General features: G+C 29.5%; 11 protein-coding genes and 3 long non-coding RNA genes across 17 annotated transcripts; 9 read left to right on the top strand and 5 right to left on the bottom strand.

Annotated features, from left to right (window-relative positions):
- The first annotated feature begins 5,230 nt into the window (after nucleotides 1–5,230).
- Nucleotides 5,231–10,138, top strand: LOC101247658 (dolichyl pyrophosphate Glc1Man9GlcNAc2 alpha-1,3-glucosyltransferase). Of its 2 annotated transcripts, XM_004229666.5 has the most exons (5): nucleotides 5,657–6,063; nucleotides 6,152–6,512; nucleotides 7,263–7,469; nucleotides 7,696–7,933; nucleotides 9,492–10,138. In XM_004229666.5, exons 1-5 carry the CDS (start codon nucleotides 5,966–5,968, stop codon nucleotides 9,854–9,856), a joined length of 1,269 nt encoding a protein of 422 aa, XP_004229714.1. In that variant the 5' UTR covers nucleotides 5,657–5,965; the 3' UTR covers nucleotides 9,857–10,138. The 2 variants fall into 2 exon arrangements, with proteins under 2 accessions (XP_004229713.1, XP_004229714.1); XM_004229665.5 differs by having other exon boundaries at nucleotides 5,231–6,512.
- Nucleotides 10,139–12,312: 2,174 nt separating this feature from the next.
- On the top strand, nucleotides 12,313–18,936 carry LOC101247366 (E3 ubiquitin ligase BIG BROTHER-related). 2 transcript variants are annotated; one of them, XM_004229664.5, is made up of 7 exons: nucleotides 12,313–12,607; nucleotides 13,805–14,038; nucleotides 14,117–14,725; nucleotides 15,512–15,685; nucleotides 17,013–17,158; nucleotides 18,431–18,541; nucleotides 18,628–18,936. In XM_004229664.5, exons 1-7 carry the CDS (start codon nucleotides 12,479–12,481, stop codon nucleotides 18,701–18,703), a joined length of 1,479 nt encoding a protein of 492 aa, XP_004229712.1. In that variant the 5' UTR covers nucleotides 12,313–12,478; the 3' UTR covers nucleotides 18,704–18,936. The 2 variants fall into 2 exon arrangements, with proteins under 2 accessions (XP_004229712.1, XP_010325043.1); XM_010326741.4 differs by lacking the exon at nucleotides 13,805–14,038 and having other exon boundaries at nucleotides 12,322–12,607.
- Nucleotides 18,937–21,058: 2,122 nt separating this feature from the next.
- Nucleotides 21,059–21,962, bottom strand: LOC138340873 (uncharacterized). Its single transcript, XR_011213716.1, has 2 exons — nucleotides 21,826–21,962; nucleotides 21,059–21,393 (listed from the first exon to the last, which is right to left on the bottom strand). It is a non-coding gene; the product is annotated as an uncharacterized lncRNA (long non-coding RNA).
- A 14,634-nt stretch (nucleotides 21,963–36,596) lies between these two features.
- Nucleotides 36,597–37,703, top strand: LOC101245506 (E3 ubiquitin-protein ligase ATL4). The gene has a single exon (XM_004231087.5). It carries the CDS (start codon nucleotides 36,597–36,599, stop codon nucleotides 37,701–37,703), a length of 1,107 nt encoding a protein of 368 aa, XP_004231135.3.
- Nucleotides 37,704–44,680: 6,977 nt separating this feature from the next.
- Nucleotides 44,681–48,040, bottom strand: LOC101247064 (uncharacterized). Its single transcript, XM_004229663.5, has 2 exons — nucleotides 47,570–48,040; nucleotides 44,681–45,386 (listed from the first exon to the last, which is right to left on the bottom strand). Exons 1-2 carry the CDS (start codon nucleotides 47,655–47,657, stop codon nucleotides 44,776–44,778), a joined length of 699 nt encoding a protein of 232 aa, XP_004229711.1. The 5' UTR covers nucleotides 47,658–48,040; the 3' UTR covers nucleotides 44,681–44,775.
- Nucleotides 48,041–48,159: 119 nt separating this feature from the next.
- On the top strand, nucleotides 48,160–51,450 carry LOC101246758 (10 kDa chaperonin 1, chloroplastic). Its single transcript, XM_004229662.5, has 7 exons — nucleotides 48,160–48,320; nucleotides 48,406–48,464; nucleotides 48,541–48,591; nucleotides 49,500–49,565; nucleotides 49,684–49,731; nucleotides 49,981–50,010; nucleotides 51,207–51,450. Exons 1-7 carry the CDS (start codon nucleotides 48,236–48,238, stop codon nucleotides 51,273–51,275), a joined length of 408 nt encoding a protein of 135 aa, XP_004229710.1. The 5' UTR covers nucleotides 48,160–48,235; the 3' UTR covers nucleotides 51,276–51,450.
- Nucleotides 51,451–52,006: 556 nt separating this feature from the next.
- LOC101246470 (protein TRIGALACTOSYLDIACYLGLYCEROL 4, chloroplastic) lies at nucleotides 52,007–57,748 on the bottom strand. The gene is made up of 5 exons (XM_004229661.4): nucleotides 57,345–57,748; nucleotides 55,419–55,668; nucleotides 54,044–54,425; nucleotides 53,031–53,314; nucleotides 52,007–52,341 (listed from the first exon to the last, which is right to left on the bottom strand). Exons 1-5 carry the CDS (start codon nucleotides 57,614–57,616, stop codon nucleotides 52,153–52,155), a joined length of 1,377 nt encoding a protein of 458 aa, XP_004229709.1. The 5' UTR covers nucleotides 57,617–57,748; the 3' UTR covers nucleotides 52,007–52,152.
- An 8,037-nt stretch (nucleotides 57,749–65,785) lies between these two features.
- On the top strand, nucleotides 65,786–66,434 carry LOC101246179 (putative invertase inhibitor). The gene has a single exon (XM_004229660.5). It carries the CDS (start codon nucleotides 65,864–65,866, stop codon nucleotides 66,422–66,424), a length of 561 nt encoding a protein of 186 aa, XP_004229708.1. The 5' UTR covers nucleotides 65,786–65,863; the 3' UTR covers nucleotides 66,425–66,434.
- Nucleotides 66,435–69,809: 3,375 nt separating this feature from the next.
- On the bottom strand, nucleotides 69,810–72,569 carry LOC101245211 (putative invertase inhibitor). Its single transcript, XM_019212729.2, has 2 exons — nucleotides 72,547–72,569; nucleotides 69,810–70,532 (listed from the first exon to the last, which is right to left on the bottom strand). Exons 1-2 carry the CDS (start codon nucleotides 72,567–72,569, stop codon nucleotides 70,004–70,006), a joined length of 552 nt encoding a protein of 183 aa, XP_019068274.1. The 3' UTR covers nucleotides 69,810–70,003.
- A 182-nt stretch (nucleotides 72,570–72,751) lies between these two features.
- Nucleotides 72,752–76,344, bottom strand: LOC101245883 (acyl carrier protein 1, mitochondrial). Its single transcript, XM_004229659.4, has 2 exons — nucleotides 75,916–76,344; nucleotides 72,752–73,190 (listed from the first exon to the last, which is right to left on the bottom strand). The coding sequence occupies exons 1-2, from the start codon at nucleotides 76,105–76,107 to the stop codon at nucleotides 73,014–73,016; spliced, it is 369 nt and encodes a 122-aa protein (XP_004229707.1). The 5' UTR covers nucleotides 76,108–76,344; the 3' UTR covers nucleotides 72,752–73,013.
- A 1,548-nt stretch (nucleotides 76,345–77,892) lies between these two features.
- LOC138340872 (uncharacterized) lies at nucleotides 77,893–80,676 on the top strand. The gene is made up of 3 exons (XR_011213715.1): nucleotides 77,893–78,705; nucleotides 78,794–78,897; nucleotides 79,171–80,676. It is a non-coding gene; the product is annotated as an uncharacterized lncRNA (long non-coding RNA).
- Nucleotides 80,677–81,924: 1,248 nt separating this feature from the next.
- On the top strand, nucleotides 81,925–87,603 carry LOC101245584 (ras-related protein RABH1b). Its single transcript, XM_004229658.5, has 6 exons — nucleotides 81,925–82,394; nucleotides 83,535–83,605; nucleotides 84,231–84,319; nucleotides 84,473–84,584; nucleotides 86,856–86,946; nucleotides 87,123–87,603. Exons 1-6 carry the CDS (start codon nucleotides 82,278–82,280, stop codon nucleotides 87,267–87,269), a joined length of 627 nt encoding a protein of 208 aa, XP_004229706.1. The 5' UTR covers nucleotides 81,925–82,277; the 3' UTR covers nucleotides 87,270–87,603.
- Nucleotides 87,604–88,879: 1,276 nt separating this feature from the next.
- Nucleotides 88,880–92,076, top strand: LOC101245097 (probable purine permease 11). 2 transcript variants are annotated; one of them, XM_004229657.5, is made up of 2 exons: nucleotides 88,880–89,137; nucleotides 90,771–92,076. In XM_004229657.5, exons 1-2 carry the CDS (start codon nucleotides 89,131–89,133, stop codon nucleotides 91,856–91,858), a joined length of 1,095 nt encoding a protein of 364 aa, XP_004229705.1. In that variant the 5' UTR covers nucleotides 88,880–89,130; the 3' UTR covers nucleotides 91,859–92,076. The 2 variants fall into 2 exon arrangements, with proteins under 2 accessions (XP_004229705.1, XP_025887245.1); XM_026031460.2 differs by having other exon boundaries at nucleotides 89,023–89,133.
- Nucleotides 92,077–100,423: 8,347 nt separating this feature from the next.
- On the top strand, nucleotides 100,424–101,025 carry LOC138337228 (uncharacterized). Its single transcript, XR_011210752.1, has 2 exons — nucleotides 100,424–100,522; nucleotides 100,633–101,025. It is a non-coding gene; the product is annotated as an uncharacterized lncRNA (long non-coding RNA).
- Nucleotides 101,026–116,975: the final 15,950 nt, after the last annotated feature.

The following is a 116,975-nucleotide window of genomic DNA, read 5'->3' as shown; positions in this document are numbered from 1 at the left end:
CGGAGTAAAAAAATATTTTATTTTAGAAAGAACAAAGATTTAGGAGATTAACCAAAAGAAACAAAGTGGAGAGTCAATCGCTCATCGTCACAATTTATCGTTTGAATCTAATTTTATAAAATATTCGTAACTTGATAAATAAGATATATAAAAAAATTAATGTAAAATAGATCTCACTCCTATTTTAAGACGATAGATGGGCTAGCTAATTCTATGTCTATTGTAGTATTCTTTTTGTTCGGTATTATTTTTTCATAATTTTTATTTTTAGAGTTAAACTATAAAAATTTTGACTAATATTTTAAGATGTATTTTTTTACCATATTAATATGCAAAAAAATTGTAATTTATAGTACTTTTCATATAATTTTAGAATATTTAATTTTTTTTATTTAATATATCAAATTAATGTGATCTAATTTATCTTTAAAAATTATTCAAATTAATTTTCGATAAACATAACATGACAAATAATTCTGAACGAAGAAAGTATGTTCCACTTTAATGGTTTGCTTTATATATTAGTAATCTCTTTTTGCAAACTAAGTTAATAGTGTATGATAAGTAGAGATACTAATTAAAGGGAATCTCTGACACTTGATTGGTTACTTGAATGTGTAATCTACAAATTAGACACGTAATTAGAAGTTAACAACTCCGATGAAATAAATAAATGAGGAATGATTTTTTTTTATGTTCCCTAGAAATTTTCTAATTTAAAAAGTCTAAGTACGTAATGACAGAGAGATTTCATTTGCTTAATTTATAAATTATAAAATATAATAATTGGCTAAAAAAAAAAAAAACGTCTGCAAGTTTGATCAGATTTTGATCTTTATTAAAAAAGAATTGTGTTGTAATGAATAGGTGGAAATGAGTCAGAAGCAATAATATGATGCATGTGACGGAATCAATTAACACTAAAATAATTAGATATTATGGACCTTAATACATTATATCAGCATTAATTTAACAACTTGTAATAGATTTAATTTTTATTGTTTGGTATTATTGTTAGGTCATACCCTAAATGTGGCTTTCTTTTTCAGCTAACTAATGAGGTCATTAAAAGTACGTGGTTTTTTTTTCACGATTTAACTATTGATAGTTTTAAAAATATTTTTTGTTTAATTAATTAGATTTAAATATATTTTTGATCTTTTCATATAAGTGAAGTACATTCTTAAATTTTAGTTAAATTTATAGGTGTTTTCAACACTCTCTTAATTTTTTATTCAGAGTGATAATTTTTGTATGCAATTTAAAATGGAAACACATTTACATCGAGGATAATTCATCTAGTTGATAAAATAAAATATCTGATGATATCACTAATTATAATATTATAACAAAAATTATTAATGTGATATGAGGAAGGGATTAGGATGAGCATTAATCTCGTATTAGGTATTTGAATTAGGGAAGGTTGTAAATTCTTTCACAATTGATTTTTAATACATTATGGAGTAATAACTAATAAGTAAAGAACTCAAGTGTGGCTCTTTAATTCGTTCTTTTTAATTTATTTATTATATAACAATAATAATAAATTAAAGTTAATTAATTACACTTTACAATTATTCTCTTATTACTAAGTAATAGTTTCTGAACTTTTTGAATCACTATAGTCAAAATTAAATTTCAAATAGATATAATTACTAGAGATGATTTAATTAGTAAAATAAACACTAAATCAATATTTTTCTAATAAATAAGTGAATTGAAGAAAGTATAGATTATAGAAGACCTACACTCAAATACAATTTAGTCTTTTTGATATCAAATTCATCTCAATTAAATATTTTTATATTGTAAATAAATCATTTGTATGCTAAACATACTAAAAGTGCAATAAATTGTAGGGAGATTTAGATTGAAATGCTAAGTGTTGCATTCCTAAAGTGCAACATCGGAGTGATTCAAAAATTAATTAATTAATTCATCTTTTAAAAGAATTTAAAGAAAAAGAGAATTATTTTTTGAGTTATCAGAATGTTGCGTTTTTAGAATGTCAACAGAATGATAACTCTGCTTGTAATATAGAACTTCTAATCATTATGAGTGTATTTTTTCAAATTGATGAAGTTTTTCTTTTATCATGTCATATATTGTGTCTTGTATATTATGTTGAATATTCAAATATTTTACTTATTATTTATTCAATTTTGTCATTTAGAGCTTATATACCCTTGTTATGAAAGTGACTCATATATGCCAAGAACAATAATCGAAAAATTATTTTTATTTTTAATTTAGTTAACAAAAGAAAAAATAATTAAAAATAATTTTTTTTTTTTTTAATTTCAGACACGGCGCTAACATGACATTAATGTGGCAACGGGTGTAATACACCACAAATTGTGAGAGTGGTGTTACACGTCTCAGGTAGCGCTGTTCATGGTTATGGTTAACAATCAAATCAAACGGAATAAAAAAATGATATTTGGTCTAGTTTGGTTAGGTTTGGTTTTTAAATTTTGAAAATCGATACTATTTGGTTTGAGTTTGGTTTTACTAAAAAACAACTGCAAAACTAACCAAACTGAACAGTAAATTAGATATATAAATTTTATTATTATTCATATATTATTCATAAATAAATTAAAAAATATTTTGTTAAATTTTAATTAACTTAAGTCTTCAACTTTATCATTTTCTTAATCCCAACACTTTAGCCCAAGCATCACAATCTCAAATCCAAGTCAATCCGTTTTAGTCTTTACCTAATGTACTTCACATAAAATAGTTACACTTTCGCTTAAATGAATCACTTTGTTTTCGTGTAATGATAACTCTAATATTGTTTAACTGCTTGATTGAATTGACATTAGCTTTTCTGTAAATTGTTTACGTACTTGGTGTTTGTTTCTATAGAGATATGTACGTCCTTAAAAAAATTATTACTTTTAAACCGAATAATGCATAAAAACTGAACCAAATCGAGGATTATTTTTTTCTGTTTTGGTTTGGTTTGATTTTAAAATTTTAAAAATCGACTAGATTGGTTTGGTTATGATGTTAATCAATAACCGAACCACGAACACCCCTAGTCTCAGGAGTAAATAAATTCAGTTTTAAATAGTAAATGTGTGTAATAGATCATTAGATTTTCATAATAGTTTAAGTATCTAACTAACTTTTCGAAACAAGTTAAAGGGAGGAATCTCTATGTCTTTCCTTTATTCGGCCAAAGAGTATTTTTTTGTCCCAATTTACAATTTTTTAAAAAATAATTATAATTTAAATCAACTTTTAGATAGTTATATGACTATAAATTATTATTTTTATCAAAGATAAAATAAAAATTTAAAAATAATTTCATTTATGAATTTATAAAACTTAATAGTATTTTTGATCCTAACTAAAATAAAAATATGCCACGAGATAGCGAGAATAACGGATTTTAAACACGAATACATATAATGTCATTTTCGAAGTAATAATAGCTGTCTTGAAGTAAAATTATTTACCCCACATCTATATATGTGTCGTTGTATTTTATGCTATTTTTCTCCTATCGAATGTGACATAAAAAAAGTTGATTAATAACAACAAAAAAGGAGATAACATATACAGTAAAAGAAATTAAAGTCATATCATCAAGGTCAAGCTTAATTCCTATATTTATGTTCTTATCCAAAATAGTTCAATAATTAGGGTCCAATACATAATATGTGAACTTGTATACCGAGATAATTAAATAGAATAAATAAATATAGATTCGTGAGACGGAGACGTAAGACGTTTAAAACCTGAAAGCTAAGTTGTTGATAGTTGACAATATCATCGAAAAAACTTAATTTTGAAACCTTCTATACAAAAAGTGATTTCTTAACATCATTTAGATTTTTGATCAACCTGATATTCGATTCATGTTTTCGGAATCAAACAAACTCAATCATCATGCTCTGAAATCAATCCTCAATTATCTTTTTCTTTGAGTTATACTCTACCTATTCTTCTTATCACCCTTTGCTTCTTGACTCACCCACATATCATGTCCATATTTTACCCCATACATCATGCACATATTATTCGTAAGAGGTATTGACCCTACAAAGTATTTTTTTTACCTTTATTACAAAGAGAAAAAAAAGTACTTTATCATATATTTTTTTTTAAAAATATTTTTTTTAAAATATATACTATTTATCCTACAAGGATGTATATGATATGGATCCAAACATTATAATTAATTCCATTTTGGATTTTAGTATTGATTATGAAGAAATGTCTACATTCACTATTTTGGCTTGCTCCCCACCCCCCAAAAAAAAAAAAAATTAATTATGCCTTGGAAATACTTTCAACCATAGAATGTGGATATAATTAACATTTCTAAATTGAAAAATTAGTTTTTGTAATTAGTAGAGCGTTTTAAGGTACTTTACTAAAATACAGTGAAAACGAGACATGAATTAATTTCGACCTTATTTTTCTTTAGATAAGTCTCGAGCTAGCTTTGGACTTATATATGCACTTTTTCAAATCAAGAGAAGATGTTAACCATAATATACAAGAATCATACACCAACCAAAAATAGAAAAAAGTGCATTTTAATAATTTGTGGTTAAAGATAAAAAAAAAATGAGAATATTTTAATAGTAGTATAAATTCGTACCTTCACAAGATAAAAGATAAAATTTATATCGATAATATTATTATTTTCGAATTTCACTCAGTGGCGGATGCACGTTCAAGGGCATGGGTGCTCGAGTACCTATTGTATTTGGAGACAACACTAGCATAATTTGTATGAATATGTAAATTGAGTATCCATTTTGGTACCGCATTCATAACTAAGAAACTCTGAATTCGCTGCTGATTTCACTTATAAAATTATGCTAATATAATATATTAAAGGAGGAAGAAGAAGTTTTCTTTATAGAGCAATATTCACTTAATTATTATTTTTCATGATGGAAAATATGTTGGATGGTAAAGAAGATATGTTTTGTAGTATTGATGACTCAAATATGTTGACATCAAATGCCACTCATATGAGATAAGGATTCCAGATTAAAAATTAGTGATTTAGTTTATTTTATAATAATATGTGTGAAATTAACATAAATATTGATTAAAAATGTATCTAACCCAATAAACTGTGACAAATTGTCACTTTCATCCAGCTGCTTTTCATTACACAAAAGCAACCAATCCCCCAAGAGTTAGGATAGTGCTGGCTGATGTAGATGACTTCAATGCATGAATTTCAAATAGGTAGATTAAGATGAATTTAGACGAGTCAAAATAGAGTGAAAAATAAATTAGTGATCATGCTATAAACAAACATTCAAGTTATGTCATTAATATTGAAAAACAACAAATAACTTTTTATTGTGATATAAGTTATATGTTCAATTCTAGTCTCATGATGATAGAGTAAAATGTGTTTGTTTCATTTTTTTAAAAAAATTCCTCATGGCAACAAATTTGAGGATAAAAATTAAAGATTATCCCAAAAAGAGTCAATTTTTACAAAAGTTTGATTTAAAGATGGGCAAAAATCAGTCCAAAAAGAGGTAATACGGCTGAAATTAGAGAGTTAATGGATTGGACCCAAAATTATGCATCGATGAATTGGGCCTACATATAACCCGACCCGACAAAGCCAGCTAGATGATGACATGGACAATCCATGACGTGTTATTGCTGACATGTCACCTTCTTCTTCAAGCTCCCCTCCGCTCAAATCTTCAACCCCAAACACCACTCGCCGTCGGCCCAAAGCCATGAAACCCCCAAAGAACCACCACAAACACCACTCGGATCAGACGCCGATCCCAAAACCCAAACCCAACAGACTCATCACAGAGATCTTATGGGTTTCCCTTGTAGCCACATGCATTAAGTTCCTTCTAATCCCAGCTTATCACAGCACAGATTTCGAAGTCCACCGTAATTGGCTTGCTATAACTCACTCCCTTCCTCTTTCTCAGTGGTACTCAGACGAAACAAGTCCATGGACCCTCGATTATCCTCCGTTCTTTGCTCATTTCGAGCATTTTCTTTCTTTCTTTGCCTCCCTTGTGGACCCCATTATGGTCCATCTTCAGCAAGGTCTCAATTACAAATCACAACCCACAATTCTTTTTCAAAGACTTACTGTTATAGTATCTGATTTTGTGTTGGTTTTTGGTATTTATAGATTGACACGGAATTCGGGGTATAAAGAGAGAGTATTGATTTGGGTTTTGGTTATTTTTTCGCCTGGGTTGATGATTGTGGACCATTTGCATTTTCAGTATAATGGGTTTCTTTTGGGGATTCTTTTGATATCTCTTTCAGCTTTGGAGGAAGGGAAGGATTTGTTAGGTGGTTTTGTTTTTGCAGTTTTGTTGTGTTTTAAGCATTTGTTTGCTGTTGCTGCTCCTGTTTATTTTGTTTATTTGTTGAGGCATTATTGCAGGGGTGGGTTGATTAGGGGGTTTGGGAAATTGGTTATTATAGGGAGTGCAGTTGTGGCTGTTTTTGCTGCTGCTTATGGGCCTTTTCTGTATCATGGACAGGTAAATGTTGCTCTTTTCTGCATTTGAAAGTACTGATCTTTAGTTCTCTGTCTCAGTTGATTCTCTAGTTAGTTTCCTATTTGGATCACATGCAGAATTAGATGTTATTTACTCATGTTCTATTGTCTTGTTTTCACTGGCAGAAAGATTTAGTTCATCAAGAATGTGTCGATATTTTATCTTCACTAACTTTGTGCATGGATATTTTTACCAATATGTCTAGAATTAAGATGACATATTTAGTCTTAGAACAACAACAAACAATCCCTCAATCTCAATGTGGTTGGATTCCTTGGGAGTATACCTAAAACAGTAGTCTCTTGTTTTGCTGTTTGCAGTACCTTCTCTATTAATGAAATGTCTTTCATCGTGAAAAAGAAAAAAGGATAGTTGGATTCATGTGTATGAATCCTCACAAACCATGTAGCTCCATTAAGACTTTGAAGCTCGTAGAATATTAATAAAAATTGCTCCAATGTTATGAGTTGCATCTAGCTAGTAACAAAATTGTAGAAACATTGTGTTTATGGCTGTAATGTACTTTTATAAGTTTTATTATCTTGTTCTTTTCATTCTTTTGTTTGCTGATGATGCTTAAATCTCCGGCAATTAGATAACCTTTGTTTCAAATTTAACCTTGGCTGATCAAAGTGGTTGTTTCCGTTTATTGAATGGTATGATAAAGTATGAAATTCGTTGCTCTACCATCAAGTCCTGACAATTTGCCACCTGCTTTCAATCCTGTCGTAGATACAACAAGTGTTCCATCGAATGTTTCCATTTGGTCGAGGACTCTGTCATGCTTACTGGGCTCCGAACTTCTGGGTGTTCTATATAATTCTTGATAAAGTGTTAGCATTTTCGCTTGTGAAAATGGGTTTCAGCGTCCAGACACCGACAGCTTCATTCACTGGTGGACTAGTTGGGGACTCCTCTCCTTTTGCTGTATTACCTAGAGTAAGCATACCCATTCATCTGGTCATCTAACATATGTTGCGTGTCTTGCTTTTTGACAATAACTTCGTTAAGCTCACTGATTAGGAATCTTCAAATTCAAATGCATGATAAAAGAGTTACCTTATTTTGAGATAAAACATGATAAAAGGAGTTACCTTTCAGCAAATAATATTAGTTAGAGAACTTGTGAACAGCCCATGCTTACACGGGCCTCTATATATTGCAGGTCACCCCCATGGTTACCTTCAGTATTGTTTTACTTGCAATAGCTCCATGTCTTATAAAGGCTTGGAAAGATCCCCAACCAAGGATGATTACTAGATGGATAGCCTATGCTTACACATGCGGCTTTATGTTTGGCTGGCATGTCCATGAGAAAGCTTCACTTCACTTTGTGATTCCCCTTGCCATCATTTCGTTGAAAAGTGTGGAAGATGCAAAACACTATTTCTATTTGTCCATAGGTAATTCACTTTTTACTCACTTTTTAGTGGTGATTGAGATTGACCTCTCAAAGTCATCTGGAAGGCCTGAATTTGTATCACAACATGATTTATGTGATAAGTCTTTTACCATCTAAATTTGCAGAAAATTCATATTTATATCTTTCTGTATAGTTCAGTCACTCTTCTGTTTGCTATCATCTTCTAGAAGTTGTTCCGTAATTTTTGTTTCTTATGTTCTTGTATTTTATTTTTGCTGTGAATGGCTCATTTTACATGACCATACAAAAATCAGAGCTCTTTCAGTTGGAAATAAGTGTTGCTTTCAAGCACCATTCTATTATTAATGTCATTATTTCATCTCATAAAGCATTACGATACCGCAATTAGTCAAAACATATTGTCCAAAAATGCTGTTATCATTACCATGATGAATCAGTTATATCTTGCATAATTACTAGGCTTCACAATCAAATACTACTGGAAAATGTACAAGAGTTTGGTTTATCTAGAAAACAACAAGAAGAATTTGGTATTAAACCAGGTTGTGGCATACATAATTTGTATGTCTACTTAAATCCCCATTTTTGGTTTTAATGCAAAAATATCTACGACCTTTCTAACGTCCTTGATGTTTAAGATTGATTTTGCGCAGAAAGCTTTTCCTATTTTCTGGTGTAACTGCTCTTTTGTGAGAAGTTATTGACAGACCTATAACTATTAGGATAAAATAAAGGTTTATTAAAGCGAAAGTTAACATGAGAGTTTGTTAGTTAATCTACTTGGACTAGAACTCCGGAGAGGATTCAACAGATTCTTCTATTCTGCAGTACAATTTAATCGGCCACTGCAGATACGTAGCCATTTTTGGCATGTGTGGATAAAACACTATAGTCAAATGGTCTTCAACCATGAATCCTTGAGCTAGTAGAATCACATTAAACGATCCTAAGACCAGGTTGACACCAGTTTCTTTATCTTCATCAAAAGATTCATGATTCTATCCTATCATTACCAACATTTTGATCCTCCATTTTGATGTCACTATTATGTTGCAGGAATTATACCTGTGAGTTTTAATTGCACGAGGTTACCCGAAATAACCAGCTTTAAGTTTCATCATTTCCTTTTCCTTTTCCCTAGATAGAAGATATAGGTGAGCTATCGATTTGCTAGGAGTCCTTTGATTCTTCAGAAAATCGAAACTGAATCACCACTGTAATATGGAAAAACACATTAGTTTTAGTATTGTTCCATCAGTTACTGTATTAATGGAAGTGTTCAGTAAGTAAAACTCATACGTTCAATACTTAGTGTATGTTTGTTATAGTGTGTTTTGAGCTATCCATTTTTACACCGTTGCCTCAGGTTTATCATGTCCGACCTCAAAATTATCCTTATTTAGTTGGGGGCTCTTGAAATTTTTGCAGATTACACTACTGAATTTCTTCCTTTGCTATTTTTGTTACTACTATCGTTGTGATGTTGCTTCTCCTCCTCCTTCCTCTTTATCTGTTCACATACCATCTGTAACTTTTATTTCCAGAGACTTAACATGTAAACCCTTCTGTGCATGCAGTGTCCTGCTATTCTCTATTCCCGTTGTTATTTGAAGCCCAAGAGTATCCAATTAAGGTTCTCTTACTGCTTTTACATGCTACACTGATGTGGATTGGGTTCTCCTCTCATTTTACAACAACTAATAGAAAAGCAGCTGAAAGTGAACAGACAAGATATAACAAAACGAGTTTCATCGTGGGATGGTTTGGGAAGTTATACTTGCTAGGTCTCGTGGCGGTTGAGATATATGGACAATTTGTTCATCCTATTATCTTTGCTGAGAGGCTTCCTTTCTTGCCTCTTATGATGATCAGCATATATTGTGCATTCGGAATGATGTACTCTTGGATCTGGCAGTTGAGGCAGATTGTCAAGTGTCATTAACACAGGTGCTACTTATATATACAAGAGATAGAACTCAATACATGTAGCTACCAACAACAACAACATACCCAGTACAGCCCTTACCCCCCTCGGCTCAAAAAGAGAAGTTATCAAAGCAGGGTTTTGCACTGGATTCATGTAATAGCTAAAATGCTAATTCTAGATTGGCTTTTGTAGTATCTTGTGTAAACAGTTCTGAGAAACTTTTAATCTGAATACCAAAACTTGTATCATAGTTGTTAATCTACTTATATGAGGAAGTTTCAAACTAATTTTTATTTACTATGTTTTTAAAGTTATTATTTATTTTTTTGAAAAAATTTAATTTTAACGCTTGCTATGTTTAAGACCATGATATTTTGATATGTTTATAATCCAAGACCATAAAAAATTAATTTTTTTATCTATTTCCTTAAACTACACTCCAAAGCAAAACAAAACAAATAAATTATATATATATATATATATATATATATACTTACCATTAGTAGGGCTTATCCACAAGCCAAGGTCCTATTCTACAAATGAATATTTTTTAAATAAACAAAAGAAATTCTTAATTTTAATATTCAATTTTAAAGGAATATACTTGGATAATCTGGCAATAAGTTCCTTGATAATGACCAAATTTATCAAACTAAAACATATAAAATATTAGGTTCTTTGTTGGATAGTCAATTTGGAACAAGTATGAAACATTTTAATTAATTATACCCTTTCTCATCCATACTATTTTACAAAAAAAAAATATTAAAATAAAAACAGAAGTTCTCATAAGTCATGCTGCTATATCGCATTGACCCCATAAAAACATATCTCTGATCTTTATCAGTTTTTTTTTTTTAAAAAAAATATTTTCATTTGAGCTTCAGTTAAGATGATATCAACCTTAGGCCTAGTTTTTTTTTTAAAAAATAAATATATAAATAATTTAAAGTTATTCGTATATTTTTTAAAAGATCATAATTTATTTTGATTGAAGTAATATTATGCTTTTGCAAGTTATTTCTTAGTTAAATTTGAGAAAATTTATACACATTGAAATAATGCAATGTAAGTGTATTAAAATAATATAATGTTATGTTAGACATGTGATCCACGAAACAATATTTTTATTGAATAAAACATCCAAAATTGTTTCTATGTAACATTTGCTCAATTCCATAGCAAACCTAACTTAGAAGTGACATTCTATTAATTTGTACTCCAATACATAATTCACTAATTGAAAATTTTGGCTCTTTCAAGCCAATACATACACCATGTTTTCCATAACAAAACTTATACCTAATATAATCTTATAAAATGTAATTAATTATCTGAATTTTATATAACATAATTAAAAAACTATCAAACATTATATTAATTACCCAACGATCGAACAACCCCTAAGTTTCTCATTCGAAAACTGCCAACACCTATTCATCACACATAATTTCCTTTTTATTAACTTAATAATCAACATATCTTTCATTTTTAGCTTTTGTTGAATATGGCTAAATAAATCCATTTCTTCATTTGGTTAGCAATCCTCGAAAAAAGAAAAAACTATCCCTCAAGTCACGTAAAACAGAGAAAAAGAAAAAAAACATCAAAATAAATATTTATAATTTAAGAAATCAATGGGATCTTTTCTTCTTTTTTCTTCTTCAAAATAAACAATTTAGCCTCTGATGAGTGAAACAACTAACCAAGCTAAATAAATATAATATTGGTTCAATTTTACTTATTCGATTTTGAGATTATATATATATATTGAATTGGAAGTGTGTATTAGTCGGTTCAATTTGATTTTTTTTATATATATATATATATATCAGTTGGTTTATTATTTTTTGATTTTTAAATATGCTAATCCAATAATAAACTAATAAGATATTTTGATTTTTGGTTTATCGATTTATCAGTTTTTAATTAGTTTTTCGATTTATCCAATAAAAAAATATCTGCAAAATGTTAAATGTCTTATCACTTCTCTAAATGCATTTATATAGTTAAACAAGAAAGATAATGAGGAATTGCATCAATAAGAGAAATATATCACGAATGTTATGATTACATATTACCATCAAAATATAGCATGAAATTTTTATGTTAATCAAATTACAAATCTTTACAAACTTGCAAATGCTACAACCTACAATTACAAACTAAAATTAAAATAAAGTAGTTCAACAAGACTAAAACTAAAACTAAAATCAAATAGCTACAATTGTGAACCCTCTACTTTAATCTTTGCATTTTGACTAAGCTGTAAAAACTAGTAAAACGGTGTAGTGTGAAGTTGGTAGAGTACTAATAATTTGATATAATTATCGTGTCTAATTAAAAGTTAAATTATTAAATAATTAGAAAAGATAAAATAATAAATTATTACATCTTATTAAATTATTAATTTATCCAATAAAACCGATACCAAACCAATACAACAATAAAACTCATTAAAAGCTCAATAATTTTTTTTATTTGATCCTCTGTATTGAAAAAAGAGAGCAGCAAACAGCCGAAATAGAGAATTTTGGTGATTTATTTATAAGCTATATATATTTTTGGAGTTATCATCTTCAATTTCATTAGTATTTCAACTTCTCAACAAAAAAAATATTACTCTCCACAACAATTATGGGTTCCAGTAGCAGTCGTATAAGATCATCATCCGGGTCAGGGTCAGGGTCAAGACCTAAACGGAGCAAGCTCAAACTTTCCTCTTTCTTCTGTGGTGGTGCATCCACTTCTCAGTTGGACCATGAGGTACTTTTCTTGATCTTTATCCACCTTTCTATAGTTTTGTGTATTTCAGAAAGAAAAAAAAAAGGTAATCTTTTTTGTTGTTTTTGGGCTTTGGGGTGCCCTATTTGAGTTGTTGTATGATTTATCTGTGTTGTATTCTTGATAATTTTGATTCTAGTAACAAGGTGTTGATCATGGTCAAAAGGGGTTGCTTCAATTTGTTTCTTTTCTTTTTCCCCTTTACTTTCTTGGGTATTTTTGTTACTTCCTTAAAGTATCGTCTTTATTTGATTTACCAATAGTGAAGTCTCAGGTCCAGAGTTTGACTTTTGTGTTTCTGTGGTCACTATGCATCTCATTTGTTTTTTCAGTTGAGAATGGTGTAATGAACCTAAATGGGCTCTGTTTCTTTCTTTCTTGTGGTGAATAATTGGTGATAATGGGCTTGTTTTTGGTTTTTGCATTTTGGTAATTCATTTGTGATGGATGGAGATTTTACTAGGATATCTAACAAAGGGTATTTTTTTGTTGAACTTAAGTAAATGGGATAAAGCGCGCTTGCACTGTTTCATGCTTGTAAGATGCTTATTGAATGGTATACATTGTTGCTCTCTAGCTAGAAAGTTCCTTTGAGCTTTGACATGTGTTTTACAGTTCCTACAAGAAACTAGAACTCTTAATCCAGTTCAACGTATTTCATCTCTTATATTACCAAAGTTGTAGTGAGCAGGCTTTAACAAGTGGTGGTGCAGCTATAGTATCATGCATTTTGTATTTGTTCGGTCCTTCTGTACTATGCTGTTATGAGTTTTTTCTTTTGTTGTTATAACTTCTACATACTTTTTAAGGTCGTAAATTTTTTATGGTGCATCGTTAACATTCGCGTAAGGAGCTTGTAAGTATCTGCTCACTTCTCTGATTAAAAGAGGCAGCTAATATGTTTTAAAAGGCTGTATTGCTCAAGGAAGAGTTGAATTAGAGAAAAAAGTATCGCCTCGGTTGAACAAATTTGCACTCACTTTACTGCTTTTGAACTGCGTGCTGGCAATTCAAGTTTAGTGCTATGTGTAATAATATATTTCCCTTTATTAGGGTCCAGTAGAACATCATATGTTATATTACATGTTCCTCATGCTGACTTAATCTTAATATCAAGTTCAACCTACCCTATAATCTTCATCCTTAAATTTGAAGTCGAGATATGATGATGTTGTACAGCTTGAAGATTATCCCCAACCTCTGGTTGGTGATTTTTCTCGGAATTCTATAGCAGAATCTTCTTCAACATTTAGTTCAGAAGTTGGTCATGCTACTCAACCTGAGACAGAATCCTCATCAGAAAGCACTAGTAATCTTAGTCATGATGCTTTTGTTGAATATAATTTGACAAATGCTGAAGTGAACATCAATAATACATGCATTTCAAATGAAAAACATTCAATATCTGACCAGGTTAATTCTTATTTATTCATAACTTTCACTCAATACTGTAAATGGAAACAACCATCTCAAGAATCGGTCTCTTCACAGGCTAGAGACAGCTTGGCTGCAGCTGTTAGTACTGAATCTTTGACGCGCTTGAATACTGAAGACTCTCACACTGTTCCAGAAGAGTGCAGAAGCTCATGTTCACAAGGGGATTCAATGGAGAATCACGGAGATGTGCATATTGAGTCAAGTTCTGATTCTGGATCCATTTCTGTTACTTCTGATTCTATACCAAGGCATCAATTTCTCGAGGGTGATACCTCTGAAGAAGCAACAACTTCAGGTTCAGGATTTCTTTTGCTGGATAGTGAACTTGGAGTACACTCCTCTCAAGATGTGCTACATGTTGATGTGGTGAGTATCTCTTCCAACATGTTATCTAGTAACATTGCTGATATAGGTAGTCAAGAAACAAGAAGAAACAGTAGGAGGCTCTTTTGGGATGCTATATCAAGACGCAGTTTAAGAAGGCATAGTGATTCTCCAACCATTGTTTTCGCAACTGGTCATGCTGATGATGTAGGATCTCGTGACAGATGGCTAATTGATTTGAATGGTGATCTCCATTATGATGGGGTTGGATTTGATTCTGGTTATGGGGCTGGTAGGAATTATCGCAGAAGTGAACAAAGACAAACAACAAGATCTGAGGTAATATATCAAGATCTCTTCTTCTACTAATATTTTTGACTGTTTGAGGTGGATATAGGCAATCCCTGCATTTTTTTTAATTTTTATATATAGAGAGAGCATGTTTAACTTAAAAGCACATTTTTCGATCATAATGAGTGTGAATTATATCAGGAGAAGGTAAATGCACTAGTCTTCTTTGTAGGAGGTTTTGGTCTGTTATGATGGCTAATTATTCTCTGCCCTCTCATGTTATACTTACTAGTTTACTCACACTAACCAAAGCTTGACTATCTAGGCATATCATCCATATTTATGTTTCACGCACTATATTATATCAGATGTTAACTTGCATTTTGTCTCGTTTAATATCGTTTTTTTAAATATATTTTCCACTAGTCGCTGTAGAAAATCTTAAGAAAACATTGGTCTCAGCTAAGTCTCCCTTTCTTTTTCCATGTACATCTTTCTTTATTAAGGACATGCTGTCTTACATGAGAAAACCAAAGGTGCTTATGATGGCAACAATTCAAAAAAGTCTCTCTTTTGTTAAAAAAATAAAATAAAATTGTGTTTGCATAAATGTGTAAGTATAATTCTTCAACTTTCTATGAGCACAAAATGCATCTTAACTTTATGTTTAGTCATTGTAGCATCGTGAGGCTACTTTCAAATACGGACTACTTGGCACTTATATCACTTCTCTTTTGAGGCGTTTAATATCATGTTTCCCTATGTTCTTTTTATTTTTCATGCCTATGATTCATTAATGATAATCCCAATAACCTATCTGTATTACATATACAGATATCTGAAAGAGTTCTTGAAGGCCTTGGTAACCGAGTTCCACAACAAAATCTTTGCTCATCAGGCCTTCATCCTGATGGTACATGTTCGTGTGAACCATTACTTACAACTGAAGAGTTCAGTACCCTTGCAAGTATTTCACGAATAATTATACTAGCTGAGGCCTTATTTGAGGTAAGTCTCCAGCATCTAATGTCCTTAAGTTTCAAATTCTAGTGGGTATCTTTTGTTAGGAATGACAACTTAAGAATATTCTCTATGCATATTATGCATCCTTCCTTTTCCCTATTCAAGTCACATTCAGGAGATATATTACAATGAACTCTCATGTTGTTTGTGGATTTTGAGGATGTCAAGTTTACTGTTATTTCCATACAAACACTTGGAAGGAAACAAGAAAGGAACAAGACAAGTTGCTGTATATTTTATCTATCAGCTCGTGCTTTTTGACAATGGAGTATGTCTAACTCTAGATTGAGGGATGTAAGACCCCTCCTTTTTGGACTGCAAGTTGGGAATTGGCTTGTCTTTGAACTAGAATAAAATAGATCTAATTAGGCGTTTACCAATCTTTGGTTTAGATATAAGCGTTCGTCCCTTTTGTGAATCAACCTGTTAGGTTTGGCCGTGCTCCATTATCTAATTATTTTGAAAATAGGAAGTTGTGTTGTGTAGTATATTTTTTTCTTGACTACTGATTGGAGGTATCGGACACTGGTAGAAACCAGTAAAAAAAGAATGGAGTTGAGATATTTTTTTTCTTAATTGATCTGTGTTGCTGGATGTTTGTTAATCCGTCCTAAAGAAACTTTGCATCTGCATTATTCTTGGTGAATAGATTGCCAAGGGTAAACAAAACTCTAGGAGCATAGTAGAAATGCTTGACATCAGTTTATCCAGTATTAAGAACCCTATATAATAATTCCAGCTGAAAGCGTGAATATATCCAACTTGCATAGTTTGCTATTCCGAAGGCACTTGTTGTTGCCAATTTCCTTAATCGCAGAGACCAAAGTTTGGATTCAGTGCAAGCTTGAATGTTAGTTAATTTTTACAGTCTTCAGCACCTTCTCCGAGAAGAATCTTTTTTACATTGTTCAACACTAATAGCATAGTGCCTGCTTAAAAGACTAATTATTCTGTAAGTTGTAAAACTTTTGAACGGGAACTACACTTTTATTGTAGTATACCTATGGATATATAGACTAAAGTTACCAGTTGCAAAAAAAAAAGTGTACTATAGACAGAGAGATTGAGAGGGATATTTTTTTTTTTTGAGAATGGAGATTGAAAGATTTTTTTTTTTTTGAGAATGGAGATTGAGAGGGATATACTGGATACAGAATGAATGTACTTTCAAGATTGAAGGCTAAGGGAATGAGGTGTTCACGGTTACTGATTTTTTTCATTCAATAATTTGTGACCTGTTAATGCTTTCTGGTATCTACCCTTGCCTTATTATGTGATTGCAATAGTTTGAGGTGATGGTTTCTTTTCTTAGGTCCTCGATGAGATCCATCAACAATCTTTCACACTTTCGCTATCTACGCTCTCACTTCCAGCTCCAGATTCTGTTGTGGACTCATTTCCTGTCAAGTCTCACAAGAAGTTAGGAGCTGTAGACAATGCTCCCACTGATATCCAACAGTATGTCTTCTTAACTACTTGAATAGTTGATATGCATGTTTGAGTTGTGTTGCCTCCTAAGGTATATACGTTAGCAGTTAGTAATTTGCACTGCCTCCTCCCATCTAAATAATAGTCTTCCGCTTTGGTAGCTGAACGCTGAAGAGAAAGAAAACAAAGAGATTAAAAGAAGTCGGGGAAAGCAAAAGATAAAGAACAGAAAGTTGTTCATGTATATATTGTCAGTTCTACGGTTCTCCAGTCTCCTACTGCAGTAGTTTGTTATTAATTTGGATTTGTTAGGAAAATCAAATTCAAAGTATCATCATGCATGAATTATGGCTTTAGCTAGCATGCTTGTGAAATACTTAATAAAAATAAAAATGGTCTCTCTATAATTGTTCTTAAACATTTGACTCATAAATTTCCCTCTTTGGATTCATATGACTCGTTTAGATGTAATGGGATCTAATAAAGCTATCTTTTACCCAGCTGTTAGACACAAGCATAGCTGGATTTTTGATCCTTAGGCAATCTTCAGTCTTTACTACGAACATCATGAAGATTCTTGGCTTGAGGGTTTCGAGCTATCCTCCCAGTTTGTTTTGACGAGTATCCATTACTCTATCATCTATCAAAGGCTCTATCTGGTTCTTTATAACTGAAGAATCTCTCTTGATCAGTTATTTGCAAGTTTCAACTATATGTAGACCTTGCCCTTATGATCACTAGATTGGGGTAGCCATATTTCAAAGCTAAAATTTCAGTCCCCACCAAATTTTCCATTTCCAGAAGTTTCTGCAGATTCAAAGATGTAATTTAAGCATCAAGTAATGTTACAACAACAACATACCCAGCGTAGTCCCCACAAGGTGGAGTTTTAGGAGGGTAGACTGTACGCAGACCTTACCCCTACCATCGGAGGTAGAGAGACTGTTTTCGATGGACCCTCAGCTTAGAGAAGAAAATCCAAAGTAGTCCCTGGATTAGAAGTAAAGGAAGTACGAGAAACAACTGATAATCACAAAAACAAACAGATAGTGACAGAGCAGAAACTACAACAAAAACAATGCAATAATTGAGATACAAGGAAACAATAAATAGTAACAGATACTTAAAACATTAAGTAGTGTTGATGGGAGTATTTTCCGTTCTGTAGTCTTTAACCTTTTCTATTTGAACTTCAAGGGGCAAAAACATAAACAGCTTGACAGCCTCAAAATTCAGCCATGACAATGAATTTCGGTGAAGATTATATACTCTGTATTAATAAGCTGTACTATGTTTTTGTAGGTGCCACATTTGTTTGGCTGAGTATGAGGAGGGAGACAAACTGAGGGTGCTCCCTTGCCGCCATGAATATCACATGCATTGTATCGATAAATGGCTTAAGGAAGTAAACCGGTATGATATGTACAGAGAATTTAGCTTATTACTATGTACTTTGAGATGTAGCTTGTGCCTCATTTTCCTACTTTCTGGTTTTCCAGGGTCTGCCCCGTTTGCAGGTGTAATGTTTGTGAGAATCCCGCGATTGGTTCTGTATCGAACTCAGAAGCTTCTTAACAATGGTGTACTAAACTGTGTAAATATAGAACAGATTTAGGTGAAAATGTTGTACTGAATTGTGTTAATATAATAGCTGCAAGAATTGTAAATATATGATACATATAGGTGAAATTGGGTTGAAGAGTTTTCTTATTTATTTTTTCATTTTGATATAGAGCAACAACAATATCACGAATCTCATATACAAAAATTATTAAATAACATAGTACAATATTTAAACTGGGGATAAATTTGAATCTACGTTTGTAGTTGTAGTAGGATGATCATTATCTATATAACATTCACAAACTTCTCCAAAGTCACAATAAGGTTTACAGTTACGACCTTGAACCACCCAGGCACAATCTTCATTTGTAGAACATACTATTTGAGCTTCAACTTTAATATATAAAACATCTGTGAAATAATATATCATTAGTCATTTTTCTGTAAGAAAATTGTTTATATATATACAGAGAGAGTGTGTGTGTGTCTCACAAACCTATTGCAACAAACAAAAGTGCCATAATATAAACAAACTTCAAGGCTGTCTTCTCCATATCTAGAATATTTATATGTGTATATGTTTGTCTATTTTATTTTACTATATATATTGTATAAAATTAAGACACGTTTATTTATAGTTTAGAGAATAGTCATATTTATGAGAAATTGACGTTATGTTTTCATAAATGTGGTTTACTATTCAAAATTAAATTCATGCAAAGTTGTAACTCCCCTTCAAATGCCTCGTAATGGAGTAACGTTTTAATTATATTTTATGAACTTATTTTTTCTCAAGCAACGCTAGATAAATATGCACAGTTCATCAATGTCACTATAATAACTAACAATAGGGCTGTACAAAAATTGAAATTGCAAACCGAGTCAAATCGGAAAAAAAATTGACTAGTGATTTGGCTTGGCTAGATTGGGTATCGGACAAGAAAACCCGATTATATTTGGGTTGGGTTGATTTTAACTAAAAAAAAACAATCCTAAATCAAATCAATCTGACATTATATATGCATGTAATTTTAAAGTTTTATTTTATACATACAAATATTTACTTTTGATATAATTTTAAAATGTTTCTTATATATTTCATAGTTATTATCTTTTAATATATCATTTCAAGTTTAAAACTTAGAATTTGAAATGATCCACTATATAGAGATTATAGTTAATAGATGTTGATAATTATAATAAAACTTAAATTAAAAGTAAATTAATACTACTGCAAAAAGAAAATCAATTCAACACTAAGAATAACAATCATATTGAATATTTGTTCTTTAGTTTACATTGGTCTAGATAATTAAAATATATAATCTAATTTTAATTTTTCTTAAATATTTAGTAATGTAACTAATATTTATTAAACTTATTTTAGTATGATTTAGTACTTTTAAGTTATGATTATTTTCGTTATGACTTTACAATATTTATTTTATATGATGATTTCATTATTATTTTTTATTGAACATTTTTGTGTTATTAGTACTCATCTCATATTTTGTGTTTTTTTTAAGAAATACCTTCAATAATTGTATTTTGATTGGACTAAAGAAATATTTGGAGCACGAGTTAATTATATGTTTGTATGCAAACTTTGACGAAAAAATCCAAAAATCTTGAAAAAAACCCGAGGTTTATTAATTTTGTTTGATTTATAAATTTAAAAATTTGACACAATAGAATGGTTTGGTATTTAAAAAACCCAAAACTAACCCGAGGTTGAAAAACTCAAAAAACTCCGAATTTTATTAATTTAATTTGATTTATAATTTTTTTTTTAAATCACAAATAATTTAGTTTGATATTTGAACAATCCATACCAAAACGATCATGTATGCACCCATAAGATAGAGTTGACAAAATTAAAAAACAAACATAACTTTTGTATAAAAAAGTATAGATTTAATGTAGGTCAAAATATGTTGCTCTTGATAAATCTTGGACGTATAATAAATACGAAATCAAACAATATGAAAAGGTCTCTAATCTACTTGAGTGAGATTAAAAAAATAATAAGAAGTAATTGGGAATAAAAAGTTAGTTAATAATGACTCATCTAAAAAGTTCAAAGAAAATAAGTTTCACACAAAAATTTATATGAATTTTATTCTTTTAAATATTTTATTAAATTTTGACTTTACATCACCATCCTTATTAAGTCGTTTCATTTATTAATACTTAATTATGATCAAATAATTTATATTGCCATTTTAATTTATACGTGTTAGAATGAAATTGTTTAATTATTGTGAACTTAAAATTTATGCTAAGTATATTTTTATAAAAATAATTAAAAATACCTTCCTTTCTTTTGAGTATTTATATCCTCAATTCACGAATCAATTATCCATTTCATATTGAAAATAATAACATATATATTCATAAATTTCTTTTACAAAATTCATCAAACATAGTACAATATGATTAATCTCTATTTAGAAAAAATAAGTTTAAATGAAGGATAAATTTATATCTTCATTTGTATTTATATTAGCATTATCAAGATTCAGATTCTACCGGTGAAATTGTATCTGTCGTAACATAATCTTCGTGTCTATTATATGGAATACACTCACAAATTTCTCCCCAATCACAATAAGGTCTACAATGGCGACCTTTAACTACGTGGGCACAATCTTCATCTGTATAACATACTATTCCATCACCTTCAACTTTAATAAATACATTATCTGTAAATAAATATCATTAGTCATTTTTGTCATAATATGCATATAATTAGTTTACTTGTAACACGTCAACTAGGTGAAAAAAAAATAAAGAAAATGCACAAGTACCTCTTAGATTATGGTCGAAATCTGAGAGACACACACATCTTAACTAAACTAAGGTGCTATTATCCCCTTAACTTATTCTATTTGTAATTTTATACACCTTTTGTCTTACGTGCACACTACGTGACTCCGCGCAATTGAGGCGCTTGAGAGATATTTGAATGCCACATAAGTCAAAAAGGTGCACAAAATTACAAAAAACAATAAGTTCAAGAATAATAAAATTTTAATTTAATTAAAGTATGTCTCTGAAATTTCGATCATAGTCTAGAGATACTTACGCGTTTTCCCAAAAAATTATATTTTTGTTAGAGAGAGATAGTCACAAACCTATTACAACAATAAAAAGTGCCATAATATAAACCAACTTCAACAATGTCTTCTCCATAGCTAGAATATTTATTTGTAGTTATGTTTTGCTTCTTTTCTTTTCTCTTTTACTTGTTGTATAAAAACTTTAGACACTTTTATATATAGTTTAGAATTTGACATATTTATGATAAATTGTCGTTATATTTCGATAAACGTTCTCTTTAATGCTCTTTTCTACTATTTCAAATTAAATTAACGTAACTCCCTTTTAAATGCCTCCAGTTTTCTTACGTAATAGAGTAGTGTTTTTATGTCAAATGAATTGTATTTTATGAATATCTATTTTCCATTTCTTTTTGTTTGGTAGAGGAAAAAGCTTTTAAAATGGCCTTTTTGAAGAGAATAGAACAATGATAAACTATTCCATCTATCATATACTCCTTCCGTCAATAATTGTTTAGCTCATATATTAAAAATAGTTATTCAAAATTAATTATTAATTTAAACAATTAAAAAATAATTACTTATTTTTTTCAATTATAACTACTTCATTTTGTTCAATTAAAAAGTTATGTAGACTTTTGATATTCTTGATATACTAGAATTATATTAATCAAATTACACCTTGTATTAAATTTTCCTTCAGAACAGTGGCAAATTTAGAGCCAAAAAGTAAGGAATCAGCATCTGTGGTTTTTTAGTAAAATTTTATATATATATATATATATTAAAATTTGTATAGTATTATATTTTGACACTCGTAATACAAGAAGTCTAAATGGTCTACATAGTTAATTATGTTGAGCTTTCCACATTGAGGATCAAGGATCAATTCACATTTCAATACATTTTACTTGGTGCACGCATGTTCAAAAAATTCTAAATTCATGTTTATTTGAGGGAAATGCATTATCTTACTCTGACAAACAATTATAGACGGAAAAAGTATATATTAATTGATCACTTTTAATTTTGTATTGTGCTTAAAAATCATAAATAAGAAGACAATTTTATTGATTTACTCTTTGAAAAAGAACTTTTTGAATATTTTAGAAATAAACATACACATTCAAATATATTTAATTGCGAGAATGATATAAAAAATTAAACAGTATTTTTTTAATTTAATAAAATAGACGATCAGTATAAGACAGATATAATAAATAAATAAAAAAAAGTGTACATGTGAGTTTCAGTACATGTAGCAATATATTAGCATGCTCAATAGGCACAGATATCGAGCAGAAACTGCCATCAGAATACTGCTTATTAATTACTCATATTAATTTAAGGCTTAATTTATGAAATAGAGCTATAGTAATAGTTACGTTTTCATCTTTCTCTATTTTTTTAATTTTATTTTTGTCTCATTTAAACTAAAATGATACTGTGATAAATAAATAATACATATATGCCTGAAGAATAGGCGAATAAATTGAAATACGTTATTTTGGGGGCTCTATATGAGTGTGATCCGTATAACTCTACAAATATTAATTCTAGCAACAATTTTTTATAATATTCACTATTCTGTTGGAATGGTTGTTATATATTGTATTATAATATTGAATAATAATGTTTTAATGAATCTATAATATTTGGTTTGTATTATAATGTTCGCTAATTTTATATAATCACACATAAATAGTTTAAATGATGTATTCTAATGAAAAAGTAGGATATGCGTAGAATACTACGAGAAGGTAGAGCAAGAGATAATATAAAATTATTTAATAATAAGTAAAGACAAAATGAGAAGAAAATATAAAATAATTATGTGATCATCACACCAAATTAATAGTTATTACATAAAATAAATTTTTTTATCATTATCTAATGATGAATTTAAACGATATAATACAATAAAATTTAAATTAAAATCAAAGCAAATATATATTGCATTTAAACTAACAACATACAACGGTCAACGCCACCCAAACAAGGTGGAAGATATCGCAGGAATAACAGACATATTCTATTTTAATCTTAAGATTATGAATTTGAGTTATCACAAATCAAAAGAAAAAAATATCTCGCGAATAAGTTAAAACTAAATCGAAATACTGTCCCAATTATGCATTTCAAAACTATAATTAATGAGTAGTTATTAATTTGAGCTAATTAAACAATAATCATTTCTGAAAATTGCTCTTAAATATGGAAGTTCGAATTTTATTTGACTAGAGTCAAAATGGTCCAAGGTCTGACAAATGCTTCCACACAATTGCAGATATAAAAGTAACGACACTTTTATAATTATCATATACTAAAATTTGATTAAAATTATTCCTGCAGCAAAAACATATGTACGATGAGTAGTCAGATTGTGTTTTTTTTTCTACCATTGAAGAGTTATTTCTGATCTTATATTAGCCTGATTAATTTCCTTTAATGGAATATTAATTAGGCTATCTACCATGAGTATAGACCTCCCTAAATTAACTCTTTTTCTTAACTTTCTTTTGGTTAATTTATAAATTTCTTGTTTCGGAGGAATTAAGAAAAACAACTCTTTGAGTGAATAATTCTTTTAAGTGTTTGATTTTTAAAATATAAGAACTTATGCGTAACATTTGAGTCAAAATATGATTTTCATCTTAGATATAAATTATATCATATAATATAATAATTATGCGAGTAATTTTTCTAGATAGTCACTCATGTTTGAAAAATTATCTAGTAATATCACTTATGTTTGTTTTAAGACTACAATATCACCCAACTTTGTCTATTTTTCTCAAAATATATTTGACACAAAAATATACATTATTTCTCTTCTACTGGGGCGTCATGTCACAATTTTTAACTTATTATTAATATTTTTCTAATTCTTTTAAAGAATCGGAGGAGCCCACATATTTTCTTGAAGAATCGGAGGAGCTCATATTACAATTTTTAATGTAATTTATTTTACTGGATATAATATGTAGGTTTGTCTAATTTTTTCTAAAAAAATCTATCTATATATAATAGGAGAAGTAAAAAGTGTCACATGCACCACAAATATTCAAGAATTTTAATTTTTCAAAAATCATTTTAAATATGCTATAAAAATACAATTAAAAAAGCAGGAATTTTAATATAGCTATTTTAAATAGAAAATAAAGTTTCTTTTGTTAAAAAAAAAGCAACGACAAAAATGGATGATTTTTAAATGCTTCTAATTTCAATTTTAAAGGGAAAAAAATGAAATTGAACTTTTTTTTTATTATATAAAAATAGTAATGACAGAAAAAAAATGAAAGATCTTTAAATGCTTCAAATTTTAATTTTTAAGGTTAAAAAATGAAAACTGAAAATTGAATTATTTTATAAAAAAAAAATAGTAATGTCTATTTATATTTATCACAATTTCAGTGATTTTAGGGAATGCTCCAACGAAAGGGGATGTAGAATTATCTATCTAAATAGGAGAAGAAAAAGTATACCATAAAAAATCTATAATTATTATTTAAAAATTAATTAAAAAACTTATATTAAAAAATAATAATTATCATTAAAAAATTAAAAAACTTATTTCTCAAAAATAGTTAAACCAGTCAATTACTAGTTAGTTATAGAAATGGGATACTTTTTTTTCATTTATTTTTAAAATTTATCTTTATATATTTAAAAAACAAAATATTTTCAGAAAACATAAATAGAAAACAATATTTTAAAAAAATATTTCCTACAACATAACGTTAAATAGGTTTAAAGCATATTTTTTTAATAATAAAAAAATAATAATGTACATGGCATCCATCACATTATAAGTTTTGTTTAGAGTTTAATCTTAAAATTATTGGAGAGCTAGCTGAGTTGACATTTTGACAATTATTTGAATTTTGATGAACGAGATTGTTTAGTAATTTTTTCTAATAAAAATAATAAATAGGCAGAAAAAGAATATTGTAAATGCACAGAAGTCGCTGGCTAAAACACTATTATTTGTCGGTAAAAAACTGAGCCAAGTCCATGAGAGAGTGCTTTTATCGTGACCACAAAAGTTTGTGTAAAGGGGAAAAACAATTTAATTCCAAATAAAATAAATTAGCGACGAACATACTTTTAAAGTTAAACAATATAATTTATTGATAATCTTATTTAAAATTAAATAAAAATTTGTGTAAATTATTTTGAGATCTGAGTTAGTTGGGCTCTAACGATTATTGAGCATAGATGAAAAAAATGGTCATATAATCAAAAGCATAGTTAAAATTTCAAATTTATGCGGGACACAAAGTATTTCATCTAGTATAAACTTAGAAAAATTGATCTAATATTAATTGTTGGTCGGAATAATCCTACATTCCTACTTCTAGTATCATGCTTACATATTTTAGATTTAAATAGTACACTTCGATTAATATTAAGTTGATGATTTGAACAAGAATAAATTACCATTTATTAAATTTTTTCCCTTTCTTTTGTATTGGCTTTATATGCTAAAATTTTCATGTTTGATTTTGTATTTATGAATTATGAATAAATTAAACTAGGTGAGTTAAATATCTTCTTTTAATACAAATAGTAAATGTAAATTAAAAATATTAAATTCCATAGTACTGATAACTATCACCCATTCATGGTCATGGTTAGAGGCGTTAAAAATGAATTCAATCGTAGATAATTTGCTCAGAAGTTTAAGGATTTGATTCAATATGATTTGAATTGAGCTTAATATTAACTTATTCAAAACTTAGAGTCCGTTTAAATTGACTTTAAAAAAATAATTTTTAAGTAAAAAATAAGAAGTTTAAACTTAAATGATTTTTAAGTTGAAAAAAAAAGTAGGGGAGACCTACTTTTAGTTTTTGACTTATTTTAAGTCATTTTAACTTATTTTAAATCATTTTTTACCTTGTTAAATACTTCCTAACATATTTTAAGTTATTTTTTATATTTATCAAATGCCTTCAAAAGTAAAAAACTGACTTAAAAGTAGGTTTGATCAAATTTTATATCAATTCAAACACTCTCTTAATCCATTTCAAGAAAATCCTCAATTGACTCTAATAAATCTCTAATTTTAATCCGTTTTAAAATCTCTTTATTTGCATTAACGTAATGTGCGTTCACATATTAAATGTACGAATTACCATCTGTTTTAGAGTATCTGTTAGCATTTATCTATTCATTTATAAAAAATTTTATTTAATATTTTCTTGAGTGAAATTCAGAATTATGGTTATAAAAGATATATGTTACTATGTAAAATTATTGAGATTAAGCGAATTAAATTAAACGAATCATGATTCAACCTGATTTTTCGCATTTAAATCTAATTTATTTGAATCTAAAGTAAAATTTGATGAATCAAAATGCAACTCAATTTTTTATTTGACTCATTCTAAAGTTTTCAATTTCAACTCATTCCACTCATTTAACGCACTGATCATAGTAATGATGAAGCTCGAAGCATGAGGCAGTGGTTTCTGATTTAAAAAAAAAACAGACAACAGAAAAAAGAAATGTTGTACTTTCCCACGTCAAAACAATAATACAAAAATAAAATCGTGTTACCACAGAAAACAAGGGAATGTAAGCAACTCTCATGTTTATAGTACTTAATAATTAAGTTGAGTAGAATATATTAATCCAATTCTTGTAATGCAAATTGTATCTAATTAATAATTAATAATGTGTATAAACAATTATGATAAGTAAACTGTCTCCTGCAAAATGTACAATGTAGTGGATCATACATGACTATTTTCTTTTTCATTTGAAAGCATGCCAAGAGTGTCTATAAAGCAATCTCATTATTCTATTTATGATTGTCTATATGCCAAGACTACTGTATTTTAATCGGAGCAGAGCTATGTGAGATTCATAAGTTCGGATAAATTCAACAGCTTTTTTTACATAGATCTTATATTTATATTAGAAAGTTAAATACATAGAATCCTCAAATTGCTAATTTTGACCGTGCGTCTAATTTTTATCTGTTATAACAAATGTAGAGATAAAATATTCTCCGGCTATATATATACACGAGCAAGTATTCAAATTAATTTGTTTTTTTTTTACTACTAAATTCAAGTTTATTTATTACTTTTGGATTATTTGATGAATTAATTTTGATATTGTAATGTGCAATTAGTATGAACCAACTGAAATGACCTACAAATAAATTAATGATTCTATGAAAATGGTTTTCCCACAATATCTAGTAATCTTTTTTCTTAATAAAATTTAACAATGATGATTTGCTTTTGTAGGTCTTTTAAGTACTACTCCTACATTTAATTTTTAATTTGCATAGACTACAAAAATAAATTAACAACTAAAGAGTCATGTATTACGTCTAGTTTTGTACTAAATGGTTTCTTAGGAATAAAGGCCACAGCTGTACTTTAATCAAACATTAATGAACATCCAAGTTAAGGTAATCTCAATCTTTAATTAACTCTCCTTTAATCGTCTACATCTTTTATAAACTGTTTGCTTTGTACATGGATTAAGTACAATTAATATTAGAAGATAAATTAGTACTAACTAACTATCTACATGCATAAATAATTGCCCTTCTCTTTTTATTCAAACTTTATGCCAGAGCTAGAAGCAAAGAGGATCTCATTAATGTTATATTAACATGTATTTATAAGGTTAACCAATAAACAGAAACAGAAATAAGATGAAGCAGAAAATACATAAAATACAAGAAGTAATTCGAGTCCACAAAAATTATTGTGTGTCCTTAAGAAATTTAATCCCCTCACTGTACCTAATGCTATGGATTAATTTCTCACAAGATAAAACGGATTAAACATGTTAAAGAAATAGCGGTACCTCAATTTTTTTTAACTTCGGCGAACTTCAGAACAACAACAAGTCACACAGACTCAGTCAATCGACACTTTGATTTATTTGAGAGAAAAATATATGCAGAGAAGGATAATTTCAGTATTTGAAAAATCAAAAATTGACTTCCTTTTATAGCCATTTTCAGCAAGAAACGTGTATGTTCAGAGAAATCTGTTCAGACCCGTTTTGTCCAGAAAGTTGTGTCTTTTGAAAAAAAATATCAAATTTTTGGAAAATTGTGTCTATTAGAAAAATAACGATTTTTCAGAAAGAGTAACAACTTTTCAAAATGTTACCGTTACCTGCAAATTTATAAGAGAAAAATATTAACAAAATTTATTTGATTTAACAAAAACTGATTAAAGAAATTTTGTCCAAAAAATTATCAATCAAATCCGAAGCCGAACGACAAGGGCGCGAGGGGGCATCTTCTTCTTAGCTCTTTAAGAAGTAATGGAAGTGTTTCCTTATATAAGGACAACAATTTCCCTTTCTTTTGCCGATATGGGAGAAATGACTTTTTATTGCACTTTGCAAATGACTTTTCATTTTTCCTCCAAACTAGTTCCCTCACTTTTCATATTCTCTCTTTTCTTTTCCCATTCACACTTGCTAAATCCAACAATTAATATATCTGAAATTGGATAAGTATATAGCTTTTATATATATAAAACTTCAAATAAAATAATGAACTCAGTTGAATACACGTAATAAGAAAATGATCATATTATGATAGATATACAAAAATATAAATAGATTCTTTTTATTTATTTAAGTTTTAATGTGTGATATATTCGATATTTATATTTTTTTAAAAATTATTGTAAGATAAATTAAATTATAAATAAATTGATTGAAACACTACAATTATTAAAAAAATAAAATACTAAGGTGGAGTAGTAGTGAAGTAGTCGATGATAAATAGGTTTGAAAAGTGAGTCGTATATCCTAAAATACAAAAGGATTTGATGATCCAGATCACCTATATAATCTATTAGTAGACATACTTTTCTTGGGAATTATAGACAATATGGACCTCGCTAGAAAAAAAAAGTGAAAATTGTTATTCTCTCGTTTCACTATTATTTGTCATAATAAACTTTATTTTTAAAGTTAAATTATAAGAATTTTAATTAACATTAAAAAAAAAATTTCATCATATTGATATGCGAAATACTACAATTTATAGTATTTTTCATGTAATATTTTGATATTTATATATTTGTTTAAAATATCGAATTAATGTAATTAAATTTAACTTTGAAAATTAGTTAATTTGACTTTCTAAAAGTGCAACATGACAAATTAAGGTGGACGGAGGGAGTAAGATCATAAATTCATAATTAATAATAGAATTATTAATCATTTACAATTTATAGTACTTTTCATGTAGTTTTTGGATATCTAAATATTTTGTTTAAAATATCGAATTAGTGTAATCAAATTTAACTTTAAAAATTAGTCAATTTAACTTTCTAAAAGTGTAATACGACAAATAAAAATATACGAATTGATTAAGATCATAAATTCATAATTAATTAATAGAATTATTAATCATAATAAATAGAAGTAGCTTTCAATAATATTCATGATAATGATATCCCCTTCGTTCAATTTCATGTGACGTTGGATAACTTGGTATGTAGGTTAAAAAAACTTCTTATTTTTTTTGAAATTTGTTGTGTAAAATAAGTTATAGATATTTTGGCTAAAAATGGTAAACTAACATATTTTATATTATGTTATTTTATTATTTTAAATATTTTTACTTTTTTAACTTTACTATCTTTTAATTAAAAATAAAAAAGAATCAGTTTATTTCAAAATAAATGGAGTATTATAAATTTTTTAATTTTCTGATCAAATTCTCTAGTCATTTAGCATTATCCTAAGATTAAAATAAAGTTTTAAAAATTAAGTTGTCATAGAATATAAAATTATGTTCTATTTTTTTTTTAACTAGCTATAAAGAAAAAAAAGGTCAAATAAATTAAGACAACATACATGTAAGAACTCCTCAACAAAAAAATAAATTCAAAATTTCAATCAAATTTAACTTTTAAATTATATTCATTAAATTATAAGTTCATATCTACTCTTGGTTACAATATTAGACTATTAGTCAATTTTCGTACATAAATTTGGCATAGTTTAAAATCGAATTAGAATTGATAATCAGAATTGAATTGGTTATGAATTATTGATTTACTGATCTTGATAATAATTTTAATTTTTTTATTATCAGAATATCAATTTCTTAATGGCTTGAGATTTTTCTTTAATGAGTTAATTGATAATTCAATAATAGATTAATAGATTATTTGTAAATTATAAATTCATATCTCCTCTTCGTTATAATATTAGACTATTAGTGAATTTTCATACATAATTTTTAAATAATTTAAAATCTAACCAAAATCGATAATCAGAATCAAATTAGTTGTGAGTCATTCATTTAGTGGTCTCAATAATGATTTTGATTATTTTTTTTAGTTATCAGATTATCAGTTACTTAATGGTTTGACATTTTTCTTTAATGAGTTAATCGTTAACCCGATAGTAGATTAGTAGATTAATTTTATATCATTTCAGTATATTAAGTCATGTTCATACTTTTATTTTTGGCTTTTTCAAACTTTTGGCTATTTTATAATTGTTTTTTAGTAAGACGATGTCTGGCACTCATATGCATAGTTCTTTTGATTTATAATTTTATTTTTAAGTAATTTTTTATAATTTTTTTTATATCAATATATTCAATAATTAAATTGATAATCCAAAAATTAATAATTAATATCTTAATCATTTAATATATCTATAAATTAAAATTTATTAAATAAAATCAATAAATTTTAAAATCGAACCAGATCATGCATCCACCTCCTACTGGGCATTAACTAGAGCCGCATACAATTTCTCCAACTTTAGGCAAAGCATCAAAGGCTTCTCTTATTTATTTACTGTCGGCGCTTTTTATTCTACAATTAATACTTACTAACTTCATTTATTTACTTTCCAAAAGTTAAAGTCTATAATAACAAGTCAATATTCTTTATTTATTTTTTTATATATATGTTTCCTCCGTTCTTATATATTTTTATCTTTTCATTTTTCTTTATTCATTTTATTAAAAATATATTTTTGCTTTTACATATTTCTTTTAGCATATTAAGAATATTATTTTTTTACTTTCAACGTTAATCATTTATTACTAAAAAAAAAAAGAATTGCAAGAAAAATTAAAACTAAACAGTAGCTATTGTAATAAATTATTTATGTTAATTAGTGTTTTTTTTAAGATTAAGAGGTGTGTAAGTAAACGTGAAGGGAATGCAATTAAAAGACAAGAATTTATTTTCTTTGAAGTTAAATTGAATCAGATCAACTCAATACAAAAAATATTATAAATTATAATTTATTTATGTTATTATTATTATTGCAAATATATATTTTAAATATTAATCAAAATTCTTATCAGCAAAATTTAAATAAATAATTTTTCGCCCCAAGCTATGTGGAAGAGAGATGATAAAGTAAGAGAAAATAAAAACACACTGAAAACTTAATACATAAGTCAAATGGATAATTATTTGATATTGGAATAGCACATCAAAGTTAGAATATAAAGTTGTAAAAGCATAGGAGAGCGTTGAAAAGAAACAAAAGGAAAGAATAGAACATAAAGCTGTAGTAATATATTGTTGTAAGACGACAAGCATAAATAACAAGTTACAGACGAGTAACAGTTTAAGAAGGTACCATATAGGCGTTTGGCCATGTGATATCATATCATGATATGGTATCGTGAGATGTAATCACTATTTGAATATGTGATTTTACATACCGCTGATTCCATCTCATGATTTTATATTCTTCAAAAATCATGATATGAAATCATATGGAAATACCATATCATGATTTGAGTTATTTGATAAAAAAAATTGATCTACGAATTTATATTTTGTTAAAATAACTGCACAGTTATATTTACTAACTATTTATTTCACATGTAAATAAAATTTATAACAACATCATTACCGACATAAAATTTATTATTTTCACCAATATATGGTCACTTTAACTCACACTAACAATTGTTGAGTAATATTATCTTCAAGAGCCCGTGAAAAGTGCATTTTTACTCAAATATATTGATGAGAACTAAAAGTTAGATTGAAACAATTACTTAAGTGGAGAACAAACAACTTTGTAATAATTTATTATGCGATTTTATAATTTGGGGAAAATGCACAATTACCCCCTCAAGTTATGTCTGAAATCACAGAAACATTTTTAGACTTCTAAGGTCTATTACCCCCTGAACTTATTTTGTAAGTAATTTTCTACCCCTTTTCGGTCTACGTGGCACTAGCTTGAAAGAAAAAGTCAACTAGCGTTGAGCCCACAAGATAGTGCCACATGGGTCGAAAAGAGGTAGAAAATTATTAATAAAATTAGTTCAGGGGTAATAGGACATTAGTATAGTATAAGTGTGTCTCTTAGATTTCGGGCATAGGTTGAGGGGGTACTTGTGCATTATCCTTATAATTTTTTATTTATTTGATAAGATTGAATAAACAACTTGGACTATTTCTATAATTTTAGAACTTATAGAATTTTTATGTTTATGAGAAAATATAAAACACCAAAATTTCATATCGCATGTCCAAACAAAACTTCAATTCATGATACCATATCGCATGACCAAACGGGACCTTAAAAATATTGTGACGCATTCAAATATTGTGATATCATATCGAATTTTGAATATAATAATATAAAATGTTTTTTTCTAAACAAACTTTGTATAAAGAAATTTAAACTAATTGAACTTATAAAGATATCGAATATCAAATAAAAATTAAAAAGAAAAACAATTTATGAAGCTTAGATATATTATATATCCTTAATTATTCTTTTCATCTCTTTTTTATCTTCTCTGTTGACTTCTTAGTATCAATTTTAAAATTTATAGGATTCTCACATTTGAATTTTTTGTTGGCTTGTTCTTTGGTTCTTGATCAGATTCGATTGGATTTTCTCTATTTTTTTATTTTTTTTTTTTTAAAAAATTCTATTGGCTTCTCTTTACTCTTTAACATTTTTTTTTAACTAAAGCAGATTATTAAAAATTTTAAAAAAATGTTTTTAATATAACAGAGAAGTAAAAATAAAAAGAGTTGTAAACTCACTTATAGCCTATAGGTGTCGCTAATGATTAATGAAATTATAAAATTCACTACCTACTTCAAGAATTAAACGCACGAATCAACAAAATTAAGATGTTTAATTAAATTCTTAAAAAATACAACGTATCATAACATGAATTGTTTTTTTAGAAAATGATAAAAATATGTTTTTTTCTAGAAGCGCATTTAGAATTTTAATGAACCATAAATTGTACTCTAATATTAAAAAAATAATACTTCAGATTTGGTTAGTTAAATAAAATTGTTAATCCATAAAAATATATTTTTTGAATAGAACTTATAAGAAATATTTTTAAAATAAATAAATAAATTTTGGAAGTTTGACCTAAACCAGGACTAATGGTAGGTTAAATTTCTTAGTATGTTTGCCTAGCAAATTTCATAGAAGCTACATAACAACAATTAAAAAATAATAATTAAAATACATGATCCCCCATGCATTAATCATCAATTAAGCTTTAATTTTCTTTCAATATTTTGGTGTTACATACATACTCCATAAAATCTTAGTTGTGCTTGTCAAATATTTTGGATAATTGGCTATCAAGTTCGGTAATAGGGCTAGAATTTTCACAAAAGGTGTTCAAGTGTTAAAGTGAATATGTTCTTCTTAAAAAGTGAAAAAAAATTGCTATTACTGAAATTCGAACACATAAATACTCTAAATTTATGTATCTTTACTCTTTTAAGGTATCTAAAATTATTAGATTACATTATATTATTGTATTAAAGACGTCTAAAATATATTATTTAATTACTTAATTTATGATTTTATTTGTATACATGACGAAAAATGTCTAGCGAACGCCCTAACACAAATATAGCTATGCCACTGATCAAGTCCTTATCCTAGCTATTCATCTTTCCTCTTTATTTTATTATATATATCTCATACAGTATTTATTATTAAAGGTTGAATAATATCCACCTTAATGTAAAGTTGTAAACACGTTAGTCGTTACTCCATTCTACAACCACCTAAATTGGCTGCCAAATATTTAGCACTCATCTAACGACGAAATTCCTCCGTCAAAATTAAAATTATTTCTAGGTTTAAATTTAAAACTTCTTCATTCGAATAGATATTTATTATTAATACAACAAAGATATATATTTTATTAAAAGTTTTTAATAGTTATTTTCTTTCATTATTTTCATCATGTTTCATTATATCATATTAATTTGCGTGTTCTTAAGCCACGCAAACAAATTAAGTTGTACCAATATTTAAATGTAAACACTATGCATGTACTACTCCTACTTTCTAATAACTGTTCAACTATACGTCAAACCAAAAAAAAAAAAAGAAAAAGGAAAAAGAGAATTAGTTGAACTATAATACTAATGTGTTATCATATGAGTAAAATTAGCAAAAAAAAAAAAAAAGCAACTTATTTAGAAGAGAACGAAACGTAGCAAAAGGCTCATAAGGCTAAAGACGCAGGCCTACTCCACGTCTGTTTTATTATATGTGGGCACCCTATTTAATTCGCTTACCTACTCAACTCCACTCCTATTTCTTTTCAACAAACTAAAATCGGAATTTCCGTACATTCCTATCCATTCCATCTTTCCACTATCCTTCTTTGACTTCGATTAATTTAAATTCGTCTTTATATAAAATTTTACCTGAGATAAAACATGTTTTATTATGAATCTTTGCAAACTTATTTATTATATCAAGTTCCTCTATGGTCAACTAATTAAAAATAATTTATACATATATCAACTATGTTTACATATTAAAATTTTTCTCGCAAGGTATCAAAATTTAATGTGAGCCCAAGTAATATGAAATTGATGGAGTAGTTCATTCGTCTGCTATTTATTAAAAGAAAATGTTTATTTTTACTTGGCTAGTTTAGAAAATCAAAAAAATAATTTTCCACTTAATTCATAAATCAAAAAAGTAAAATTCACTTAATTTGTAATTTATCTTTATTGTTAACTATTATTATTTTTCCATATATATCAAAAATATTAAATTTGTTGTATTATCAAAAATAATATACTTTCTCTGTCTCAATAGTGTGATACTTTTTCATTTTACAAAAGTCAAACAAATTAAATTGATAAAATGACAAATATACCCCCAAAATTATTGTAAATGATATGCAGATACTATTCGTCATATTTTTGGGACATTGATGCCACTGCCATTTAAAAATTAAAGCATATTTATCCTTCACTCTAACACAAGACTAAATAAGGACGCATTACACAATATTATTCGTCAATTTATTATCAAAAAATATCGGATCAGTGAATAATATTATGACACGTGTATGTTCGTTGGTATAAAGGGTTTATGCTCTAGTTTTTGAACGACAGAGATACCAATGTTTCAAAAGTATGACGGAGGGTATATATACATACTAATTACGATAATTCAAAAGTATATTTATCTTTTTTTTCATTTATTTAACAATAATTTGCTCATGAAATCTTTAATTTTTCTGAAATAAAATATGTATATTTAAAAAGAAAAAAGTAAATCATAATAAATTACAATTTAAAAAATATATGATGTAAATATATTTTTATTTAAATCTTACTATTCAAAATATGTCACGAAATTCATCATTTTATTTAATATTATGGTGCTTAAAAAATAAAAATGTTAGATCTAAGTCCCAACCTCGAACCAAAATTACATTAAAACGTCCATTTCAGAAACACAAGACACAACATGCCTTCTCTACTTTTATCGGTTTCCTCTTAAATATCCCCTCTCTCTTTCTCATCACCTTATTTATTACCACCTCCATTTTCCTAACACAAAAAATAAAAATGTCCGCCTTCTTTCCTCAGTCTCCCCCACTCCCAATGCCTTTCACCGCCACCGTCAACGGCGGAGATGTTCCCAACACCGCCATTGATAACACTGCCCTTATCAACGATCAAACTCCTTCACCTTCCTCCTCCTCATCATCTTCTGCCACTTCGTCGTCCTTCGTTATAGTCGTTATTGTGATTGCCTCCGCTATTATAGTTTCTGCTTCAATATACCTCATCCTTCGACTTCTCTCCCGAAGGTTCCACCGATCCTTCCGTACATACGCCACCGCCGATGATGTTGTATCGCATTCTTCTTCTTCTGCTACTGCTGCGGCGGCGGTTACCGGAAATCGTTTGGAGAATCAAAGGAGTTCGGAAGATGAGAAATTACTTGAATCGTTACCGCTTTTTAGTTTTCGTTCGGTTACTGGAAATTTAACTGGCGTGGATTGTGCTGTTTGTTTATCGAAGTTTGAGCCGGAGGATCAGTTACGTCTGCTTCCCCTGTGTTTACACGCGTTTCACAGCGGTTGTATAGACGCGTGGCTTGTAACAAACCAAACTTGTCCTCTCTGCAGGTCTACTGTGTATCCTACGGACGCAGATGTGCTCAGTAAAGTGTTAGCGGCAGAAAACAACGACGCTCGCCCAGGGAATAATGAGCTACGGAATAGTGGTAGTTTTCGGATTGAGTTCGGTAGTGTAAGTCGTCGACGTGGCGGTTCCGATTCACTCGGTGGCGATGGTCAGAGATCGTACTCTATTGGCTCGTTTGAGTATATTGTGGATGACGGTTACGAACTTTCCGTTGGCTCTATTCACCAAAGAGGTGCTTCTGAATGCACCGACAAGGAATCGATCGGAGTAGCAATACCGGCACCTCCTGGAGAAAGCATAGTTTCGGATGTTTCCGGTGGTGGACGGAGTTGGCTTAGGGACTATGTTGATAGAATCGCTTCACTTTCTCTCTCATCTCGCTCTGTATCATTTCGGAGCTCTGGAAGGTTTTTCAGCGGAAGTAGCCGGCGGAGCGACACCGTCGTTCCCATTGACGATTTGGAAGCTGGCCGGGTTGGGGAGGAGATTAGCGAATTGTTTCGATGGCTCTCAGGGGTATGAATTTGTATATTCGTTTGCATTACAGGGGCAAAATTGTCATTTAGTATATACTCTCTTGATATACACTAAAAAGGTGGAGAGAAAAAAACACACATCAAAGATTTGCTATTTCCACTCCAATATCCATTATTTTCCTGAGTGGATTTTAGCAAAACCAAAAAAATTAGAGTGTAGATAGTAGAAACAATTTAACCCATTTTTTACTTCTTTTTTTTTTCTTTCAATTTTTAATCTAGGTTAAAGCATGTCCATGAATGGTAATGATTCTATTCTTTACTAGGATTTCAAAAAATCACAAGTCAAAATAGCACTATTGTTGGAGTGATTATTGGGATTGAATAGCTAGTGATGAGTTGGTTGGGGTTTTAAATAAAATCATATAAAAAAACTAGTGTTCTCATTAATATTTCAACTTGGTTGGAACTTTACTTGTTCAATTGGTATTGGATCTTTTAAATTCTTACTTAATAATTATACACCATTAGTAAAGATATGGTCAAAGTTTCATATGTAAGGATCAATTCGTGGTTAGTTAACCAATAATCCAAGCAAATTACGCATAGTCCACCCTTGTATCAACGAACTATATGTTAAAATAAGTAGAAAAGATAGAGGGGTGGAGTCATTATCCAATTTTTGGGGTACGAGACCAAAAGGGATCAAGACCCAGGCTATAAATGGTGAGAGTAATAACAGTATGGCCCCCATTTAGCTGTAAAATGTTGGTTCTATAATTTTTTCTACTTTAATTTTTCCATCGACCCTCTTTCTCGTACCCCTAACAAGGAGCCAACGTGGCCATAAAGAAACAAAACAATTAAAATTGTTCTCTTGTTAGCGTGGAACACCAAACGAAATGGACCTTTTCTGCATATTTACCCAAATTAACAACGATTTTTTGGGGGGGTTGACCGTTTTAGTTGTGGGCAGAGAAAGATCTATAATTTCAAAATTAGTGGAAGTGGATACAAAGTAGCATTACCACGTAATATTTCTTTCATTTCCATCATATTCAATTAGCCTCTAAAATATATTTACATAATTAAATTAGAAAAACGGATCTAAAATATATTTTAGTTTTAATTGAAATTATTCTTGCGATATCAAACTTTAAAAAAGACCTTTTATCTCTCTGCATTATTTAACACTATATTTTAAAGGACTATATGTCGGGATGTGCAAAATCGAAAAAAATGTTATTGAGTTCTTGGATTTTTAATGAGTTTATAAAAAAATATATCAGGTTATTGGTTCGGTATCGATTTTACTATTCGGTATTTGGTTAACCGATAATAATTTATTATTTTACCCTTCCTAATTATTAAATATAAATGATTAATTATATAATTAGACACTATAACTATATCAAATTATTAGTACTCTACCAATTTCACACTAGACCGCTTTACTAGTTTTTACTCAAAACTTAAAGATTAAAATAAGGGGTTCACAATTGTAGATATTTTATTTTAGTTTTATATTGTAATTGTAGTACATTGTATCATTTGCAAGTATGTAAAGATCTATATTTGATTAACATAAAAAATTTCATACTATGTTTTGATGATAACATGTAATTATAACCTTCGTATTATATTTTCTCATATTGATGCAATTTACACATTATCTTTCTTGTTTTACATTATCAAAGCATTTAGAGGAATGAGAAGACATATAATATTTTACAGACATTTTCTTATTGGGTAAATCGAAAACTGAATTGTAATAAAAAATTGATAAACCAAAAATCGATAAAAAATATCTTATTGATTTATTATTGGGTTAGCATATTTCAAAACCAAAAACTAAACAGATAATACATAAAACCGAATCGAATCGATACACACCCCTATATATATATATATATATATATATACACACACACACACACCCACATGAACATAAAATATATTGCATAATTATAAATACTAATGCGTCCATGTGATCGGCATATATATACATTTAAAATACACTATTATTAAATAATATAAACGGGTAAAAAATCCTCCATAAAATTTAGAATCATAATAACAATTTTGACCAAATTTAAAATATTTTTCAACCCGTTTCTCTAACTTAAATGGTAATGGCAAAAACTGATCCGTAACAATCAAATTATACATACATAGTACACATTAAATAAGTTAGCATTTGATTATTGATTTTTTTTAATCAGATTTATATTTGAATACTACTGTCTATTTAATTAAATATTTTACGTTTCCGAAACAGCTCAATCTAGATTTTGAGTTTTTGAGACTTTTACTTTTGAAACTTAATATTTTTTCTAAACAAAATACATATTCTAATATAACTTTTTTTAACTTAAATTTTCTAATTACAAATTTTAACTTTAAAATCTATGATTAAACGACAAGTAATTTTTGTAGTTGGGGAAGGACTTTGACTTGGGACGCACAAAACTATTCTTATATGGCAGCAAAGTTGTGTTATATATAGTTTTGACATTCTTTTGTCAACGTATGTACCAAAATAGTTGGGCAAACATGTGAGGTGAATTATCCAATATTAGGTTATAATATATCAATTATTTTTGTCCCAAAGTCCTTATCATTAATTAATTAAGATTGCAAACTATGATTCTTTGACGTGCCCCATCATGCACATATATTTTCTCCTATCTTACTAGGTAATGACATGTACGTGTTTTAAAATTTTACTCTTCCTATTATTTATATTTATTTATACATGGAAATTCATTGACCACCAAACTTCTTCAACAAATTATGTCATCCCATATGTGTAATGTATACTTTTCTTTATCTCATAGTGAAGTTTGTAATCTATATTAAAGTTTTAACTAAAATTAAATTGCATATTATAGAAATTATTTAGGGATGATATTTTTAATATGATTTGTTTTCATATCATAGACTCGAACTCGAAACATATAGTTAAAGATGAAGCAATCCAGTCGATGACACCACAACCCTGTTATTTGATATATACTTCTTTGACTAATCACCTTAATTAGGAGAACAGTTTAAACACTTGTACTAACGCCCGTTTGCCTCGATTGCTCTTTTAGAGCATGTTTGGATTAACTTAAAAGCTGATCAAATTGATTTAATAGTTGATTTTTTGATTTATTTATGTGTTTGATAATTTTCAAAGTGACTTATTTTAAGTTTAAAAATAGGGATAATGCCCAAGTACCCCCTCAACCTATGCCCGAAATCTCAGAGACACACTTATACTATATAAAGGTCCTATTACCCCCTGAACTTATTTTATTAATAATTTTTTACCCCTTTTTAGCCTACGTGACACTATCTTGTGGTCCCAACGATGGTTGACTTTTTTTTCAAACTAGTGCCACGTAAGCTAAAAAGGGGTAGAAAATTACTTATAAAATAAGTTCAGAGGGGTAATAGGACCTTAGTATAGTATAAGTGTATCTCTGGGATTTCGGGCATAGGTTGAGGGGGTACTTGTGCATTTTCCCTTAAAAATATTTATTTTAAGCCAAAAATTAAAAGCGGGAGAAGGAGTGCTTTCTTTTTTAGCCTAAAAACTCTTTTAAGTTTGACCAAATATTTTACCTTTTTGCCTTTATTTCTTTTATTTTTATTTTTATTATTATTATTATTATTATTATTTATAATTATAATTATTATAATTATAATTATAATTATTAATATTTTATTATTATTACTCCTTATTATTATTATTATTATTATATATTATTATTATTATTAATATTTTATTATTTTTATTATTATTTATTTTATTATTATATATTATGTATTATTATATTATTATTTTTATTATTTTCATATTATTTTATTATTATTATTACTTGTTTTTATTATTATATATTGTTATTATTATTATTACATTATTATTACATTATTATATTATTATTATTATTTGTTATTAATATTATATATCATTATTATTATTATTTTATTATTTTATATTATTATTCTTTATTATTATTATATATTACATATTATTATTTATTTTATTATTATTTATTATTATTATTATTATTATTCTTTTCATATTATTTATTATTATTATTATTATTTGTTATTATTATATATTATTATTATTAATAAATTAATCAACTTTTATCATGTTAACAACTTTTAAGGATATTTCAAACATTTTGATTAAAAAAAGTGTTTACTAGTACTTATTTGCCAAACACATGAACAACTTTTTTTTTTAACTTCAGCACTTTTATTCAAACACATAACTACTTATTTTAAAAATAAGTTTCAGCACTTTCAAAAGTAGTTTTTAAAAACTTCTTTTTGTAAGCTCATCCAAACGGGCTCTTATACTATTTTACCAAAGAAAAGAAAACTTGGCAAATATTTTATCTAAAATTATATTCTGTCATATAACTATTGAAAAAATAATTTTGATGCTTAAATCTTTCTCTAGTCTCATGTTACTCCTATTGAACTTTTATATTAAGTGGAGTTATTATAATATGATCAACATGAATATTGATAATTCGTCATACAACAAACGCTTCGAATTGAGACATAATTGTAGCTATTATTAATTTTTGTTGTGAGTCGTCTTTATTAAAATTAAAATATAAGTATTAGAATTCATGGTAAATTCTTAAAGTTTTGGGAACTTACATAAATATGTTATATAATAAAAAAATATTTATCATTTATAGAAATAATTTTTTTTCTTCATTTGATTAGTTTTATTCACTTATAATACAAGTTTAATACATACAATTTATGATTCACATATAATACAAATTTTAATGATGAATAACACATTTTAATATATTTATAATACAATGTGCCAAATTTTTACCAAACCAACATAATATATTTCAAAAAACAATTATAATTCATATATATTGCATACATAATTCACTTTTAATTCATATTACAAATTTTACATAATATTACTATAAATGATAATAAATAAAAAGTATAGCTAAAATCTTATTAAAATGTACCAATTTATATAACTTTTTATCCTATTTTAACAAATGCATAATTGCATACCTGTAGGAGAGAAAAAAAAGGTTAGCACTAAGCTCATGTTATGCACATGATTTAGAAAAAGATTGAATCACAAGGATGTATTGTAGACAGTCTTATTTTTTTTTTTTGATATAAGATTGTTTTCACAACTCAAATTCGTAATCTCCCGATTAAAATTAGAAGACCAGTCACATTTCCAAGAAAACATATTGGAATATTTCCTAACAATGAATAATGCTTTTTTAGTTGGTGCATTAGCTCATATCCTTGTGTGAAAAAAAGGCAAAAAGAGACAAGAACAAAAGATAAAAACAGTTGATCAAACAAAAATAAAGCAAGAAGATGCTTTAAGAAAGATTAATACTTGTAGTAGTAGAAGAAGAATAATTTTTTCATGTAAATTTTGAGGTCACTTGTTTCATGATTTAGATAAATAAACAACATAAATATAGTTGATCTAATTAAATAAAAAATAAAAAGTAGCAACTTTTACCGATACTGTCTTTAGTACTAATTCTACTAAATATATTTACTTGTCATGCACGCAGTCAAAAGAATCTCTCTCGGAATAAAAATTAAATGTGTGGATAAATTAAACGACTCAAATATGCAGCCAAATCTAAAGCAAACATTCGTCCACCAACTTTTTCTTTGTCAAAATAAAAAATAAAAAATTGTTCTTTCGAATTTTAGGTGTTTTTTCCTCTTTCTAAATTTTATTTAAGGGCTACATAGATTAAATAGAAAAAAAACTCGCTTTTTAGTGTTTATACATCCTTAGATGAATCGAAGTTATCTTTCATTGATTTGTTCACCTAGTCAAAAGAAAAAAATCAATAGAATCATGGAACGTTTCATGTTTATCTCTTTGTGTGTGTCATGTTATTGTGCGTTAATTTGTTACTTTGGCGAAGACTTGTATATATATGTTAAATTCACAAGTCAATTATTAATATTAAAAACCTTGTTTTAGAATTCGAAACTCAAAGTTTAGATTTTGAATTTGCTTCTGTCAATTGCTAGCCCACACCCAAGGGTGCTATGTGGGGTTATAATGATATTGTTAATTCGCTATTTATAGAAGTTTCTTTTCAATGGACAAGTGTTAATTTGAGGTTAGTAGAGGTAAATTAGCTAGAAATTGTACGTGTATTGGATTAAGTCAAACTTAATGTCCCTAAAAGCACAATAGTCATCCAACATATTAGGTGGGAAAAAAAGAGAAAAAAATAATATTTTCAAGAAATATTATGCTGAAAAGTAATTGCCAAATGGTTTCTGCTTTGAGTGCCCTCTGGCCCATGTCTTTCATTTGTTGGTTTTGGTAAGACCAACTATGTATGTGTACATCACCAAATCTTTCATTTCATTGTGATCAGGTGGCTCCATATTTCTCTATAGTTATACTTTTGGTCATACAGAAATGTATGTTTATTTTAAGAGGTTGAGATGAGCATAAACGTAAACGGACAATGTGAATTCATATAGCAACGTTAACTTACCCGTGATTGAGGCATAGTCGTTGTTATTGTATAGTCTTTTGGTCACATAAGTATACTCTTATCATCATACATTGACAGTTTGCATAAATTTTATGAAGGCCTGGAGATGGTAGGACTTAGGTCTAAGTCCCACTAGAGGATTTTTCTCATTGATGATAAACAGAACACTTAGATGTATAGTATTCTGAAATTCACTAGCATGACTATAGGGATCATAAGAGAAAAGACAATTTCCACATAGGTAGGGACTTCATCAACTGGTATTGATTTGAACTTCTATCTTTATCACAACATGGCAATAGAAATTATGTTAAGGTCATATCAGTGTAATGCATGTATAAAACACATAAACATATTGTCACATGTATTCATGTTCCCTCTTTGCTGGCTGTGGTTAGGTCTATGTCAATAACAAGCAAGTTCATGTGCTTTGAATGGTATAATGGATGTGCAAGAAGAGAAGATTAAAGCAATACAACATGAACACTGGTCATAAGAAATTTAAAAAATGAATCATGAATGGACGCCCAAGGTTGCTTCAGCGAAATGAGAGACAAAATTTTAGTTGAGTAGAGATATATAGTTATATCAGAGAAGTTTGAGAAGGGATTCTTGAAAGAAGATAAAAACACAGAGCAGAACCATAATTCCAATTTTGTTCGAAAAAAGACCTTCGTCTCTATGTGCTCTGCTGCAAGGGAAGCTGGTTCCACTATAGCATCCTTTCTTCTGCTTAATCCCTTCGCCAAGATTATCAAGTACGAATGTGGTGTTTCTTTGGCTACTACTAAACAAAATGCACCATAAGTAAGGTCCTTTGTGCTTGTGAGCTTTGATTATCCCGACTCCAACTTCAGTATGAGTTTTGTTCTTCAAAAGAGAAAGAGTTCTTTTGTCATGAACAAGTACATTTGAGAAGGCTTCCAATGGCTCGAGATACTTTGGTTGACAGCCGAGAATGAAGCCAGATATGGTTCCAAAAGTGGGAAGCTCGACACCACAGTTTGGAGCAAAAATTTCAGTGAAGTCATCTTCAGAAGGGTGACAATTTACACTCTTGCTTGAACTGCAGTTCCCCATGCATTCCTTAGCATATTGCAAGGCTATGCATCCAAGTCCACGACTATTACTAAGTTGAGGAAGCTTTTGACCAGTTCTGTTCTTGTTGATGATATCAACAAGATCATTTGCAGAATTTCCTGTATAGCATTCAGTGCAGTAAATAATGAGGTGCTGGTTCAAAGAAAGGGCACTAAATTTCAATTGTTTTTTCAACTTCATCAATTGCAAAACAATGCTACTTCGAAGTCTGAAAGCATTATACTTCAGCTAGAAAAATTTGCTCAACTCCTTGCTAATTTAGTTCGGCAGGTTATAGATGTTCCTCCGAAACTTAAGTTTCTAGAACCTGATCACTCAATGCTAATTGATCGCCCCCAGCTCTCAAGGCCCATCAGGAGGTGTCAGATCTACAAGTTGACACTTGACCCTTTTTATGTCATTTGTTTCTAAAACAATTCATGTTGTATACCTTCATCTATCCAAAAGACTCAATGTGGTTGTAGCCCTTGCTTTTAACTAATATCAGATAATAAGTTCTTAAAGCCACCAATACCCTCCAAGCTTAAACTTCAGACACTGGCCAAGTCTATTCTTCTTCATTTTCCTCTTTACAACTCTTCTTTTAGAATACCACTTCTCTAAATATCGATTCATAGCCCTTATCTATCTTGTTCAGTCCTTAAAGGAATTACAATCTTTTGGCTCCTTACTCGTAACCTTGGGTATAGCATTGGTTATCCTGGTCTAAAACTGAACTTGTAAATAGCTTTATTTATTTTTCTTTTTAGATAAATGATCCTTAGCTTCATAAGTCTAGGATCACTGAAAATTCAAGCTAAGAACACGAGGGAAGACAAACAAAGTATTAGTTGAGCCTGAAACGTCTAAATGAGGGAGGACTCCGGAAGTAAACAAAGGACTCTCCAGGATGAATGTAAGAGTGGACTAACTATCTATCTAACTAGCTCTTCTATCAGTTTACATTTTCATCAGTTAGTTGAAATTGCTACAGTGTGAAAAATAGACATATTGAGACTTTTTAGGACATGGGTACTAAAAAATCTAATTAGATGCTCCATATTCAAATTCATTTGAGTTGCTCAGCATTCCTTCTTGAATGTTCTTAATGATCTCAGATTATGTTAGACAAGCCATAAAAAATGATTAAAGCCAGGTATTTCACAGTCAGAAAATTGGAATTGAATATAACAAATAAGATTGTGGATGGAACTAGAACATAGCGTTTAATGTTGATGCCCCTAGATAGAGCACTCAATGGGCTATGGTGGCCCCATTTCGCCTTACAAGCTTGACATTATGAAGGTGGACATGGGTTTCCATAATGACAACTGTGGTGTATCAAAGCGAGGCAGATTGCTTCTTTGATGTAATCAAATGAACGTGGACTATTCACACAAAGGAAGCACGATACGCATCATGCTTATCAAGGCAGCCTGTGACTCCGAATGGAAGAAGGGGACAGAACCATACACATTAATGTTAGAGCGTTGTCTGAGTGAGTGAGTAGTGCCTACCAAGCAAAAGTTTCTTGAAGATCACTAAAGTAATCGAAGAATCATTTATAGTAAGTAATGTGAACTAAGTGCTAAATGCATCCAGGACTGTGACACAATACTATTTTGAGGGGGTCCAACTACTTGCCAGTAATTTCATAGTTAGGATTTTTTATTTTTTTAAAGAAATTATGGTGAGCATATCTCTCCAACTTCCTTTATCTTCTTAATATGCTTAATTCATGAGCAAATTGGATTAGCTCCCAAATAATAAAGAATCTGGTTCCACATGTGGATACAGCTTAAGATCTATATGGATTCAATTGGTATCAATACATCCACAAACCCAAATATAGGCTTGCCTTGTTATATTACTATAGCACCATTAGGAAACTACTAGTTAAGTGTTTCTTCTTTCTATATACATGGGATTCTTACAACACCATAGACCTTTCTTATTACAAGAAAGCAAGCATTATAAATTTGGAAATTTGTCTAGTAAAGCTAAAACATTTAACAGAGATCAACTAAGCAAAAACCTAACTGGAAATTAGTGCAGTAATGCTAAAAGATTACTTGAATCTAGAGACTAATTGCAATGCCACATCCCTTCCTCCCTCAACATCTAGTCCCTTTCTCAACAAAAGAACAGTTTTTCACAAGGACTGACTTAGCTATGTAGACTATGAAGACAACTCATCCAAAGATGGTTTTTTTAGAGCATAAGCTTTTTAGACTAGATAGTTGGAAACTGAGTACAAATAGCCAAGAAAATAAAAGGAGTGAGGGTAAAGAGGCAGATTTACCATGGTGCTTGGAGGAAACAAGAACAGCCAGGAGGAGACTAGAAAGAGCAAAATACTGAAAGCAGCAGAGCTTCTTCACCATCATCATAGCCACTCAAAACCCAAAAATGTGAACTTTAGAAAAAAAGGGAAAAAGGAGGAAACTTTGTGAGATGGGTGTTTGCCTATTACAATGTAGACAGGGTTAGTGTAGTTTGGAGAGTGGAAACATAAAAAAGGGAATGATTAGCAAGAAAGTGTAGAAATGATTGAGTCTATTGCAGAGATTAAGGAGAAAGGAAGACAGTGGTGGTCCCAAGTAGCCGTTGTTTGATTTCTGTATTACAGCAAAAGTATGATAAAATTCATTGTCCCCACCCACCACTCCATCCATAAGAATGTTTGTTAATAGTGATGCTTCATTACAATGTTAATGTAATTTACCATAGTGAATCAAATTTAAATGAAATGAATTAAGCTAATGAATGGCCTAAAACAATGTTAATGTTAGTGGCATAATAAGCCAATTTGAAAAGGAACAATCTAGAACTTATGATGAAACCAATAATCTTTTGATATATATTTACAGTTATACCCTTCAGGACTCTTTTAATTTGCCCTTTTTTGGACTGTGCAACCAAACACCTACTACACACTGTATTCTCTACTGCTCCTCTCTCCTTATCCATGGCGTCTACATTCCTTACATTGGCTAAACCCTTCACTTCTCACTCAACAAATCTTCCTTCTTTCTCTCCTCAAAGACCCATTGGTACATATCTCACAACCCCATCTCCTTATTTATGATATTTTATGTTTTCTTGTTATTTACATTTACCCTTTTGGGTTTTGGACAGGTCTGAGAAGAAATTCTTTGAGAATTAATGCCATTTCCCAGAAATGGGAACCCACAAAGGTGGCACCTTTATGCTTATTTCAAGTCAAAGTGAAATTACTTAATTGTTATTGATTTTGTTTGTTAATGAATATAGGTTGTGCCGCAAGCTGATAGAGTTTTGATTCGGTTAGAGGAATTGCCTGAGGTACTCACACACATGTCTCTTAATGGGGTTTCTACCTTCTTTTTTTCAGTTTACCTAATTGAACTGTACTGTTGTTATGTATTGTGCAAACTGGACTTATGTGTTAACTTGAGGTGCTATCAAGTTAGTTCTATTGAAACCAGTGATTTAAGTACCCACAGTTTTCACAACTAGATATATGTAACTTGAATTTCTGTAGATGATCAAAAGGTCCTAGGTTGTCTTGCAATTGTTATCATCTGAAAAGTTTGTCTTTTTGTTCTCCTTGAACCTTTCTGTGAAAACGTACTTAAAATATCCTAGAATTGCTGTTAACTGTGTCCTATGAATATTTGTGTCTGGGATCCGTAAGAGAATTTAAATTAGTTTATCGTGTGTATGTGCGTATGAGCGATGCTTCAGTTGTGATAGAAAAAGAAAAACATGCTAGTATAGCATGTTTTATGTGTACATATAGCTTCATCTTGCAATGGTCTCACGAAGAATGAGTAATTTAATCTTTTAAAATCTTTTCTCAAAGCGAAGCTTCTACTACATTTTAAGGCACAATTTATTTGTTCTAATATATATAGATTTATTTATTAGCTATATTAGAGTCCAATAATCATCTTTATTTGTCCTCCTATTCCCCTTTAGATTGTTTCTTGTTTGTAATGTTCCTGGAGATCTTATATTCTTAGTTCTATACCTGTGAAGAAATAGCTTATTCTTGCCACTGTAGTAGAGAAGTCAGTATGATGGACATTCCCATTAATGCAAGTTATTTGACACACAACAAATATGGGTAACATATGTGCATTAGCATTGGATAATTTTGATTTTGCTTCTTGTTATATAAGACTGGCCAGATAGACAGCAGTATGGACATCTTCCTGTAATATTTACTGAAAGAAAGAGTTTGTGTGCAGAAATCTGCTGGTGGAGTTTTGCTTCCGAAATCGGCAGTGAAGTTTGAGCGTTATCTTATGGGAGAAGTAAGTTTAAACTTCTATGCATATTATATATTCATTTGGACAGATTGGAGATGCTTATGATGGCATTATATTATATATCGTTCTGATGACTGACTGAGACCAATTTTGTTAATTTTAGGTTCTTTCTGTTGGTTCTGACGTTGCTCAAGTAGAGACGGGGAAGAAGGTAAGCCTATTGAAATTTTTGATTTTGTGGATGTCTATCAAATAGCAAGTTTTTAATTTTAATTAAATTTTATCTTTATGCTTCCTGGTACTAGTTTCTTTGGACTGAATTGTTATAGCATAGGGCTTTGTACGTCTACTTCTAATCCCTGCTTCCTGTCTTCCATCCCTTGGTGGGGAGGGGATTATGGCTTGCTTTACTGATCCTTTGTGTACTTTCTACTAAATAAATGGTATGGTTCTTTTGCAGGTTCTTTTCTCTGACATCAATGCTTATGAGGTACGTGCTTTAGTTGTAAGCTGATCTATAATTGTGTCTGTTGACATGTCTGATACGTAAATCATATTTTGGTTTTCCAAGATGATCCAAAATCTCTCTTGATGAACTAGTGCTTATTTAGATAAAATTGCACTTGCTATTTATGTCCTCTTCTAGTTTTGACAGGCAGCAGTTTCTGCAAAATGATGAAGACTTGTTTGGTTTATTTTATTCTCCTTAGTATTATTAATGTCTTAATCAATTTCGGGGATCACTGAATATTAGATGAAATGAGACTTCTCAAGACTGATCTTACCTGATAAACATAAGCAGAGTGCAACTGGACTTCTTACTGCCTACTCGAGAGGGATTTACTGGACAATATGGAAGCTTATCTAAAAAATGTGTTGACATTCGATGTTGATTTAAGTTTCTTCATATATAGAGAAAGTAAAGGTTGAAGTGAAGAAGATTAACATCTAAGATCAATAGTTCACTTAACGTGGTTATTAATGGGTAGAACTGCTGTTGGCCTAACCTGCTTATTAACTACTTGGCAGTTTAATCCAATATAGAATGTTTAACTAGTATTTATGTTGATAAACTTGTTGAAGCATGGGCATCACATCCTATAGGTTATGACATACTGTTGTCCTATTCATTTAGATCTTTTTAATCCCCATTAACTAGGCTTGGCATGTTCAAATTTGGTAATATCACTGGTTCTGATTCCTGTTGAGATGCTTTCAGAAATATCCTCTAGGATGATGAATTGTTGGTTGTTGAAGCCGTTGATGTTAGTGTGGAGTCTATAGGGTGGTCGGCCTCTATAAGGCTGGACACTGATGAATTATTCTCAGTTTCAAACATGGTGTGTTATCAGATAGAAGTTAGCAAACTGAACTTAGTTGAAGATGTGAATTTTGCCAAACATCGCAAAGGTTCATTCATTGCTAGAGCCTAGATGACAAGAAGCTTCTATAAAACACTTCAATAGGGTATAATAATATTTAACCTACACGTCTGTGTTGCATTCTCTTTTGTTTCGTCTGTTCTGGTCTGTGGTGCAGCAGTTTGCTCATCATTGATTTGGTGCAGTATGTCAAACTAAAGGATGTATTAGTGTATTAGTTGTTATCTGATGCATGTCAACTTCCGTTTTGGAAGTTGACAAATTAAATGATTTTTGTGAACTTATGTGCACTTCAACCTATCAGGTGGATTTGGGAACTGATGCAAGGCATTGTTTCTGCAAGGAGAGCGAGTTGCTGGCTTTGGTTGAATGAAGTTTCTCCCATTTGAATTATTAGGGCGCTAAGTTTTGTCAGTTTCTTAGCCAAAAGACATTTAGACTGCGGGATGTGTTGTAAAATCCCATCTTTTGTAACACAAAAATATTGAGATATGTTTTATTGGATATTTTTCTGATGATTTATGGGAAGAAGTATTGAGATTGAGTTATATCGTTTTTATCTCAAGGTAAGTAAATATCTATATTTGATGACAAACCATCATAAGCCATGGGGAGGGGGAAGGAAGGGTATGCCAATTTACTAATGGTGTTTGAACGTATGTAGAGATTTTCCATTTTGTGTTTAGGGTCAAGTTGACTAATTTTAACCTCAGTCAAAATTTGGTGTACTAATAGGAAATTTTTGGTTGAGCTTCACATACTATACATATAGTTAAAAAAAGATTAAACTAATAGCAGTAAGATGCTCAGCTGATCACTCAATCACAATGTCTATTTTTCTCTCTTTTTATTATTTACTGCTGCTCATCGAACTTCATATCACCAAAATTGAAGCATGTCTAGAGAATCTTGAAGGCTTTCTAAGTTGTGTAATAGTATTACTAGGTTATCTATGTTTTTGGGTTCATTTTTGACACCCCTATGTAATAAATACCATTGACGAAAAGGATCATTTGATTTTCCAAAACATCTCTAAGAACACCAAACTGGTATTATCGCTCCAGAATAGTATATTCTGGTCCGCGAATTCTAACATATGAGAACTTAAAAAGTGAGGAGAATAGTATTACCGAACGAACAAAATTGCCTGCGAATCAGATGCAAGGGTCATTTGCGAAGAAAAAACATTTAGTATTAGTGAGAAGAACACCACTCACTAACAAAACATTCAATAGGAAAGTAAACAAATTCTAAAACTCAAATAGTCGTAACTCAATCATTCCCTCTTTCCTTTTCGGGGAATACCATGCTACCACTTTCCCAGACTTTAGAAGCTTTAACGAGTAATTTAAACTGCATACAAAATCTTCCAATTGTACGCCAGCTGGTGAATTCAGCGAAAACTTTGAATCTACTCTGAACACAATTGGCCCAGCAACCTGCATTTAAACGACAAACAAAAAATTTAAAAACCATTGTCAAAAACATGATTACCCAAAAATAACGAGGAACAGAAGTTTTGCCATTCAAAGTTAGCATTGGAGAAGGATTCAAATTTAGATATGCACCCTGCTCAAGTGTTAAGAGTTGTAAGACATAAAGTAACCATAAGAAGTAGTGGGTCAGTGGGTGAACAGCACTGATTTAAGTTCCCTTTGAAACAGATCTAATAGTACAATATCAAGGTGTGAGGACTGGAAAAGGAGGAGAATGAGTTTGGAATGCCACTAATAGAACTTGTATTTTTCTAATGGCACTAGAGAAGTCATTTCGGAAACAGCCTTTCTGCCTCCAAGAGGGGGAAAGGTCTATGTACACTATTATCCTTCTCAGATCCCACCTGTAGCATTACCCTGGGTATATCGTTGTTTCTCTAGAGAAGTCATTTCCTGAGTTTTAAGGAGCTTGTTTTCTTAGAGAAGATGTTTTCTAAACATCTCGGACCAACCAAACAAGGAAAAATCAGAAAAAAATTTTACCAAACAAACCCTGAGTCCCACTTGTTTTTTCCCAAAATTGTATTTACTTGTCACATAAACTAAGGAGCTTATACGATATCTAATAACTATGCTGATACATTCAAGTTAACTCTGTAGACAACGTGACAGAAGAAATATTTGGAAGTTACCTGCTGCTGAAGTATCAATTCGAGTCTGGGTGAAGAGAGCACGTCTCTTGCATTATTAGATGATGCTTTTCTGAAGACTTTTGAAACCTGTTTGGTTAACGCTAAAGCAGATGAGACATCTAGACGAGCATCTACCCTTGTGAGGTCTCCAAAGGACTCTTTGAATTTACCATGTTGAAAAGTACAGCAAAGTGAACCAAATAGATCAACAGCAAAGGGACTTCTATGCTTCGAAGCCGAGGAACTGTTGCTACCATTGTTGAGCCAAGCCTCAAGAGTTCCCCCTAGGCAAGAAGTTTAAGTACATGATTAGACAAGAGAATAGGCAAGTAAAGCAACTTTGTGAATGCTGCAACTTTAACGTAGCATCATATATGCATAAAATTGTCACACCACCAATTCCATAAGAACCAATACAAGGGAATAGGCAAGTAAAGCTACTTTGTGAGTGCTGCGACTTTGGGGTAGCAACATTGGATAGCATCATATATGCATGAAATTGTCACACCGCCAATTTTATAAGAACCAATCGCGCTATGAAGAGATAATAAAGTTGGGTCAGCTATTAAAGGGACATATTGTTCGCTTCTTCAATATTCCAGGAACATGCTGAAGAATAGTGTATACCCATTAAGTCATCTAAACGGAAGTAAAGAAAATAATACTTTTGAAGGGTGTGTAACAATTATCTTAAAAGTGTTCCCTCACATTGATTACAAAATACCTCCACATAAATAATTGAAATCCCAAGATTCTAGCAGAAGCACCACAACAAAGTTCATGTTGAGGAAAGAATAAGCTCAAACAGTTTATATTTATGAATAAACTAGGTATTTATCTTAGTGCTGGAGAATTGATTCTGATGATTCACATTCAGTTAGAAGTTAAGATCCAGATCCAGTATTCATACAAGATTGGTGTAGTTTAACAAACCATGTCATAAAGGAATCTGGAAGCTACCAAGTTATATTCATTTAAGTACACTATAATTTTATGTAAGCCAGTGAAGTTACCAATAATTCCAGATACTGCTGCATGAGGCTCTCTAAGACGAATATCATAAGAAGGGCGATAAATCCGTCCCTTATCTGTTTCAATAATGATGTCCTCTTTTTTTTCCTTGATTCTCCAGAAATCTCTGCTCTTTTCATAAGAAACGGCTGCTTTTCCACATATTCCTTGCATCAGACTGAGTGGTGGCTCGTCAGTAATGTTATCAACAGCCCGAGGATGGCCACCATTTTTATGTAAACCAAATCGGTATCGCAATCCATCCTCGGAAACCAGCGATAAACAGTCCAACGATATTGACTCTGGGACCTCCCAATATCTACCTTTATGGTCTAAGAATAGCTCAGGCCATGCTGCTTCCAAAGTAATGTCGTACTCAGGAAGCTGCAATCAAGTTAGAAGAATAATTAATCAAACATCACAATAGTAAATGCTCATAAGCTGGGAACATAGTTTAAACAGCAAAGGAGCACGCTATGACAAACGCATGTATATTTACATGTATGTTATGATATTAAATTTCTTTAATAAGTCAGGAATCCCCAAAATATACTAAGCAACATTCTTCATCTTTTCCAAAGTGAGCTAGGAGAAATAAAACGGGGACCTTTTTTTTTTTTATGAAGGTATTTCATTAAATAAGTAGCAAGCAGATGCAGAATTACTGATGAATAAGCAAAAGGGCTCACAGAGAGCATAAGCAAAAGGTGTTAGCTTCATAGTACTAGAGAGCTAACAATGTCAAGAAACTGTTCAGTACTAAATACAGGGGTTGAATTATAACCCAACTAAACAGCATAAGTAAAACATCTAGCTTTAGAGAGTGGTTTAGAGTTGAGATCTCATCTTATCATTTTCCAGCTGAAGCAATTTCAGATTTATTTCTCTACTGAAGTATTCCAATATCAACAAAGTGGCAACAGACTCCAAAATTTCATTTAAACAAAAGTGAGAAACCTAAGCAAAATATCCTTTAGGTTAGTTATACAAGGAAAAACAATGTTTGTTATTGCTGAAATGCACCACCAGAGTATACCTATGGATATATATAGACTAACTTTTACTTTTCTTACAAAAAAAAAAGAGTGCACCATCAAAGTAAATAAGAAGTAAAGTTGCCTTCTAGGTCCAAAACTCAAAAAATGTGACATGCCTGAGAGTGCAAAGGGATGATAATGCATGTCCTAAAGGAGGCACAAATCTAAGAGGAAGAAAACAGAGAAACTGTATCAACAAAATAGACACCCAACATATATTATATACCTACTCTGGATACGCAAACAGGAGAAAATGAAAGATAACAAATAAAGCATCTAAAGAAACAAATATAACATTCCAATAGCAGTGTACCAACTGTTAAGGGCTTTAGATCCTTGCCTTATGAAAGAGCATGGCCCTCAAGCGGCGTCCTTTCTTCTCGCCATGCTTTTCCGTGCTCAATAACAGAGAAGAAGAGGGTGTCAGAGATAGCTGTGAGCACAGACCAAAGGCATAAAGTGACTTCTCCAAGAAATGCTTGCCAATGTCTTTTAGTATCGGCAGCTCCCATTCATCCACACTGGACAACTCAGCTTTAATGTCAGATACCAGTTTTTTTGGTCGAAACTGACCTGTGAATCCAAGCCACCTATGAAGATGAAGTCATAAACAAACAGTTCATCTATCTTGTATATAAATAGGGGGCTTCTGGGAGTATCAACACCAATTTGAAATATAAAGGGAGAAGGCAACAAATAATGGCTCTTTGACCAGTATGGTTATCCAAGCACAGGTAAGCAATCAGCTCTTTCAGCTATAAAAGAAATGAAGATCATAACAATATATTCTAAACATAGTCGAAAGCATGAACAGTTTGAAGCAAAGCATCTGATGCATAAAGAACTTTGGCAAAAAAAAGCATATTATTTTCTGCTGTTTCCAAAATGTGCACATCATCTTACTTGGTTTGAAAATAAGCTGAAAATCTTCTACTTCAGAAATAGTATTTTTTGCCTCCCCACACCAAGCACATTGCATTTTGCATTCATTTTTCCACCCAAAGTCTTTTGATAAAAAGTCTTCCGTTTCAAGTACACGAACTTGGGGACCAATCAAAAGAAAGACACAAGAACTTTGAGTATTTTTAAACAATAATGGTACTTTTTTCAGTCTTTAATTTTGTTAAGTATTTTAGACAGTTTGGTGTTCCTAAAGAAATATGTGTAGCTGCAAAATTATACAAACAAAAGATTGAAGTTCAAGTTCAAGATCAGCAATGCTTTGCCACCTACACAAATAGTATTCAACAATTATTTTGTGCATGTTCAATTTAACTTTTACGTATGCATGAAATATTTATAGTAGAAAACATGATCTTCTACACATTATAACCTGAATAATTCACAGTTATTGTAGACAAATTTTTTAATCTGATTGATATTCACTACAACATCTTGAGACATCGTAGGAAGATTTACAATTATAGTGTACCAATCAATAACTAATATATATAGGATAATCTAATAAGCTTTCAGGTGCTACTTCTAGACTAAAGAAAAAATGACAAGTGATGTATATTTTAGTAATAGACTTTAACAAAAAAAATAGAGGATATAGAGACTTGAATATTGGATCTCCAGTATAGTACTAGGTCACCTTAGCATGTTAAGTTAGTCAATACACTGGAAATTTGCATTTTGACGTGTCACGGTGTGACAATTTTAATTCTACAAACTTGCATTGTCACTTACCAATATGGTCAAGAACCAATATTATGTTATTAGAAAAGGCACACATTCTATTCCTATCTTCAGAGTAATTTGGAAAACAAGAGTAATCTTATCCATATATTCTTAGTTTTTAAATTTTTTACTTTTGATAAGAATATTTTACATCCTACTCTGTCACTATAAAATGTTCTTCTTGAGCCCATGAAGTAAGAGATAGGTCTATGTACGCTCTACCAGACTCAGAACCCAACTATGGGATTACATTAGGTATAATTTCATTATAAAACACTTTTTTCCTTAAAAAGCAGGGATACCAAAAAACTCCTAATCCCTCACAGGTCCTCAAAGATGAACAACAATAGCAATCAAAAAGCTTAACTCAGGTTCATATCATTCCAAGATCAAAATAATTAGTCTCTGCAATTAGAGGTTTTCTAATTATCACATTTATCCCTACACCAGACTTAACAACGCCGAAAACATTAATAAGCGAATAAGATTCCAATTGCACAAAAAAACAATATGATGGCAGTCAATTGGTATAGAACAACTCTCTATACATGAAAATGTGTTGAAAATTGTAGTAGTAAGTTACCAGTTAGAAGTAGCAGCTTTAAACAAAAGGGACTGAAGAGCAAAAGAGCCCAATTCCTTGCGGGTAGTTGGAGAATAAGAGGGAATGATTCCGAGAGGAAATCCATTTCCGAGAAGAGAAAGTTGTTGGATTCTGAGAGCTTTACTAGCTGTGCTTCTATCAAGTGGTATAGGCTCCCCTGGAATGGACCTAGCCGTCCCGTCTAGGGCTCTCGGTGTTGAAATGTTGAGGTCCCAGAATGCTGCATCCATCGCCGTCCTCATGTTCGCCATTTTTTTCTCTCCCGCCGGTCGGCCGGAGAAAACGAAGTTGGAGAGTGTGAAGGAAAAGGAAAATGTGGATACCTTCCTTATCTGTGACTGTGACTAAGTTTTATAAAGAGAGGGATTTTGAATTTTGGGTTTAGCTGTTTATGATTTTTTTTTACTTAAAAATGAAATTAAATTGATCATTCCAAATGGAGTAATTATTTTTGTTAAAATTCGATTTGATTTAATTTTATATTATTAAATATTGATAATATTTGATTTAATTTTAATTTTAATCTTACTTTATATATTTTATCAAATTTTATTTATGAAGTTATATCATCATTACACCTCAATATTATGTGCGATAATATTTATAATTATAAATGCATTCAATAGATTGATATAATGTACACACATAGAGCTTATCCTAAGATTAGGTGAAATTGAACATCTTAATACTTAAGTTAATATATATTTGAAAAGAAAAATACTCTACATTTTTAAAAAAATTGAAATTTATAAATGGATTTTCAATTACATGCTTTATGTTTGTAAGTATTTTATTAATCTTAAGTATTGTTTTCTGTTGTTTATTTCTTTATTACTAGAGAATTAATTTTTTCACTTTCTCTTTATTGGAGTGCTAACCATCCGAGCAATTTCTATTTATTTAAATGGCTGTATCAACTAAATTTTTTGCTCCAAAAGCTACACTCCATCTTCAATTTCGTGCATTTATAAAAAAAAATTGTATATAATAATAAACTATCCATTCAAATTAAATGTCATAAATATAGTTTGATTTGATTGTATCCCGTAACAAACTGTTGTGATTTCGTCTCTCTCCATGTGAAATTCGCTCGCCACTCTCGCTTTTTATACAAATACAAATGTATAAATGTGTTTCTGTTTATATAAAGCAAGAGAAATTATATATATACATATATTTTCGTTCCCCTATCCCAGATCTAAACTCGCCTCTCTCGCTTTATATAAACACAATGTATACATTGTGTTTGTATAAAGATAGAGAAAATTGTATATACAAAATACAAATGCATATATTTCCGTCCTATACACTTATTATTATACAAATACGATCTTCCCCTGCCCAATTCTCTTTTGTTTTTCTTTCTTTCTCGCTTTATACACACACAAATTATACAATTGATCTTTTGTATGTGTATACCACAGCAAATTATATAACTATTCTCTTTTGTATATATATATATAACTAAATATACATATTTATGTTTGCTATAAAACACAATTATGTAAACTATAACTTAGCATACAAATACAATTTTTATATTTGCTATACGTGAAATTACTCCTATAAAAATCATCTACCATCACTTTGCATACATTGCCTCTTTTCTCCCATCCTTTCTCCAAGTAATCTTTTAATTGGAGCCTTGTACTTTTTCAGTTTAACAAAGTTTTGGGCTTCAACTCTTTATTGCATTGCATCCTCCATACTCTCTAAGTAACGATTCAACAAAAGTCTACAAACTTCTTAAATTAACCTCACATGCAAGATCTTAATAAAATTCATCTTATATCATAAGATAATAATGGTCACATTTTAAAAGTATAGCTATAGGGCACAGGGTATAGCTAGGCTAGGACATAAGTGTTATCACAGGGCCTAACTCTTGATTAATGAAAAAGGCATAATATTTTGTAAAAAATGGAATATCCATACAGTATAATCTTTGCCTCGTGAACAAAAATATTTGTAGCAACGAAATTATGAAAGAATAATTAAGTGGAATATAGCTAAGGAGGCTTATTAAGTTTAATGTCTATATTCACATTTTAAAAGGTTATTCTCAAGTATAATAATAAGTGTTGATCGAGCTGTTGGGTGTTTGCTCTGAGTTTCTTATCATAAATACTTTTTGTTTTTTTAAAAGAAAAACATAAGGTCTTCATATTTGGCTAGTTCTTTTTTTTTTTGGAAAAATGTTGATGACTCTACAAATAGAGGTTTATTCCTTCTAACTTAGTAGCATTCACAATATAGTCTTAGGGGCTTTGAGAGTTTTTTTTAGGGGGATTTGCGGGACACAAGTTATAACTTGTATAAACCTCTTTGTATTCCAATTGAATTGGGAGATGTTCTTTCTCTCTATATTTTGTACTTTAATATTTATATATATAATTAGTGAAACTATTCGCGCTTCGCGCGATTATATGAAATATTATAAGATAATAATATGAAATATATAATATTTAGGTTAGTATCGAATATATAGATAATATTTATGTTTCTCCTCGTCTGCGATATTATAGACTTTTTAAAAACATATAAAATATATTTATTTGTTTAGTATATGTATATATTAGAACAAAATATTCACCGTGGTGAAGTAAATGGAATAAGGGATAATATGTTGAAATAACAATATATTGGAATTAGGTTGAAAATATTTTAGATGTTTTAATTTTCTCTATCTTTTCTAGGAGTAGTGATGTTCTATCTAAACTCTGATTTCGTCAAATAAAATTATTTTCTTTTATTTTATTATTATATTTGCTTATTATAATTTTTTAAACATTATTTAAATACTTGTAAGATTTTCGAAAAATGAAGCATATAAAGTCATGATTCATATTTAATATTAAACTTTACAAGTAAGATGAAGAGACATGAGTTATAAATAATTCAAATGTATAATTTTATTAGTCACTATATGTATTACTAATTATGTATTGATTTTATTTGTAAAATAAAAAAATAAAAAAAGGTGTGAAAATACAAAAAATGAACAGAGAAAATATAATAATTGGGGACTACATAAAAATTATAAATACATTTCAAAGCAAAAAGAACGACAACAGATTGTTACATACGCAAAAAAATGACATCACGAAAATAATAATATATTTTTCAATTACTTTTTATAATTTATAATAAAAGTGAAACTAATCATCATAAATTTTGTTGTTGTTAAAATGAAATAATTATATTTATTTTTTTTCATAATAAAGAGAAAATAGAATACTAAAGGATCAAATGATTAGTATTGACAATATAATACATTTAGCTAAATTATTTACATAAATTAAAACTTTAAAAACTCTAGCAAAAGTAATTAAGTTGCTAATAAATTTTAAAGTGAAAAAATAATCTCTAATTATGCTTAATTTTTTTTCCTTGTACCATCTTCCTTTGCAAAGAGATCCGTCATCATGTTTTGATCCATATGTCAAACTCTTCATATATGCAACCAACTGAATAAAAAAAAAGCATATACGAATTAAAAATAATTATGTCAAAAAAAAGAACGAAATATAAATCATATTTATTATATTTATATATTATCTTTTCAATAGTAATAACAATACTAAATAATAATTATTTCTTGAAATCTAACAAATATTATAATCAAACTATATTATATATGGAAAACTAACTATTAAAAAAGCATTGCATACGGACAAAACATTGTTAAGAATTAAAGAGATTTTTAATCATACTTACTTGATAAATTATAATACAAGCATAAAAATATATATTAAGAAAGCATGTCTAAGTCCATAAAAATAAAAAGAAAGACTTAAGAATGAAATATATCTTACCTTCATATACTTTTTTTTGTTACATGTTAGCTAATTCACAAACAAGTATTATGGAGAAGAGAAATTATAACTTTGTATGTGAATCTTCGTGAAAATAAATATGAATCTATGTAGACAAAATAAAGGAAATGAAAAAAATAAGGACTTGAGAATGATATATTGATTAACTTCATGTACTTTTTTTTTGGTTACATGTTAGTTTCCTTCACAAATCAAATACGAATTTATAGACAAAAATAGAGGAAATAAAAAATAAAAAGTTCAATGAAGTATTTCTTACCTTCATGTACTTTTTTTTGTTTCAGATCAAACTTATATGATGAAAAAAGAAAGAATAATTGTGAAAATGAATCTTCCTTAAACTAATATAAATTTATAGGCAAAATAAAGGAATTTTATAAGACACATAAACTTATAAATTTAAATTGGAGGTTATGAATATAAAAATTATGAGAGTCGTGAATATTATTAAAAGTAAAAATTAAAGAAGGGCAAGTCATGGGTAGTAACTCCTAGTGAATAAATTCAAAAATAAAAATAAAAATACTTAAAATGTAAAAAAAAATAAAATATGATTTCATGATTAGAAGTGAGATAAACAAATAAAAAAAATATAGAATTTTTTTATTATTATAAATGTTCATACATTAATAAAGTTTTTATTTGTATATTTGTATAAATGAAGTAATATATTTTTACAATAAAATAATTAATTTAAATTAAAAAAAGTCAAAAATAAATAAATTATGTTTCTCTTTTAATTATAAGTGAGATAAATAAATAAAAAATATGAAGAGTTTTTGTTATAAATGACCCACCATTAATAAATTATTTATTTATAATAAATTTAAGTAATTTTTTATGATATATAATAATTATTTTTTAAAAAAAAAAGATGAAAAAACTAAATGCAAATGGAGGCCATATAGAGGTGCCACATCACCTCCTCTATGGTCCTCATATATATATATATATATATTGATTGATTGTTTGTGATCCTTTGTGGAGGTAAGTCAGTTGAACGAACTACGTTAATTTTTGTAATATTTTTTTTTTGTATATTTTTTATTTGTCTTATTACTCATGATTTTTTTAGATTTATTTCGTTAACTTCCGCATGTCACATAATTATATTCAATCATAACACGAGCATCAACATGAATTGTGTTAAGATGATTGATATTTATTTATCTTTGACCAAAAATTTCACTTTCAAGGCTTCAACTCCCTAAGAATGAAGAAAAACATGTTGGAAACTCTGTCCATAGTACGTAACATGTAACGTGTGATTTCAAATTTAATCAGCCTTCAATAGAAATATCAAATACCATACTTAAGAAATATTAAGAAAATTGAGGATTTCTTCGGCAATCCATGATTTGCTTTTTAAGTTGTAACACTAGTTAAACTCAGGCAAGTGGACGTATACATTATGCTTAAAGCAACAACAAATATCATTTGTCTTGACTTACAATGGTTAATGTTTGAATTCATCTCTCTCATATATATATGAATTAAATTAAAGGTGACCATATTTAAGTGACATGTGCTTGAATTTCATGTGTGAAAATGAAATGTTTCCTTAGCAAAAGTGCATCTTAATTAGGCACCTAACTTGACATGTAGATATATGATGCGTATAAGCAATTGAAAAAAAATAGGGGCCCTAATTCAATTTGTTCATCAGTATATATATATATAGAGAGAGCTATTATAATTAAATTCAAGATAATTCTAAATGTGAAATAAAGATACCTTCTTTTGGTTGAATAAAATGTTCAACCCAACTAGGAAGTTATTTAAGTTAATAAACAATTCCAAAGTACCTTTTTCCGGAATAAATTTACTTTTGTATATTGAACTAAAATGTATCTTAATTATTATTAATGATAAATAAATTACTTGAGCATAGATCTATCAAAAATAACGTTTTTACTTTCAAAAATTAAAATTATATACAGGCCAAACATATAGTTTAATCATAAGATAAATAAAAATTACTGATTGATTCCTTATAAAAGCACATGTATGATTAAAAAAGAAAAGGCTTTTGAAAAAAGTAAAGATATGTCCTATATGTGTGTGGATGTGATTAGGAATTAGATCCTTTTTAACCTAGATAAGAGTGGCTCATAGGCCATTTACTTTTGCATCTTCTTTTCCAATAAATGGTAATAGAAAATTTTAGGGAATGTTTGGCTAAATTTATAAATTGATTAACATATTTTATAAGAATAATTTGACTTATGTATATGTTTGATAACATCACACGTGATTATAGATCAATCATATGCATGTGTTTGATACTAAATACACAATTGTTTATATTAAGTTTTAACATTTTTTATTAAACATCTAACCACTTGCTAACAAAATTAACTTTAATAGCTGAAAATATTTTTAAGCGACTTGTATTTTTTATGTACTTTTAATTAATCAATTTGAATGGGCTTTTAGATTTGTCTCATCTTTTATTTTGTTTGAGTTCATACTTGTAAATTCGTGAAAAATAAAATTTATTTATCTGAATGGAGGCTCTTATTATATTCACCAAGATAAAAATACACGAATAATAAAAAGGTGACAACTTCAAATGTATGGTGCATAAAATTTCAATGCAACTAGCAAGTCGTGATGATGTGTAGTAGTTTATCCTAACAAAGAGACCATATATTATTGACAATTTGCTAATATAGAGTTCGTTTCTCAATAAACTTTTTCTAAATACAAATTATATTTATGTTAAGGTTACGATATTATATTAGGAGAGAATCGACCCCTTAACGTTTGAGAATTTAATATTTTATGAGTTTTCAATAATTCAAAATTTATTAAAGAAGATTATTATTAGTTTTTTTTTTTTTGAGTCTATGGAGAATTGAACTCTCAATTAAAAGGTTAAAAGCACTTTTTTCACTATCATATCAAGTGATTGTTTTATTATTGAATTTTCAACTTATTTCTTATATATTTGATAAAAGATTTAATATAAATACTGAATTTTAGAGAACCTTCATCAATATTCTAATATACGTAGATTCATCCATGTACACTATAATAAAAATAACTTTTAACGGTAGACATTAATAAAAAGTGCTAAAGCTTTTATCGACTACATTAGTTAAATGTCATTAAAATCAATATCGCTAAAAGGCTTTAAGGACATATATTGCCGCTAAAAATACATATTTAGCGACAATTAATATAATCATATTTGTCAGCGTTGGTCCCAAGGCAAGCGTACATACATCACAAGTATATTTCCAACATCGAATTAAATGATAAAAAGGTCTTTCATACAAGAATTTTCCTAATCTTATACTCCAGTTACCACCTTTTAATTCCCCGTCTTTATTTGATTCAAAATTATTCAACACTTCACTAAAAAAAATTATAAAAAATGAAATAAATTCTTCAAGTGTCTTAACAAGTGCAAATGAGAGAAACATTTACTCTTCGACTTCAGTTATATAATCATATCGAATTAAAATAACAATAAACAAAAATAAATTAAGAAGAGAAATATCATTAATTACGCCTCAATTCTAACGAAAATAACAATAGCTAAAGATAAAAGTACGGAGATGGACACCATCAATTACGCCTCATTTACAAGGACCACAAAGCCAAAGTTACTAGTACTCTTTTTTTTTAGCTAAAATTAAACTAGTATATACAAATATATAAATGACGTGTGGAATTAACATTTCCATTAAAGTTATAGTAATGAATAGAATGTGACAAATAAAATAAGTTTTGGGCTTAATTAAGAGTATATCAAGAGAAAATGACTTCTCAACAGCTTAAGATTGCAACAAATTTATAGAACAATATCTTATGAATAAGTCATAAAATTAAATGTGAATTAAGAACAAAATCATGATGAGCCGGTTATTCCATTCCATAAATAAATCACACCCTTCTCCATTACTCTATAAACAAACAAAAAAAAACTTATAATTAATAGTATCAAATTAACGAATTAAAATAAATTCGGATAAATAAAAAATGAATTAAATTAATAAATATTAAAGTCATTAATTTATTCAAACATTACTTGAGCTGAGATAAACAATAAGCCTTAGCTCAACTTGTCTAACTTATACTAAGTAACGCTTTTTTTTTCTCGAAAATGCACAAGTACCTCCCAATCTATGCCCTAATTCCAGAGACCACATTTATACTATACTAAGGTCATATTACCCTTCTAAACTTATTTTATAAATAATTTTCTATCCCTTTTGACCTATGTGGCACTAGCTTGAAAAAAATTGTCAACACGCGCTAGGCCCACAAGATAGTGTCTGTAGGCTGAAAAGGAGTAGAAAATTAATTATAAATAAGACCCCAGTATAATATAAATGTGTCTGTGAGATTTCGGATATAGATTGGGGATACTTGTGTATTTTTCTTTTTTTTTTTCTTACCTATGTTTTGACGAAGTTTTTCATAGGTTAATTTAGCCGAAAGTTGAACTGCAGTCTGAATTAAACGAATCAAAAGATGTTGAGGTAATAAAATTAGGGTTAATTATTAACCTAGTCCAAACTTTACTAGTCATGTTTTATATAAACCTATTTTGACACCCTTATAGTTTGCTATAGTCTATTTTTCCCCTTAAAAAACTATAATATATACCCCTTGAACAAGAAAATACATGTCATAAACCTAACAACAACAAAAATGAAGCCTCTTTTCTCTCTCTTCCTTACTCTTTCCCTATTCCTCTCCTTATTTTTCCATGGCTCAAAAGGCCAAAATTTAATCCAAAACACTTGTAAATCATGTGCAAATGATGATCCAAATATTAAGTATGGCTTTTGCACTTCATCTCTACAAGCAGCTCCTGCGAGTCAATGTGCTACTCTCCGTGGCCTTGGTATGATTTCGATTAGATTAATTCGATATAATGTTACTGATACGAGGTGTCACGTTAAGATATTATTGAAGGAACAAAAATTGGATCCTTATGTTAAGAGTTGCTTGAGTGATTGTTTGGAGCTTTATACAGACGCGATTCCATCTATCAAGCTTGCTATGAAGAGTTATAATTCGAAGAAATATTATGATGCGAATATACAAATAAGTTCGGTTATGGATGCCGCTACAACATGTGAAGATGGATTTAAGGACAAAGATGGTGTTGTGTCACCATTAACAAAGTTAAATGAAAATACTTTTCAATTATCTGCCATGGCACTTTCTCTTATGAATCTTATTAAGAATAATAATACTAATGGGTAAATTTTTCAAATGTTGATATTCATCTTTTTTTAATTTTTATTACTTGATTTTAATTTGTAGTGTTTTCTTAGTCTTTGCTTGGACTTCTTTACTAATTGAATATATATATGGATTTTTACCTTTAGTTTAATTTGGAAAATACACTTAGCTAACCTTGGTAAATTTATTCATTTTCCTTTGTTTTAAAGTATTGATCCTCACACCCACCTAAGAATTAGATATTACACATTAAACTATGATATATTGGTCTCCAAACTATACCTCAGATAGATAAAAGTATATCCCGAAATTAGTTATTCTTTATCTTTTGTGTACCAAACAAGCGCTTAGATGTTTTTATTTGTCACCGATATTATGTTTGTTACTGAAAGCATTTCTTTAGACATGCTTCAATTTTGGTGATATGAATTTCCATCAATTATAGAACGTCAAATTTAAATGTAGATATGGATTTGTTTTTTTCTAAAAAGAAAAAGTATAGGCAGTGATTGACTAATCACTAATTTCTAGGCATCATACTGTTGTATACTTTTCCTATTTTAATTTAAATCTTATAGTAAAAATTTTTAATTTAAATCTTATAGTAAAAATTTTGAGATATCTCAAATATATTAAAATATTTTTTAATTTTATAATCTTAAATTTATAAAAATTAGAATTAAAAATTTGTTTAAAAAGCCTTGCCAAAAATCGGCACATTCCAAATATACTTAAATTATTATAACTTTGGTAAGTAGCTGTTAAATAGAAATATTTGTAATCTTCAATAATAGCTCTTAGAAGAAAACGTTAAATGTAAAGACAAGTAGGTAGATGTTTTCACTTCTAATTATTTATAATAATAATCTATACCAGCTAGTCAAATTGAAATAATAATAATTATAGGTGGACAAAATTTGTAGAAAATAATTTCAAAACACACCAAATCTGACCCATATTCCGTCTTAAATAATTAAAAAAAGAGAGTATATAATAGCTTCACAACTTCAAAAATAATGGGCACAAAATTAAATATTTACATGTAACTAACTGTTAGAAAGTCATGATGATGACATGTGTGTAGTAATTTTCCTAACAAATTAAAGGCTCACCATATCTTCTTGACATTTAATTTGTTTATTTTCTTAGAGTCTCTCAACTAACTTTTCTAAAGGCAAATTATATTCCATGTTATAAGGTTCCAATAAATTCAATCATTGGGAAAGAATCGAACTTTTTATACGTACATATATATTTTAAACGTAAGGTTTTAACTTTTAAGATAAGCATACAGTATATATTCGAATGCACGTGGAGGGAATAAATGACATTATATTCTACCTGTTTTAATTTATGAGTTAGTTTGGTTTGATATTGAGTTTACGAAAAAAGAAACTTTTAAAATTTATGAAATAATATAAGTGGGTATACATATTTACGTGATTATATAAAATGAACATTTAAAAAATTTGATTGATACTAAATATAGAAACATGTTATTCTTTTTTATACTAACTAAAAAAAATATAAGTTATATAAATAGAAACGGATAAACTAGTAAAGAATCAAATAAATATATAACACAAAATTCGTACTCCATTTAATACTGAAAATGCTAAAATATTTATTTTCATTAGGGGTGTGCACTATTTGAATTAAACCGAAAAATCAAATCGAATTCTAATTTGGATTGGTTTTTTGGATTCTTGGTTTGGTTTTGGATTTATAATTTACTTTGTTTGGTTTTTTGGTTGATTTCGATTTTAGAAAAATGAAAATCGAAAAACCAAAAAAATAAATTTTATATATACACACACACACAATTTTTTAAATTGTAAATAATTTTGTTATGTTTCTAATTATTGATATAACTGATTAATCAAATCAAAAAAATTCAAACCAAACCGAATTTATTTTGGTTTGGATTGGGTTACACTTCTTCAAAATCAAAAACTGAAAATCCAAACTGAATAATATAATACCGAATCGAAAAAACCGAATGCGCACCCCTAGTTTCCATACAATATTTTCCTTGAATCTTACATTTTCAATTTCCATCTCCTTGATTTTCTTTTACTAACAAACTAAAGTTTTTTTTTTTTAAAAAAAAAGAAACCCTTCAAGTGTCTTGACAAGCGGATCTGACTGCAAAATAAAGCATTAACAAATTGGATCCTTATGTTAAGAGTTGCTTGAGTGATTGTTTTGGAGCTTTATTCAGACGCGATTTCATCTGTCAAGCTTGTTCTGAAGAGTTATGATTCTAAGAAATGTTATGATGCGAATATACAAATAAGTTCTAAGGATAAAAATGGTGTTGTGTCACTATTAACAAAGTTAAATGAAAATACTTTTCAATTATCTGCTATGACACTTTCTCTTAAGAATTAATAATGGATGAATTGGTTCTTCGTATATTTATTTATGTTTATTTAAATAGATCAAGGAGAATTTTGATATAATTTAATTTAAAATATGGTACAACGAATAAAATTATCAGAAGTCTATCTGTTAAAGAATAACAAAAGTTTCACATCGGTGATTAATGAGAGGCTTGAGCAATCCTCCTCCCTTTGAGCTAGTTTTTGGGGTGTGAGTTAGGCCTACGACCTAATTTCACATGGTATCAGAGCAGGGCCCGTCTCACTCGATGTTGGGGTCCCCAAAATTAAAAATTGCCCATGCACCGGATGCTGAGATAAAGTAGATAAAGAATGACAAAAGTCCCACATCGACACAAAATCTTAGTTAGATAAAGTAGTGGAAACTATTAAGAAAAAACACAAAATCTTAGTTAGATAAAGTAGTGGAAACTTTCTACATCTACTTCCTACTCCCTAGCTTATTGACCTTTTAGTCGCAACAGTAAATTATTTGCCCATTATTTTCGGTATACCAAACTATACATACTATTTGTATCAATGATTTAATTAATATGAGAAGTCTTAAATATGTCATCGTGCTTTTAGAGAGACTTATTTATCTCTTTCGTCGTTAAAAAAAAGGTTTATACATGTCATTTTTTTAAACTCTAATTTTACAAAATTATTTTTTACGTCTCAAACAAGTTTTAACACTTTTTAATGACATAATAATAAATGTACCTTTTAACTTATTTTAATTTCAAATTTATGTCCTTTAATTTTGCATGTGTATAAATAGATACTTAAACTTGTATAAAGTTGGACAAATAAACATATGAATCTTTAAGACCCAAATAAATAGATCGAGCTGATATGGGTGGAAATTTGAACCCTTTTAGAGCAAAAGCACCACGCTCTGCTTCTCTCTCGCTTGCCTACGTAAAGAAAAATTATTTCTCTTAGCAATTTTTTCAACCTTACATTTAATCAGATTTTTTGAACGTTTCATAATTAAATCGACTAGCAATGTGAGGAGGGGAGGATTATAAACGATATATAACATTACACAACTTATTTTGAGCTGGAAAGAGAAACTATTACGAAATAAACAACCTCAGTCATTGCACCACAAACATACTCGAATCGGTAACTAACAAAGGTTTCGGTTCCCATCAGATCCAACTCAATCAAAATCCATAAAGTGTTGTAATTCAAAGATCATATTATACATATGACATTAACGTGTTAATTTGAATTCCATTGATCTATTGTAAAACATAAAGTTCACAACAGAAAGTGCGACGGAAGATAATTGAATAGTATTGTCATTTCTCTTAGTTAACGGTGAGACACCACCTTGTTTCTCCATAAACCCATCTTCACATGTCGTAGCGTCAGCTATAACTGCACTTATTTGTATATTCGCATCATAATATTGCTTCGTATTATAACTCTTCGTAGCATGCTTGATACTTGCGATCGCGTTGGAATAAACCTCTAAACAAGCCTTCAAGCAACTCGTATTATGAGAATCCAATTGCTTATCCTTCAATAGTAGCATCTTAACGTGACTCATCGTATCACTAACATTGTATTGAACTAATCTAATTGAAGTCATTCCAATGCCAGGGAGAGTAGCACGTTGACTCGCCGGAGCAGCTTGTAGCGATGAAGTTGGTTGGATCAAATTCTGGGCTGTGGAGCCATAGAATGTTAGGTTAAATAAAGAGAGAAACAGGAAAAATGCTTCATGTTTTTGACATGAACTTTAATTTGCTATATATATATATATTTATAGTTTTGAAGGGGGAAGAAATAGAGCATGGGAAAGCATATGTTTTTCTAAAATTTTACAAAACTAGTATAAACGTATTCTACATTAACGTTGTAGGATATATTTTATTTTTTAAAAGTTGATGGCGTCAGATTGATATACGTTACTCACAGTAACGTATATCAACCTAATGCTGTTAGTTTTTAAAAAATAAAATATATCCTAAAAATGTTACCGTGAAATACGTTTATACTAATTTTGTAAAATTTTAGAAAAATGTATTACTTTGATACATTATTTTATATAATGACTTAGTTTGGTTAAAAATTCTCCATTCTTTCCATAATTCTATTTTTTTATTTTTTTTAATGTTTGGTAGACTTACTATGTATAATTTGGATTTTAATTATTAAAAATTTTACAGGTTAAACGCAATTCATATCGCCTCTACCCTACATCTCCCTATTGCCATCCCTATTCCAGAGTGGGGAGAACGAACCACGTTGGATGGTTGAAAAACAAAAAAGTAATGTTGCTATTAAAAGTTAAATTTCTCGCTATCATTGATCCTAAGTTAAAATTTTATTTAAATATGTAATTTAATTTTATAAATTATTTTATATTTATTTTGTATAAACATAAAAATTTCACAATTATGAAAATTGTAAAAAAAAATTAATTCTTATTAAATAAGCAAATCATAGCACATATATAGCTCATAAATAAGAGATACTGAATATCCTAAGGTGCTATATTATAATTTGCACATCTCCATATTTTCTTTATATTTAAATTTTTATGATTAAATGTTGTAATAAACTTTCAAATGCATATAATTTTATAAAAATTTATTAGTTCAAGAAAATCAATATAATGTTAATCAACTATTCTTTAAAATAATTCTCTAAAATTATATACGAATCTTTACGTAGTGTTCTTCCTGTTTCAATGTTCTTATTCTTTTGTGCTTTTGATTTTATTTGTCTAGAAAATGTTGCCCATACAAGCACGGGCCCGATATATATTAAACGATAAATGTCACAAATATTATTAGGCTGCAAATTAGTTAAAGTCCGTTCGTATATATACACATATGTTGCTTATATATTATTTTTAAGATGATTGTGCCGCTCTATGTGATTGATGTATGCATATTATTTATATAATTACATTTTTTAATGGAAGCTGGGTTTGGATTGAAAAGATAAAATCGAGTAATTTTAATTGAAATCGGGTTAATCTGAGTTGATTTATGGCTTTCCATCAAATGAAAGGTATTTATGGTGAAATTAATAACGATAGGGGCAAAAATAACTTTATTTTAACGGTAAGGATATAGTTAAACAATAAAATAAAATTGAGAGATATTTTTGACTCTTTTCCTCGAAAAAAAAAATTCAAAAATTCAGAAGCTATATGGAGAAATAGAAAAAGCAGAGTTGAGAAGATCTGATGACAACAACGTAAAGTATTCTAGCCGTGCGTAGTAGCCCACAAACATATCTACAGACATAGAATCACAAGCACATTAAACTTGACGTAGAAACTATTATTAATTGGGGGATTAGATGAAACCATATAAAAATTATCACAATATACATAAAACTAAAATCATCACAATATTTATGTAAAATTTAAAATAATTTTTTCAATTATGTAACGTTTATTTAATTGTATTTCAATAAGATTTCACTTTTATTCGTTTTATCTATTATTATGTATAATGTATAATATTTGCTAGCAAGTATATTATTTCGAAAATTATGTCACATAATAATTTTTTATTAAACGATTATAAAAGGAAATAACATGAATTATATATGTTGAGTGTTTTAGAAAAAAATTGTTTTATGAAATATATTTATAAGAAAATATAAATGAAAGGAGAAACAATAGTATAATAATGAAGAGGGAGAATTTTTTTTTTTTTGGTGTAAAATTTGAGGCAGTGAATTAGAATTTGATTAAATAAAGAATAGTGTTTATAAAATTTGGTGTACGGATACCCGAGAAACTTGTTTTTACCCATATAAGTCGAGTTGAGTATTTAATTTATTTTTATTTAACTCATTTTTGATCGACTCGACCTGCTCTTTTGCTTACACTCGTAACGAGCCGGAGAAATTTCAGTGTTACCATCACCTCTACAGGTAACCTGGATAGATTCTTGAAATCAGTGCACTGGAAGCAAGCTTGAAATACTGTAGCATGTAAAAATAAAATATTTTAAAGAGGAAAGACAGCAACAAAATGAACACTTAAGTTCGTGTTTTCAAGGAAAGCAACAAAGGATGATATGTTCTTTCACTGAAAAGCTTGCTCGACTTGTCTTTATAAGAGTCTGATTATTGCCTCTCCAAAACCCAAAGAGGATCACAGAATTCTACAACCTTGAAACTAGTCAAATGACAAGGGGCAAGTGTACCTTCGATTTTGATGAACAAATTCAAACTAACAATGTGGTGTACCGAGTTTAACTCGACATTGGATGATTATAAACATACTCAATAGCCTGTTCGCATGACTCTATCCTCACAGCTTCCTTGTCTGGAATCTCCAGTTTGAACTCTTCCTCCAGAGCCATTACAATCTCTACCGTATCTAAGCTGTCTAAGCCCAAATCCTTCTCAAAGTGGACTTCAGGGGTCACCTGTATGAAAGATTACCGTTAACCATAAAGCACATAATAACTGTCCAAACAAAGGAAAGATGGAAAGACATATTTCACATAGCATCGAATCAATTGAGTCAAACAAACGCCACCAACAGAATATATCATCAACAATGTCATCTCTTCTGAGAACTGTTTCTGTGACAACACCAACTAGCGATAGAGAAAGAGTTGCAGTTTTGTTTTTCGGTGAGATGGGGGTGGATTTCACCATAATCAAATTCTCAACCTCCATTCTGATTGGCTCAGTTGTCTTCTGGCACATCACTCTCTTTTTTTTTAAACAAGAAGAAGAAATTACATCATCCTACTCTCTTTATCTACTCCAAAAGCTTGCAGGTAAACCTAACTATTTTGCGTAATCCATTATCACACTTAAAGGATGGTACAAGAAGAACTGCAAACACTTAAACGAAACACCTGTTGGCACATACTTAAGACGGCCGTACATAAGAAGTCCAAGGCAATTCATACTGTAGTAAACATGTCAAATTTGTGTCGTGCAAGCAAGTTCTTTCCAGAAAGGATGCATTCCCTTAGCAAATTGCTATTTGTTCTCTCTTTTCTACAGGATATACACTCCATCAATCTTAAGCAATTGTTTCATGAATACTCATAAAGTTCCCAGACCTATGAAATCCAAAATATATACAAAAAATGTCATATTAATATTTAGATCTAGCATCTCTAGGTTAAGGCACTATGCCCAATACTAGCTGGATTCTTATGCAGACCAACTTATAACAGTGATTAGGATACTACTGTGTCAAAGTTGATGCTCTTTTGGTAAAACCTTATCTATTCTTTTTAGCTTAGAATATGAAGAAAATATATGGTAATAGTTAGTTTTTTTCTACTTTTGTCTTACAAGAAGAAGACCCTTCTACAGAGAGAGAGAGAGAGAGGTCATTTGCATTGAACCTGCACATTTGCCGCACTTCTCCACTCGCACCCCTATATTACCAATATACCAAACCCATCCCTTGCACTCCCATGACTCCCTCTCATATCTTTTATCTCGCCAAAGATCAGTCACACAATGATGACGAAAGAGGTCAATAACTTCTCACCACATAGATCACATTAGCAAACTCTTTATCCCAGGCATGGAGCTCTAAAGATACTAAATCTTGAATTGTTTTACGGGGACTTCAAAACGGTTATGGAGATCAGAGATGCGAAAGCAAAAGTCATCAAAAGGTAAGTCGTATTCTGAACAAGATATATGCATTATCACTGACAAACACCCAACAAAGCTAAAAAACAGCTGGCAAACCCAGGTTGCAATTCTACAGAACCAACTTGACATTGTTCATCATGTGAAGGCGAAATGAGGGCCAGCAAAAGCATTTTCCAGTAAGTAACAAGCTCGACAGGCAAAGAAAGTAGTAGAATAAATTTTGATATCACGTCATTGAGGCATAAGTGCCTGCTGAAACATTCCTGGACCTAATTTTGGAGTCCTTGACAGACACTTACCACCCAACACATCTTGCAATAGAACTCTAAAAGCATCTTATTCATCTTTCAGATTAATATTTCCTAATGGAACAAACTTCAATGAACAAAATTATAGTCCATTGTGACCCAAAATATTTCCCGTTCTCTACAATTTGTTCCCAAATTTAATCTTAAATATACTAAACAAAAACTTCTGTGTTGGAAGCTTTCCTGGTTGGTGATACTATGAAATTATGTGCATCCTCTGTTCTAAATTCTACCTTTTTTAAGTTATAAACCTATATTCCCTTGTTTTCGTTCATTAAACCAATTAATTGACGTATCTTTAAAAAAGAAAAAAAAAGGGGGGGGGGGGGGGGGGGGCAGCGAAAGGTGTCATAACCTAACACTTTAGAGCAAAGATCATCTAATAGGTAGATGAGTTCTCTTCTACTGAATCAAATTACACTAAGTTCGATTGGAATTCATGAAAAGTAAATAATTATTCAGTTTAAGTTCAGAACATAGCATTCAGTGGATGAGAAATTTCTCGTTTACTTGTTTTCCAGTCTCAAAGTCGCTTAGAGCTACGACTAACATTTGACATCCAACCTTACAAGAAACTAGAAAAATAAGAAAGAGGATCAACTTCTAGTTCCATTCGCAATCTGCTCAGACAAAGATCACACAATTAAGCTTTTTGAGTGACAATGTTACACTAAAATTGCAATGGACACCAATATTTTCTTTTAATATTCTCCTCTTATTCTTGTGCTGTGCTAGGAGATAATAGCTATATAATTTGATAATATGACAGTGTTTAATCATATAGGTGACCCGATTACCTTCGGATTGATGTTGTTGTTATTTCCATAAGCCAATGCCTATATAATCTTCCTTTTTGGGCGTTAAATAGGTAACCATACCATTTTATAACACTAAATATATTTCACTTTGTTTCATGTCCAGTAAAAAGATACCCATATCATTTTGAAAAACATATAGTACCTATTTTCACGGATTCTCAAAGCTCAAAAAGAAGCCTATTGCTAAACGAAACCCTAAATACCAATCAATTTACCAGTGAATATCATATATGTCCAACCAGAGCTGAGCACCTATCGGCCAAGTAATTAGACCAATAAACAGCTATCTACGATACAAATAGACCATTGATTGAACTTGCAGACGGATTTTTCAGATCTAATTCGATTCATCAAATGTGTATATAAAATAAATCAAAATAAAAGAGAGGAAAAAATACCTTGGAAGGGTCGACTTTAGGGAAGCACTTGACGACATCAAGGACTCTCTTGATGACTTCATCTTTGGTGATATGGTCATCGTGCGACGACATCAATCTGACAGCGGTTAGCCTCAATCCATTTGCCGATACAGCTTGGGTTGCCGGAATCCGGATGTGTCGGAGTATAGCAGATCTCAACGCCGACGCCATTGTTGTTCTCGTATTCTTTGTTATCCCTCTTCTGTTTAGCTTGTTGCGACTGGAAAAAAGTGTTGAATTAGACTGAGGTTTGAGGATTAATTTGGTATTTTACATCGTGATCCCTTGGACCGGAATAGTGAGCCCCCCGGTTCACAAGTACTTGCTGAAAAAAATAAAAATAGAAGGGTTTTGGTTTTGGTTTTGGTTTTGCTTATATTTGACTTGGCAAAAGAAAAAAACTTTATTAGGGCGCGCATTCAGTTTTTTGGTTTGATTTTGTACTATTCGATTTAAGTTTTGATTTTTATTTTTGAAGAAGTGTAACTCAATTTGAACCAAATAAATTTGATTTGGTTTGATTTTTCTCTTTTTAATTAGAATTTTTTCAGTTTGATCAATGGGTTATGTCACTAATTTGAAACATAACAAAGTTCTATTTGCAATTTTACAGAAGACATAAAGACACCAAAGTTGTCTCATACTTTCATAAAGACACTTTAACTTTCAAAGTGTCCTATCACCCCATTGAACTATTTAATATATTTGTAAATGGGTCATTTTGACTCATTCCCTCGTCTAGGTTGTTATCACGCACATGAGGCCCGTCATGCAATATTTTCACTGTCATGGACCAATTTAAACGTGCCACATGTTATCTTTTTCTTTATTATTAATTATTTGATTAATTTATGTCATCTTCCCCAAATTTAAACCCAAAATAGTAGTTGATAGCCCTAATTTTTTGATTTCGTGATTTTTTTCATAGCAAAATCAATGTTGGTTTGATGACTTCATCATCATACGTTGTCCTTAATCATTAAAATAGAATAGTTGAATGATCATTTGAGTATAGGAATCACTCTACTTTGCAATTAGGATTGTCCCGTCATTTTCCTTGGTTGGAAAAAAAAGGAGACTTTTCATTGATTATCCATTCCTTACTCCAATTCAACAAAGGTTAAACTCAACTGCATGAATCACTACGAATACAAATTGAGTAAGATCACGAAAAGCAAAAGCTACTATGTTAAAAAGAAAAAAAGTTCAATAGCCAATAACAAACTGCATAAATTCAGGATCAGACCCCAAGCCTTCCTCCTCCTTCTTAACCTGAAAAGACTGATATCCTCCCGTCAAATATGTGTCGCCCGTCCACTCTGAATAGCAACAAGCCCGCCCCATCCCAAAAGAGAAGATGACTTTTCTTCAAAGAATAGAGTCGATGGGATTGAATTTTGTCATAGTGAGTGAGCAACACGCACAATTACATAGACTAAGGAATGGGTCAAAATGACTCATTCACAAAGATATTGAATGTCTTTATGTCTTTATATATATATATATATGTAAAATTTGGTTTTTCTGGTTTTCATTTTTCTAAATTCGGAATCGAACTAAAAAATCAAACAAAATAAATATAAATCCAAAATCAAACCAAGAATCCAAAAAATCAATCCAAATTAGAATTTTCTTTGGTTTGGTTTGGTTTTTCGATTTAATTCAAATAGTGCACACCCTTAATTACATATTTGTGTAGTTAATCGATTGAGAATTCAAAAGTTAAAATATTTTTAATTAGGGAAAAATAATAAATATATCTTTGAATTATTGTATATGATATGTAGATAATTTTTGTTATATTTTTGGGATATTAGTGCTTCTATGGTTCAAAAGCTAGAGTATCTATATTATTTATATTAACAAACATACACATGTCATAATCTTATTTATTAACTCGACAATTATTAAATATTTTATTGTAATGACCCTTATTGTCATTTTAGTGTTTTATCTTCTGTACATCGTTTAGAGCGTTCCTATAGCGATTCCAAGTCATTTATGACTTGCTGGGACTGACAGATCGGTCACTTGGTCATTCGTTTGGTTATTGTGTGAGTTTTAGTATTTTTGGAGCTTATGAACCTTGAACGATCATTTTCGATCAAAAGTTCAAAAAGATGACATCAGAATCTAATTCTGACGATTCCATCAGTTCCGGAAGGGTCATTTTAGTCTAGTAGCATTGTCTACATGACTCCCAAAGTTTTCAGTGTGATTTGGTGGGATTAGGCGTTTTAACTTTAAGTTTAAAGGCTAAGTTTGACTTTAGTCAACATTCTGAGTAAACGCGCTCGGATAAGAATTCCGTCAGCGCGGTTGGCCCCGGAATGTCGAGTTTGGTCTAGTTTGACCCTTTTTTCGGGTTTTGAGGTTTTTGATATTTTTTTCTAGCCCTTTTGTGGTTTTTTTACTTAAAATGGCCAATGGAAGTGGGACCCACATTTTATCGAGATGACCTCTGATGAAAATTTCGACTGCGCCTTTGAGTCCAAAATGTCGACTTTGGTAGGGTAGCATATCTATTTTATTTTTATCAGGTTCCGAACGGATTTCGAGCACCCGTCGGAGACTTTAAAGAAAGTAGGCAAAGTTGAATCTGGTGCAGCCCCTTTAGAAGCCCAACTTTCAGCTTTGTGTCTTACTTTAGAATCTTGATATCTTGAGCTATACAACTCCAAATTGAGCGATTCAAAAGGCTAAGTCGTGAGATTTCTGGAGGGCAACGCATTGGTGAGCTTGGAATCTGATTTGGGGACCCGATTTGAGGTAAATTTTGGGTTTTAACTGCTGTCATAGCTCATTTTCGAGCACAAATTTTGGGAAATTTTAGAAGGTAATTTCTTGGCCATTTTAGGTCCGAATCAAGTGATTCAAGAGCCTATATTGTGGAGTTTTTCGTGAGGATCGTCGTGGTGTAGTTGGTTTTGGCGGTTGGAGCTTCATTTTTGGTAAAATCTTGTAAGTAGCTGTTGCCATAGTTGCTGATTTTTAGCTTAGAATTTGGGTTCTTTTGTTGCATGTTCATATTGGGACTGTTTTGAGTCCTGAATTGTGCTCCGTTCTGGTATACAAGTTTCGAGAGTTATTTAGTACTTTTATTTGGAGTTAATTCGGGATTTCTCAACGCGAATCCCACTTTTTCCATTTTGACCATGAAATTGACCCGTCTCCGTTTCTTGCGATTTTAGTGTTTAAATGACTGTAATAACTTTGTGACTCTATTTCTGATAGTGTATCAACGTTTCGAGGCCTTTTAGAAAGTAAAAGATCCGGGGAGTGAATTTTGGAGCGCGCGTGATCTGCGTTCAGGTAGGCTATGGTTTCTCTTCTTAGATTGAACTCGAACATGTGAATGCATGTTGATTAGTTGGGATTTGGGTTGGGTAGTTATTGGATCATGCATAGGTGTTAAAAATCATAATTTCGCCCTTTTCTGAGAATTATCGGGTAACTGTGAGCATGTTTATTGTTATTAATTGACCTTCTTTGCTATATGAATTATTTGTATGTTTGAATACTGGTTGTCAGAAGTATGTTGGGCCTTAGTTTAGGTTTGACTAGGGTTTTCCTTAGAAATGCATGATTCAAATTCGGTAGGACTTAGTTTAGCCCCGACGTCGCTCGGCCAGCTTAAATCCTTGTAGACTGATGTAGCAGACTTGAGTCTGATAGTTGGGTATTTAGAAAGACGATGAGCTTGCTCTAGCGATAGTTACTCTTATTTCTTCGATGTTACGGCTTCTTGAGTTACGTCAGTGACAATGATTTCCGCTCCGTGATTCAAAGTTGAGTTCGATTCAGCTTTAAGGACTTACATTGATTAGCTAAGTCTGGATGGTGTTCCACGGGTTTATATGACTATGGATAGATAAAGACTCTTTCAGCAGCTATATCGACATCTTTGTCGGGTATCCAGATTTAAGGTCCGGCCTCGAACATCCACATACTTATGTAGAGCATCCGGTTAGAGGTCCGACCTCAAGTATGTAGAGCATCCGGTTAGAGGTCCGGCCTCAGTTACTTATATTTTGCAATTGGCTACTTGTGTAATTCTGGTGAGCGTCCGGTTCAAGGCCCGACCTCCGTACTGTCAGATTTTACTTTTTGGTTCGGTGTTCTTTGGCCTCGAGTTTTATTCTCCTTAAGTTATAGTTATTTTGTGTACTCGTCGGGCTTATGGGGGTCCGTTCGGGTTTTTATTTAAACTTGTGCACGAGTGTACCTTCTGGGCTTATGGTGGGTCCAGTTAGGTGTAGTTAGCTTATTTATATTAATTTAGTTAGATCTTTATACACTCGTGTGCATTATTGTGTTATTTAGCCTTCTGTTCTTGACCTCTAGTTTTGTGATTCTGTCTTTTTATAGTGCTTTACTTTTCTAGTTCAGTCGGCCTATGATGCCTACTGGGTACCTGTTATTTGGTACTCATGCTACGCTCTGCATCTATTTTCGTGATGCAGGTCCAAGCACTGGTAGTCAGCGTTGATCGAGTTTGGAGAATTTCTGGTCTGGAGACAGGGGTGAGCACACAGCGTTTTGTACTATTTCAATCTCCATCTGTTTATATAAAGACTTGTCTTTACTTTTTGAGACAGTCTAGTTTCGGTGGTCCACTGTTGGGACTTGTACTCGTTTTGTTGGTACCTCTGTATTAGTGACTTTCAGGTTCTGGGAGGGATCCTTTATTGTATTTATGTTTTGGTTTGCTTATGTTGTTATAGTAAATTTTCTTAGTCTTGTTTAGTTTCTACCCTCACACCCAGTATGTGTGGTTCTGGGTTGTGGTTTGGCTTACCTATTGATGGTTATAGTAGGTGCCTTCATGGCTCGAGAAATTGGGTCGTGACATTTATCGACGAATAAGAGTTGTGACACACGCTTGTGTTTAATCTTCCGTTAGAGTGAATGACATATATGCTCTAGTTTTTGGACAGTAGATGCACCAATGTCCCAAAAAATATGACAGAGAATATCTGCATACCATTTACGATAGTTCGAGTTATATTTATCTTTTTTTCCTTCTAGTTATATGAAATTAATTGTTTTAAAAATAAATTAACAAGAAAATATGTTACATCAATTGCATAGAACAGTTATTATTTTACCAATTTACATTTTAGGAGGATTATTGATTTCAACTTCTCTCTTTGTGAATCTTTTTTTTGTTTCAATCTTCAAAATTATGTTTTTATACATAAATGGTATTTCTATTTTTGTGAAAGGTAAAAATATATTTGTAATTAATCGAAATACATATTTCAAGATTACTCAAATAAAATTCATTGTAATATTTTGAATAATTATACTCTTTGAATTGTTCCTTTATTGTTGATAATATGTGTTCTTCTTTTTAACACTTCTATTTTTCTTTCGGTCCAATCTTATTAGATAAATATTTATGACAGAAAAGAGTTAATAACATCGGGATAATCTTTAAAAAAGCACACTCGTATTTTGAAAAATAAATAAATAAGCCAAACTTTTTATATTATATCATATGCTCACCAAAATAGTTTTGAAATGCAATCTTTTTTTATAAAAATTATTCCATTATAAAGGGTAAGAAAGGAAAGATAAAAGTATTTAGGGTGACCATGAAAATTGAAGCTGAATTTACTGTATCAAAAAATTTCAAAGTTCAAACAATATCAGTAAAAGGAGAAGATCGTTTCATATGACAATGAGGAATGATCATATATGTAGGCTAGCAAGCTGATTCAACAAATTCCAACGGTAAGAAAAAAATCAATAGAGATTAATATTGGATCTTATGTAATATCTACGTAAATATATTTAATAAAAATAAAGTTGAATAGTATAGAAAAAATTATAATTTAAAGGGAAATATTGATATCATTTAATTAAAAATAATAAGAGTGAGGATATAAAAGTTATTGTGAAAAATAAAAATATGCCAAAAATTGAGTAATAAAAAAAAGAACTATAGGGTAAATATGTTTTTTTTTTTAAAAAAAAAGAAAACGAAAAAAAAAGTACAAAATGTGTAAAAGAGGAACATGAATACACCGAAAAGGAATTCTTAAAAAAATTTATGAGAGCCAGCAAATCACCACAATGCAACCATGTTACTGAATACAGACTCCGTGTTTCGCCAAACCTATTCAAAAACACTACTCACGCGCACCGCACCCTCCCAATACACACACTCTCCCCCTCTCTGTTTCTCGCTAAAGCCCACGAATCCACACTCCCCTTTGCTCTCTCCGTGATCATTTTCCGGCGAGATCCCTGGTACTCCGTCGGAAAATCCTGATCGGATCCGCCATCTTTTTTTTTTGTTACTGGATTCAGTTTCTCGTACCGAAAGATCCAATTAGATGGCTCCGGTTTCGGCTCTCGCAAAGTACAAGCTCGTTTTCTTAGGAGATCAATCTGTCGGCAAGACCAGTATTATCACGCGATTCATGTATGATAAATTCGATAACACCTATCAGGTATACACTTTTGCTAATTCATTATTCATGTGATTCAATAACCTTTTGTTTCTGCGGATCTGTTTCTCAATTAACATTTGTCGTCTTCTTGTTGTAAGCATATTTAATTTTGCTACATAAAGACTTAATACTTATTTTTCAAGATCTTTATCTGTAAAGCACAGTTATTGACACTTTGTATGTATAATTTGCTCTTACCGAGGGAAGGTGTTTGCAGCAATGTATTGTTGCTCATATGATTTGCTTACAGTGTAATACAGATTTGAAGTCATTATAGGTCAGTCTTCTGTTTGCGGAATTTTGATTGGGTAGATTGCACTCCGGAAGTTGGTTGCCTTGTTAACTGAAGTGTTAACACATCTAATGTGAAGTAATGACACGCTTTTATTATACAATTCAGAAGAGGGATAGAGAAATGAGCATACGTTGTAGCTTATTTCCTCACTGTCTAAATAACCCAAAAAGCTTCTTGTCCGCTTCCTTGCGCATTATTGACGAGAATCCACAGGAACTTGTGGAGTGTTATGTATGTGAATGATTTACATCAAATCATGCTTGAAACTCTAGCTCTCCATTGGGACAGTCTCACGAATCCTTAAGCCTTCCAACTATATTTTTCTTCTCTTTTCTCGACAAACTATATATCTGAACTTAATGCTTTAAGTTGTGCCTACATTGATCCAGATCTTTTCTTATAGATTCTCAACTTCTTTTCTCCTCTTTTTTTTTGTGGTTGAACTGTGTCTTTCCTTCTTGTACTATGACGGAGTGTTTTGTTTGGTCTGACAGTAACATTCTTCTTATTTCGAATGTTTCTGGAACCCTATTACACTCTTAACCTTTGCAGTTAACAAATGACCTGCTTTATCTTTTTTCGTGATTTGCTGACTTTTAGACAATCATTTCATCAATCCTCAGTTCCCATGCCTTGATGGGATAGGGTTCTTTTATGTCTTTTTGATTGTGAAACTGCATGTAATCTAGACTTTCTAGTTCTTGCTTCCCCTCTTCTAGTAAAGTATTTCCATTTCAACTAACAACTCTCTCTTCTTATTCAAATTTTAGCCGGTTTACTTTTTTATTTATTCAAATAGACGATATTTTATCAAGCATCCTCATTTTATTTAATTTCTTCTTCAGGCCACAATTGGTATTGACTTCCTATCGAAGACTATGTACCTGGAAGATCGTACAGTAAGATTGCAGTTATGGTAAGATATACTTGTTGATGAGACAATGTCTCATTGTGCTCTGATCATAAAGACTGTTTTCACATTTTTAACATCTTACATTTGTGCCATGTTGTTAAGGCGTAACTACATCAATCTATTTGAGGTAGCACAATTAACAGTTCAATGTGATGTGTTGTGTTACTCTCTTTCATGAAAATGAAAAAGTGATGCAGCTATCCTTGATTATGGGTGTTAACATATATCAGGATGGAAATTGGTCAGTTTAAGTATCTTGCTAAAATAGATTTCTTAGTGGAGGCTTCAGATATAATTGCTCTTGCTTCAGTATTCCGTAGGAAAAATAAGGGGATAGTTTTTTTTTCTTATCTAGCCTTTTAATGATAGGTTCTGTTTCTCCCTTATGCCTCCCAATTGGATTTATAGTAGCTATCAAACTTTTAGCCATATTATGAAAATGCCCTGGCCTGACAAAAGTATTCTCCTCAAACCAGTTCATAGTATTAAGATTTTCTTTTGTTTTCACTTATTGGGAAAACATTTTAACTGTTGCCTGGCTTCTTGTTTGGTCATTTGATGCTGGATTTAGTATTCATTTCGCATTTTCATGCACTATAAAATTTGCCTTTTCGTGATACACTTTCAGGGATACTGCAGGTCAAGAGAGATTTAGGAGTCTCATTCCCAGCTATATTAGGGACTCCTCTGTTGCTGTCATTGTGTATGATGTTGCAAGTATGTCACATTTCAATTTTGTGCAGTTTTTTTTCGGTTCATACTCGATTTCCCGCTTATCCTTGCTTCTGGCTATATTTGCTTGGAAATGAATTACTTTGACGAGATATCCCTTGCTGAAGTTACACACTGTTTTTTCCTTGATGGTTCCAGGCAGGCAGTCCTTTTTAAACACTTCAAAGTGGATTGAGGAGGTCCGAACTGAGAGGGGCAGTGACGTTATTATTGTCCTTGTTGGTAACAAAACCGATCTTGTTGAGAAAAGGTAGCAGTAACTTGTTCATTCTCGTTTTCCTTTTCCTTTTTGGAGGGCGTGAGGGTGAGTGAGACTTTCTTTTTTGATGTTTTAGCAACTTTTCTGCTAAATACCAGAACATTTGCTCCTGAAGGGGCTAAAAACACAACCAATATTAGAACAATGTCTTCAAAAGCAAATCATGAAAAAGTGCAAATAAAGCGAGGCTTAAACGTTGAAAGATGCCAATGAAGAAAAAAATATAAATACATATCTTATTTAAGGATAATACCTGGAAACTCAAAATACTGATACATCAGTGGTGGAGCCAGAAATTTCAAGAAGAGTGTCTACGATTTGTTTGGACAAATGAGTGTACTAAAAATTTTAAAATGTGAAAAAAAGAATTTGTTGCTTTTGAAATTCGAACACATGACCACTTTAATTTCGAGTGTCTTGGCTCTTTCAAGGCGCCTGAAACCACTAGGCTACAACATGTTGTGTCACGAGTGTCCAGAGAATACGTTATTTAACCACTTCATCTATAATTTTACTTGTATATATGGTATAATTTTCCGATGTAGGGTGTCCTCCACCCCTGTGATATATGACAAAGTATTAAAAATAAATACATATTAAGTGATGAGTTCTTTTTTATTTGTGGTGCCCTCTTTAAGGTAGATCCTATAGGTGATGAACGGACTCCTTAGCTCCTTGATGCTTGAATTGAATTGTCAGCTGAGCGACGTTACTCGCTCAGCTTGTTTGTCCATAGCTTTAAAGTTTGAAGGTACCTCAAGCAAGCTTTGACAATTTGTATAAGAAGTTTGATAAATATGCGAGGGGAAGAATTTAAAGGGTTCGAATGACTAGTTTTTGTTGTAGATTCTAGGTATCAAGAGGTTTGAAGCAGTTTGTCTATTTTGGATATTTAGGATGTAATGCAAGCATCTAAGTTTGATAATGTCATGGCTAGCTCTGAATTCTAGTGTCTTAAGGTTGTAATTCTTGTACAGTAACACGTGCGTTTGAAGTTCTTGGGCATCAAGCCAAGGGAAGAGAACCCCTCTTATATCTGCAGGAAACTTGAAGATATCTTATTATTGCATTACCCATAGCCTAGTTGAATGCAACAATTGTGTGTTCTTTTTGGTTGGATATTCATTTTTTCCCCTTAAATCTACGACTATCCTTATAGAAATTGACATTGTGGAACAGGAAAGCTTAGTGTCTTGATGTTTTTTTTGATAAGAGAGCTAGCTCAAAGTAAATATCCAGAAATGAGCTATGATTTCTTTTTATAAATGTTCTCGTCCTCAGTTAATTTGTAAATACTTGAAACTTGTTATATAGCGACTGAACTGACTTGCTATACTTGAAACTTGTTAATATAGCGGCTGAACTGACTTGCTAGTTTTTATTATACTTGTCTATATTTTGCTGTATGAGTTTTATCAACACGTATCCTTTAATAGTGATATAGGCTTAGTTTATTGAGCTATATCGGGAAGTAGGAAGCTTTTGACTAAGCGGGGTGGGGGGTGGGGGTGGGGATTATTCAGGGATTAGCAGTTGGGATGCCTGTATGGTCTGGCTGAAGTAGGCGTCTTTGTGGAAACATATGTGTATTTACAAGAAAGTATTAGAAGGTCCTGGTTTTTACAATTGACCACAGAGATATGAGTTGACAGTTGTGTGGTTATGTGACTAGCTACCTGTATAGGTGCTTTTGGATTCGTCCTTCATGAGTTTGTTTAATAATTGTTAGTTAATGATCATTCAGTACGTACGAACTATATTTCACCTTCTAATTGTTGGGTAGGAATAGTTTTAGCATTACCTGATTTAAATAGAAACTTCCTTAGCAAAAACCTTAGTAAATCACTGGGGATCAAGTGCAAGGATTCTTGACCTTTTTACTTATCTTGTTCTGTATAGAGGAAATGTGCATTTTGCTCATAGAGTGATCAAGTAATTTGTCACTTTTTCTATGTTCTTCATATTCCATTATATGTGGAAGAAATAGTAGACAGATTTTGAGAATTTCTGATGGTCCATTATGTTGAAGCTGTGTCTGGATTTACATAAAAAGTTATAGGGAATTGTGTGGGGTACACCTTTCTTTTGCTGTGAGCAATGAGTAAGTAGTCTGTGGCTTTGAGCCCCAGGAATGATTACATATTAATAAGCTTGATGTTTTGCTGTCTACAACTAGAGTATTGTGTTCCTATGAGTAGTCTTATTATTGCTATATCTAGAACATGATTCTCATGCACTCTTTTATCCTGTGGTAAATTGCAGGCAAGTTTCAATTGAGGAAGGAGAAGCGAAAGCTCGCGAACTAAATGTGATGTTTATTGAAACCAGTGCAAAGGCTGGCTTCAATATTAAAGTAAGTAATATTAGCTTTTTACTTTGCTTCAATAAAATGTGAAATTGTGATACCAATATGCATCATTTGTGCATTCATGCTAAGAAAATCAGTGCTTTGATGTTATTGTTCTGAACTGTTTGTTCTTTCATCCACTTGCTGTTTTGTTGCTGATAGTGCATATTCAACTTTTGCAGCCTCTTTTTAGGAAAATTGCAGCAGCATTGCCAGGAATGGAGACACTATCTTCGGCTAAGCAAGAAGACATGGTTGATGTCAATCTCAAGTCAAGCAACTCAAATGCAGCCCAATCACAGGCACAATCAGGAGGATGTGCTTGTTAATTTTATGGTTTGCAATTCTATAGTTTTTTGACTCGGTTTTATATTTTGCTTTTGACAACAAATATTATCTGTAAAGTTCTTTGTTGACTTTGGTAAAATTTGATTTTTTTTTTGTTTTTGGTGTTTGTTGAAGTTGGACACAGGTTGTCATCCTAGTTGCGTAAGACTTTTAGTATGTTTTCACTTATTTGTATCAGTCTCTAGACCTATGCAATTTAGCAGCCCCCTTATGGAACAAGTCTTTTTAAGTGCATGTTATCAGTTTTGTAATCAGAAATTTTGGTTGGACGTTCTTGAGTGAGTAATGGTTGAACGCATTGAAACTTTATTTATACCTCATATGCAACTTTTACTGTTTCACAAATTAGTTAGAGCCAAATTTTGCACTACTGGTTCCACAAAGTTTGGCTCTGCCAAAGTAGTTTTTGGTTCATACAAAATTCTAACCTGACCCATTTATAGCTAAATCCACTTTTTCAATTGATTGTGTGCCAATATAGCACAGGAATTCAAACCTAGACCCCAGAAACCAATAAATCATTGACAGGATAAACGATAAAGATGAGAATTTTTTCACAAGTCGTGCACTTTTTTGTTCGTCGGTGTTTATTTAAAGCATTCATATTCTCAACACTATATCTGTATCCAGTACCTTATTCCAATTCGTTTCTCCCCTGATCCGTGTTGTTTAAGAGTTGATGATTAATTTTTATTGAAAAAGAAGTGGAAATGAGGGTAAAATTGATCAAATAGATTGAAAGTCAATAACAGAAGAAAAGATAAATTTGATCACTCGTATGATAATTTTGAACTATTTTTTATAAGTTACTCCCTTAGTTGATCATTATTTTAAAATTAGTCTCATATTAGTTGTGCACCTTACTATGTTAGTTAAATTTTTTTTAAAGGGAGTAATAGGATTTTTAACCTTCTTTACTCTCAATGAAGACTCTTTTTGGGTGAGAAATTTCACAAACATTACTCAACGAAAATCCTTGACTTATCGTATTAGAAGAGAAAAAAATAACAAACTTCCTCTCACCTTCAGATGGTGAATCTAACCATATCTATCCATTCCCATTAAGAAGTACTCCACCAATAACTTTCAATAAAATTTCTTAAAATATTCGACAATCATAAAACAAATTAAAATTGTGGGTCTGTAAATTTTAATAATATATTTCTTAAACTATGATGATATGACTTCATGGATATTCTTAAAGTTTTTTAATTGTTCGAGTCGTAATCTCTTTTTGTGATTATTTCATAAAAAATGCAAGAAAATATATTAGTTAGAATAATTTAAAATAGAGTATCTTTACCAAAATAAGATTCCTCTTTTATATATATATATATATATTATATTTGAGTAAAATAATATAACTAAACAAGTATGTAAAATTTTTTCTAAAACATAAACTTTAACAAGTTCCCTTTTTGTAAATTTATGCTTAATTAAATGATGTCACGTAGATTTACAAAATCTATTATCTTTTCATTTTATAATTCCTTACGGATCTCTCATATAATCTCTCTCCCCCACGTGTCCTCACCCCATTGGCCACCTCAATATCTCTTTTCAATACTTACTTTCTCATAATCATCATCTCATGACCCTTCGAAATATGCCTTCAACTTGCCACTTTCCTCGTTTATTTGTTTTATATTTATATTAAAACTCGACTGTTTAATAATTTTATTTTGTTTGAGTGCGAGTGGGGGCTGAGTAGTAATTTCAGCTAAAGCTCTCTCCTTTAAATTTGGATTCAGTTTATTATATTAATTTCATTGAAGTTTCGTTCTTCTCACTGACTTGAGGCTTCTGTTGTAGCCGCTTGACCAAATTTTCCCTTTTTCCACCATGGCAGGTCCTCTGTTTCTCCCCTTTTTTTTTGTTTTTGTATTTTTTACATAAATAGATGTGCTATTCTTATTCATTCTTTTATGGGTTTTTGTTTATTCATAAGCAATGGGTTATTTTAATTTTAAAAATGGATTCTTGGGGTTTCTGTGACATCATTTTCTGTTTTCTGTATGATCACTTTGTTCCTGAGTTATTACGTATTGTGGGTTTTGTTATATGATAACGGGATCGATTGTATTCATTTTGGATTTGATTTGATTTTTGTTTCTCTAATTATGAAAAAAGAATTGATTTTCAGTGAAGCTCTCCATTAATTTGAGGTAAAAATGTGATTTTTTTTCTTGGTCAAACAATAAGTTTAGAAGGAAGAATGATAAAAGTAGAAAGGTCTTATTGTTTTTCTTTTGTTAGGTATGAGTTTAAAAGTTGATATACTTTCAGCTCTGAGCTATTGCTGAATCATATACCAAAAGAATCAATCACTTTTTTGTGAGTGTATTTTACTAGGGTTTAATGCCAATGGAATTGATCCATATTAGGCCATAGAGTCCTCCTTCACATCTTTAGTATAACTAAGAAATTTTAAGAAACAAACTTTCTACCTCCTCGAGGCATTGGCAAGTTCTGCATATACTCTACCCTCCCCAATTCCCGCTTTTGGAACTATATATTGGGTTGTTGTTTGTTGTAAGAAATATTAAGAAAAGGTTGGATTGTTTTTCTTTGGTAACGAGGCATAGTGGTAATAGTTGTTGTTGTTCTTGGATTACTTCCCAATAGTTTCCATCAATAAAAGTTTGTGCTTGTTAAAAGAATCTTTTTACACAAGGTAAGTATAAATTTGAGGCATGTATATGATGAGATATATAGGGATGACAATGTATATGATGAGATATATAGGGATGGCAATGGTGGGACGGGTTTTAGTATTTGCAGGGCAGCAGATAAAGCGGGGGCAGGGTGGGTAAGCAGGTTAGGGTTTGATATTGATTATTCACTAATGGAATGGTTCTTCAAATACAAAGCGGGAGAAACCCCATTACTCTCTTTTCTTTAATCGCCCCCATGTCGCCACACGGTGACATAGGGATGTAAAAAAGGAGGTCCAATAGCTTGGTCTTACGTCACCGTCGAGAAAGGAAAGAAAACTTCCATCACCAAGTTTAACTCAGACATAGCTACCTTTTTTTGGGTGTGAAGCAATGTCGAACCAAAATACCCGACAAGCATTAGCTCTCCTTGAAAAAGGAGGTGATCCAGCCTCGCTGATATTCAACGAACTGAATGATTTATTACTCACCCTATGATAGTCAAGATCACTGGAGACAAGAAAATGTCCAAAAGTGTTTCACCTCAAACTAAATTGTTACTGTTAGAAGCAGGAAAAATGTTGGAAAATTCATGCGGGATGGGGCAGGGCAAAAACAAAATAATTATGCTATGTGGGACGGCGGGGCAAAGTCTTTGCGGGTTTATGCGGCCCCTCCCTAGAGATAACTTAGAGGAGGCACGACAAGTGATCACTTGTAATTAGTCTATCTATAACCTCTGTTGCGTTATGTCTTTGATAATATGATTGATTGTGTTCTTTATGTGTTGATACCATACTCATATGTCCATGGTTGTTATAACATTAGATAATCAGCAACCTATTTTGCAAAAAGATGATGCACAACATCCGATGGCAAAGCTGAACCGTCTGCACTTTTGGCTTCTGGTGGCACTCAACATTGTTTTCCTTCTCGTTGGTCAAGCTACTGCTGTAATTTTGGGAAGATTTTACTATGAGAAGGGTGGAAATAGTAAGTGGATGGCCACTGTTGTCCAGACAGCTGCTTTTCCTCTTCTTTTCATTCCTTACCTAGTCATTTCTTCTCCTCAAACTCATTCAGAAGCCTCGAATCGACCTTCAATCATCACAGTTAGCGTGGTCTATTTGGTTATTGGTGTACTGGTTGCAGGAGATAACATGCTCTATTCAATTGGTCTATTGTATCTCTCCGCTTCTACGTATTCCCTTATTTGTGCAACACAATTGGTTTTCAGTGCAGTTATTTCTTACTTCCTAAACCATCAAAAGTTCACAGCACTGATCATGAATTCTGTTGTCGTGCTCTCATTATCTGCCTCTCTTCTTGCTGTTAATGAAGATTCTGATAAGCCTCCAGGCGTAACTAAGTCTAAATATGTCATTGGATTTCTAGTTACTCTCGCCGCTTCAGCTATGTATGCTCTATTGCTTTCCCTTATGCAGCTTTCATTCCAAAAGGTTCTAAAGAAAGAAACTTTTTCCGTGGTTCTGGAGATGCAAATTTACACAGCAATTGTAGCCACTGCTGTCTCTACAGTGGGGCTGTTTGCTAGCGGGGAATGGAAGACTTTGCATGGGGAAATGGGTAGTTTTACCGCTGGAAAGCTTGCATATGTGATGACTCTGGTTTGGACAGCTATAGCTTGGCAGATATGCTCAGTTGGGGTTGTTGGTTTGGTTTTCGTGGTGTCCTCATTGTTCTCTAATGTCATTAGTACACTTTCCTTGGCGATCACCCCTATTGCTTCAGTGATAATCCTCCATGACACGTTGAACGGTGTGAAGGTAATTGCCATGCTGATGGCGATTTGGGGATTCTGTACTTACATATACCAGAATTACGTCGATGATCTTAAGGCAAGCAAAGCACCAAGTGCAGTTGATGATAGTCCAAACGAGTCAAGATCTTGCTGAAGGCTTTGTTGACTGGTAATTATATAGACACTATAGTTCTGGAACACGCAGCTAAAATTCTTTTCATACTTGTTTGTATTGTAGATAGAAATTTTGTCGTATGAAGAATTTTCATTTTACAAATATGCCTGTTAAGGGTTAATAGCAAATGACAATTTAGGGGCAAAATATTGATTTTCTCATTAAATAATAGTAAGCAGTGATCAGTTCCAGTGGCAGAACATGCTTCATTTCCATTACTGGTTAAGGGTTCAACAGATACTTGGTAAATAAATATTCTGTCATAATTGTTGTTAGGGGTGGATTGTTTATTGATTAAAATCAAAATGAAATTAATCTAGTTGTTTTTTTAAAATTTCTAAAATCAAATCAAATCAAACGAAAAAAATAATCATTGGTTTGGTTATTGTTTGATTTAGTTTTTCTGGTTTGAAAATAATAATTTTTGTAAGGATACGTATCTCGATAAACACAAACACCAAGTACATGAACAATCTACAGAACTAATATCAGTTCAATCAAGCAATTAAACAATATTAGAGTTATCACTACACAAACAAAGTGATTCATTTTAGAGAAAGAGTGACCATTTTATGTGAATTAGGTAAAGGCTTAAATGAATTTTGATGGACTTGGATTTGAGATTGTTATACTTGGGCTAAAGTGGCTCGTAAAAATAGTAAAGTTAAAGACTTAAGTTGATTAAAATTTAACAAAATATTTTATATTTATGAAATAATATATAGATAATTATAAAATTTATATATCTAATATATCGGTTCGGTTTGGTTATTTTTATGGTTGTTTTTAATAGAATTAAAACCAATCCAAATAGTATCGGTCAAAATTTAAAATCAAACCTAAACAAACTAAATCAAATATCAATTTTTTTTAATCAATTTAATTCGAATTGTGATTAATTTGATTGTTAACCATAATCATAAACGGCCATGATTGTTGTTAACATTAAATAAATAATTATAATCAACATAAAACGAGTATGTTTGGTACGGACAAAAAGTCGTGAGAGCTTGATCCAAAGTTTCACATCATGTTAATGATAATTTGATAATTTCTTCCTTTTAAAATAAGTCATATTTTTCCTTTGGACATAACTTCTAAGAAATAATTTGTTTTTAAAAATTAAGGAGTATTTTTATTAACATATCACTAATTAAATGTCTTAATATTTACAATGTGAAACTCAATTTATCACTACTAAATACCATTTTTATTGAAACAAAATGAAAAAATTAAAACATCATTTATTTTAGGCATAATACATACATTGGATCCTAAATTTGACTTCAAATTTTAACTATGACCTTAAACTTTTATAGTGCACAAATAGGCACTTTAACTATCCCATCTTTCAATAAATAAACACGTGATTCCTGCCTGACAAAATGCGTGAAATGCATGCATTCTGCGCGAGTGAGGGATAATTTTCGAGGCCCACAAAGAAAAAAAAATGTTGAAATGACAATTCTACCCTCAATGAATCTCTTTTATATTAATTAAAATTAATTTTTTTTTTTTTTAGTTTCAAAATGACATGTAAGATATTTTTTTAAAAAAAAAACATGTAAAATGTTTAGTTTGTTGGCAGCCACTGATTGGCTCAGTAATACACGTGGGAGCGTTTGCATTTCACAGACTTTGGCTTCAAAAATCGCGTGTTTATTTATTGAAAGATAGGATAGTTAAAGTGTCTCTTTGTGCGGTATGAAAATTTGAAGTCAAAATTAAAATTTAAAACCAAATTTAGGGTCTAATATATGTATTAAGCCTTTATTTTTAAATCAGTATATTTTAACTCCACAACAAATAGACCAAGACGTATTGAAGCTACAGTATATATCGTGTCGGCTTTATTTTACTATATATCTAGAAGATTATAATTGCAAAGACAATCTAATAATTACTTTGTATAGAGCTAAAATTTAAGATAACATAGGATACCAAAAACATTCTTTTTATGAGTCTCTTTTTTGTTTAACATGTGTCATATAGTCAACAAAAAGGCTTATTACATGAACAAAGAAAGAAAAAAAGAAATTTAGTAAAAAAAATGGACGGATTGAATTATATGATCAACCTGTTTATTAGCGAAATTCGTTTTGATTCGTTCAAATTGAGCACAACCGATTATCCATGCGTAGTAACCCCAGTCTGCATGACCTCAATAACCTTTGTTGCAATTTGATAGCATGAATAAACTTCATATATTGCAACTTTGACTTCCTCCTCAGACAAAACAGCAGAAGATTCCCACTTATGACGTAGTGAACCATTACCAATGATTGGTCTCATAATTTCAACGTCAACTTCAAGCATCAATTCTTCTAGTGTACTACTAAGAAGCCTAGGCTTCTTACATATCTGAGCAGCCAAATACCCAACATCCACAACAGTTTTAAAATCAAATTTTTGATAAACACCACTCCACGTAAATGACTTGTTGTTAATATGTCTAGGACCAACGAATGTTATGTTTTTGTCTTGTAAAAACGAGGCTAGAAAACTTGGTACTTGATATTTATCATTCAATGCTAAAATACGGTTATACTGAATGATCAGACAACGTTTTTTCACGTAAAAAAGCAATAAATCACCAGAATTAACAACGTCAATTCCAACAATTGGATTTGGATCAGCCTTCATATCATGCCTTAGTTCAGAAATACCATGGCTCATCGTCGCTTCGCGATCAGCAACTCTTGTAATGACATTTTCACCCCCAATTTTCACGTTGTAAATGCTCATTTGAAGAAGCCATGGAAGGGGTAATCTCTCTGACATTTTCTCTTCTTTTGTTTTTTCACTTCATTACATTTTTTTTTATAAGAGGGGTATTGCATTATATATAGGCAAAGATAAATTAACGTAGATATGTATAAATATACACAAAGCGTTACATCTTGTTCTTGGAAACTTAAAACTCTGGGTAGCTAATTCTTTTTCAACCACCCTATGTGTTATGTTGCATTGAGTTGAACCTAAAATTCATCTCAAAATTAACACATTAAACACTATAAAATACTTCATCACTAGTATAATGTATAGTATTATATTATTCTACATGAATTGACATATAAAAAGAAATCTACTAGAGAAGTATCAGATTCAAAATTAATAAGTTCTTTAGGAGTATATAAAACGTACTATGTTCATGAGGACTTGGAATTTATAGGTTAGTGTAGCTTTTAAAATAAGGAGTAAAAATAGAGGCATAATTAGTTAGTGCATTTTTTTAATCATGTAAAATTAGTGTAATTTGTTTGTGGTTTGATCATCATTATCTTTGTATTAATTAGTGATTTCTCTTCATTTGTCATATCGAAATTGGTAGACACTAGCAGTAGCTAGCTCAATTATTTTAGGAAAAGAATAAGATTCATCATGTGAGATTGTTATTTGCTTACAATATCATCAAACGTGCACCTCAGTTGTTGTCACAGGGGTGGATATTCTAGAAGAACTACTCCAGGTTCACGAGAATCAATAGCTTTTATTCAATCCTTAATATATTGAAAAATTGTTCAAGTGGCTATTAAAAGGTACTCTCTTCGTTCGTAATTATATGTCCTCCTTACTAAAAATAGATGGTCCTTAATATTTGTTATTTCATAAAACCAATACATAAATGATAATGTTTTTCCTATTTCACCTTTAAGAATTATTAGCTTTGAAAATATATATTTGGTCAACATAAAAAAATTAAAGTAAATAATTTATATTTATTAATTAAATCAATTAATCAAAATAAATTAATTCATGTTCATTGATTAAAAACTTGACTTTAAAAAAACTCTAAATAAAAATATAATAATGATTTTACTTAATTTCTTAGGAAACATGATATCTAAAATGATTAGATACATGTAAATTGAGAAGAGAGTCTCTTTTGTCGTTATCTTCTTCCCTCGGTTGACTTTGATTTTTAATAAGCTTTTTGGATAAGATTTATTTTTTTAATTTTTCACTAACTCATTTCCGTTTACTTGTTAATTCCTATGACATAAATTATTTAATCAATTATTTTAAAATAAGAATGTTCACGAATAGGTATTATCGCATTTGTTGGTAACTAAAAGTATTTCAAAGGCTTCATCTTATGACGCATTGAAAAAATGAAATAATAATTCTTCTATTTCTTCTCCTTCTCTCTTTTTTTTTCTTTTTTTGCATCACTTTTTCATAGATAAAAAGTAAGTATAGTGTGATTTTACTCACTGAAATTCTGTAATTTCTAATGACAGTATTAAAGAATAGTGTTTTATTCTATCATGAAATGGATCAACTTAAACCTTGGACAATTATAAAAAGATCAAATTCTTTTAGAACATACACTTTCATATGGGCTCGAAATTCTATATTTCTTTTTTTCGTTTCTATTTAATCAAATGAATTACGACACACGTACAAGAAGTATATATAATTGGTAAAATTTCATAATTAAGTAATAATCTATAAGAGTTAATCATATCAACTACAACGTAACTCAATAAAGTATTGCATTATAGATTTACTAAATTAAGATTGTTACGGTACCTAACTGAACTCATTAGGATGTGAATATACAGTCATTTCTTACCTTAAAGAACCTTAAATTCAATAGGAGGCTTCCTTTCATAATCAAATTTCATCATTATTTCCATCAGATTCCATTAAGAGTATGTCTTTTGTGCTATAATTATACATTATAAACTATTCCATCTTATATTAAATATTAGATTAGAAATCATTTCATAAATCATTTGAAGTATATATAATAAGGTATTCTTGAACAGATTATTTCGTGCTAGGTTTATAATATTATATAAGGATAATAGGGGGTTGAAGTTATGTGGGGTAGGGCGAGTTTAACATTATGCGGACGAACCAAGTTGAAATACTTTTAAGAGAATTTAATGTGGATTAGGCGGAGCGAATTGTTACATGATTAATTAAGGATACCTCGAAAGATCACGAGTAAGAAGACAAACGAGAAATATATCAAAATACACAAATATTTAACATGATTAGGTCACCTACATCCCTAAAGGAGATGAGCAGTCAGTCCACTATAAATATGAGAGTACAAAATATAGAGAGAAACAACCTCAACCAATTCACTCGAAATACATGGAAATCCACACAAGTGACAACGTATCAAATTTGTGTCGTATCAAATTTGTGTCCCACAAATTCTCTCCCTAACCAAAACTCTCAAAGCCCCTAGGACTACATTGTGAATGTCAATTAAGTTAGAAGGAACAAACCTCTTTTTATAGAGCCTCAAACTTTTTCCTTACCACGAAAAGAGTAGTCACTCTAAACCTTTTCCTAAAAGAAAAATCTATTTATGGTAAAAAATTCAGGCAAATAAAACTCAATCTCATTACGTCTCGACATAGAGTCCAACAAATATCCTCATTACTGTCTAAAAGGTTGAAGCTAGAAATATAAAAATGTACTCTAATTGATGCTAAAAATATACTCTAAAAATGTATACACTTGTTTTGAGCATTTTTCTACCTTTCTTGTACTGTATCTTTTCTTAATTGATGCTAATTTAATTTATTTTTCAATATTACATTTTACTAATACAAGTTTTTAAGTTTTAATTTTTAGTTTAACGTAAATGGTTTAATCTAACAAAGGATGGGTCCAGTCTAACAAATTCTAACGATTTCAGTTGGTACCAACCTCAACATGTCATTTGAGAGACAAGACAAAAAGGACTAAATTTTAATATTTAAAAATAAAGGACGGGGTAAGTTGGTCTGAAGACAAATTATGATTTGGTAATTAGTTATGTTATAGTTTTGTTATGTTAGAATATATAAAAGGATTCGTTATTTTAATAGGGAATTTTGGTCGTTGTATTAAAAATAGTGTGAAGTACATAATTTTTAAAATTAAGTACTTATAAAAATATCATCTATAAGTAAATTAAAGGTGGTGAAAAGTGATATAGTAAGAGAGTTTGAAGATAATTATTTTTGTAATCTTAACTATGTTATCCCAATTGAAACTATTCCGAAATTATCATTCCATCGATAATAAGAAATAACTTACCACATATTTGTTAAATAATATTCTTTGTTCCAGTCAACATTACTAACAATAATCGTCCTAAAACATTTGTCAATTTGCAAATTTTAAATCAAATTAATTTTTATTTTACCATTAAAATTAATTGTTTGGAAGTAAATAACACTCTTTACATTGAAAAAAAAAAATCAAACGTAAATTAGTAACAAAAAATTATCAATAATTTTTTTTAAAAGCATATGAATGAAAAATATTACAACTAATATAAAACATAGAAAGCACATGTTATTACTTTAATGTTATAATTTAATCATAATAAAATTATATGATTAGAAGTAAACATAGAATACTTTAAAAATTTACCATAAGTTTTCATGTCATAATTAGCTTACCAAATTTAGAAAAGTAAAGAGAAGTTTTGAGTCTCTTTTATCTTAAACAATTAGTATGACTAACATGTTAACCAAAAGATATCTTTAAATTCTTGCATTGTCCCCATAAATTAGAAATGCTCAATTTTGTCGATATATTTTATTTGATTCGATTTGATCCGCTTATTTGTCACCTAACCTATTTGTGTTAAGGGGATTGAATGGGTTCAGTTTTGCTGTTTCCATGCTGAATTGTTGTTTCTCTTCAATATCATCCAAAATTTCAGAAAAGTTATTAATACTAATTTCTTTCTCAAATAGTAAATCTTTAAATGGTACAATTGATTTTTCTTCCTTGTCCACTGACTAATGCTCTGTTTGTTCTCGTTAAAAGAATTTGTTTATGCAGATACGAAATTAAATTATGTACTAGTATGAGTTATTTCTTTATTATTTATCGCAATCAAAATAATTTTTAGAGGTAATAAATATTGACATTAATAAAGAGTGCTGACATTAGTTAAGTATCACTAAAGACTTTAGGGACATATACAAAGAATATTAATTGTTGCTAAAATTAAATATTTAATAATAATTAAAAATTAATTATCGCTAATGATATTTTTTTACTGCGTGATATTGTAGATTTTAGAAGATATGGACATGTGAGCGCTTGCAAGCAGTGGCTATGTTCAGAATTTACATGGATCAGCGGCTCAGATGTACGTACTATTTATTACTATCATTACTATACGTTCTATATTTGTCGTGTACTGCTCTCCATATTGTTAGAAAATAATTATAGTCATTAATATGAGTTAGGTCCATTGAGTTAATATGGTTTAATCTGTGATTTGTCAGGGTTGGATTATATTTTTTGAGCACATTTAAGAAAGGGAAAATAACGCGGTTAAGTAAATTTTATAATTATAGTTTGCGATAATTATCACTCACGACTAACATTATACATTAATTACGTGAGCTGACTTCGAATTTACATAATTAATCACATTTGTATATGTATAATTCGCCAGAATATACAAATATATATGTATAATATATAATTATCTAATCAATGTATATATACAAATCACCTCTCTCCCACTCTCTGCCATCTTTCGCTCGCCTCTCTCCTCCCTCTCTCTATTTCGCCCGCCTCTCTCCTCTCTCTTTATTTCGCTTGTTTTTTTAATACAAATGCATATGTATAATATACAATTATCTAACCAATATACATATACAATTCACCTCTCTCCCCCTTTTTACCTCTCTTTCGCATCTCTCCTCTCTCTTCCAATCTTGTTCACCTCTCTAACATGTAGCTACGAATTGTAATTATCAAACTATAGTTATAAAGAGTAATAGCTGTTTTTAGTAATTATATGCTAAAGTTTTCCCTTAAGAAAAAGGCTTTTTAACTCGGCATGAATAAGTCTGTCGATTTATGGGATTAAAAAAATATGAATAGGAGCAGCTCGTGAGCCAAATAAAAATTAACCAAGAAATAAAATAAATAGAATATTAATTAAAAATAATAGGAATCTACATTCAAAATCTATTTAAAGTTTGAAATATTACAATTAAAATATAAATTATATTTATAAAATATATACTACGTAAAATAAAAAATTTCTGGGACTAAAGAAGGAAAAAAAAAGCACTGTTAAGACACAAGCTCTATATTTCTAAAGAAAAAAAATTCATTTTCTTCTACTTCCTATCAAAACATGTACATTAAACTATGAAAATTACTACATAGGTCATAGCTTATGGAATATTGTAATAGTTTTTGTGTTTTATTATAATTATTAGACAATAATTAGGTTAATATTTTTATTGGAAAAATTACTTAAATACACTACTTTAATTATCTTAATAACCATTTATCCCAACTTATTTTAAAAATTTCAAAAATCCCTTATTCCCCCAATTCAAAAAAATATAAAAGATACATCAAGATTTTCCACCTTTTTTTCACCCAATTGGCAAGTTTTACTTTACCAAAAACTAAATCCTATTTTTAAGCTACCCACTTCCCCATTAACATCCCCAATTAAAATTTACCATATTAATTTTTATTCCTTTTCCTTTTTATTTCCCTACATTGTAGGTGTATAATTGTCTACTTTTAATTCCCCATTCCACACGTTTGCAGGTTAATTTTGAATTCCAATTAAAATTTCATCCATATCTATTTGATATTCTAGGACTCTCTTTCCATCTACCAAATTTTCTCCTTCAGCTTATTCATCGTGTGAGTTTACTAATTTTTATTCCTTTTCTACTTTTAATTCCCCATTCCACTTGCAGGTAAATTTTGAATTCCCTTCAAATTTTCATCCATATCTATTTGTTATTTTGTAGGACTATCTTTCCATCTAACTAGATTTTCTCATTCATTCAATTCATTGTGTGAGTTTACAAATATCATGGAAGAGTGTGGTAATTTCAAATGTGTGTATGATTCTGATGATGAGCTGTGGGCTGAGAATAGATCTAAGCGATTGCATGACCCATTGTTGATGAAGAACAACAATGATGAGCCAAAGAAGAAGACTGAAGAAATCAAGAAAAAAAGGCCAAGAAAAGTTACATCAACTGTGTAACTTATTATACGTAGCTGGGACAGGATGAACAAGTTTATATGTTGTTTTGTGTTGAAGACAATTATCTTTTGTGTTTTTCTAAAAGCTTATTGGTATTACAATATTTTATTAGTTATGAATGTTATATTTTTTCAAGTTATTTTTTTAGAAACAGTTGTTGCTTTACAAATTTTTTAGTGTTTCATTTTAAGTTATTTTGACAGCTAATTTACAAACTAAAGTATATTACACTTAAGTTCTAATGTGTATGATACATTATTAAGTTTTTTTCACTTTATACAAATGATGTATATGATACATAAGTATAATATATACTTGAAAAAATATTGCAGTTATATATTTAGCAACTTGAATTATATGAATGTATATGATACATCATATACATAAACAAACTTAACCCTGATTACTATTACAGTATAACGTACCACTAGAATGTACTATATCAAAATTACAGTTCATAAGGCTGTACACACTAAACATGTCGTACACATTTGAACAAGTCAAGTTTTGGGACACTAGAATAACTCATGATGGAGTATACACGAAAAATATAACATATTTTTCACTAAAATGAATGTATCTGATACATAACTGGTTACAAATAAGCCCAGCTTGAATTACTGTAAAACTGAAACCCAAACACTGTTAAATATAATATATCAAATTTATAACTCATAAGTATGTATACACGAATCATATAGTAAACAATTGAACAAATCAATTTTTTGTACACTTGAATATCTCAAAATACAATATACACGGAACACATAACATCTTTTAAATAATATTCATGTATATGATACATCACATACACAAACAAACTCCTATATCATTACTGTTACATTGAAAACGCACCACTGTTGAATCTATTTATTTATAAAATTTGGAGTTTAAATTTGGCACATAATTAAACTGCAAAGTCACAAATTCTAGACTCGACCAGAGCAAGAGCTTCAGTATCTCTTTCGGTACCTTCCACGCATATGACTTCACCTGATGAACAGTCAAAATTACGTATATCCCCAACAATTTTATCAGTTGTATCAATACAAAGCGGATACATGCCAATTCCAGTTGCATTCTTTTTCACTTCAAAACAAAGTTTCACACCCATGTCGTTTTTGATTTTCAACGGACATGAGCTTCCCTCGACAATGTATCGTATTTCAATATCCTTTGTAACATTGTCGATCTCAAGCTCTGCTAAAATCAACGTTTTCAGATTCACAAACGAAATAGAATGGCTAACAACAATTCCATCAACTTTGTAACCTTCATAATTAATATTGCTTACCCAAATTCCAGAATGCCGCAGCAGAATTGAGATATTTATCTTCAAAACCTTTTTTTTTTGAATTCTTAGTATGCAGATCAACCTTTACACGAATATTTTTGAATTATGAAGCTAATCTGATTTAAAATTTGAATTTACTAATCAGTTACACAATCTGATGACCATTAATTACGTGATTTCAGTTAAGAATAACAGGAATCACGTTAATTAATCCTAATTAATCGCAGCAGCCTTTTAATTATGATGTATCAGTTAATATGTATCCCGTGCCAGAGTGATGTATCCCTTGCCAGAGTGATGTATCCCTACTAATCCGTTACACAATCTGATGACCATTAATTACGTGATTTCAGTTAAGAATAACAGAAATCACGTTAATTAACCCTAATTAATCGCAACAGCCTTTAACTTTGATGTATCAGTTCTTATGTATCCCGTGCCAGACTGATGTATCCCGGTTCTTTGCTTTTTAAGGGATTTTTAGTAATTTCAATTCTTAAAGGGAAAAATGGTCATTTTGTATTTATAATATGTGGTTCCTATAATTTATACATTTTTATTTAGCTATTTATATTTTTACTTGAAATCAAACTTAATAAAAAAGAGGTTGATCCGGCAAAGCCCGTAGCCCACGCACTTGTGGACTGAGCTGACTATTTTCTTAGTCATAAAAAAAATGGATTAGCCCGTCAAATTGCTAAACATGTATGGATTAATCCGAATGGAGAGAGCTAGCCCATATTAATAACTCTAAAAATATAACCATCTATCTCTACAAGGTTTCACAGTTTCTCATGTGATCATCTGTAGCAACATTTGCTGATTTTAGACTATAAACACAAGTATTGAAAACGGTGATTATCAAAGAGGAAGAAGTGACAGTATCTAGGATAAAGAATCTGTGGTTCAATGATTACAACAAGGAAAAATCGGATAAATAGTTTGGGTTGTGGGTCCATTCTGGGTAAATATTGAATTAGGTCCAATTTTGATAGGTATTGGGAATCTTACACAAATTTCATAGTGTTAAGAGATAATTATATCATATTCTTACTCTTTTCAAATTACCAAATCTCTTTAATTTGGTGAAATTCGAATACTTTTCTCAACGTATTGATAAATCACGTCTTAGTTTTGAATACATTACTCAACTTTTTGGTAAATCACTTTACGCAATGTATCCGATTGATACATCAAGTAAGAGAGTAAAGTTTTTTATAATTTTTCTAATAGTATGAAATTTTAGAGAATATGATAAAAATAAATTGTATATTTAAATAAGTTTTTGTAAATATTTTTTCTAATGAATTCAATTAGTGTAGTTTTCTCTTTTGAAATTAACCAATAGTTATAACGGTCCGTTTGTTTCTACTGTGGATAACTTAACTGAATAACGAAATGTGAATCAAACATGCTATATTGGGCTAAAATAAAGGGCTTTTTATGTTTCATCAATAATTCTTATAATCCAATTTCGTTAGGTACGTTACAGACCACAAAAACTAATCAACTAAATTGTCACACACACATAGTTATATAAAAACTATGTATCAAAGATGTATACATATCCAATTATACTGTTTATGCAATATCATTTTATATTCCTGTACTAATGAAATGTATATCATTTTTGTTTTTTTGTGATTTGTGGTAATGATAATCGTTGAGTCAAGCTACATAAAAAAAAAGGTATTTTTTATTTAGGGTTAATAACTAATTGAGGTGATGAATAATGATTGAACTAATCAGTTATTCAGCAATAGTAATTCTGATTAATTATGTAAGTTTAGCTTAAGCCACTTTCAAAATTAAATTGTTGATACCTAATATTTCTAATTTATAATTCTGGCCTGATTTGCACTTCTAAGCTCTGGTTTTCTAAAAGGATATTGTCTTAATTTTATTATTTTTCACGTACAATATATTTTGGCTAACGTTTGTTTGATTCAAAGAAGAGACCAATTAAGGTTTGAACATGATAGATTTATGAGCTAAACTCATACACGTGTAAGATGATATTTGAACGTACATTATATTTTAAAATGTTATAATATTTTATTTTTTCAAATTATATCTTGAGGACACGTTTCAAATTTCAAAAGGAAACTATTCTGTTTTGTTTGGACACCAACCAATATTTCTAAATTATTTATAGTTAGGCTTAATATTGGTCCTCTAAGGTTTATTAGAAATAGCTTCTCTATCTCGCAAAGTTAATAAAAAAAATTGTATACATTCTATCTTCCCTCAATCTTATTTATAATATTATATTAGATATGTTGTTATTGTTGCAAACTCGATTATGCTTAGATATTTTAAACTTTAAAATTGAATCAGTCATTCTAATAAAATAACCTCTATTTCATGTGCAGCTAATGATTTTTGTCTAAATATATAAAAAGGTCAACCCATGAAAAAAAATATATATATAAAAGGTCAACTCATGAAAAATGTTAACATGAAAGGTCAGCTGTTTTAATTTGAAAAATGTGAGGCACTTGTCAATTGAATATAGTTCTAATATGCCTAATATATGTTTGTTGAATAATTTTCATTTAATAAAACTTAAATTGAGTTGTTAGGTTTATTCTTGTTCAAAATGTTCTGAATTAAGGTCTAATTAACGAATTCACATGATGAAAATATTTTTTAAAAAAATCACAGGAATTTTGAAACTAATTGATTAGTGGTTAGTTTATTGTGTGATTTGTTAATTAGATTTCTGACTTTTTAATTTAGAATTTTTTTTATAAGAAGAACATGTTTGATAGTGATGAAATTGACGAATTTTATTGACCCGTGAAGTGGTGTGCTTTAATCCTTTCTTCTTGTGTTTATTGATAGAGCCTAATTGGATGCATGAATACGACTATATGATTTTTTTTATTTTTTAATTTTATAAAATAGAATATGACTATTGGACCTTTCAAAAAGAATAAAAAGTGAAAATCAATCAATTTTACAAAAAAGTTTTTATTGAATTATGAATTTTGAAGCATTGATTCCATACAATTGCATGCTGGCCCCTATGCACATGCTTTTGATTCTTGAAGGTCAACCACAACAATTTCAAACTACTGAGGTGCTACTATTGATTAGGGCGAATAAAATCGAATCGAAAATAGATTAAATTAGAAAAAAATGATTAATAAGTTTTTTATTTGATTTGATATTAGTAGTGGGAAGAAAATCTAATTATATTTGGATGGATTTGATTTCGACTAACAATAATCTAACTTAAAACTAAATCAATCGGATATTATCTATATTATTTTTTAAATTTATTTTATACATAAAAGTATTACTTTATATAATTTATAAAGGGAAAAAGAGTCTGAAATATATTCAAACTTTGATCAAATCACTATTACGATATCAAACTTTGGAAGGTCTATTAAAAGGGACAAATTAATTTGTCAATTAGGTAAAAGTCCTTCGAGTTTTAAAAATTAGGTAGAAGTGACAAATAAAATATATTAGGTTAAAAGATGTTTTTAAAATAGTCGCAAACTTTTAATTTTTAAACTTTAGTCTAACAACTGTCGTAGTTGTTGGGACAACTTCTTTAATCAATCGACAATTGTCTTGGTTGTCGGAACGACTTCTTTAATCGTTCGACAACTTCAATAGTTGTCCAAGCAACTTTAAAACACTACAACAAAAACAACTTTTAGCGGGATTAAATATTGACACTAATAAAGAGTGTTTTAAGTTTTTACTGGCATTAGTTAAGTGTCATTAGAACCAATGTCGTTAAAAGCTTTAGAGACATATACAAAGAGTGATAATTGCCACTAAAAATACATATTTAGTTGTAATAAAGAATAAAATGTCGCTAATGGTCATTTATGTTGTATTGGAAGTTGTCCTGACAACTACAAAAAATGTTGTTTGAATTAGTCCTTTTATTAATATTAAAAATAAAAAAATAAAGAAAAATAAAGGGAACCCACTTGTCCTATTTTTTTAATTGAAAACTTGAAAGGCACTATGAGCTCATTTTTCCTATTTTAAAGGTATATATGTGCCACGTAGACACAAAAAATATTACATAATTATAAATAGTAATGTGTTCATGTAGGCACATATATAATTTTAGAATACACTATTAAATAGTTCAGCGGTAAAATGTCGTGTATAATGTTTGATATAGTAACAACAATTTGGGTCAAAGTTAGAGAATTTTTCAGACCTTTTTCCCATTTATAAATATTTCTAATTATTTTTTATATATAGTTTTTACCTTTTAATGTGTTATTTCAACTTTGTGACTTCTCCAATTAAAATTATTGTTTATAGATATTAGTAACTCTAATAAAACTCACAATATAAAATCAACACCGATGCCGCTAACAATAATAAAAAATTCAACACTAAGAACGACAAGCGTTAAATATTTGTTCTTTAATTTTACATTGATATAGACAATTAAAAAATATAACTTAATCTTAGTTTTTCTTTAATTTTATTCATATAATTAATACTTATTTTAAAATGATTTAGTACTTTTAAAATATGATCATTTTCATTATGACTTAGTAATTTGCAATATTTACTTTTTTATTTGATTTCGTTGTTATTTTTAATTGAATGTTTTAGCGTCATTACTCATCTTATATTTTATGTTATTTGCTTAAGAAACACCATAGATAGCTATATTCTAATAAAATTGAGAAAATATTTGAAACACAAATTAATTATGTGTTTATATGAATACTCTATCGATAAATTTAAAATAAATCTCGAAAACCTGAAAACGTAAGGTTTTAATAACCCGAATTTTATTTATAATGTCAACAAAATGTTATTGGACTAGGGCCAATAAATAAAACATGATTTTTTTAGTTTGAAAAAACAGAATAAACAAAGTAAATGGAATCATAGTGCATTTCTTGTTCACGAATGTAAAAGTATTTGGACAACAACTGTTGTGCACAAATAATATAAGACAGAATATAAAGTTCTTATATATCTTGGCGTAAAGCATAAGCTAAAATATTTTCGACTTGGTAGAGGATGTTATTATTAGCTAAGTTGGCTAAAGATTTTGAATTTTTTACACTGCAAAGACAATTTAACTTAAGTCCAAAAATTTATAACATCCCCTAAAATATGGGTTTAATGCATGTATTGGTAAAAAGTTTGTCCCAAAATATGAAAGTGAAACATTGGACAAAAACACTTAACATGGGACAAATTAAAGTTCACCTACTAATTATGCAAACTTGGAATCAAAGGATTTTTAAAAAAAAAAAAAAAAAAACTTAATTTTTTTAATATTTTAATTTAAATTTTTTACAAAATATATTTAAAAGTCAGATAATTAAAATATATTTTAATATATTTAATATAATTTTAATTTAGAACTAAAAAATATAATTTTTTTTTAAAATTTCGTATCAAATTAAATTAATTTTTTTAAAAATAAAAAATAAAAAAAATAGGAGAGGTTATGTATGTGGAAAGTTAGGGGTGGTGCACCTAATATTGGACCACTAATTAAGTTTTCTTAATTCATTTAGTAGTATAGTTCATTAAAATTAAATGGATACCATGTGCATTGCACTACCAATTAAGTCACTAGTATTTGTAAGTAATCCCGAGATTAAGTTTATCAACTACCGGTACTTGGTCGGTTTTCGTAAATAATATTTGTTCTGTCTCTAATTATTTATTTATTTTAAAGTATCATATTTATTAAGAAAATAATTATTAATACTTTTTCTCTATTATTTATGAAGTGGATAGATTAAATATTTGAGATTTCAAAAAGTTTTACCTTTTTTTAAAGTAATTAATTGAGGGTATAATAGGTTTAAAAAAATATTCTTTCTTGATTTTTCAAAATGAACAAATAATTAGATGTAACTAAAAAAGAAAAAATGAATAAATAATTAGAGACAAATGAAGTATATGATTAATTAAGGAACATGTTACAAGAAGAATGTTAATTAGTTGAAATAGCAAATTTATGCAAGATTTGAATCAACTATATATATAAAATATATTCACGAAAATACTTTATTGATCCTAAATGGGTTTCTCCGCTTTATTATATGGCTCTTTTAAAAGGATAAATACATCATAATGGAAGAACCAAATAGATTAGAGAGAGAGTTCATTTTTAAATATATAAATTTTTTTAAATTTTATTCGTTAAATGGTTTAAAATTCTCAAAATAAATAAAAGGAAGATTTTTTTTTTATACAAGTGCATTCCATACACAAATCTAAAAGTGCATGAATGATAATTGTTATATTAAATAATATTGTCTCAATTTAAGTGCCATGATTTTATTTTCGGGATTTTAACAAATTAAATTTGATCGATAATTTGTTCATGGACTCTTCAAATTTTTTAAAAATGAAATTTACATATTTGTTAACTATGTAAAAAGTATTATAAGTCAGAATAACTGATAATTCAAAATATGTGAAGAGTATATGAAAAAATTTACGATCAAAAATGGATTTATTCGAATCTTAAAATCCGATATGTGTCACGGGCTTGTGTGGAGTTACAAATCCTAACAGGATGAAAATAAATTCTAATTAAGTGATTTCTTCCATTTTCTAAGCATTGTTGGACAAAATTAAAATTATTTAATATCTACATTGGTGGAAAATAATAAATAGAGGTGCATATTATGATTATAATTATATTTAATGATTTATGTGTAAAGGTTAAGCGAAATAGAGTTGTCATAATTGACATGAAGACTCTAAATGTGAAAAGTAAGGCCAAAATTTATGAAATAATTAGTTGAAAAGGAAGTCGGCTTTGAATATTATTATGATTTATGAATGGGTAGTTTGTGGTTAGCAGTTTGCCATTAAAGAAGAGAGAAAATCATAATATATGGTGCAAAATTGCTTATTATGATGAAAAAGTCACCCCACTTATACAGACTTGGGACCAAACTGCACCCTAAAATGTGAAATAGCTGTTTTTAAAATGTATGAGAACTAAAAAAAAAATATTATGATTTAAAAAAAAATTGAAGAAAAAAAAAAGCTAGATAAATTCTTTAATGGAAGGTAGTAATGTGATTTTATGGAATAATAAAAGTGTGTATGACTAGCATATGTTATCTTTAATTAGAAATTTAAGTTATAACGAGCGACCATTTTCAAAAAATTTAATCTTACAATTTAATTGTAATTAGATTCAATAGAATGAAAAAAAAGTGTGAACACACTGGTCCCAAATGTTAATATTATATAGGATAGGGGGAGAAAAAGTAAAGATCCTTATACGTGGTAACATCAAACATGAACGGTTAATGGTCATTTTCCTAAAATAATTAAATTAAATAAACTAAGCAAAATCTAATGATGGTATATTGGACCACAGAGTATACTAGAGTTGAAGTTCATTAGATATGTGCCTTGCACTAACAAGTTACTTTACTAATTAATTATCGCTTTAAGTTACCATTAAGTGTTCATATGAGTACTAGAATTTGTTTTTCATAAAATCAAATAAAAGTTTTTTCCCAAAAAGAATATACATTTAGAAGTATTTTTGAAAAATTCGGATTAATATTAAATAGGTAAAATGCATAAATATTTTCTCAACCTATGTTTGAAATCTCAGATACACACTTATACTATACTAAAGTCCTATTATCCCCTTTAAGTTATTTTATAAATAATTTTCTCCCTTTTTGACCTACGTGACACTATTTTGTAGGCCCAGCGTGTTTGACATTTTTTTCAAGCTAGTTTCACGTAGGTCGAAAAGAGGTAGAAAATTATTTATAAAATAAGTTCAGGGGTAACATGACCTTAGTATATTATAAGTGTGTCTCTGAAATTTGAGGCATAGATTGAAGAGTACTTATGCATTATCCCTATTAAATATTGTTTAAAAGTGTTTTTTTATTAAAATTATTGGTTAAACACAAATCATTTTTCATAAAAACATATTCCTTCTGTTTTATTTTATGTGATATATTTCTCACTTTAGTTTGTTGCCAAAAGAATGTGATTTACTATATTAGAAATAACTCACCTTTAAATTTTTCCTTTTTTATCTTTAATAAAATGATTTATAATCACACAATTATCTATAAATTATTATAAACCACAAATAATATCGTGTTAAATCAAACAGTATCATATTAAATGAACCGAAAGACATTATTTTTCTTTTTTAAAAAATCAAAATCTTGACTAAACAAACTATAACACTCATTATGAACACATTACTAGAAAGATATTAATTATAAGTGGAAAGTCTAATTTTTAATGAAAATTTGAATTAATCAAAAATTAAAAACAAAAAATAAATACCGATGGACTATAGTAATATGCAAATTAGGAAGGTCATCATTATTTTATTTTATTTATTAATTAATACATGTGGAACTTTAAACCTGTTATTCAAAATTTTCATTATTGCCAGAGTATTTCATATTTACGCTTTGTTTAGAACATTGTTATCTATTATTTTATAATGTATTATATCATATTTTATTATATTGTATGATATGGTAGATATAATATTTGACTACACTATATTGTTTGTTTTTGTTAATAACATTTTAATTGTTTGATTTGATCTTATCATATTGTATTGTAACTTATAATTTACTAAAATATCCTAATTATTCTAGGGTAGGAGATTTTACTAGATTTAAAATAATTAAGATAAAGGGTAAAATAATATTTTGAAATATTATATAAATATATAATTGAAAAAAGAAATTAAGTAACAATGGAAACACATCAAATTAATTGTTTCATAGAATAAGAGTTTTCATTATTACGTAACAATAAAATTTAACAATACAATACATTTTAACAAATAATCAAAATAAACATTACAAATTTAGTAACCATACAATGCAATATAATGAATAACAATAAATCAAACATAGTGTTAAACTCGTGATCACTTTTCTTGAAGAATTGGAACCTAACATATATTTTCTTCGAAATGCTACGCATAATAATTAATAATTCTCATGACTTTTAAAACATGGCCGACTTAGAAATATTCTACAAAATATATATTATCCCAGCAATAATATCACCAACTCGTGATCTATTCTTAATTTAGCTATCTCCAATAAATTTAGTAGGGAAAAGAGCTTAATATAGGTTCTAATTTTGTTATTTATAGTTAAGATATATATTCTTAGTTATGAAAATAGTTCATATATATTTTTATCGTTATATAAATGGCTCATATATAATCGTAATTTTAAAAAAGAAACTCATATATATATATCCTTCAACTAACGAAAGTGAAAAAAAATAGTTTTAAACTTATTAAAGTATATATGATTCTTCTAACAAAGTTTAAAAAAATATATTTTAATATTTTTCATATATAAATTATTTTTTAACTTTTTTAATTGTTATTATTTGAGTTTTTTATTCTTATTTTTTCTTTCCTTCTTTAGTGTAATGAAAAAAATTTAAAACTAATTTTTTGAGTTTATATTAATTTAAAACTTTTTTTCTGCTATATTATATTATACTGTAATTTAATTTTTATATTTGTAAATCTTTTTTGGAGCATCTATAATAAATTTGACAAGAAAATTAGTGAAATACAAATAAATTTGACAGTCGAAATTATAAATTTTAATGAGTCGTTGAAACAAAAAATTCAAAAAGGGAGGAGTATATATTTAAAATGATTAATAATTAAACTTAAATCAGGTTTTTTCACTTCCGTTAGTGGAATGGCATGTGTGATTCATTTGAATAACAGTAGGAATATATATGAGCTACTTTCATCACGAAAACAACTCTAAATAGCAAAGTTGAGAGATCTATCACACCTTTTTCTCCACTAAAAATAATAATTGCATATACATAAAATTTTATAGATCCGTTTCACTTGACTTTGAAAAATCACTTCTAATTTGAATCAGTCTTTTAACGATAGCAACAAAATACAATTATCGCTTATCCATAAAAAGTTCTAATAATATTATCTAACTCATTTACAAATTTAGATTGTTATTCCATTTGGCATACTTCCCTAGCGACACCCGATTAATAAGAAAATTAACGCAACAAATGTTGACTACTTCTAACTGACATTCCATGACTTTAATTTTGTTATTTTCTTTAATATAAATTGTTCAATATACACTTATATTTTTTCATAAGTTGGTCAATATCAAGTTTATATTTTTAACATAAAACAAAAGACTTAATTAGACAGCAGTAATCAAAAGAATATTGAATTTAAATTTGTGACATCATAATTTAAATTATTATGTGAATAGTCGGTTCGTCCTAGCTAATTGCGTATATAATATTTAATTTTCATTTCTCCCAATATTATAATGTAAATTATAATAATAAATTAATCTCCTTTGGATTAGTTTTAAAAAGTGATGGAAAGAAAGTAATGTCAATGTCGATTAATTATATAAATTAGAAAATAAGAAGCAAATAAATCCATAATCTTTGACTCGATTGGACACCAAATAAATCATTGGCTACCATAAGTGACATTTAAATAGTAAAGAAGTAGCACAATACAATTAGGACCCAAAATCAAATTTATACGAAAGGTCTTAGACTTTTATTTTTTTTATATAAACATTATAATACTTCTTTTTATGTGAAGTCTTTAATAATTGTTTTTAATTTCTTTTGAGACGTTATTGAGTTTAGGTGGAATTTTATCGATTCAATTTTGAAAAATTTATTTCTATCGAAGAAATTGTTATAAAAATTATTAAGACTATTCTATAAGTAATAAAAAATACTTTTCTTTAAAAAAAAAACAGGAGGGGGAGGGGTGTCTGTTGAGTTTATCAATTGGAGAAGAAATTACTCTTTTGCATCGGAAAGTAAAGTTGAGAAAATACTTTATCACTCTCTTCCTTTGATGATCCCAGTTTTCTATTGCTAATTATAAGTAATTAAATATATTGATTTGTCTAATCAATTTGAAGGATAATTAATTGATTAGTCTATCATATTCTAAAAAATGTAAATCGATGAATTTGTGATTTTATTATGAACATTTTCATAAATTATTTCTTTTTTTTATATATAAATTATGTCTTTTATTGTGAAATTCAAATCATATATTCATATCATATATCATGTGCATTTTTCTAGAGATAAATCGTTCAGTTGCTTGCGGTTTTTGTTATTTGGGATAAAAATAATCAAAGCTCTTGCTACCTACGACAAATTAATAAACATATCTTTGGATTAAAATAAATAAATAAATCACAATCAATATATCTTGCCAAATAATCATAACCAATAAAAACTCCTAATTATCAAGCTTATATATACATTGTAAAACAAATAGTTTCACTTCAATAGTTTTTGAATTATTACTAACTTTTAGTAATTTCAACAAAACATCTTTTATTTTTGGAGCCTCAAATAATATTGCTTTTAGATTTTCAATACATTTTATCAACATGATTGTGAGTTGTGACAATAATTTAAAAGTTAGATTGGGTACATTATTTAGAATCTATTAGAAGAAAAAAATAATAATGAATATATACATTGTATCCTATATATAAAAAAAAATCATATAACATTTGTACAAGAATTAGCCATGTTACCAAGTATCAAATTTAAACTATGATTATAATTCTTAAACATTCTATGCAAATTTATTCCTATTTTGCATTAGGATTTGGCCTCCCTTCACTCAAGCCATAAATCCGATAAGACTTCGCAATTTTATTTATTTTTTTAAAAAGTAACCTCTTAACAACTCCCAAAATCTCATTAACATTTTCATAAAATTGGGAATTACGACAAGTCATCACACACACAAAAAAAAAAAATCCAAGATTGTTCAAGCATTTTCATGCAAAAAAAAAGTAAAATATATCGTATCTCACGTCATTCGAATAGATTATAAAGCAAGTTATATTACAAAACAGAAGAGCTTATTCAATATCGTCTTTGTTTATGAATAATTCAATGTGTCATGTCCTTTGTGTTAGTAATATTATCCTTGACTGTAAAATTAATATATATATATATATATATAAAGTAGGGGCAAGGGGGCACAATTGTTAGTGCAATAAGAACAAATAGAAAGACACCAAGTCTTAACAAAATTTTCAACTACAATGATTGTAATTTAGATTATAACAAAATCCTATACAAGCACTGCAGCAGATGTTGAATCTTTGCATCTGAACAATGACATCAAAATTAGGTTCACATCTTACAAAAGTTCCAACCACTAAAATTAGTTTCTAATGGAATCCAAAAAATATTATTTATAACCTTTTTCCCCTTCTTTCCCAAAAGCCAATTCTCTAGTCAAATTTTTGCTTTTTTGGGTTTTGAATACTCTTAATTATGCCTTTTTTTTTTATTTCTAATGAATAGTCACACTACTTAAATAAGTAAATCAAGTAATAAGATGAGATAAAATAACAATAAGAATTAATATAAAGAGCTATTGGAACATTAATAAATAATCAAGAGATAGAAGTGAATTATCATTAAATCAAGATACAATATAAGAACTTATATGCACAAGGAAAGATGATTACTCTTCCACTGATAATCAGGTATCGAGTCTTAGGTTCAAGTTCTACTAAATATAATTAAAATTGTTTTTGATATATTATGAAATATTTTTACTCCGAACGTGAAACGTGCGGAATCAAATTCAAATTTAATCGTGTTTTAAAATTAATTTTTTATGAAGACAAAATTTAGAGCTATTATTGGACATCAATATTGTATAGTAATTTGACCTGAATATTTGTGTATTTTTTTGTCTATATTAAAGTAAAACTTGTGGAAGGATGGAAAGAAATAAAGAGAAGAAATATACTAAAATCTTGAGATCCCCAAATTTTAAACTAAATGAATTTAGGGTCCATGACTCTTTCAATATTTATCTTTATATTCAGTAAAAAGATAAAAATATACTTTTTCTAACTTTGTCATTTAAAGTTATTATACTTTTTCGTTATAAAATTGATTCATATATATTATACCATTTTTCGCTTGTGGACGAACTTATTTCATTTCCCATTTTCCTACATAAATAGACAAGGGAAAGTTGGAAAATGAAAGGAAAAAGTCATATTCAAAGTACTTCTATTTAGTTGAACTTTCCATTAATCCTTCAAATTCAATCATCAGATAATGATTTATGAAATCTTGAATAACAATATTTAGGGCTCTTTTTAGTCAAAAAAAGAAAAACTTAAAAGAGTATGTAACACAATTAAACATAAATTAAAGAAAGCTCATACTTTTCTTCCCCCACCCACCCCCACCCCCACCTTTTTTTTCTTTCATAAAAGATATATACTATCCGTTATGAAGTTAAATTTTTCTAGCTTCTAAATAGGTAATCGAGTTTAAGTTTGAAGTATTTATTTGAATAGCTGTTAAATGTCTGAATATTAATTTTTAAAATATTGAGTTAATCTAATTCAAATCAGCTTCAATTATTTAAGACAAAAGAAATATCACAAAAAGATAATTGAAATATTTAAGAACAAAAAAGAAAAGGTTTAGTAGCGTTTGATCTCTATATTATTGGTAAATTCTAATTGTGATATTTGACTAAACACATTTTTAATTATTTAAAATATATACTTTTGATTTATTTACTCGTGAATATCAATGAATTTTCAGAATTATTAAATAGTTTCACCACTTAATTACCCATATATTTTGTCAAATAAGATATAGTTACTTCATATTTGCCGATAATATTGTCAAAAATAAAATGAAGCAAGGAAAGAACAAAATGAGACGTCAACTTTTGTAATATTGCAGTTATAACACTTTTACTAATTTATTTAGAAATTAACCAAACTTTAACCATAACAAATCTAAGAGAAGATTTTTTCCACCAAACTAGAGTACTTTTTATTCAATTTTCTGACCGTTCTACTCCATAATAATAATCATTATAAAGTTTTTTTTTTCTCAGCCGTAAATGAATTGCACCAAGTAAAGTTATTTTTAAAAAATAAATTATTTTGTCTGTTTATTATAGTAGTCTAACTAACAAAATATAGAATAGTTTGATATAGACGACTGGATAATGAATGGACTAGTAAATATATATATACGCAATATACTATGTTTCGCAAAGTTTTTCAAAGGTCAAAAATATTTATTTTAAAAAATGAAGAAAATTTAGTAATTTTGATTTATATTAGTCATTGAAAATCCACGTATAATAAAATTAAAAATTTAGATGTTTTAAATTACGGATCCATCTTTATTTAAATGAAAATGCACTTTTCAAATTATTAACCAATCATATAAATTACTAAAAAGTATATATTTTAAGGATTTAACCAAAATAAAATAAAATTACTAAACTCCTACACAACTTTTAATTTTTAATTATTTTTTTAAAATTCTAGTAGGTTGAACAAACAGGATATTAAAATTCTCCATGTAGCTGTTGGTAATAGCAAAAATTTAGAGATGAGTGTCTTAGCACTTAGCAGTTGGGTCCCAGCATTACAGTGATGTGTAGGTGATGGAAGTAAAGGAACCAGCCCACCAACATTTGTGAAGTCTGAATCATACATTTACTACGGACCCGATCCTTTTTAACAATCGGTTATATGTGTAAGAATAATATTGAATAAAATGTATCAATTATATTAAAATTAAGATTACTTTTGATAAAATAAATTAGATGATGTAGTATTTTTTATTTTTAATTTAATATATTTTTATATCTAAGATTATGTTTACGATGATACAGCTAACTAATTATTTTAATATATTTAGGTAAGTGGATACTTTGTTGGTGGTGGTGGTTATACTCTCTGTATTTTGCATTAACTCACTCATGTATACTCTTTATT

The sequence above is a fragment of the Solanum lycopersicum genome, chromosome 1 (assembly GCF_036512215.1).
Source record: "Solanum lycopersicum chromosome 1, SLM_r2.1".
Taxonomy (NCBI): domain Eukaryota; kingdom Viridiplantae; phylum Streptophyta; class Magnoliopsida; order Solanales; family Solanaceae; genus Solanum; species Solanum lycopersicum.
This window is presented reverse-complemented; position numbering and strand designations above follow the sequence as displayed.

Bases quoted from the DNA above. Each gene is read 5' to 3' on its own strand.
- LOC101247658 (XM_004229665.5), top strand. From the start codon at position 5,661: ATGTCACCTTCTTCTTCAAGCTCCCCTCCGCTCAAATCTTCAACCCCA. The intron at 7,470-7,695 runs GTAAGCATACCC...TATATATTGCAG, and splicing joins CTTTTGCTGTATTACCTAGA to GTCACCCCCATGGTTACCTT. The intron at 7,934-9,491 runs GTAATTCACTTT...CTGTGCATGCAG, and splicing joins CTATTTCTATTTGTCCATAG to TGTCCTGCTATTCTCTATTC.
- LOC101247366 (XM_004229664.5), top strand. From the start codon at position 12,479: ATGGGTTCCAGTAGCAGTCGTATAAGATCATCATCCGGGTCAGGGTCA. The intron at 14,726-15,511 runs GTAATATATCAA...TTACATATACAG, and splicing joins GACAAACAACAAGATCTGAG to ATATCTGAAAGAGTTCTTGA. The intron at 18,542-18,627 runs GTATGATATGTA...CTGGTTTTCCAG, and splicing joins TGGCTTAAGGAAGTAAACCG to GGTCTGCCCCGTTTGCAGGT.
- LOC101245506 (XM_004231087.5), top strand. From the start codon at position 36,597: ATGTCCGCCTTCTTTCCTCAGTCTCCCCCACTCCCAATGCCTTTCACC.
- LOC101247064 (XM_004229663.5), bottom strand. From the start codon at position 47,657: ATGATGATGGTGAAGAAGCTCTGCTGCTTTCAGTATTTTGCTCTTTCT. The intron at 45,387-47,569 runs GTAAATCTGCCT...AATGCTATACAG, and splicing joins TGTTTCCTCCAAGCACCATG to GAAATTCTGCAAATGATCTT.
- LOC101246758 (XM_004229662.5), top strand. From the start codon at position 48,236: ATGGCGTCTACATTCCTTACATTGGCTAAACCCTTCACTTCTCACTCA. The intron at 48,465-48,540 runs GTGGCACCTTTA...TAATGAATATAG, and splicing joins AGAAATGGGAACCCACAAAG to GTTGTGCCGCAAGCTGATAG. The intron at 49,566-49,683 runs GTAAGTTTAAAC...TGTTAATTTTAG, and splicing joins AGCGTTATCTTATGGGAGAA to GTTCTTTCTGTTGGTTCTGA.
- LOC101246470 (XM_004229661.4), bottom strand. From the start codon at position 57,616: ATGGCGAACATGAGGACGGCGATGGATGCAGCATTCTGGGACCTCAAC. The intron at 54,426-55,418 runs GCAAGGATCTAA...ACTTGATTGCAG, and splicing joins GGGCCATGCTCTTTCATAAG to CTTCCTGAGTACGACATTAC. The intron at 53,315-54,043 runs GTAACTTCACTG...CTTCTTGCCTAG, and splicing joins AGCAGTATCTGGAATTATTG to GGGGAACTCTTGAGGCTTGG.
- LOC101246179 (XM_004229660.5), top strand. From the start codon at position 65,864: ATGAAGCCTCTTTTCTCTCTCTTCCTTACTCTTTCCCTATTCCTCTCC.
- LOC101245211 (XM_019212729.2), bottom strand. From the start codon at position 72,569: ATGGGTAAAAACAAGTTTCTCGG. The intron at 70,533-72,546 runs GTATCCGTACAC...AGCAAATTAAAG, and splicing joins GGTAAAAACAAGTTTCTCGG to TTCATGTCAAAAACATGAAG.
- LOC101245883 (XM_004229659.4), bottom strand. From the start codon at position 76,107: ATGGCGTCGGCGTTGAGATCTGCTATACTCCGACACATCCGGATTCCG. The intron at 73,191-75,915 runs GTATTTTTTCCT...TCTTTCATACAG, and splicing joins CTAAAGTCGACCCTTCCAAG to GTGACCCCTGAAGTCCACTT.
- LOC101245584 (XM_004229658.5), top strand. From the start codon at position 82,278: ATGGCTCCGGTTTCGGCTCTCGCAAAGTACAAGCTCGTTTTCTTAGGA. The intron at 84,320-84,472 runs GTATGTCACATT...TGATGGTTCCAG, and splicing joins CATTGTGTATGATGTTGCAA to GCAGGCAGTCCTTTTTAAAC. The intron at 84,585-86,855 runs GTAGCAGTAACT...GGTAAATTGCAG, and splicing joins ACCGATCTTGTTGAGAAAAG to GCAAGTTTCAATTGAGGAAG.